This window comes from Spinacia oleracea, chromosome 4 (assembly GCF_020520425.1).
Source record: "Spinacia oleracea cultivar Varoflay chromosome 4, BTI_SOV_V1, whole genome shotgun sequence".
NCBI classification, from domain to species: domain Eukaryota; kingdom Viridiplantae; phylum Streptophyta; class Magnoliopsida; order Caryophyllales; family Amaranthaceae; genus Spinacia; species Spinacia oleracea.
Genome location: NC_079490.1, coordinates 86,326,907 through 86,471,085, shown reverse-complemented (window position 1 = coordinate 86,471,085; position 144,179 = coordinate 86,326,907). Strand labels below are relative to the sequence as shown.

The 144,179-nt window shown below is 40.0% G+C and overlaps 6 protein-coding genes across 9 annotated transcripts; 4 read left to right on the top strand and 2 right to left on the bottom strand.

Annotated features, from left to right (window-relative positions):
* The first annotated feature begins 60,773 nt into the window (after nucleotides 1–60,773).
* Nucleotides 60,774–62,423, top strand: LOC130471680 (protein FAR1-RELATED SEQUENCE 5-like). Its single transcript, XM_056841941.1, has 3 exons — nucleotides 60,774–61,005; nucleotides 61,156–61,691; nucleotides 62,034–62,423. The coding sequence occupies exons 1-3, from the start codon at nucleotides 60,774–60,776 to the stop codon at nucleotides 62,421–62,423; spliced, it is 1,158 nt and encodes a 385-aa protein (XP_056697919.1).
* A 23,191-nt stretch (nucleotides 62,424–85,614) lies between these two features.
* On the bottom strand, nucleotides 85,615–86,371 carry LOC130472498 (uncharacterized). The gene is made up of 2 exons (XM_056843687.1): nucleotides 85,798–86,371; nucleotides 85,615–85,704 (listed from the first exon to the last, which is right to left on the bottom strand). The coding sequence occupies exons 1-2, from the start codon at nucleotides 86,338–86,340 to the stop codon at nucleotides 85,633–85,635; spliced, it is 615 nt and encodes a 204-aa protein (XP_056699665.1). The 5' UTR covers nucleotides 86,341–86,371; the 3' UTR covers nucleotides 85,615–85,632.
* A 1,584-nt stretch (nucleotides 86,372–87,955) lies between these two features.
* On the top strand, nucleotides 87,956–94,842 carry LOC110784538 (calcium-dependent protein kinase 1). The gene is made up of 7 exons (XM_021988997.2): nucleotides 87,956–89,577; nucleotides 90,597–90,740; nucleotides 90,839–90,991; nucleotides 92,181–92,296; nucleotides 92,465–92,632; nucleotides 93,935–94,159; nucleotides 94,513–94,842. Exons 1-7 carry the CDS (start codon nucleotides 88,713–88,715, stop codon nucleotides 94,642–94,644), a joined length of 1,803 nt encoding a protein of 600 aa, XP_021844689.1. The 5' UTR covers nucleotides 87,956–88,712; the 3' UTR covers nucleotides 94,645–94,842.
* Nucleotides 94,843–94,988: 146 nt separating this feature from the next.
* On the bottom strand, nucleotides 94,989–115,137 carry LOC110784539 (uncharacterized). Of its 4 annotated transcripts, none has more exons than XM_056843686.1 (9): nucleotides 115,075–115,137; nucleotides 101,717–101,772; nucleotides 100,810–100,889; nucleotides 99,891–99,932; nucleotides 97,337–97,378; nucleotides 96,986–97,069; nucleotides 96,039–96,126; nucleotides 95,472–95,569; nucleotides 94,989–95,338 (listed from the first exon to the last, which is right to left on the bottom strand). In XM_056843686.1, exons 1-9 carry the CDS (start codon nucleotides 115,119–115,121, stop codon nucleotides 95,312–95,314), a joined length of 564 nt encoding a protein of 187 aa, XP_056699664.1. In that variant the 5' UTR covers nucleotides 115,122–115,137; the 3' UTR covers nucleotides 94,989–95,311. The 4 variants fall into 4 exon arrangements, with proteins under 4 accessions (XP_056699664.1, XP_021844692.1, XP_021844690.1 ...); XM_021989000.2 differs by lacking the exon at nucleotides 115,075–115,137 and adding an exon at nucleotides 101,882–101,971; XM_021988998.2 differs by lacking the exon at nucleotides 115,075–115,137 and having other exon boundaries at nucleotides 101,736–101,982.
* Nucleotides 115,138–122,786: 7,649 nt separating this feature from the next.
* On the top strand, nucleotides 122,787–124,038 carry LOC130472331 (protein MAIN-LIKE 1-like). The gene is made up of 2 exons (XM_056842982.1): nucleotides 122,787–123,489; nucleotides 123,574–124,038. The coding sequence occupies exons 1-2, from the start codon at nucleotides 122,980–122,982 to the stop codon at nucleotides 123,619–123,621; spliced, it is 558 nt and encodes a 185-aa protein (XP_056698960.1). The 5' UTR covers nucleotides 122,787–122,979; the 3' UTR covers nucleotides 123,622–124,038.
* Nucleotides 124,039–140,435: 16,397 nt separating this feature from the next.
* On the top strand, nucleotides 140,436–141,497 carry LOC110784550 (uncharacterized). Its single transcript, XM_021989015.1, has one exon. The coding sequence runs from the start codon at nucleotides 140,436–140,438 to the stop codon at nucleotides 141,495–141,497; it is 1,062 nt and encodes a 353-aa protein (XP_021844707.1).
* The last annotated feature ends 2,682 nt before the right edge of the window (nucleotides 141,498–144,179 follow it).

Genomic DNA, 144,179 nt, shown 5'->3' with positions numbered 1-144,179 from the left:
TTGACTTTGCCAGATGAGAGCGGTACCTATGATGTATATAGTGATGCCTCTAAGAATGGTTCAGGGTGTGTGTTGATGCAGAACGGGAAGGTGATTGCGTATGCATCGAGGCAGATGAAGCCATATGAATCCAATTACCCTACCCATGATTTAGAGTTAGCCGCCATAGTGTTTGCATTGAAGATATGGAGACATTATCTGTATGGTGTGAAATGTAGGATATTCACGGATCATAAGAGTTTGAAGTATATTTTCACACAGAAGGACTTAAATATGCGCCAACAAAGGTGGTTGGAATTAATCAAGGATTATGATCTAGACATTCAATACCATGAGGGAAAAGCCAATGTAGTCGCAGATGCCTTGAGTAGGAAATCAAGCCACAGTGTGAATGCGTTAGTAGTTGCTGACGAGCTGTGTAAGGACATGCAACGATTGAATTTAGAGATAGTGAGTGGAGAATGCCTTGAGGGTATGATGAGTGCATTAACCATCCAGTCGTCGGTATTTGATGAAATCAGGGAGAATCAGGCTGGTGATGTTAAGTTAGAGCGGATCAAGGAAAAGATTTCGCAAGGAAAGGAGGTTGATTTTAAGATCCACGAGGATGGAAGTTTGAGGTATAAAGGACGATGGTGTGTACCTTAAAAGTGTGGTGAAATAAAAGAAAAGTTAATGAGAGAAGGTCACAATACACCATATTTTGTTCACCCGGGAGGTGACAAGTTGTATAAGGATCTGAAGAAGGTCTATTGGTGGCCAAGGATGAAAAATGAAGTGGCTGAATTCATGGCAAGGTGTTTGACTTGTCAGAAAGTTAAGATTGAGCATAGGAGACCTTAAGGGAAGGTCCAACCTTTAGAGATTCCGAGTTGGAAGTGGGACTATATCTCAATGGACTTTGTCACTTGTTTACCCAAGTCGAAGAGTGGAAATGACACCATTTGGGTAGTGGTGGATAGGTTGACTAAGTCGGCAGTGTTTATACCAATGAAAGAAACCTGGAAAATGGAACAACTTGCCAAAGTTTACATCAAACATGTAGTGAGATTACATGGAGTTCCTAAGGATATCGTATCAGATAGAGATTTTAGGTTCCTTTCGAATTTCTGGAAAAGTGTGCAGAAGAACTTTGGTACCACATTGAAAATGAGTACAGCGTTCCACCCAGCCACAGATGGACAAACCGAAAGAACTATTCAAACCTTAGAGGATATGCTAAGAGCTTGTGTGATTGATTTTCAAGGTGGATGGGAAGATAACCTAGATCTAATTGAGTTTTCATACAACAATAGCTATCATGCCAGTATTGGAATGGCACCATTCGAAGCCATGTATGGACGAAAATGCAGAAGTCCACTATGTTGGAGTGACATTAGTGAAACCGTCGTATTAGGTCCCCCAATTGATAGAGGACACTATGAATCAAGTTAGGACTATTGAATCCAAAATCCAAGCTGCGCAAGATCGCCAAAAGAGCTACACAGATTTAAAGCGTAGGGATGAAGAGTTCCAAATAGGTGACAAAGTGTTGGTTAAGGTGAAGGAAATAATGCCCTTGGTCCAAGTATGCATTCAATGTTAAGTCTAATAAATGCGGTTTAGTATTAATTAACAAGTTAATAATTCAGTGAGATCAAGTGAGCTGAATGCCTGACTAGAGGCCGCTTCAGTTCAAGTGGAATTAATTATATTAATCCACAGCTTACTCTTGACTGAACCCGTAGGGTCACACAAATAGTACGTAAACGGATCAAGTATTTAATGGAATTAAATACTCCATCTATGGATATTCGGAATCGACGGATCTTGGTTTCAGTGGGAGCTGAGATCGTCACAGGCAAGAAATGAATACTCCGGAAACGATGATATTGCCGGAAACGGAAATATGGATCGTATCGGAAATATAAATATTATCCAAGTCGTAGATGTTGCCGGAAACGGAAACATGGTACGTATCGGAAAATATTATCGGAAATGGAAATATTGCCGGAATCGGAAATATTGTCGGAAACGGAAATATTGTCAGAATCGGAAATATTATCGGAATCGGAAAATAATTCCGGAAACGGAAATAATAAATAGTTGTTCGACACGGAAATTGATTCCGGAATCGGAAATATTAAATATTGTTCGTATCGGAAATGAATTCCGGAACCGGGAATTTAATCGGAAGCGTATCGTACGAATAAACATCGGACGAGCTTGCTAGACGCAAGTTCTAGCACGAAGCTAGGTCCAACGCCTAGCAAATCCCGCGCGCGACCCAAGCAAGCAAAGCCCAAACGCGAGAGCAAGGCCAGCAGGCGCGCGCCCCTCGTGGGCTGCGAGCACTTGCTGGGCCTGGGCTCAGCGCGCGCGCGCGCATGGCTTCCCTCGTGGGCTGCTGTGCCTGCGTGTGTGTTTTTGCTTGCGTACGAAACCTTGATCGGTTAGGATTCGTATAAGATTGATTTCCTAAGTCTACTAGATAAATTAAGTGATTGAATTTTAGATTAATTCAGATTCACTAAATCGTTTCCTAGTAGGATTCTAATATCCGATACCCATGCCCTATAAATAGGTGATCAATGCTCACAATTTATTTCGAGTATTCAAGTATTCAAAGTGATTTTTGAGAGCAAAAATTCAGTCATACAATTGCCTATATGTGCCGAAAATTCTAAGTACCTTAAGGGCGATCCTAGTTGGTCAAGCTTAAGGCGGATCCGGACGTGCTGTGGACTATCTACGGAGGGACGACACTTGGAGTCCTAAAGACTTGTTCTTGTTCGGTTCGGGCGCAGCTAGGGAGGGCACGCAACAAAGTGTATGCATCTAAACTATGCTAAATGATTATGTGTAAATAATATGCTTTCCTGGCTTTATGGTTTTTCCGCATGATTTATGTTTTGTCATATGAATCATAACCTAACAGTGGTATCACGAGCCTCTTATTATTTTCATAATCTAAATTGCATGAACATGGTTAAATATTACAAATTTGCAAGAATTAAAAGGGGTGATTAATTTTCGTAATTGTTAATTAATTGCAAATTGCGTTTATTTAATTATACGTACGCAGTTTTTCGGCAGTTTCTTCGTTACTCATCCAAATCGAGTGATTTTTGTGTCAATTCTGCATGAAAACGCATTCTAAAATTTTGACAAAAATGGTGTTTTTCGGCCGAACCCAGAATTCTCAAATTCGAAGCCTAACTATGACTTTTCGGAGGTTTTAGTTTTTTGAATGCAAAATTTCTTAAATTTAAGATGTTAAATTAAATATTTGCGATTCTTGTTGATAAATCTTGAATTTTTGATTGACCTACTGTATATGTTTAACAAGTTTGAATGCCTAGCCTTGTTAATTATGCAATCTAATTTGTAATTATGATTAATTTGTTGAAAATTGGAATAATTTAGAATTAATTTGATTTTCATAATTAGTTATAATTTAATTAGATACCTATGATTAAAAACCACCATAAAAATTGTAAATTTATGTTAAATTTTAAATTTTTATGACCTAGACTTGAATCCATGTTAATCGGAAATCAATTGAATAATAAATTTTCGATTTTTTCGCCCTAAAATTATGAAATTAATATTATTTATTAATTTGTCATTAATTTTGAATATAAATTTTAAATTTTTATGCGATTCGCTCATATAACTTGCACGCACAAAGCAATGGACGCTACGTGTTACCCTTAAGGGGTGTTGTATAGTGCGGGCATGCGACGACGAGCAAGGGAGCTCGTCGCCCATGCGGTACGAATGCAATGAGCAAGGCCATGGTGCACGAGCACAAGGCAGCAGCCCTGCCTTGTGTCGTGGGCTGTGTGCGATGGGCGAATGGGCGAGGGCGAGAGCAAGGCACGAGCAGTCGCGTGTGGGCCAAGCGAGCTGCGCCACAGCGTGCACTGCCTCGCGCAAGCGTGCGAAGCCTCGCGCGCAGCGAGCGCAAGCTCGCGTGCCACGAGTGCTACGCCCCAGCATCGATCGCTCGCGCGCAGCGAGCGCTATTGTGCGTGCGACAAGCGCTGCGTCCAGCGATGGCGTGCAGCGTGCTTGTTGCGACGTGCGACAAGCGCTGCGCCCAATGTTGGCGTGTAGCGTGCTTGTTGCGACGTGCGACGAGCGCTGCGCCCAGCGATGGGCTGCGGCAGCATGCTCGTGCGTCGAGCGCTGGCGCGCGCAGCGAGCACCAGCTCGCGTGATGCCTTGCGATGGTGAGCAGCAGCGATGCGATGCAGCGCATGGGCTACGCGCACATGGCCAGCGATGGCTGTGTGCGTGTGGCCCATGGGCGTGCGATGCGTGGGATTGTTGTGTTGCGATTAGATCGTTTTGAAATTTTAATTTGAAATTTTTAGTTTACGTAATTTTAATTAATTTTAAAATTGATAATTTAAATTATTTGCTTGGATTTTAATTTTGAATATTGTAATTATAATAAATTTTATTTATTCTAATTATTTTACTAAAATTAAAATCATGAATTAATTTAAATACGACTGAAATTAAATTAAACTTTTGGATTAAATTATAAATTTATATGAGCTTTAAATTTTAATTAAATTTGTATGTTTCCGGTTAGACTAGAAATACATTTTTATGTTTAAAATTAGTAAAGCATATGAATTTATTGGTTTAAGTGCGAGCCCCTTTTAGTCATAAACTCTTGATTAGGTCTACAAATCCTTAAGGTTAAAACAACTTGATTAGAATTAATAAGGACTGAATAATTTGTAGATTATTGGTGCCCTTGATTAATTGCTGCAAATGTTTATGTGATGCATAATGTGTTTTTACTAACCAGCTATGTGGGCCATTCATGATAATGAATGGGTGAATGGTATATATTGTATATGTACTGTTTTGCAGGTTATGAAGTGACTAGTATGGCCCAAATAGGATAGAAAATATGGTCTGCGTACCATTAATTTGAATGTAATTGGTCTAAAGTACCAAAGTTGTTTTTCAATTCAAATATGGTCTGCGTACCATCAAATAGTTGTAATTAGTTTTAATTATAACTTATCCTATTTGAAGAAAATGGTGCCTCCCACAGAGATTTTCAAGACGGACTTTGAAGTTAAAGCTTCAAGATGAAGTCGGGCCATACTAGATCACATTTATCTTATGCATGTTTTAAGTTATTTATTGCTTTTAAATATGTCTTAAAATGCATAAGATCAAAAGCTTGATTATGTTGCATGATTAAGGATTTTAGTTCACTTAAAATCTAACCAACATAGTAAGAGCCTTAAGTTCCAAACTTAAAAATTGAGTTAAAAGGTGCCATGCCAAAATATACACTTGCTTGGATATCCTTTACATCAATCTAGTAATTGTTTTCGCTCAGCGAGGTGTTACTTATTGGTCCTAAAGGGGCAAGGTACACAAATAATTGTGAGTACATGTTAGTTTTGGTGAAACTCAACGATATAAGTAAGGAGTCCTTTTATGTCGTGGCAAAATCGATAGGTTTACCTAATAAGTTCTTAGACCTACCTATCAACCAAGAATAGTTTCTAGACTATTAGCAAAAGGCTTTTGCTTACCTAAGATGTTTTAGGGATTAAGTCGACAAACTGTGCTTAGTTCTTCAATGATTTTAGGATCTTGGAATCATTTTATTCACACCTGCCGGAACACATAACTTGAATAAAATGCTTAATGAACATTGAATTATGCATGTATGCTAGAATTTAAGTTTATTAAGAGAAACTGTGAATGGTTATTTATTTGTTTATTATTTTCAATTGTAGTTTTAAATATGGCAAACAACAATCAAAACATCATCATGGGTTCTGAGCTTATGGTCAAGCTGAACCTGGCAAATTTTCTTGAATGGGAAGCTAAGCTAGTTGAAATAGTCAAACTCAATGGACTTGAGTATGTACTATCACATCCCATGCCAAGCTACTATGCCAGAGACATGACCCCTGAGAGATTTTACGCCTGGGATGCGGATCTCAAAAAGGTTATGAGTCTCATGCTGAACAATATCCTTGATGATTGGGCTAGAAGGTTTGTAGCCTATGAACCTTTTACGCTCATCAAGAATCTGAGGGATATCTGTCGTGGAAGCACAGAGGACAGGGACCTGAACGTCCATGAGTTGATTGAATCAATGTCTGGTCTAAAGGTTAGTTCTCCCAACAGGTGTTATAGGATGGAAGTCCAAGAAACACATGTTCAGCTCCTTCGCACAAACAGAGGGTAGGCGTCCCACTGAGGTTCCATGTGGATCTTATGCGTTCATACTTTGATCGCCTAAGTCTACTAGGAACACCAATAAGCGAAAGGATGGAAGTCTCTATCTTGCTCAATTCACTACACAGTGGGTTTGGTCGCTTCAAGCAACTATACCTAAGTGAACCAAGAGAAGAAACAGTTGCAGAATTTGTTCACCTTGTCCGAAAGGCTGAAATAATACTGGACTGTGAAGCCAAAGATTTACTCAAGGCTAGAAGGAGACCGTTCAAGAAAAGTGGAAAGTCCAAGGGCGATGCTAAATCAAAGCAGGACAAGTCCACATCAAGCTGTCTTTATTGTGATGGAATAGGCCATTACAAAAGAGAATGTCCAAAGCTAAAGGAAGATCAGAAGAACGGAACAGTCGTTCCATCTTCAGGTATTTTCGTTATAGACTGTATACTTGCTAATTCAACTTCTTGGGTATTAGATACAGGTTATGGCTCACACTTATGTTCCAATCCACAGGGACTAAGAAGAAGTAGAAAGTTAAGCAAGGGTGAAGTCGACCTACGAGTGGGAAATGGAGCACGGATTGCTGCATTAGCTGTAGGAACTTATTATTTGTCGTTGCCCTCCGGGCTAGTTTTGGAATTGGAAGAATGTTTCCATGTTCCAAGTCTTACTAAAAACATCATTTCAGTTTCTTGCTTAGATGCTAAGGGATTTTCCTTTTTAATAAAAGACAATAGTTGTTCGTTTTATTTTAAAGTGATGTTTTATGGATCTGCTAGATTAGTCAATAAACTTTATTTATTAGATCACGACAAACAAGTATATAACATAAATACCAAAAAGGCCAAAAAGGATGATTCAGATCTCACCTATCTGTGGCATTGTCGATTAGGCCATATAAACTTGAAACGCTTAGAAAGACTTCAAAAGGAAGGAATTCTAGAACCATTTGACTTAGAGGATTATGGTAAATGCGAATCATGTGTACTTGGCAAAATGACAAAGCAACCTTTCTCTAAAGTTGGAGAAAGAGCAAATGAACTATTGGGTTTAATCCATACAGATGTATGTGGACCAATGAATACAAATGCTAGAGGTGGTTTCAGCTACTTTATCACTTTCACTGATGACTTCAGTAGATATGGTTATGTCTACCTAATGAAGCATAAGTCTGAATCCTTTGACAAATTCAAGGAATTTCAGAGTGAAGTAGAGAATCAATTAGGCAAGATGATTAAGGCACTGCGGTCTGATAGAGGCGGTGAATATCTGAGCTATGAATTTGATGACCATCTGAAAGAATGTGGAATTCTATCAGAATTGACTCCTCCTAGAACACCACAATGGAACGGTGTGTCAGAACGGAGGAACAGAACCTTGCTAGACATGGTCAGGTCAATGATGGGTCAGGCCAAACTTCCATTAGAATTTTGGGGACATGCACTAAATACAGCTGCACTCACTATAAATAGAGCTCCGTCTAAAGCTGTCGAAAAGAATCCATATGAATTATGGTTTGGAAAGCCTCCAAAAGTGTCCTTTCTTAAGATTTGGGGATGTGAAGTATACGTCAAACGATTAATTTCAGACAAACTTCATCCAAAATCTGACAATTGTATCCTTGTGGGCTATCCAAAGGAAACAAATTGGTATTACTTCTACAATACATCTGAGAACAAGGTGTTTGTTGCTCGAGATGGTGTCTTTTTGGAGAAAGATCACATTTCCATAATGACAAGTGGGAGAAAAGTAGACCTCGAAGAAATTTGAGTCGAACAACAAACTCTAGAAAATGCTCAAGATGACATTCAGGATGAAACTCAGAGATCTTTAGAAGAATCTGGTGAGAATCATGGTCAATCTAGAAATGTTACTTCGCGTAGGTCGCAAAGATATAGATCTCAACCGGAAAGATACTTAGGTATTTTGACGAACGAGAGCTATGACGTTCTATTACTTGAAAGTGATGAACCTGCGACTTACAACCAAGCTATGACGAGCCCTAGCTCCAAGCAATGGCAAGAAGCCATGCAATCTGAATTAGACTCCATGTTTGAAAACCAAGTATGGGATTTGGTCGATTTGCCAGATGGCTACCAAGCCATTTGCCATTGGAAGCAAATGGGTTTTCAAACTGGAAAAGGACAAGGATTGGAAACTTGAAGTTTTCAAAGCTGGATTGGTTGAAAAAGGTTACAGGCAAGTCCACAGTGTGGATTACGATGAAACTTTTTCACCAGTTGCAATGCTAAAGTCTATTCGGATAATGTTAGCAATCGCTGCATATTATGATTACGAAATATGGCAGATGGATGTCAAAACTGCTTTCTTAAACGGCGTTTTAACAGAAACTGTGTTTATGACACAACCTGAAGGTTTTGAGATTCCAAAGAATGCTAAAAAGGTATGCAAGCTAAAGAAGTCAATCTACGGATTGAAGCAGGCATCCAGGAGCTGGAATATACGTTTTGATGAAGCAGTCAGTGACTTTGGTTTCATCAAGAACGCAGACGAATCTTGTGTATACAAGAAGGTCAGTGGGAGCAAAATTGATTTCCTAGTATTATATGTCGACGACATATTACTTATCGGAAATGACATTCCTATGTTGAACTCTATCAAGATTTGGCTTGGGAAATGTTTTTCGATGAAAGATCTAGGAGAAGCACAGTACATATTGGGCATCAAGATTTACAGAGATAGATCTAAAAGATGATTGGACTTAGTCAAAGCACTTATATCAATAAGGTGCTTGATAGGTTCAAGATGGCAGACTCCAAGCGAGGCTACCTACCCATGTCTCATGGAATAACTCTAAGCAAGACTCAGTGCCCAAAAACACTTGATGAGCGTAGACGAATGAATGGGATTCCATATGCATCATTGATTGGTTCAATAATGTATGCTATGATATGTACACGCCCGGATATTGCGTACGCACTCAGTGCTACGAGCAGATACCAGTCATACCCAGGAGAGGCGCATTGGACTGCTGCCAAGAATATTCTGAAGTACCTGAAAAGGCACAAAGATGACTTCCTGGTCTATGGTGGAGATGATGAATTAATTGTTAAAGGCTATACGGACGCAAGTTTCCAAACCGACAAAGATGATTTCAGATCACAGTCTGGGTTTGTCTTCTGCCTCAACGGGGGTGCAGTAAGCTGGAAAAGTGCTAAGCAAAGCACCATTGCGGATTCTACAACTGAAGCGGAGTACATTGCTGCACATGAAGCAGAAAAGGAAGCTATATGGCTAAGGAAGTTCATAAGTGAACTTGGTGTAGTCCCCTCCATTAAAGGACCAATAGCCCTGTATTGTGATAATAACGGAGCTATTGCACAGGCAAAGGAGCCTAGACACCACCAGAGAGTCAAGCATGTACTTCGTAGATTTCACCTTCTACGAGAGTTCGTTGAAAGAAAAGAAGTCGAGATAAACAAGATTGGAACTGATGACAACATATCAGATCCATTGACTAAACCTCTACCGCAGGCGAAGCACAACTCGCACACTGCAGCTATGGGAATCAAGCATATTGGAGAATGGCTTTGATATCCCTGTTTAATGTTTTAAAGTTTTAGAGTTTAAATCTTTGTAAAACATTATTGGTTAATCATTCACAATAAATGAAAAGAATTCATTTTTTCCATTTAATTTGTGGTTTATTAAATGATGAGTCCCTTCAATTTGACGATGTATTCAAGATAGACTGTCAGGACCAGTCCTGTGACTAAGAAATGTCTATCAAGTGAACTTGAATGTCAAAGGTTGAAAATGGTCCCTAGTTGGAGTTTTCTATAAAATTGGACGCATAGAAAACGTTAGACGACTAGAATGCAAGATGACTAGTAGTTATGTTTCTTGAACTATGTGGACATGGCAATGTCATAATCATTTGCATAGATACTTACTTTGGGAAGACTAGTATCGGACAAGACCTATGAAACTTTACTGTAAGAGATGAAAATCTGTCATAAGTAAATTTCATTAAAATTATTAGACACTAAATCCTCAATACCTGAGTAATTTGAGATTACTTGTTTGAGAACTGGTTGCTTTGACGTTGACCAACCGTCGCACCGTAAAAGGAGGCTATAAAGGCAACGCTCAGGTAATCACCTATCAAACGAAGTCTAATCTCAAGATCGCAAGATTGGGATTGTCCTCCCATAAATCGGGATGAGATGCTTAAAAGTTGTACAAGGCCACTCGGAGAGCTAGAAACTGTGAAATGCATGGCCGTGCTCGGATGAATCATAGGCTATGATTATCTGTTTATTTGATCAGTTGAACTCTGAAACCGAGGAACACCTAGATCTAATTGAGTTTTCATACAACAATAGCTATCATGCCAGTATTGGAATGCCACCATTCGAAGCCCTATATGGACGAAAATGCAGAATTCCACTATGTTGGAGTGACATTAGTGAAACCGTCGTATTAGGTCCCCCAATTGATAGAGGACACTATGAATCAAGTTAGGACTATTCAATCCAAAATCCAAGCTGCGCAAGATCGCCAAAAGAGCTACGCAGATTTAAAGCGTAGGGATGAAGAGTTCCAAATAGGTGACAAAGTGTTGGTTAAGGTGAAGGAAATAATGCCCTTGGTCCAAGTATGCATTCAATGTTAAGTCTAATAAATGCGGTTCAGTATTAATTAACAAGTTAATAATTCAGTGAGATCAAGTGAGCTGAATGCCTGACTAGAGGCCGCTTCAGTTCAAGTGGAATTAATTATATTAATCCACAGCTTACTCTTGACTGAACCCGTAGGGTCACACAAATAGTACGTAAACGGATCAAGTATTTAATGGCATTAAATACTCCATCTATGGATATTCGGAATCGACGGATCTTGGTTTCAGTGGGAGCTGAGATCGTCACAGGCAAGAAATGAATACTCCGGAAACGATGATATTGCCGGAAACGGAAATATGGATCGTATCGGAAATATAAATATTATCCAAGTCGTAGATGTTGCCGGAAACGGAAACATGGTACGTATCGGAAAATATTATCGGAAATGGAAATATTGCCGGAAACGGAAATATTGTCAGAATCGGAAATATTATCGGAATCGGAAAATAATTCCGGAAACGGAAATATTAAATATTTGTTCGAAACGGAAATTGATTCCGGAATCGGAAATATTAAATATTGTTCGTATCGGAAATGAATTCCGGAACCGGGAATTTAATCGGAAGCGTATCGTACGAATAAACATCGGACGAGCTTGCTAGACGCAAGGTCTAGCACGAAGCTAGGCCCAACGCCTAGCAAAGCCCGCGCGCGACCAAAGCAAGCAAAGCCCAAACGCGAGAGCAAGGCCAGCAGGCGCGCGCCCCTCGCGGGCTGCGAGCACTTGCTAGGCCTGGGCTCAGCGCGCGCGCGCATGGCGCCCCTCGTGGGCTGCTGTGCCTGCGTGTGTGTTTTTGCTTGCGTACGAAACCTTGATCGGTTAGGATTCTTATAAGATTGATTTCCTAAGTCTACTAGATAAATTAAGTGATTGAATTTTAGATTAATTCAGATTCACTAAATCGTTTCCTAGTAGGATTCTAATATCCGATACCCATGCCCTATAAATAGGTGATCAATGCTCACAATTTATATCGAGTATTCAAGTATTCAAAGTGATTTTTGAGAGCAAAAATTCAGTCATACAATTGCCTATATGTGCCGAAAATTCTAAGTACCTTAAGGGCGATCCTAGTTGGTCAAGCTTAAGGAGGACCCGGACGTGCTGTGGACTATCTACGGAGGGACGACACTTGGAGTCCTAAAGACTTGTTCTTGTTCGGTTCGGGCGCAGCTAGGGAGGGCACGCAACAAAGTGTATGCATCTAAACTATGCTAAATGATTATGTGTAAATAATATGCTTTCCTGGCTTTATGGTTTTTCCGCATGATTTATGTTTTGTCATATGAATCATAGCCTAACATAAGGTTTCACCAATGAAAGGTGTGATGAGATTTGGGAAGAAAGGAAAGCTTATCCCAAAGTATATAGGCCCATATGAGATCCTAGAACGGATAGGGAAGGTAGCATATAGATTCGCCTTGCCCATGGACTTGCATAGAGTGCATAACGTGTTTCATGTATCTCAATTGAGAAAGTATGTCCCGGATAAGTCTCATGTACTACAACCGGAGACCATAGAGTTAGACCAAAGTTTGACATTTGAGGAAAGACCTGTCAAAATCCTTGATAGCAAAGTGCACAGTACACGAACTAAGGATGTTAAGATTGTTAAAGTGTTGTGGTCTAACCAAGAGTCTGAGGAAGCTACCTGGGAAGCGGAGGAGAAAATGAGAAAGAAATATCCCGAGCTTTTTCCCGAGGTTAGTTGAGTTACGGGGCCGTAACTCGTTTTCTTTAAGGGGGGTAGAGTGCGGTAGAATTTCGCGCTTTTTACCATTATTTACCCAATTTATCCTTTAAGCTATGCTTGAATCGTTGTTTCCAGTGAAGTTTCACTGTTTATTGTCATGTTGAATTACTTAAAGAGTACAACAACTAAATCTTTTTACAAAGAAAACGCACTAAAGTCTCATAATAGTCTCAAGTCTAGTTTTAAAATTGTGATTTCGGTGCCCAAGTTTCGGGACGAAACTTATTTTAAGGAGGGTAGACTGTAATACCTCGTATTTTTCTATAGTTATAAATATATTTTATTGTATTTATAAAGTATTTTTATAAATTAATTTCATTTAATGAGAATTAAATGCCCTTTTACTTTTAATTAATTTAATTACTAATTAATTATGAAAATCGAATTTTATTAAATAAATTCAATGAATTTATTTAATCGGGATTTGTTGGGACGTATTTCGAAAACAAATTTAATTTAATTAAAGCCAGTTGTTTTGCCATGATCAAACCCAACAAAGCTTGCAAGGAGTAAACTTAAAGGAGCCCGGTAATAAACCCAACTCAAAATTACCCTAACCTAACCCACAAGGGAGAGAAAACCTATAAATAGACCTCATGTCAAACCCTCACAACCAAAAACTCATAAATCTCTCTCTCCTCTTTTTTTCCTCTCCTTGCGGCACACTCCACGCCCCACACTCCCTTTCTTCTTCGTGCGCCCTTGCTTTCCGCGCAAGACAGCCCGCCTCTCGCCCATCTCTCGCTCGTCTCTCGCCCGTCCCGCAGCTGCAGCGTAGCACTACGTGCTGTGTCTGTAAGGTGATGATACTGTAGACACCTACTTTTGTCCCCATTCCCGAAAGGGAAGGTTCGATGATGAGAACATAAATCTCCACTTGACAACGCATCTCCTATAAAATAACGAATCTCAATCACCCTTTTCATTTCACCCGAAACCTGCTATTTATAGAAACCTGCTAAAAATAGTAACTGCCATAATAGGTAGTTGTTAAAAGTCGCAAGTCATAAAAGATAGAAACCTGTCAGAATTAGGTGTTGCACTCCAACATAAATCCTAAAAGAGATTGAATTTGCAAGAGGAATCCTATTCCTATTATAATTCGAAAATAAGAGTTACGTATTGATTAAAATCCTAACGAACCTAGAGTTTGTAACGGGCCCAGACGCATTCCGTCATAAAGTTAATACGCACTAAAAGACTCGGATAAGTCTCAAACACTCCGGATTCTAAGAGTCCAAATATGACAAAGAACTCGGCCCAAACATCATTTTCAACGCCCAACCCTGGGCGCTGAAATTGCCTGGATCCTATTTTCAACGCCCAGAGCTGGGCGCCGAGATCTTTGACGCCCAGCCCTGGGCGCTAAAAATACCTGGGTACGTGTTTTCTCCTAATTCTTCTTGGATTAGAGCTCTACAATTCTATTTTTCCACGAACTCTTCCCTATAAATATAGCCCCAAATTCGACGTGAACAGAACACACAATTATTATTCTGAGTATTGACTCTAAACCCCTAAGCCTAAGCCTCACGCTGCGAAATTGATCACGCGTTCTGTCGCAATCGATCCAAAAATCGAACAGAACGTATCCTGTCCCGTAATTTGAGATTCGTTAAATAAAAGGAGAAATAGCAAAGTCAAAGTGGTTAGTTTTCTGAGAACCGTGACGCACCTCTCAAGGGTGCGTCGTAATGTGTCCCTTTTCCATGGTTTAATTGCTTTCCTCGCCCTTTTTATGAACTGTTAAACTAATTAAATCTGATTGTTCTATCACGCCTAATAAAGAAACATATGTTGGGAAATTGGATTATCATGCTAGGTCCCTTAATACAATCTAAATCAGATAATCGCGCTCGATCTAGTATTATATGTTGCATATTGTTAAAATCAACTCAGATTAGTTTAATAGTTAACGCATGTCCCTTCAATTATTTATGCTGAGCTAGTAAGGATATCCTGCCTCTGGAGTTATCGAAGAGAGAGTACTCCTTTCAGTAGTTACTATCCCCCGAACCCTCAATCTCTACCTTGCGGGTGTATGTTGAGAGATCCCCACACCAGGGATCACAAGGGAACCTACGGCCGTCGTGGTCAAACATAACTGCACTCCCTTTATGTCACGATAACCGGGTTTTGTCAGTTTTTCTCATTGTCGTTAAAAACTGAATGGCGACTCCGATATTACTAGTCAATTGGGTGTAAACTCACAGGAAACCCAATTACACTTGATTTGACAAAAAAGAAGCGTCACACCCACGAGGGACGAGGTCACGCATTAGCCTCGCGCTTTTTCGACCCCCTCACAGTGGCGACTCCACTGGGGATAGTGAAGGAAATACTCGTGCTTGTAGGTAATCAAAATAGCCGAAGGGTGAAACGATCCTACCCCGCGTTTATTACCCCATCAAGTTGGGACGACCCGAAAATCAGCATATTAATGTGAACGGGCAGAACCGCATAACGAATCTTAGCTCCCTTGGATGTTACATCTCGGGAGTTGGGACTAAGGATACCCATCGCCAACCGGGGGGTGTATACGCATCGAATGTTGTCCACTCGACACTTTCGCTAGTAGTACACCCGTCCCAAACCCAATCGCTCGCCCATTAGGTCCCTCTCATCGGTGCATGCCCCCTTGGCTTACATCCTGATTGGCCTCTTGGGCGAAATTCGTCTGTTGAAGGCACTACCTCCACCGGGGCATGTGTTGGATCTGCGATAGAAGCGGTACCAAGCCAGGCGCAAATACTACCCATAGAAGCCTATCATAAACTACATGACATGTTATTATTGCCTCATGATGTAATGTTAGTTATGTGTAGCGAAATATGTGATTGTGTGTGACAAACAACGTTAGAAAACCAACGACCTTAAAAATTGCCCAAACATTCATAAACCAATTGGCCAAAGAGTTACACCAAAATACGTGTTCCGCAAACCCGAACGATCGCCACAAAAATAAGCGACGCTCGGGATGGCCCGTAACGAATCTCACAAACGCCGCACAACGCGTAAAGGACGTTATTAGGCAAACACGCAAAATTAAAGTCGTATAAACAAAAAGTATACGCGAACAAAAGACGAGAACCAGCCAGGGACGCATTTTCAAAGCCCCTGGCTGGGCGCCAAAATTTCTCACGCCCTAAGCTGGGCGCCGAAGTTGCTGCCTGGCCTTTGGGTCAGGCGCAGCAGCCTCGGTGCCCGCGCAAAAAATACGTAGCAAAAAAAAACTATTCGTAAAAATTGCTGCAAGGGCGTGTGAAAAGCACTCGATTCTTAAAGCGACTAAAAAAAATGAATAAAAATAAATAACTCTCTGTGTCGTTGATTAGGCCTCCTACGACGACAATGCTCGGCACCAAAACCGAACATGCCAATAACTATGAATGTCACACGGGCAAGTGTTTCGAAAATCCAAAGAATGACCAAAAGAAATACCAAAAAGTCTACCAACAAAAGAAAGAGCGAAAAAACCAATAGAGAGAGTCAAGAGTCTAGACTAAGTAATGATTAAAACTTTGGGGCCTAAACTTTATCTTATCTTATGCATAGGGCTGGTCCTGCCACTTGGTGCCAATCTGAAAATCAAAGGTTAGTGCGTCTCGAAGATACATCACCAACACCAGGTTTAGTGAATCCAAGCTCCGTCCGTCATCCCTCATTTCAAGGACCTCCGCTTCCCCAACCTCGATTCGCACCCTCAAATATGTCTATAGAAGAGCTACAGAACCAAATGACCCAAATGACCCTACTCATGAACCAACTGAAAATGGAAAACGAATCCTTAGCGGCTGCGCAAGCCAAACATTTTGCATTACTGGTCATTTGGCCTCCCGAAACCGAATTAGTCCAAAAATTCATTGACACCCTGGACCCAACTTACAAACCACATCTTAGATACTTGAGCCGTGATACCTTCAAGAGGGTTTATGAAGTAGGAATGAAGATCGAGGATGACCTCACAAAAACAGTACAAAGCAAACCTGCATACAAGATTAGCATCTACCACAGGGGCCCCATGCCCCAAGCCCAAGAGGTCCATGTTGTGAAAGAAACTCCAACCCGAAGGAGCCCGGGAGGGTGGACCCGAAATCGAAAGTTTGCCCCACTCGGGTCGACCCTAGTACAAGCTTTCCAAAGACTAACCAATCAAGGAAAACTAAGGCCCATAGGCCCCACACCCGACCCTCCAGTCAAAAGTAAATACTGGGTCGAGGGCGCTCGCTGCGAGTTCCATCAAGGGAATGGACATGATACTGAAAACTACTGGAGACTAAAAAACACGATCCAGGATATGATAGAGGAAATAATACCTCTCCCCAACGTTGGCAAACCCAACAACAACAAGAGCCCACTCGGTTCTTGTCACATCTCTCTTGACCAACCAGAAAATATGAACTTTCACCCTACGGCGTATATTACGCCCCAAGGTGCACCACTCGCCATGGTCCCTATGGATCAAATCGAGAGAGAAGTGTGCGGTGTGTGGGATGATGATGCTGAAGATGTCTACCTGTCTCAAGTATCGGGCCAGGACCTCTTTACTGAAACTTGGCCCAGATTTGAAATTTCCCATGACCGTCATACCTTGGATGAGGCACCTCACCTCACCAAGACCAAAACAGCTGAAATATTGGACAACCAGGTTCTATGGACATTGTTTAACGAATCGAGGACTATGGAGAACGAGACTGTGATGACTACCCTAGCTTCACAAGATGAAGGTTTCAACCCGATTAATCTCTCCTGCATTAACACTAGAAGAGGCCGAGAACGGATGGGTGAAGACATGTCAGTGCGCCAACACAAAAGGGATAGAATTCAAGATGAGTACCGGCGGAGGATCAAAGTTTTACGAGACTAAACCCAAGGCTTGAGCCATATAGAGCACCTTAGTAAAAAGCGCCTAGTAGTTCTTTAGATTGATAAAAAAAAAAAAAGCTTTAGATGGTCCTAAGACCCCTTAGAATATAGCCTAATTTTGTTTCAGTGTGTTTTCCTTACTTTCCAAATTAATAAAGGCGTAAGATTTCTCCTAAAAACATTTATTCTAACACTAAATAAGCACCAAACGTACTTGCAAATACAAAAACAAAGAGGCGGCCCACTCTAGGCCCAATAAACAAGGCCCACTCGGTCTTGAATCGTGACATCAAAACTCATCAAAAAAATCCCCAAAATAAGCCACACTATCATATTGCCACAACATGAGGGTCTAACCCATGCAACCCAAAGAAATCAAAAGGAAATCAAATTCAAACAATACAAATGTTGCTCAAGAAAAAAACTCACAAAAAATAGACAACGCCCCCCGCATCGACACGCACCTCAGCCCACTCAAAAATCCTACATAAAGATCCTCATATCTTCCACACACTAACCCCATTCTCAAAACCGTTTCGAGTCACGAATAGAAAAAATTAATCCGGACAAAAATGCGTCTCGCGCTAACAGTCAAAAAAGCCTCCGAAATAGCCTCAAAATTGATTTTAATACGAGTAAAAAGCAAAGCACAAAACGAAGAAAAAAAAGAAATAAATGCAAGAACATGTGAAGCAAAGCGTCAAATACGACCGCCCAGAAATCATTTTCAGCGCCCAGGGTTGGGCGCCGAAATCTTTGATGCCCCAGCCTGGGCGTTGAAACTCTCTGCCTGCCTAACTTTTTTCGAGAAGTGCTCGTCATTTTATCCGCACATAATGGAAAAATAACGAACACTTGGGGGGTACAGCACCGTACAAAAAAAAACACATGAAATTTCATTTTTATGAACAGATACGCGGCTTACGGCAAAAAAAAAAAAAAAAAAAAAAAAAAAAAAAAAAAAAAAAAACAACAGACTAAAATAATGATAATACTTCACTCATTTTACCGATTAAATAATATGTTTCCACCTCAGGGCATATTTATTAAAATTCGGCATCCTAGAATTTATTCTAGCTAGAACTACGCGCGACCTGATTCTAACAAAGATACGTAGGCAATCCTATTCATGGATTCGGTCCAATCAAGTAAAAAACATATATACATTGTGCAAAAGTGTTAGACATATAAAAAAAAAAAAAAAGCAAAAATGAAAGTAAAAATAAAATACGCCTTTATTAAAAAATGATAAGAAGGAAAACAAAAGTGCTAAGAAGGAAAAAACAAACACAACCGAAATAAATAAAGGGCACCTACACCCTAGCAAGAACTACACTACTCTAGTTCTTCCGGATCATCAAATAAAGTCTTATAGAGGGCAATGTTCGTAGGATCCACCCCCACACTCTTCTGCGCTCCCGCTATATCAATCTCCATAAGAATCGGCTCCTGGACACTAACTTCCAAAGATGCCAAGGCTTCAGAAACATTCTCAGTTTGAACAGTTATAGCCCGCTCAGCCTCAAGGGCACAGACGATGGTGGGGGAAGGATTATCAACATCAACCGGATTAGTCACTGTTTCTACTGGCGGCTGAACTTTCCTAACCCATACATTGTTCCGGCAACGATCTCCGCCAGAGCTTGCATTTCTTTTAGAAACGGCAGGCCCCTTCATGTTAGGCATCTTCTTAGGCCTAGAACTGGAACGGGGAGGAACTTCCTTTCGCTTCCGATCAGGACGAGCTTTCACAGTCTTAATACCATGGGTGCGAGGATTGGCAAAATCACGGCCCTCATATCTAACCCGAATACGGGGTATCAAAAGCTCAGCCGGCTCCCCATTTCGAGCCTCGGTCCTCACATCTTTATCATCGGAACTCATCCACAACTTGTAGTTTTCAGAAAGACCCACAAAGCCATTTGTAGCCACGGCCCAACGCGGGAGACCATCATAATACTTAGCCCATGCTTGAACTCGTGCTTGTGAAAAGGCCGCTACTTTAGGTGGTACTGTATCAGAAAAGGGGATAGTCTGCCTTAAGCCGTATTGACGCATGACTCAGTAAGGAAAGATATAAATGGGCCGAGATAGCCCCAACAAAGAAACATAAACCGACACATCAGAACCCCCCGTCATGGTAGTCAAACCCCACCACGGTACCACCCACTTAATAGAACAGATACCATGAGTAAAAAAGGAAGCCCACTCGGCCTCGTCCTGGCCTCGGTGGAAACACTTCCGGTTACCCAAGGCTATAGGGAGATAGTGTTTAGGATCGGCAGGAATTTCTAAGAGCCTAAGTCGTTCCATGAGCCAAATCTGCAAAAAACGGGTACGATCAGATCAAAAAAAATAATAAATAAACAAACGAAGCCTGGGGCGTAGTTTCAACGCCCAGGACCAGGCGCCGAAAAGTTTAACGCCCAGCCTTGGGCGCTGAAACTCAGCTCCAGGCAAGACGAGTAAAAAAGAATGCAAAAAAAAACATGCGCAAGGAAAAGATCGATTACCTGCAGCAATAGGGGGCTCCCCTTTAAATATTCAGATTTGGCATCCTTATTCAGCTCATCCGCACTCAGCAAAGTCTCGGCAACAACCAACGGTATAATAGAATAGCAACTTTCCATCTGGATAATCAAGGGGATCAACCTTATGTCACCGAACTCACAATTATTATTCAACAGCAAATAATGATTCAACAAGCAAAATAAAAGGGCTCGAATGTTCAATTTTTGTTCGGTCATATTTTTACTAGGTCTAAAGTGATGTTTTACAAGCTTTGCCAAATTAACCTCATCACCTACAACAATCTCAGCAAGCATGTTAGCATCTAGTCCTAGGAAAGCCCCTATGGTTGTTTTACCCTCTTCAATGGTGCCAGGGGTGGCAGGAGTAGCATTAGTAGGATAACCAAGGATCGCGGCAAATTCATCTGGAAAGGACATATTTCGTTGCCCCGAAAGACAAAAACATGATGATCGGAATCCCAAAAGCTTAGGGCTGCATGCAGAAAGTTATAATCAATATTAATTTGTTGTAAGCCTAAAAGTGCCTCTAAGTGGTATTCTTTCAACAAAGCCTTTTCTGTAGGAGTAAGGGCTCATAGCCAACGCCTAATATCTCGTTGGAGTAAGAAGGGAGGAATCGACATGACAAGAGCAAGGAGAGATTAAGACTAAGCAACTACAAGAGAGAAGAAAATTGAGAGTGATAGAAAATAGGGGCGTATCTAGCCCCTATATATAGCTAAAGACATCATGTGACATCCTGATCCCATTCGAAAACGCGTAAAGAAATACGAAAACCGAAAATCGCCAGGAGAGGACTTTCAGCGCCCACGGCTGGGCGCCGAAATAATTAACGCCTAGCCTTGGGCGCTGAAAATGCAGCCCAAGGCCCGGATTTCACAAAACGCGGAACAGGAAAGGACTTAAAACCGTGTTAGTAGACACGAGGCCCTATTGCAATCAAGATCAAGTCCAAAAGCACCTTTAGCACCCAAATAGTGAAAATGAATGTTAAAACTTGGTCGAAACTTAGACTCTGGAGTTATCGACGAGTGAGTACTCCTCTCGGTAGTTACAGTCCCCCGAACCCTCAATCTCTACCTTGCGGGTGTATGTTGAGAGATCCCCACACCAGGGATAACAAGGGAACCTACGGCCGTCGTGGTCAAACATAATTGCACTCCCTTTATGTCACGATAACCGGGTTTTGTCAGTTTTTCTCATTGTCGTTAAAAACTGAATGGCGACTCCTATATTACTAGTCAATTGGGTGTAAACTCACAGGAAATCCAATTACACTTGATTTGACAAAAAATAAGCGTCACACCCACGAGGGACGAGGTCACGCATTAGCCTCGCGCTTTTTCGACCCCCTCACAGATACATATGACAAAACATAAATCATGCGGAAAACTTTAATGTCAGGAAACATATTATTTACACATAATCATTTAGCATAATTCAGATGCGTACACTTTGTAGCGTGCCCTCCCTAGCTGCTCGCGAACCGAACAAGAACAAGTCTTTAGGACTCCAAGTGTCGTCCCTCCGTAGATAGTCCACATCACGTCCGGATCCGCCTTAAGCTTGACCAACTAGAATCGCCCTTAAGGTACTAGGAAATTTCAGCTAATAGGCTACAAGTGTTTGGCTGATTTTGATCCAAAATCTTACCTTTGAATACTTCAATCCTCAATGTAAATATGTGACCCTAGGCACCTATTTATAGAGTTTATGGAAAGTAATTATAATCCTATTAGGATACTAATTAGTTTAATTAGAATTTCATTAAAACTCTTTTAAACTAATTCTATCTTTATTAGGATTAGATTTTAATCAATGAACGAATTCCATCACCTTTAGGATTCGTATCGAACACAAACGTTGCACGACCACGAGCGTACCGCACAGCCCACGCAGGCCTTGCGGCCCACACGAGCAGGCGCTGCTCGCAGCCCACGAGCGACAGCCCGCGCGCGCGCCTTGGCCTTTGCTGGGCCTGGCCTTGCGCTGGGCCTGGCGTGGTTGGCGTGTGTTTATTGCGCTTCGGCTTGCTGGGCGATGGCCCGGCTTCGTGATGGGCCTTCGTCTGGCAGGCCACGTCCGATGCTAATTCGTACGATACGCTTCCGATTAAATTCTCGATTCCGGAATTCATTTCCGATACGAACAATATTTAATATTTCCGATTCCAGAATTAATTTCCGTTTCGAACAAATATTTAATATTTCCGTTTCCAGAATTTATTTTCCGATTTCGATAATATTTCCAATTCTGACAATATTTCCGTTTCCGGCAATATTTCCAATTCCGGCAATATTTCCATTTCCAATAATATTTTCCGATACGTACCAGGTTTCCGTTTCCGGCAACATCTACGACTTGGATAATATTTATATTTCCGATACGATCCATATTTCCGTTTCCGGCAATATCATCATTTCCGGAGTATTCACTTGCTTGCCTTTGACGATCTTAGCTCCCACTGAAACCAAGATCCGTCGATTCCGAATATCCATTGATGGAGTATTTAATGCCTTTAAATACTTGATCCGTTTACGTACTATTTGTGTGACCGTACGGGTTTAGTCAAGAGTAAACTGTGGATTAATATCATTAATTCCACTTGAACTGAAGCGGCCTCTAGCTAGGCATTCAGCTCACTTGATCTCACTGAATTATTAACTTTTTAATTAATACTGAACCGCATTTATTAGACTTAACATTATATGCATACTTGGACCAAGGGCATTATTTCCTTCAGTCTCCCACTTGTTCTTAGGGACAAGTGTGCATTTCCTAATTCCTTTGTCGCTCGATGCTTGCTCTTGAACATAAGGTAAGAGTTGTCATTCTTATAATGTCCAGAGGTGTTTCTCGGTTTCAGAGTTCAACTGATCAAATAAACAGATAATCATAACCTATGATTCATCTGAGCACAGCCATGCATTTTACAGTTTCTAGCTCTCCGAGTGGCCTTGTACAATTTTCAGCATCTCATCCCGATTTATGGGAGGACAATTTCAATCTTGCGATCTTGAGATTAAACTTCGTTTGATAGGTGATTACCTGAGCGTTGCCTTTATAGCCTCATTTTACGGTGTGACGGTTGGTCAACGTCAAAGTAAGCAGTTCTCAAACAAGTAATCTCAAATCACTCACGTATTGAGGATTTAGTGTCTAATAACTTTAATGAAATTTACTTATGACAAATTTTCATCTCTTACAGTAAAGTTTCATAGGTCTGTCTGATACTAGTCTTCCCAAAGTAAGTATCTATGCAAATGATTACGATATTGCCATGTCCACATAGTTCAAGAAACAGAACTACTAATCATCTTGCATTCTAGTCGTCTAACGTTTTCTATGCGTCCATCTTTATAGAAAACTCCGACCAGGGACCATTTTCAACTTTTGACATTCAAGTTCACTTGATAGACATTTCTTAGTCACAGGATTGGTCCTGACAGTCTATCTTGAATATTTTGTCAAATTGAAGGGACTCATCATTTAATACTAAACCAAGATTAAATGGAATATGAAAATACATTTCATATATGATAAATGTTCAACCCCAATGTTTTACAACCATGGGCCTCAAACCCATCTTTAAAACAGTTCATGGAATTCAAAGCTATGCTTGTTTTCCAGTGCTACAATGTGAGTGTTGCTTCTCACTTGTTGCATAGGTTTTATGCTTTGCCAATCTTAATATCCTTTCATCGAATGTTCTTCGAGATTGGATGATAAGATCTTTTGAGTATGTTTATCTTGTGATCTAGTCTTTCTTGCTACAATGGTGGTTCTACACATTTCGCAATGAAGAACCATCAAGTCAGTAAACATGTGATCTACCCAAGTTCAGTGAAGAACTCTTTAACATAAACAACCCTGTTTTATTGCTTCTTAGGCAATAAGTACACTTTTACTTTAACTGTATAGGTTGCTAGTGATGCTTTGTTTGGATTTACTTATCCAAGCAGCTCACAGATTTGTGGAAGACTTTCCAGCTATATCTTATAACATAGAAATTAATATTTAATTTCCAACAACTCATGGTCTCCAATCCATGTTGCCATTTCAAAACACGATGCTCTATAACTCGTCCTTGCCAATGGTTAACTCCAAAGGGATCTTTCTTGATCATTTGCCAGTGTTTATGCATGTAGCATCAATATTTAGCATATCTTTATTTCCTTGAGTCAAGAACTGTTCCTATGTACCTTTACAAGTACCATAAGTTTTTCTTGATCTCAATCTAGTTGATCTTCAAAGATCAATAGAGATTGGTATATGTTCGTCATGCCTAAAGTCATACGATACGTTTTTGGCGATCCTCATATTATATCATACATGATAAATTCTTTTACAGAATAATTCCCAATTGAATTCTATTCATGTAACTTTAGCGCATCTAGTTTCAGTAGATACTAAATCCACCTAAATTCTTTGACATATAATATAGGTTAAGAATCTTACTTAGATCCTTTGATGTTTAACTTAGTAAACGCTTATACATAGTTCAAACATCTTTTACTTAGATTTATTCATATGGGTCGAATATCTCCAATGGAGTCTTTCGTGTTTGATTTAGTAAATGCCATTACTTAATCCAGAACAATATTATAAGATCTTTGTGAATGGATCTTAATACACGGTATGCACTAAGTTTCGCCTTGGTCCGTCATTGATGAATAATTTTCAAATCTAAGTCATTAGCATTCGAATGTTATTTCATAATAGAGAGATATGTGTATGACACACATAGGACCAATTAAGTTTTATGTACTCCCACTAAACTTCTTATATATCTATAAGAACCATGTACATTTTATGAAACTAAAATACTTATTAGCTTCACTAAAATACAATTCCAATTCCCAATTGCTTTCTTAGATCTGTACTTAGATTTCATAAGCTAGCATTCATTTTAAGCATTATTTGGATCCACAAATCCTATGACATGCCATGTACATAGTTTTCTTCCAACATTGAATTGAGGAATACGTTTTGTCATCCAATTTCTATATGTACCAATATGCAATCATTGCTTGAATTATATACTTGAGCATTACGATTATGCATGAGGTTTCAACACAATCCACACCGTGAATTTGCTTGTAACCTTTAGCAACTAATCTAGCTTTGTGTGTGAACACAATTCCATGTTTGATGGTTTTTATCCTTAAAACCAATTTGCAACCAATAGTTGTAAACCATTCTTGCAAATCAACAAAATTTCAATTTTGTCATCAAAACATTGATTCTGTTTTATGGACTTTAACCATCTAAAACATTTGAGTCTATATATGGCCTCTAACCATTTTAGGGAATCTATATTTTGTCATAGCTTTCTTATAAGTCACAAACTCATTAATCTACATGATAATAGTTTGACTGCAAGTTTTAGGTTTCTTCACTATCTAACAGAAGAATCTCATAGCTTCAGTGACCTGAACTCCATGCCTACTTGGGTATAGAACATCAATCAAACAATAGAATATTAACAGCCACTTGAAAGTCCTTTGAATATTCTGTTCTCCTTGAAGCACTTGTAAAGTCTTCTAAGAGATGTCTATTCTTTAAAAGCCACTTCTAAAGTCCTTAAAGAATACGTGTTCGGATTTTCTAAAGAACTTCGAAAAGCCTCCGGAATGTCCGTTTATGTTTGTTGTTCGCCTCGAAGACTTTCGAGGTCTATTTTCTCCCACTTGTCATTTTGGAAACGAATCTCCAAAAGGACATTATTTCGAGCAAACAAACATTATATTCTCAAAAATTCGTGGTAGAAACAATACCCTTGTGTCTCATCACAAGGAAACATATATCTATACTTGGGCCTTAGTTTGTTGAATAACAAACACTAAGCTCCCACTGAGTTTAGCAACTCTTTAGATATATAATTATGAAAAGATATTCTGAAATTACTTTTCAATAGCTTTGACGAATTTGGTTTAGTTTGGTGGTAGTTGAGCATTTTGTTTTAAAAATTATAGGAAAAGTCTTTATGATTCATCATTGATCGAATCAAGTACTAATGTACTTCGACCATTCCAACGTAGATATTTCATATCTTATGCAGCTCGATCGTGAAATTACAACGCACAATCATTCATGATCATATTTGGTCTTAAAGTAATCATCGTCATGATCTAACCTAGATCTTTATGATTTCTAGCCAAGTGGATTTTATACTTCTGAATCTTTGAACTAGCCAAACAGATTCAAACTTATATCACTTTGAGTAAATAAATCCATATTCACTCAAAACCATGTGAAATAATAAAGTCATAAAATCTTTCTTTAGCTTTGAACCCTATTGTCTTAGGTGTTCGAACAATAGTTCATATATTTTGTTACTTTCAACAAGTAAGACTTGCTTGTCTTAAATTGATCTAGAAATCAATCAACTTTCAAAAGTCCATCAGAATAGAGCTTTTGAATGTTAACTTGTTGACATGGTCTAAGTAACAATGCCAAAGATTAGTGGAACTCAAATCAAGAGATTGATTTGAACCTAGTAAAGTTCATATTGTTAAAGAGTCGTTTGTTTTAATCAAGCATATTGACTCAACCGTAAATGACCATTTCATTCAAATAAACAAACAAACAAGCACTGTTTTCGTTCTTTTGAATGTGAGTCTTTCTGTGTTTGAAGCAGAAATTTAGGTATGCTGATTATGGAACAAAATATCCATTAAGTTCCAGCCTTTGAAAGGACTTAAAACAAACTAGATGACCCTACAACTAATGTAGCATTGCCATGCTTCATTTCCCACTTGTAGGTCATTAGTGTATCCTAGCTTCCATTGTTTGAGTTATTACCGAAGTAAGAACCTCAAGCGGTATATGATACCAAGGAAGTTTGATTGCTAGGTCACTGCTCTTTAAACATAAACTTATAGGTAAATTCCTTTCATTTGTTCCTTTGTTTTCCTATTTCTTGTACCCTTTCTAATAGCCTTAAGAATTGAATTCTCTAGTGTTGACTTTATACTTTGTTTAGACATGTCCAATGTCACTCCAACAAAGTTCTTACCATTTATGTTGAATATTTTGTTTCAACTAGATGATCTTACCAGAAGCTTCTAAAGTTCTCTAAGCATCGATCTATTCGAATGTCTAGGGACTAGACTCATTCAAGAATTAAATGGACAAAGATATTAGGTTGTTAACCATTGGTAAAGCTGAGCATTTAAACTTAATGCTTTATGATCTCAAAACTACATTGTATTTTGAATTCACAAGCACCAATCAGTTTGCCATTCGACTTTGATACTCGAAAACAACCATAAAAGTCGCTAAAAGAAACGTACATTTAAATTGCTCATTTTCTCTTATTTCCGTGAATCGTTCTTGGATTCATTACCAATCGAGGAAATTTATTGTTACCTTTCTAAAAGGATTTACTGCAGTTCAAGATATTTAATTATAAACAATAATTAAAACATACCTTGAAGCATGCAAAGTCTAAACATTTATCATGAATAATAACTTGAAAATTAAAGCAATCATGCAATTCAAACAAGTTATTGGCATTTTATTCGAATTTATTGTTCCGGCAGGTGTGAATAAAATGATTCCAAGACCCTAAAACCATTGAAGAATTAAGCACAATATGTATTTAGACTCAATTCTAAAATATTTTAGGTAAGCAAAAGCCTTTTGCTAATAGTCTAGAAACTACTCTTGGTTGATAGGTACGTCTAAGAACTTATTAGGAAAACCTATCGATTTTTCCACGACATAAAAGGACTCCTTACTTATATCTTTGAGTTTCACCAAAACTAACATGTACTCACAATTATTTGTGTACCTTACCCCTTTAGGATCAATAAGTAACACCTCGCTGAGCGTAAAACTATTACTAGATTGATGTAAAGGTTATCCAAGTAAGTGTTATTTTGGCATGGCACCTTTTAACTCAATTTTTAAGTTTGGAACTTAAGGCTCTTACTATGTTGGTTAGATTTTAAGTGAACTAAAATCCTTAATCATGCAACATAATCAAGCTTCAATCTCATGCATATTTAAGACATATTTAAAAGCAATAAATAACTTAAAGCATGCATAAGATAAATGTGATCTAGTATGGCCCGACTTCATCTTGAAGCTTCAACTTCAAAGTCCGTCTTGAAAATGGATGGAAACTTCGTCTTGAATTTGACCGTGGGAGGCTCCATTTTCTTCAAACAGGATCAGCTATAATTAAACTAATTACAACTATTTGATGGTACGCAGACCATGTTTGAATTGAAAAACAAATTTGGTGCATTAGACCAATTACATTCAAATTAATGGTACGCAGACCATATTTTCTATCCTATTTGGGCCATAGTAGTCACTTCATAACCTGCAAAACAGTACATATACAATATATACAATTCACCCATTCATTATCATGAATGGCCCACATAGCTGGTTAGTTAAAAACACGTTGTATGCATCACATAAATATTTGCAGCAATTAATCAAGGGCACCAATAATCTACCAATTATTCAGTCCTTATTAATTCTAATCAAGTTGTTTAACCTTAAAGGATTTGTAGACCTAATCAAAAGTTTATGACTAAAATTGCTCCCACTTAAACCAATAACTTTATATGCTTTACTAATTTTAAACATAAAAATGTATTTCTAGTCTAACCGGAAACATACAAGTTTAATTAAAATTTAAAGCTCATATAAAATTATAATTGAATCCATTTATTTAATTTATTTTTCAGTTGAATTAAATGAATTTAAATTAATTCAAGGTTTAATTTTAGCAAAATAATTAGTATAAATAAAAATTTATAATAATTACAATATTCAAAATTAAAATCCAAGAAAACAATTTAAATTATTAATTTTAAAATTAATTAAAATTATTTCCGAACTGAAAATCTCAAAATTAAAATTCAAAACGACTCAATTGTAACACGACGAGCACTTGGGCTTGCGCCCAACTCCCATCGTGTGCACGACTAGTCGCTGCACAAGGCACACATAGCTCCACGCAATACGCAGCCACATGCCACATGCACATGCAGCCATCGCTGACCACGCTGCGCGCAGCCTCTGTGTTGTGTCGGGTCGCTGCTGCTTTCCCCCGCGAGGCATCGCTCGCTGCACGCGAGCCATCGCTCACTGCGCGAGCCTTCGCTCGCTGGCGCGAGGCAGTGCGTGCTGTGGCGCAGCTCGCTTGCTGCCCACACGCGACTGCTCGCTTTGCCCTTGCCCCTCGCCCACGCCAATCGCATAGCACACACGGCCAGCACCTCTGCTTCGCGCGCGCGCCATGCTATGTTGTTCGCTGCATTCGTACCGCACGGGCGACGAGCTCCCTTGCTCGTCGTCGCATGCCCGCACTATACAACACCCCTTAAGGGTAACACGTAACTTCCTTTGCTTTGTGCGTGCAACATTTATGAGCGTTTTCATAAAAATTAAAAAAAATTAATAATTAATTTCATAATTTTAGGGCGAAAAATCGAAAATTTATTAATCAATTAATTTCCGATTAACAGGGATTCAAATCTAGGTCATAAAAATTTAAAATTTAACATAAATTAACAATTTTTATGGTGGATTTTAATCATGGATACCTAATTAAATTATTAATTAATTATGAAAAACAAATCAATTCTAAATTATTCGAATTTCAACAAATTAATCATAATTACAAATTAGGTTGTATAATTAACAAGTCTAGGCATTCATAATTGTTAAACATATACTGTAGGTCAATCAAAAACTCAAGATTTATCAACAAGAATCGCAAATATTGAATTTAACATCTTAAATTTACAAACTTTTGGGTTCGAAAAACTTAAATGCTATTTAGGCTTCGAATTTGGGAATTCTGGGTTTGGCCGAAAAATGCTATTTTTGTCAAAATTTTAGAATTCCATTTACATGCGAAATTGACACAAAAATCACTCGATTTGGTTGAGTAACGAATATTCTGCCGAAAAACTGCGTACATATAATTAAATAAACGCAATTTGCAATTAATTACGAAAACTAATCACCCCTTTAATTCCTTAGAAATTTGTAAAATTTAACCATGTTCATGAAATTTAGATTATGAAAATAATAAGAGGCTCGTGATACCACTGTAAGGCTATGATATATATGACAAAACATAAATCATGCGGAAAACCTTAATGACAAGAAACATATTATTTACACATAATCATTTAGCATAATTCAGATGCATACACTTTGTAGCGTGCCCTCCCTAGCTGCGCCCGAACCGAACAAGAACAAGCCTCTAGAGTTATCGACGCGAGTACTCCTCTCGGTAGTTGCAGTCCCCCGAACCCTCAATCTCTACCTTGCGGGTGTATGTTGAGAGATCCCCACGCCAGGGATCACAAGGGAACCTACGGCCGTCGTGGTCAAACATAATTGCACTCCCTTTATGTCACGATAACCGGGTTTTGTCAGTTTTTCTCATTGTCGTTAAAAACTGAATGGCGACTCCTATATTACTAGTCAATTGGGTGTAACCTCACAGGAAATCCAATTACACTTGATTTGACAAAAAAGAAGCGTCACACCCACGAAGGACGAGGTCACGCATTAGCCTCGCGCTTTTTCGACCCCCTCACAGATACATATGACAAAACATAAATCATGCGGAAAACCTTAATGTCAGGAAACATATTATTTACACATAATCATTTAGCATAATTCAAATGCATACACTTTGTAGCGTGCCCTCCCTAGCTGCGCCCGAACCGAACAAGAACAAGTCTTTAGGACTCCAAGTGTCGTCCCTCCGTAGATAGTCCACAGCACGTCCGGATCCGCCTTAAGCTTGACCAACTAGAATCGCCCTTAAGGTACTACACTACTACAAAAGGCGTGTTTTCTAGACGCCTTGGACTCGACGCCTGCAATGCAGCGTTGGAGTAAAATTTTCATTTCCGTGTTTTCTCGACGCCCTTAGGTGTCGAATTAGTTGTATTCACCTTTCAGCGTCGAGGGATTTAGCAAAATGTCACGTGCAAAGCACATGATCTCAGTTAGCAGGCTCTGTGTTAACATTTTGGGGAAAAAAAACCATCCCACCCCCTTCTTTCTCTCTCTTAATCGTCTTCTTCTCTCAACCTCAACCTCAACCTCAACCCTTGCCTCTTCTACTCTCTCACTTCTCATCCTCGAAATTTCTAGATCTACTCCAGGCTTGAAGATTCTTCCCCAATTTCAAGAAATACGAGAAAATGTGAACGAAATTTAAAGACTTTGAGGTATTAATTGGTCTCTGATGTTCTGAATTTGTTGGATATTCAGGTTCTTGCCTCAAGTTGAATTTTTTGTTCGATTCTGTGAATTTAATTGTCCGTTTTCTGTCAATTCTTTCTCCTGACTTCATATTCGATTCGATTAATGTATGTTTCGATCTGGGTACATTTAGGTTTTCTACACTTACTATTTCTTTGGTTGTTATATTTTACTAATAAGAATTTCTCCCATTTGTGTTCATTCGAATGATATGTCCAATTAGGATTTTCAATTTTTTTTTTCCATTTCGATCAATTTAAGCATAGGAAATTTGGGAAAGAAAATGTTGTGTAGATTCGAACTTGAAACCCTCCACTTGCCGGTTAGTTTAGGGATGAAATCTTGCTTGAATTTGTATGTGATTTGACTCAGGGACCGTTTTTTTAGTTTCAAGGTTTAGCAGGATAACTAGAAGATAGCTTCTCCTTCACATTGTCTCCTTTATTGATTCAGGTCTTACCAATTTCACCATCTCTGTCTCATGAAGATAGGCTGGCAACATATTTTTTTTTGCTTAAATGCTTATGGTATCTCATACTCTAAGACCTTTCCTGACGTGGAGATACGTTTAGACCTTTCTCGGCTCTAATAAACAAACTTGTAATGCATGAAGGGGGGTCAAAGGCTCGAAGCACACACTATAAATTTTTCATATGCTGTTAAAATCATTTGGAAAGGCCTTAAAACAGTTTGTCGGTATGCGTTTGATTGGGCTGGATGATGTTGATGTGCAGATTTAGTTGTAGGCTTATTTTAATTTTAGTGCAATTATATGGAACCCCTAATCTTGAATTACATTGACTGCTTTATGAGGTTATCGTAAAAAACTCAGTTTGCAGCTGCAGATACTTACCGTGCCATGTTTTTCTTCACTCCATGTGAAGCTGTTTAGAACTTTATTCTGGGCTTTAGGTAATCACTTTTGGCTCTTAGATTAATGTCACTGATTAAGTTCCTATGATTATTGTTGTTCTTGGGGTATTTGATGATTAGTAGCTTTTGGGATTTTGGGTGTTTCAAAGACTTAGTTAATCACTCTTTAAGTTTTTTTTAGGTTGAAGTTTCTTTCAAATCTTATTGAATCCATGCTTATTTTTCATTAGTTAGCAGATCTGGTGAATTACATTTCACAAGATATGCTAATATGTTTACTGATCACATTGCTAAAAAATAGTCTGGTTGAATTTTCATTAGTTAAATTTGGTGACTCAGTGAGCAATGTGCAAGTTATGAATGTATATATTCTGGTGTCCTACAGTATATGTGAACTGTTGGCTACTATATTTTTACTGTATCCTAGGGTTAATCCTGAATCCTGACTAGGACAAGGCCCCTTGCTTATGTTTTCTGTCATTCGGTATGCCGACCTATAACCTTGAAAAAGGAAGAGTCAATTTGGAATTTCAACAGAAAGAGGAAGAGGTTTATCGAAAAGTTGATTTGCAGTTATATGATATCTTTCTTAGTTTCCTAATAGTTTTTTTTACATATTCATGGTCTTATGCTGATTAGGAAGGACCACGAACATTTGTTAGCGCTGGAAGTCTGCCATTACATCCGGGAGCAGCACCTCCTGCTGAAGTTCAGAAACCTACAATCAGGTCTGTATGATTTTTAAGTTTAACACTTAGTAAATACATTGTTTAAATGGTCTGTGTTGGTGCTTGTGTTCTTGGTAGGTGCTTGAGGGTGTGTGTGTGAGAGGTGTCAGGCTGTGTGGGCATGGGTTCAATGACTCGCATATCATTGCATGTGTACAATGGGCTTTCTTTAAGTGAATGCAGGACCAAGTTCTTACATATTCTACTTTAGTTTCAGAAATTTAGACTATAAATTTCTTGTCTATTTGGTGTTCTTATTTGGTCAGTTCTCTGCTGATTTAATTTATCTGTTAGTAACTTTGAGGATGACGATGAGGTTGTAGCATGCTAGCAGCTATGTCCAGATTGTGAGGTTATCCACTCTTCCCTTCTGTTAAATCTTTGAAAAAGGAGGGTAATTACTAATTCCTATTTATATTGCCAGTACTCAAAGTTTCAGTCAGTCAGCTACACTATGTTTAATTTGGACGATTTGGCCCTCGTTTTTGCTGTTTTGTATGATATAGGAATTACTATGAAAATATGTAAATAAGGTAGTCAAAAATATTTGTATATGTACGTTGGTATGATTGTACTCTTAGTTACATAAACAAACTGATATACTCATATACAAAATTCTTCTAAAATGTAAAACAAACTAAAAATAAACTCTCTCTAATATGCTTTATCTATAGTGCTTATCCTCTAACAAACTACATATCTTATTTTTTTCAAGTTACTAACAAATTAACTATAGTTCTACTACCTAAAATGCCCCTTCCCCTGGATATTGATGCTTAGCAGGTTTTTAGCAGTCTCCAATCACCATAAAAACCAGGCTTTCATATACTAATATATGTAGTTCTATATGAAGTGAATTCCTTACCTATATTTGTTAGAAAAATATCTTACAAAATTGTAATTGTCATTTCCTTCTTGATTCCTGTAAGCCCATCTATGTCAGCTCTGAAGCCACCAATCTTGTCAGTGCAGAATTACTTTGAAGGAGTGGCTCGAAGTTCCTCAAACATCAGTAGAGACCTAACTTGATGGTTTTTCATCACGTACCTTGCCAGCCTTGTTATCTGTAAGATGGTGTGCCGGTTTGGGTGTCCGCTCTTTCTTCCTAAAGCTGAATATTGTTGGTGCCACTGAAATTTATCCTACCAAGTACCAAAAGTAAGATTCAAGATACCTGTTAATATAATGTACACCATAACCACATCCTCTATCAACCGTAAAATACATGTTCCCATTTTACACATGGATTTTAGGATTAATGAATAAGTAAAGAATAACTAGTTACTGATGCAGAGGAATGGAGGATGCAACTATTGAGGATATTTTTATACAATAACAGTTAAAAAAATGCTTTAATACCTTGTGTCAAAAGAACATCAAAATTATCCATAGATATCCCCAACTTAGGACACTGAAATGGTGTGATGCGGAATCCAAGAATTCTGGTGGCTCGCAGCATATCATTTCTGGGCGGCAAGCATGTCAAGACTCACTATACCTCGTGAAAGGTATGTAGTTATTTTTTGTGTTCAATGTGCATCATTTTGCCACTTAACATTCTCCGCTAACTGCTACAAGTGCTCTTATCTTACTTCTTTTTTTTGCCATTATTGGTTTGATGCTTTGCATATAGCCTGGAGGTTGCAATTGCAAGGTTGATGGAGCAGGAATCAATAACAAAAAAGCCTTCACAAAATCTAAAGGTGTGCTCTTTGTTAACATGTGAATTAATGATACTCTCTTTTCTACGGGTTTTAGCTTCATATGTTTAAATTATGTCGGACAGAACCTTGCAAAAGACGAGTATGAGAGTAACTTTGTTTCGGCAGTAGTTGCTCCTGGAGAAATAGGTGTCCGATTTGATGATGTTGGTGCTCTTGAAGATGTGAAGAAGGCATTGAATTAATTGGTTATTCTTCCCATGAAAAGGCCAGAGCTTTTCTCTCGCGGAAATTTGCTGCGGGTACTACTTTGCATCAAATAGTAATTGAGTTTTGTTCTTATGGTAACAACTTTATTAATAGCCTGAAGCTCTTATTAGCCTTGCAAGGGAATTTTGCTGTTTGGACCTCGGTAAAACTCTTCTTGCCAAAGCACTTGCTACTGAGGCAAGGGAAAATTTCATTAGCGTGACTGGTTCAAATCTAACATCAAAGGTATGAACATTTATGCGGACTTGAATTTGTATTCTTAATTAATAAGTTTTCCTGATGCATTTTCTGTATGAATTTGGGTTAGTTCCTGAGTTTCCAATGAGTTAGGAGCCGGGCGCCCTGAAGCAGCACGAGCAGCAGTATCAGTTGTTATGTGCCTAGTGATTAGCGAGGGCATTTTATAGGAACGATACTAATATTGATCCGTAATATTTGTTTGCCTCATTTTCTTTTCTAGGTATGCTAATGATATGAAGAATTTATTTATGTAGTCTGGGAAACACGTGAACAACAATACTCAACAAAAACCCATTTAGCTTCCATTTGACTTTGTTTACCTCAAGCTTAAGAATTTGTATTAGTGTGTTTTGGATGTATAATGTATTTGTTGATGTAGAGAAGTCTATATTTGGAAAAATTGCATTAGTTTTACTCTTATGCATATTCTATTGTACAATTAAATATTGTCTTAAGTGATACAATAATCATTTTGTATTATTTCTTTTTGTCCAAGTTTATGTTCTATATTTTAGATAATTCAATAAACAAACAAATATGGGTTATTATAATGGTTATAACTAAACAAAAACCTAGATTGGGTATATATAGGTGGAAAACAAAGCTTATACAAATAAATATGGACGAATTTTGATATTGTGATATCGCTCCCAATTACATTAAATTTCAACCCACAAAAGTCTGGAAGCCTTTAGGCGTCGAGAAAATTAAATAGATAGGGGCTGGACGAGGCTGGAAAAAAGATATTCTTGGCGCCAGAAACAAATTTTTGGACGCCTAAAAGCGACGAGAATCTCGACGCTTATCAATAACTGTGGTCACCAAAAGGCGTCTATATTTTCGACGCCATAAAGCGTCGAGAATATTCTCGACTGCAAAATTCTCGACGCTTCTTGAAAGCGTCGAGGGGTAATTTTTCGACGCCTTAAGGCAAATGGCTTAAAAAGCGACGGCAAAAGACGGGATTTGTAGTAGTGCTAGGAAATTTCGGCTAATAGGCTACAAGTGTTTGGCTGATTTTGTTCCAAAATCTTACCTTTGAATACTTCAATCCTCAATGTAAATATGTGACCCTAGGAACCTATTTATAGAGTTTATGGAAAGGAATTGTAATCCTATTAGGATACTAATTAATTTAATTAGAATTTCATTAAAACTCTTTTAAACTAATTCCATCTTTATTAGGATTAGATTTTAATCAATGAACGAATTCCATCACCTTTAGGATTCGTATCGAACACAAACGTTGCACGACCACGAGCTTACCGCACAGCCCGCGCAGGCCTTGCGGCCCACACGAGCAGGCGCTGCTCGCAGCCCACGAGCGACAGCCCGCGCGCGCGCGCCTTGGCCTTTGCTGGGCCTGGCCTTGCGCTAATATTTCCGATTCCGGAATTAATTTCCGTTTCGAACAAATATTTAATATTTCCGTTTCCGGAATTTATTTACCGATTTCGATAATATTTCCGATTCTGACAATATTTCCGTTTCCGGCAATATTTCCGATTCCGGCAATATTTCCATTTCCGATAATATTTTCCGATACGTACCATGTTTCCGTTTCCGGCAACATCTACGACTTGGATAATATTTATATTTCCGATACGATCCATATTTCTGTTTCCGGCAATATCATCGTTTCCGGAGTATTCATTTGCTTGCCTTTGACGATCTTAGCTCCCACTGAAACCAAGATCCGTCGATTCCGAATATCCATAGGTGGAGTATTTAATGCCTTTAAATACTTGATCCGTTTACGTACTATTTGTGTGACTCTACGGGTTCAGTCAAGAGTAAGTTGTGGATTAATATCATTAATTCCACTTGAACTGAAACGGCCTCTAGCTAGGCATTCAGCTCACTTGATCTCACTGAATTATTAACTTGTAAATTAATACTGAACTGCATTTATTAGACTTAACATTATATGCATACTTGGACCAAGGGCATTATTTCCTTCAGTGTGGTCGTGCTCGTCCGTGCTGCCCACTCGTGCATCACCCCTCGTCGCATCGCAGCACAACAGCAGCGCTGTGTGCGCGTGTGTGCCTCGCCTGTGCTCAGCGCCCAGCTCATCGCCTGCCCCTTTGCACGCGCGCCCCTTGCTGCGGTGCGTTGCGTTGTTGCTGCTATTGTTGTTGCTTGTCGTGTGCGATGGTCGGCACAACGATCAATTATTCGCTGTGTGTGTGTGTTGATCAATTGTTTCAATCAAAATTTATTTTCAAAAATATTAATTTTCAGTTTTTAATTGATTTAATTATTGTGATTATTTTAAATATTTGGGTTGTTTAAATTGATTAGAACGGTTATGAACACCGTATTGGGTTAGTGTTGTGTTTTAATTAAAGAGATTGGTTTTGATGATTGAAATTATTATTTTCAGATTTAATAAGTTTATAAAGTGTTGATTTTTGAAGTCAAGACATGTTTTTGGGATAAACTATTGTTAGGGTTTTGATTTCAATTAGTTAAGCAATTGATTCACATAATTTAATGACAATTTAAATTATGGAAATCAACTTAAATTTTCAGATTGTTTATAAGCTTTAAAAAGTTGGTTTTAATGGGTTTAAAGCTAAAAAGTCAATGTTTTATGTTAGGACTTGAGTTGACTATTTGAGACTATTAAATTAATGATTAATGAATGATTTCTAATTAAACTATGAGTTTTAGAATCTAAAATAGTTGCTGGAAATTTATTAAACATGGATAATAATTTAGTTCTCTTTTTGGTGTTATAGGAGTTGATTTCTAGTGAGTCGTGATTTGCACAGTGGCCCCGTACTTAGGTATTCTAGGTACGTACAAGACTAGGGTGACCACCCATCCTTTGAGGACTTTGTGAAGTGTATTGAATGCGAATCATGTGAACTTATATGTTATTATGAATTCATGTTTGATGATTGGGAATGAATATGTTATTGTGAATTCATGTTTAATATTGAGAACGAGAATGTTGTTATTATTATTGAATCTATGTGAATGAGCATGTTCTTAATTGAATTATGCTTTATAGATTCTATTGAACTATCATGTTATGGACTTTTATAATCGTTGAATTATGTCAAGCATGTTGTTCAAGTTGGTTTGCATGTATGAGTATTGCGCATGCAAGTTGTTATTATTATTATGCTATAGTACATGATGTCTAGCATAATTATTGAGCCAGTCGAATATTTCTAGTGAGCAATATATATTCTACCAAGGGGTGGAATATGTTAGACAGTCTATATGAATTGAATTAAGGATAATTCGTGCTAAGGGCACACCCCGCCCGTTAATAGGCAATGTCGGGTTATCTCAAACAATGTTTTTGAGAAGGAACAATGGGAGTAATTTCACTAGAGTCATGTTTGATCACAAGTCCTAAAGAATTAAAATAATGAAGTGTCATTGTTGAATTGTTTAATTGTTTCATTGTTGTATGTTGTGTCTTGTGTAGAGTCTTGAGTCGCCTTGAACATAATATACTAATTAACGTAAAGTGTAACCCAAAGAGCTTCAAAACTCTTGGAACGTATATACCTTGAGTATGAACAATGGGGAGAGTCTTGCCGAAAAACTTGTACTCCTAGAATGATACAAGACGTTGTTTCATTCTCTTTTATGCCGTTGTGCATTGGAATTCTTGTCGGTATGGCCCGACTGTCGGTAGTAGCCCGACTTATTTTGGTGTATGGTTGGCTCCCATCACCCTTTTCTTTCCTTTTGAGGATATTTTCTTTTACCCGTTCGAAGCTACTTTTTATTAAACTGTGAGTCAAGAGTCGTGTCAAGTGTCGAGTCTTGTCTCCATGTTTATCTGTTTATTTTATGGCTTTTGCATGTGGATTATTTAATTCGTCGAGTGAAGCATGTTAGGATAGATTGTTATTCTAGCTTGTTCGTACTCAGCTTTTGCTGACTTCGTGCTTCATGTCTTCCGGTCATGGCCTTTGCCTTAGTGACCCTATGATGATCCATCAATTGCATTTGCGTTGTTGGGGAGTAGATTTATAAAAAGCAGGTTTGTAGAGATAACTTGCGGGAGAAGTTATCATTGGATTCGAGTTGAGAGTTTTGTAACTCTATTTTTATTTGTAGCCATGACTAATACTATTTACAGTTAATGGATTTTTAAATGGTTTAATGCTTTGGATTTGAGCCTCAACGGTTCGAACTTGTTTTAATAACCATTAACCATTTATTTAATATGTTTTGAAAGTTAGTTAATTCCGCTACGTAATTCTGGTAAATAGCCTTAGCCGTTATCACCGTGGCGGTAATATCTTGGTAATTCCTGTGTTTTAAGTCGGAAAATATTTTATAAAAAGCAAGGAATTATTAGGGTGTTACATACGGGGTCGATCTGCACTACGGTCTGGGGTATCACGTGGTGTCCCGGTTTTGGGCTGGTAGAGCTGGGTCGGACACTGCTTGTCGGCCTTATGGTGGGTTTGTGTTCGTGGAGCGCTTGGATAAGCTGGATGAGCAAACCAGTGGGGTTTGTGGAGGACTGCCCCTTGTACCGGATCGTGTGCGTTTTCAGGGAGGTGGTGCGCCCTAACACATCCAGGCGGTTCTTACGGTTGATTTTAGAGTGGTGGTGGGATACCACTAACACTTTCACTTTTCTTGGGGGGAAATGACTATTACTCCAGAGGACTATAATTCCCTTACGGGTTTGTCTTTTACGGGTACTTTCATTTTTACCCTTATGGACGGGGAGATGTCGTCAGAGAAGACGGTTAGAGAGTGCATTGGTGAGGAGTTGGATGTTGAGGTGGCCAAGTATGGAGGGAAGGGGATTCCTTACTCCTTGTTGGTGTCTGTTTTGGAGGAGGGTCTCCCTTCTGGTTCTTCTGCGAGGTTATATGCTCGCATTTTCTACTTGTTGTTCTAGAGTTCGACCATTTTGTCGAACCGTTTTGAGAGAGTTGATCCTTGGCTGATTCTGTTGGTGCGGGATCTATCTAAGCTGGGTTTGTTCTGCTGGGGAGAGCCAGCTTATGCGAACCTGATTAGCCACATGAGTGTGGCTGTGAGGGTCTTGGATGGCCCGGATAGGCCTATGAGACCTATTTCTCTCGGCGTCGTGCCGCCACTTTTGAGGTACGTGCTTTGTTTATTCTTTAGGAATGCTAAATAAATTGGGTATTTAGTTCAACCCGTTTTTTTTACTGTTGCTCTTTTTGCAGTTGTGGGCTTTTGAGCGCCTGACGTTCTTTGCCCCTCGGTCCGGTAGGGTGGACAGGGGTTACCCCGTAGCCAATTGTTGGGGTGGTGCCGGAAAAACAAAGACACGGCCCATTATGTCGAGATTCAGGGACATGATCATGACGACGCACCCTGATGTGGTAAGTATAACGAGTTTTCTCTTCGTACTGTCTCATTTTATGCGAGTTACTTGACCTATTGTTCTTTGTTTATTCTGTGAACAGGTGGGTTGGTTCTGTTGGGCCCGACTGGGCAAGACGGCAGAGTTGACGGAGGCTTGGCGCTAGTCTCGGGGCCAGATTCTGTATCAGGGTCCTAGGGGCCCGGCTTGGTTTTTAGGCGAGCGAGTCCTTCGGAGAACGACGGAGCTCACACAAGTGCCTCGGTCGCCGCCTACTAGCATGATGCGCCCTAACGGTATCCTTCCTAGTCGTCGGGCGGTGCTGCGACAGGGTATGCCTGCGGGACACCTGGTGGTGGCCAATGCCAGCTATTCTGATTTTGTGCACGACCGGATCTTGCTTCCCTCGGTCGTCGAGACACGTGTAATCTTGACCTTTGTTGATATCAAGGTGTTTGCTTTTTCTTGATGTGTTTTACTAATAGTTCATCTGTGTTGCAGCCTGAGCCTACTGATCATGACGGTTGGGTGTCGCCTGACTGTATTATCCATTATACCACGGCGAGTGGTTCTAGGATGACGGAGGAGGTGCATGTCATCCTTGACGAGGAGGGACTTCAACCATTAGTTCCTGCGGATGCTCGCACGGTATAATATCTTGTTTGTCTAGCAATTATATTTATTATATATTTCTTTTATGTATGATTGCTGAAGTTTTCGCTCCGGTCAGGTACCTGTTAGGATAGTCAACTAGGTAGTCATGGTGGTCAACTGGTTGAAGAATGTGTTGTCCTTCGCTCGGGTGGCTCTTTCCTACAGCAACCCGGGTTCGAACTCAAGTAATATGCATGGTCATTTTATTTCAGTTTGTCAGTTGATTGTATGTGTGCTGACTTGTCATCTGTGTTTTACAGACTGGGGCTCCGCAGGCTAATGCTCAGGAGACCGTGCGGACTGCTCAGCGGGTTCGACACTCTTTTGAGGGTGATTGTGGCGCTTCTGGTTCGCATGCGAGGCCCCGTTTTTTGGATGGCGGGTTAGGATAGAGGCCTATGCGGCCACACACTGAGCCCAGGAGGAGCTATACTAGTCTGTTTGGGGTGTCGACATCTCAGATGGGGTGGCAGGTTCCCCCATTTTAGCCATTCCAGGTCGGTTGGCAGCCTCAGCCATTTCAACAGCCTTTCAACACCGGGTGAGTGCCTGCGCCGCAGATGCAGAGTTGGGGATCTTCCCAGATTGGTGCCTTGTTTGATGGACTGCATGACTCACAAAGCGCGGGTACGAGCGGAGGTGCACGGGACGATGAGGATGATCCCTTCCCTCCGGGGTTCACAGGGCCCCCTTAGTAGGCCATATACATGTGTTTTCTTTAACATGTAGTACTTTTTGTACTTGACATTCGTGCTACGATTTTGTACATAATTTGACATTTTACGTACTTAGCTTTTGCTTTTGGTTCGTGCATTGAATTCATTTTGCGAAAAATAGGCCATTTTTCAGCTTCTTGCCTTAGTCGGGGTTATTGCCTTTCTTGGAGGTATACCGACTCACTTAAACAAAAAAACACATAAAAGAAAATGACATATTTCAAGTTTTAGGGTCAACAACGCTTTTTAGAATCTTAGTCGAAGAGAAACTTTATTTAGAAATCGGGTTCGAGTACAATTACAAATCCTTAGAAAAGTAGTTGAATCCTAACTGTCCCGGAATAGCTGAATTATAACACGATTTGTAATGAATTAAGAATTAAACTTAGGATCATGATCCGTGTGGCTGGGAGAGTTTGCTAGAAACTGACTCACAAGCGCCAGAAATTTCTAGCGCATGGCTTTTAAGTGCTGGAAATTTCTAGGGCTTATATCTGAGCGTTGGAAATTTTCCAGCGCTGGTTTCCCTATGTGCATAAATACAAATTGTACATCCGTTTCAAACTGATTCAAATTCTGCTTGGCGTAGCTATAAATACAGGGTCGGAGTTCCCCTTAATCTTGATCCTTGGATTATGTCCACTTTTGATGATGACGTATTTGATTTCAAGTCTGTACTCCGAGCTGACATGTTGGCCTTGGCACGACATAGGGTTTGGTTTATGTATCGGCCCGTGCAATGCAGTTGAGGGCTTCTAAAGGTGCGGACCGTGCTTTGAGGTTTTACGACCATGTGCCTCTTTTGTGGAAGAAAGGGAAACCTATGCTTTGGTACAAAGTTTATTTTCGAAAAAAATGGGGCTCTTCCACTCCGTTGGCGTCTGTGGCTGCATATTGTTTTGAAGAGTGTGAATTTCAGGAAACAGGAACTTCGTTTAGAGAAGGCATGGCGGCGTTTGGAGAGTTGCGCTACATACTTGAGGGTGATGGCAGCCCGTGCTGATCCGAGTACTTCAGAGATCGAGAGTATATTTCCCCTTTAGTGATGTAGATATTAGAAGTAGAAGTGTTCCTTAGTTTGTCATAGGAATACCTTTAAATTGTTGCATAGATAATAAAACATATGATTCCAGATTTTAAGTAAAATTTTTCTTTTTATATTTTTTGTTAAAGCTCGGGATGTGTGAGGGGGTCGAAAAAGCACGAGGCTAATGCGTGACCTCGTCCCTCGTGGGCGTGACGTCGTCAGATCAAGTGTAGTTAGATTTCCTGTGAGTTTACACCCAATCGGCTAGTAATATAGGAGTCGCCATTCAGTTTTTAACGACAATGAGAAAAACTGACAAAACCCGGTTATCGTGACATAAAGGGAGTGCAATTATGTTCGACCACGACGGCCATAGGTTCCCTTGTGATCCCTGGTGTAGGGATCGCTCAATGTACACCCGCAGGGCAGAGATTGAGAGTTCGGGGGACTGTAACTACCGAGAGGAGTGCTCATCGATAACTCCAGAGGCAGGTTATCCTTACTAGCTTAGCATAAATAATTGAAGGGACATGCGTTAAACTATTAAACTATTCTGAATTGATTTTAGCAATATGCAACACATAACACTAAATCGATCGTGATTATCTTATTTAGATTGATTTAAGGTACCTAGCATGATAATTCAATTGTCCAAGGTATTATCTTATTAGGCGTGATAGATCAATCAAGTTAATAGTTTGACAATTTTATAAAAGGGTGATGAAAGCGATTAAATCATATGAGGGACACATTACAACGCACCCTTGAGAGGTGCGTTACGGTTCTCAGAAAACTAACCACTTGGCTTTGCTATTTCTCCTTTTATTTAACGAATCTCGGGTTTCTAAGCAATGTTCCAGTATTTAGGCTTAATTCATCAGCTAAAAGGGGCAGGATGCGTTCTGTTCGACTTTTGGGTCGAGTGCAACAGAACGCCGGATCAATTTCGCAGCGTGAGGCTAGGCTTAAGGCTATAGTCAATACTCAGGTAATGGAATTGTGTGTCATGTTGTCACGTCGGTTTTGAGGCTGTATTTATAGGGAAAGAGTTTGTGGAAAGATAGATATTTAGAATACAAATCCAAAAAGAATCCGGAAATAAAACGGCCCCAGGCATTTTCAGCTCCCAGGGCTGGGCGCCAAAGATTTCGGCGCCCAGGGTTAGGCGTTGAAAATGTGATCTGGGCTGATTTCTTGTCAGATTCGGACTCTTAGAATACGGAGCTTTTGAGATTTATCCGAGTCTTTTAGTGTGTATTAACTTTATGACGGAATGCGTCTGGGCCCGTTACAAACTCTAGGTTCGTTAGGATTTTAATTAATACGTAACTCTTACTTCGAATTATACCAGGAATAGAATTCCTTTTGCAAATTATATCTCTTTTAGGATTTATGTTGGAGTGCAACACCTAATTCTGACAGGTTTCTATCTTTTATGACTTTGCCACTTTTAACAACTACTTCTTACGGCAGTTACTATTCTTAGCAGGTATCTATAAATAGCAGTTTTGGCTGAAATGAAAGGGTGATTGAGATTCGTTATTTTATAGGAGATGCGTTGCCAAGTGGAGATTTGTGTTCTCATCATCGAACCTTCCCTTTCGGGAATGGGAACAAAAGTAGGTGTCTACAGTTAGCCCCCACTTTGACTGAGTCTCGAGATGAGGCGATGGTCAAAGTAGTAGACGGAGTGCGTCATACAAGCCATGGTGTATGTGACTTGTTTTGCGAGGGTCTCACGAGCCCCCGAGTGATAACATTTGACTTAAGGGTCATCACTTGAAGTGTTAACACATTCCTCATGTGTCATTGGAATCTGTTAACCGATAGCATAGAAACCCTCTCACTTTGTCATTGGAAGTATCTAAAGATTTTTTCGAAATCAAAGCTATAAAGTGTAACTAGGCCTGGCCAAGCCCAATCACGAGGTAAAACGTTTTAAAAGATTCTCATTTTTAAGGTTAGCTAAACGAGAAAACCCCCTTGTTTTTATAGGACGTAAAACGAAGGAAAATCCAGCACATCGCTTTTGGGAAAACGGAAAACCAATCCTTTGATTTTTGGAAAAGGGAAACCAGAAAAAGTTATCGCTGCAGCGACTAAGGACCTGCGCGGTTGGTGGCGCAGACCCCGCCCGCTGAAGGTGAGCGAGCCTGTCCTGCTGAGGGTGGACGCCCCGTCCGATAGAAGTGGACGAATCTGTTTTGGTGTTTTGAAAATAAGGACCCACGCGGTTTGTGACGTAGACCCCGCCGGCTGAAGATGGCGAGCATGTCCGCTGAGGGTGGACGCCCCGTCCGATAGAAGTGGACGAATCTGTTTTTGATGTTTTTGAAAATAAGGACCTCCGCGGTTTGTGACGTAGACCCCGCCGGCTGAAGATGGCGAGCCTGTTTTTGTTTTTGAAGAATTTATAATCTTTTCATTTTCGAAAACTGAGGACCTGCGCGGTTAGTGACGCAGACCCCGCCGGCTGAAGATGGCGAGCCTGTTTTTGTTTTTTTGAAGAATTTATTTGCTTTCGAGGGATGCTCGGATTTAGTTGCAACCTGAATGTGGGTTGACAACGTGCTTAGACGGACCATTGTCTCGTGGTCATCATCTTTCATGGTTTTGAGCTAGTCTTTACGGCTCAATTTTGCCATTACTTGGGTCCTTGATTACGGGACTATGTATAAGTATCAACGGCGACCTTTGTCTTGAGGTCGTAATTCGATTTTATTTTTTTTGAGATTATCCAAACACGGGGCTTCGTACAGCGTAGTCTGGGAATATTGTTTTAACTTTGCATACTCTCTTTTGAAATATATATTTTCTTTCGAGCCCCCAAGCACTCGTGCTTGACGGTCATTTCTTGTCAAAGAGGTTCCTTGGGGATACGCATTTTGTAATGTCCTTGATCGTGTTTGGGATCGTGCTCGTAAGTGCGAGCGATCTTTGTAGTGGTGTGCTGCTCTTAACAAAGCCGTGAGGTGCGACTTTCAGTAAAGAAATCGGCAATTTTCGAGTCGAATGGATACGGCAGGGCCCTATTTGATTTTATTTTTTTGGGCCTGGGTTCATTTTCGGCGCCCAAGCCTGGGCGTTAGAAATAATTCACGCCCAGGCGGGGCGTTGAAAATGTTGTTTGGGCTGGTCTTTTGATGACACTGTTGGCCTCTTGTTCGTTCGTTTATTTCACTTGGAAATTCTACGTATTCTCTTCTCTTTTGTTTTTCTTTATTTTTGAAACGTAGAATTTAGAGATCACAATGAGTTGAGTGATCGTGATGATTTCTCGAGAAGCCATAGCCGATTGGTGGACTACGGTGTTTGTCGCTTTGGGGCGATTATTTAAAGGAACTGTCGTTCTTAAGGCGTACAGTTATTGCAATAGTTGGGCTAGTCTACATGGCCCGAGGAACATACCTTGAGGCGTAAGACTTTGATCGCTCTTGTTGCTATTTTGAACGTATATTTTTTTTCTCTTGAACGTATTCGTGAATGTTCGATACTTAAAATGTATGTGCGAACAAGCGTTCATAGAATAGCCGTTGCGTGCGGTCCAATAATTAGTTCGCTTGATTAATTTTTTGAGCAATGACTGATGTTGAATAGTTTGCTTAGAATCTTGATACGGTTAAGGCCCATTCATGAAGTGGGCTCAAGCATCGTGCCCTTTCGATCGTTCAAACATTTGCTTTGAGATTTTTTATTTTGCTATGGTCGTTTCGTAGCTTGGAGCCCCCAAGTATGCATGTTGGGATGCTTCCTTTTGGCATACGATTTTTGTAGGTTCTTTCGAGAAAGATGCCTTGGGGTTCCGCTCATGTAGGTGCGAGCTATCCCTTCCGTGGTAGGTAATGTTTTGCTACCTTTAATCCTTAATGTAGAAGTTGTATGGCTTGCATTTTGAATTTGGGCGATAAGTAGTCTTTGCCTCATACTCTTGGTCGTGCCCGCATTAGTGCAATATGCCTTACTCTTTTTTTTTAGACTTGTACCGTGGGATGGTTGAACTTATGGTGCGACGTAGGCTTGTGTGGCCTAACAGCGTGTCTTAGAACATTCCTCCAGGTGTTGGGATATATCATCATTATTTTTTTTGCATTGGAGTATTTCATCACGCCTCGTTCAGGTGTTCGAACAAGTGTAGCACCTTCTGCGTGGGTGTGCATGGCTTATTACTTCGTTCGATGCGAGGATTCATAGATGTTTCTTTCTTTTTTCTTCTTTTTATCCTTGATTTTTCTTTCGTTTTTGCTTTGGAACGACGTACACTGTGTAACGGGCGCTTGTAGGGCGAGTGTTATTTGCAGTAGTTTGATCGGAGTTTTGGTGACTCGCGATTTTCAGTTACCCTTGTTAGTGGGGTGACTTTATATATTCTAAGTAGCGCTTAGAATTTGGGAGGGGTTGTAGTCATTCTAAGGTTCGTTTTACACGATTAAACCTTAGGATTGTGCCCCTATGACGTGTGTATAGCATTAGCGTCGAGAATTTGCGATAAAATCGTCATTTCGAGCATTTTTAGAGTGTTTTTCTCAAGCCCCCAATTATAGCTACGGGATTGTCTTGGTGCTATAATGCTTGGCATACGTTTTTATGCATTCATGGTGACATGGATCATGAATAGTTTGAACCAGACTCGTTTAGTGCGAGGTACGTTCGAGTAGTGATTTGCTACTTCTCTTGTAAATGTCGTATTGTGCGACATTGCCATGGTCAAGGTAGTCACATGTTGAAGTGTGCCTTGACCAAAAGCTAGGTGCCCATAATCATATTTAGAAATCTTTTTGACTCACTTGCAACATCGAGATAAACGCATGCTTAGCTTGAACCAACGACACTTTATTATGTTCGAAGAAGTCTTTGAAAATTATTTGAAATTCGAGTCCTACTGTGTACCATCCGAGGTGTCCTAAGTAAGTCGACTTATAGAAGGGTTCGTACAGGATTACATGAGTGAATCAAAATACTGTTAAGATTTTCGGAATGATGTCTAAGGATTTGCTGGAAGCTAGGGTGTAGGCGTCAAGATATTACTTGTGCCCGTGTGGCACATTCTTTAGAATTTTAGGGCCATCTTTTCCAGAATTACGGGAATATAAACCGTTTTCAAATTGACTTAGATTTACTTGGTGTATGTCTGCACAAAAGGTCAAGGTATACTTAGTTCTTTCCCTAGTTCTTTCATTTCGATTTTTAGCCCCCAGTTGCTATTATGTCTTCTCATTAATGATGCTTTCAGATTTCGATTTTAGATGCCCGTGTCATATGTATGAGTAGGGTGAGCCTTGGTTAAGTGCCAAGTCCTATTGACAATGTCTGATTTTTTCAAAGGAGATTCGCAAGCATTTGAATTACCATGAACGGGTTCTCTGAGTTCGAAAGAACGATGGGGCGATGCCGTAGAACAATCCTCTTTATTGCAAGCTTACTGCCTTTACTACTTATTGGCGATTATGACTATGTCTAGTGGTGAAAGGAGGTCTTAAGTGAGTTAGTTCGCTTTAGGGAGGGTCAAGTCGAGTTTTTTAGAGGTCATGGACGCTCGCGCTAGCCCCCATTCAATTGAGGCAAAGCGATCTTTTGAGTATTGGCTAAGTGTCTAGGAGTGTGAGTGCTCTTTCTGGCAAGCGTACGTGCCCTTATTATTTTTTGATGTGTGCTCATTTTGGCATCTTGATGACTTGGATTCTTCCTTTGACTTAAGTTTTTCTTTCGATTTGGATTGCAAGTAATTAAATTTCAATACGGGACTCTATTTTTTTTATTCTTGCTATTCTATAGGCTTTAACATTTTTGCAAATTGGTTGGACCGAATCATGGATTGCCTACGTATCCGCCTTAAATAGATTTAATTTGGAATCAGGTCTTGCGTAGCTCTTAGCCAGAAAATGGTTTCTTAGAATGCAGATTTTAAACAAGTACGTTCGAGTGGAATCGTAATGTTTGAAATAGGATGAAATAAGTGAAGTTCATTATTATTTTAATCTGCTTCTTTGCCGTAAGCCAAAAATTTGTTTTATTTTTTAAGTACATGTATTAGCACAAATCTTTTCATGTATTTTTTTTGGTACGTATATCTGAGTACGTGCTGTACCCCCCCAAGTGTTTCGTTATTTTTCCGTGTATGTGCGGATAAAATGACGAGCACTTCTGAACAAAATTTGGCAAGCAGAGAGATTCAGCGCCCAGGCTGGGGCGTTAAAGATTCCGGCGCCCAGCTCTGGGCGTTGAAAGTGATTCCTGGGGAGGCTTCTAAATGCTCTTTTTCTTTTTAGACGAACTTTAAAGGCGCTTTGCAAAGTTTCTTTTCTATTATTATTTTTTACGTTAAGCGTAGAATGTACTTTTCATGTGTCTTTTTTTTTATTCGTAACTCAAGACGGCTTGAAAGATGGATTGAATGAGATAGAATAATTTGAATAGATATTAGTCAAGCATGAGGATTGGAAAGGGTAGAAGATCGTCGAACTTTATGTAATTTTTGTGGTATGATTTGGATTGGTTGACTCAATTCTTTTCCTTCGTTTACTTGGGTAAATTTCGCACTTTGGGAGGTACGGGCTAAGTATTTCTTGGCTCGCTCTTTTCGCTCTCCCTTTTCTCTTTCTCTTTTTTCCTTTTTTTTTTTTGCTTGGGACTTCCCCCCCTTTTTATTTGGGCTAAAAGGTAGATGGTTGTGGTCTTTGAGTCACGAGGCGAGACTGAGTGAGCCTCGTTTGGTAGGCCTATAGTGGACCTTTAATTTTAGTAGGCCTAGGGTGGACCTTTAAATTGTCTTACTTTGCAAGCGTATTTAGTCGTTTCTCAAAATGTGCAAATAGCGCAGATTCAAAATGTTGTTTTTTACTTTATTGAAATTTAACGAAAGAATTACATCGAAAATAATTTTTTGCTTCTTTTCAGATTCCAGTTTCCGGGATTTAATTAGCAGTTGTGACTTAGACTCGAACTTTCATTAATTTTTCTGATTACAACCCGTGTATGAATACAAGGAGGTGGCCTAGACTCAAAATAATGACGTGGCGTAAGCCTACAATACTTGACCAAGCGAATTTCAGACTTAGGCTAATTGGACCATAACTTTCTTTGGTTGACACTTTAGATTTTAACCCTTGGGTGTTCGTTTGTCATGCGCCATTTTGCTTAGTGTTGGCAAGGTAGTTAGTTGGGGAGATCGAATTTTCATTTTTGCAAGACTAGAATCATTAGTGCGGCTTCCCTCTTAGTGTGTATTGCTTTACCCCGATGGTAGCCTTATGGCATGCCGATTTGGGTATTTTCATGGTTCGTCATGTTGCATTCATGGAAAATATTTTAGTCCGTACTTAGGAGTATTTCAAGGAGCGAGTGGCTCGAGAGGACTATGATAGTAGTGACCCAATGTGATCATAAGCCTTGAGGCCATTAAATTTTTTTGCCTATGGTATTGACACCTTAGGTTCACTTTGGGGGTTGTGCGACTATGGAGGAATGATTTTCAGAATGTGACTGTTTCCATCTTGCAAATACTTGAATTACATAATATATTCTTTTTATTGGTGAGAGAGAGTATTGAGGCCGTAGATTCTTAGCAAGGGATGACAATTACATATGGGTGCTTATTGATTTAAATGTTAGGAAGGAAGACTCAATATGGTTTAACCTTTTAACTTGCAGAACGACACCAAGCATTAGGACTGATTCTATGTATAAGACAACTAAGACGTAGGATTTAGATTGTACTTTGGCATAGCCTAGTCTAGACTCGGATTTATTTGTTTTTTATTCGTACATTATTTTCCTTGAAAACTTTATTTGAACATCATTTTTTGAATACTTTGCCCATGTGACATTCAAGGTCATTTTAATTAGCATGCTTGGTTTTGGTGCCGAACATTGTCGTCATAGGAGGCCTAATGACGACGCAAGGAGTTATTTAATTTATAAGTCGTTCGTAGAATTGAGTGCCTTTTTCATACGTCCTCGTAGCAAATTTGTTATGAATTTTTTATTGCAACGTATATTTTGTGCGCGGGCACCGAGGCTGCGGTGCCTGGCCAAAAGGCCAAGCAGCAACTTCAGCGCCCAGCAGGGGCGTTGAAATAATTGGCGCCCAGCCAGGGGCGCTGAAAAAGCGTCCCTGACTGGTACTCGTATTCTGTCCGTCTATTTTTTTTGTACATACGACTTAATTTTGCGTGCTTGCCCAATAACGTTCTTTGCACGTTATGCAGCGTCGTGGGATCCGTTACAGGCCGTCCTGGGCGTCGCTTATTTTTGTGGCGATCGCCCGGGATTGCGGGATACGTATTTAGGTATAACTCTTTGGCCAATTGGTGTTTATGAATGTTTGGGCAATTTTTAGGGTCGTTGGTTTTCTAGTATTATTTTTCACACACAATCGCAACATAATCACATAATCCGCTCCACGCAACTAACATTACAACATGAAGCAAAAATAATATGTCACATAGTTTATGATAGGCTTCTATAGGTGATATTTGCGCCGGCTTGGTACCGCTTCTATCGTAGATCCAACACATGCCCCGGTCGAGGTAGTGCATTCAACAGACGAATTTCGTCCCAAGAGGCCAATCACGATGTAAGCCAAGGGGGCATGCACCAATGAGAGGGACCTAGTGGGCGAGCGATTGGGTTTGGGACGGGTGTACTACTAGCGAAAAGTGCCGAGTGGACAACATTCGAAGCGTATGCACCCCCCGGTTGGCGATGGGTAACCTTAGTCCCAACTCCCGAGATGAAACATGCCAAGGGAGCCAAGATTCGTTATGCGGTTCTGTCAGTTCACATTAATATGCAGATTTTCAGGTCGTCCCAACTTGATAAGGAAATAAACGCGGAGTAGGATCGTTTCACCCTTCGGCTATTTTGATTACCTACGAGCACGAGTATTCCATTAACGTTCCCCAGTGGAGTCGCCACTGTGAGGGGGTCGAAAAAGCACGAGGCTAATGCGTGACCTCGTCCCTCGTGGGCGTGACGTCGTCAGATCAAGTGTCGTTAGATTTCCTGTGAGTTTACACCAAATCGACTAGTAATATAGAAGTCGCCATTCAGTTTTTAACGACAATGAGAAAAACTGACAAAACCCGGTTATCGTGACATAAAGGGAGTGCAATTATGTTCGACCACGACGGCCATAGGTTCCCTTGTGATCCCTGGTGTGCGGATCGCTCAACGTACACCCGCAGGGCAGAGATTGAGAGTTCGGGGGACTGTAACTACCGAGGGGAGTGCTCATCGATAACTCCATAGGCAGGTTATCCTTACTAGCTTAGCATAAATAATTGAAGGGACATGCGTTAAACTATTAAACTATTCTGATTTGATTTTAGCAATATGCAACACATAACACTAAATCGATCGTGATTATCTTATTTAGATTGATTTAAGGTACCTAGCATGATAATTCAATTGTCCAAGGTATTATCTTATTAGGCGTGATAGATCAATCAATTTAATAGTTTGACAATTTTATAAAAGGGTGATGAAAGCGATTAAATCATATAAGGGACACATTACAACGCACCCTTGAGAGGTGCGTTACGGTTCTCAGAAAACTAACCACTTGGCTTTGCTATTTCTCCTTAATTTTATTTAACGAATCTCGGGTTTCTAAGCAATGTTCCAGTATTTAGGCTTAATTCATCAGCTGCAAGGGGCAGGATGCGTTCTGTTCGACTTTTGGGTCGATTGCGACAGAACGCCGGATCAATTTCGCAGCGTGAGGCTAGGCTTAAGTCTAGAGTCAATACTCATGTTATGGAATTGTGTGTCATGTTGTCACGTCGGTTTTGAGGCTGTATTTATAGGGAAAGAGTTTGTGGAAAGATAGATCTTTAGAACACGAATCCAAAAAGAATCCGGAAATAAAACGGCCCCAGGCGTTTTCAGCGCCCAGGGCTGGGCGCCAAAGATTTTGGCGCCCAGGGCTGGGCGTTGAAAATGTGATCTGGGCCGATTTCTTATCAGATTCAGACTCTTAGAATACGGAGCTTTTGAGATTTATCCGAGTCTTTTAGTGCGTATTAACTTTATGACGGAATGCGTCTGGGCCCGTTATGAACTCTAGGTTCGTTAGGATTTTAATTAATACGTAACTCTTACTTCGAATTATACCAGGAATAGAATTCCTTTTGCAAATTCTATCTCTTTTAGGATTTATGTTGGAGTGCAACATCTAATTCTGACAGGTTTCTATCTTTTATGACTTTGCCACTTTTAACAACTACTTCTTACGGCGGTTACTATTCTTAGCAGGTTTCTATAAATAGCAGTTTTGGCTGAAATGAAAGGGTGATTGAGATTCGTTATTTTATAGGAGATGCGTTGCCAAGTGGAGATTTGTGTTCTCATCATCGAACCTTCCCTTTCGGGAATGGGGAAAAAAGTAGGTGTCTACAGGATGCGAGCGTTTGCACCATAAATTTCAATAAAGAATGTTTGAATTGGTAAATCCATAGGCTTCATATATTGTTTCATATTATTTGGATCGAATCCAATTTTAGGATTGCCTACGTATCCGTCCTAAGTAAACTTAGTTTAGAATCAGGTCGCGCATAGTTCTTGTTAGGTAAAATTGGGCACAGAAATTACGCGGTATGTAACCCCGAGTGTTCAGGAATTTTTTGTGGATGTGCTGAAAAGTGCGAGACACTTGAGTTTGTGCGCTGAAAAAATTTGGCGCATGGGGGGGAGCGATGGATATTTTCTGGCGCTGCTACTAGTAGCGCTAGAAATTTCTAGCGCTTAGGGGTTACCTACGTCCATTTTCCTGGTGTTAAAAGTTTAATCTTCGAAAGATGCGAGTTAGGCCTGTGAGGTCTGAATAGTTTTATTGAATTCCTCGTTGCAATTTATTTTATTTGATGAATTAATGATAATTTAGCTACTTAATCTCCCTTAGAAAACGCGAGTTGCAATTGCTCGTTTATTGGATTGATCTCTTGCCCGTGTCTGATTTCAGATATAGTATTTCTTTAATTGATCGAGATTGGTGAGGTTCACGAACTATGCCCCATCAATGTAAGATAACTCTACCGCTCCTCCTGGTAGGATGGTTTCTACAAAGTGTGGTCCGGTCCAATTTGGTCGGAACTTGCCCCGCGGGTCCTTCGTTAGTGTACGGACCTCCTTAAGTACAAAGTCTCCTTCTTTAATGTTACGAGGTTTGACCTTTTTGTTAAATTGCCTCGCGATAGAGCGAAGTGTAGCTTGTAAGGCCATGGTGGAAGGCCCTTAGTCTTCGTTCGTCAAGTAGGACGAGTTCGCCATACCTCGCTAGTAGCTAGTCTGTTTCGGGCAGCTTACTTTCTAGGAATATGCAAAGGGAAGGGGTTTCGAGTTCAACGGATTGAACGGCTTCCATTTCGTATACTAGGGAGTATGGTGTTACCCCAATAGAAGTGCGGATGGAGGTTCGATATCCCCATAGAGCGAAGTGTAGCTTGTTAGGCCAATCTTTGTAATTTTCGGCCATTTTTTCGGTTATAAATTTGAGGTTTTTGTTGGCTGGTTCGACTGCTCCATTCATCTGGGGTCTGTATGGCGATGACTTATGCTGCTTAACTCGATATTTTTTGAGTAAGTCTTGGACTTCGGCCCTAAAGTGGGAGCCTTGGTCGCTTATGAGTTCGTGTGGAACTCCATATCTGCAGAAGATGTTCCTCTCCGAGAATTTGGCCATATGTTTGGATGTTATTTGGGCAAATGAGCATGCTTCCACCCATTTGGTGAAGTAGTCAATTGCGACTAGGACGTATTCATGTCCTCCGACACTTGTTGGTGTGACTTTGCCAATGATGTCAATGCCCCAGGTAGAGAATGGCCATGGGGAAGTGAAGGTGTATAATTCTAAGGGAGGCAAGTGATTGAGGTTGCCGAATATCTGGCATTATGGACATGTCTTGACGAAATGGTAACAATCTGTTTCCATAGTGGTCCAACAATAGCCTGAGCGCGATATTTTTCTGGCAAGCATTCTATCGTTCATATGTGGACCGCACACACCATTGTGGTACTCTTCCATTAGTCGCTTAGCTTGATCTTGATGGACACATAGCATCTTGACTTTATTAGGTGTGTACTTGTATAACTCTCCCAAGCATAAATCATATTGGGCCGCTAAGAGTCGTAGAGCGCGTTTGGCTCGTGGAGACGTGTTTGGTTGGAATTCTCCACTTTCTTTGTAGCGAAGTATGTCCGTGTACCAAGGTTCTTTTGCCGTTGGTTCAGGGTCATTGTTGATGGCGCAACAGTAGGGTTCTTCCCTCTGTTCGACTCGGAGGCTCATTCCATTTAATTCATTCGGGATGTTAAACATGGACGCTAGTTTAGCTAGTGCATCCGTGAATTGATTATAGGTCCCGTTTTTAATTTATGCAAGTTAAGTCTATGTCAAAAAAAAACCAAATGAGATATGTGGCTCCTAATATTTTTATGTGTGTGTTAATGATATATGTTGTTTATATATATTATATCACAACATTATATAATATTATCTTATTTTTAATGATTTTATAATAACCAAATTGTACTTAAAATACAAATACAATTCTTAAGTACTATTTTGAAGAAGGATGGAAAACGGGTGTTTGATTGTTGATTGTAACTAGTTATGATTATAATTCTGTAAAATCTTTTACAAGTTTATTACGTCTGAATTTCAATTGGGATTAAAGATTGTAAGTTTATTAAATTCGAATTTCAATTGGATTTCGCAATTTCAATTGGTAATCTTCAACCTTTGTTGTTTTCACCATCGAAAAATCCGCCAAAATTCCGACCTGAAATTTTTCTTTGAACTACGGCCCATATTACGACGAATAACCCAAATTAATTAAAAGAAAGAGAATATGAAGTGCACAAAATTATTTAATTCAATGAACAACAATCAAATTAATTAAAATAAACATAAATCAATGTAGAACAATTAAGTTAATTAAGAGGAACATGCATAAATTCAATGCAGAAAAAGGATGAAGGAAGGAAGAAACTAATAGAAATTTTAACAATGAAAATGACAAAATAAGGGAATGAAGGAAGAGCAAACTTTAAATTAATTATAAAGGTAGATCAAATAAAGAAAAGCCCCGGCTCAATGTTTTCAATGAATAACACTGTGTGGAATGAATGTAAAACCAGAAGGAAGAACAAGAGGGATAAATAACGAAATGTAGAAAACTAGAAATAAATGTTTTCTCTCTCCTAATTACTCCGTATTTTTTTTAATTGGTAGATAGTAATTACTATTTGTTGGGAAGCTAAACAAATTTGAAATTCAAAATTAAAATTTCAAAATAATTTCAAATTTCAGTTTAAAATTTTCATGGGAAGAAAATCTTTTAATAATAAGGTGGCATATTTTAATTGGTGGTGTGCAAGATGTTCTTGCACACCATGTGTAATCCTATAATCTCCCCCTTTAACTTGTAATTTTTGTGAATTCAATACAATGAATAAATTTCTGAATTAGCTTGGCGTGGTTATGTTGCAGTGAAGTAGAATGTTCATTTCTACAAAATGTTTGTATTGCCAAAGTTTTCATATATTTGACAAATATGGAAAATTGCCATCGTGCTAATTACTGAAATTGATAGAAATTCAAATACAACATAAAAATTGGCTTTTTATCCCAAAATAATTATGAATAAAAAAGAAATAAGAAAATAAATCGGTAGCATACAGTTATTTGCCTTGGCAATGGATTATTTTGCCTTGGCATAATCTCCACCTTATTTTTTATTGATAAATTGTTTCATTTTAATAAAAATTACTCTTTCAAAATAACTAATAATGTATAAAACTAATTGTGAAGCCCGGTCGTTGCCCGCGTTGTAAGATAATATTTTATGCATTGAAAACATGAGAAATATAACCAAACTCTTTGAATCTATGTTTTTTCTTCCTCGAAAGAAAAAATCATTACTAAACTAATTTATTTACATAAATTTTGTATATGTATAATATAAAATGTTCGGAGTAACATTTTTAGGTGAAAATCTCTTTACTCGGCAAATCCAATAGCAAACAATATTATTTTTGAATAATCTATACATATATTAAAACTCCAAGGCTATCCATGCCATCTCTCCATGTGTCACGATAACTTGACAAGTGACATGGCGTCGCGCCATGTCGATCATATACACACATTATTGGTTATTATGTCCTCACAAAACAAAAGTTGATATATATCCTTGAACCCATGACCTCTTGTATGTTAAAGAAATGTTTTAACCATCACTCCAACAACTTATGACTCTAAAACTATTAAAAAAGAGAAAAATCATTCTTATGAATGTATAAAACTTTAATGCCCAAATTTATGTACTTGAATAACAATTTATGATAAAAAAAATTCTTCCTTCGTTTTATTCATTTATTAATCAATTATACATAGTATATTTTTTTCTAAAAAAAATTTAGATCAAACATAACAATTAATAGAGAAAATAATAGGAAAAAAATGATTCGCTTTCCTTTAGCTAATCAAATGAGTAAAGTTTTACGCAAATAATGTAAATTACTCAAAAATTTAGTCTGTCGATTGTTGATTAACCAATTTTATTTTTCAACTGCATATATAATAAACTTCCTATTATTCTTTAAATGCATACATACAGAAATTTATAAGTGAACTTGAAATGAATACAAAAAACTTAAATTATATGCAACACTTCGGGGCATCGCCCGGGCCACTAACTAGTTCTTCTTTAAAACCTAATGAAACTCAAAAAGAAACAACTCAAAAGTCTCAAATTAACTCAAACCAAGATGTTTTGTGTCATGTTTATTGATGATTTTCAAATCAACCTATTTTGATAATTCTTCTATTATGATTATTAAAAAAAAATTCATACAAATCATACCTGAAAATGTCAATTAAAAAAATAAAGAGTATGACTACCTACAAAATAAAAACAAACTGCTTAGAAGTAATGTAATGATAAATAAAATTATAAAACTATAATAAGCTGAAAAGAATAATAACTTAATTAAAATTAAAAATGAAAATACATGAAGTGATGAAGTTTGCATAGTAGCAAGAGCCGTGGGGGGAGGGTATCAAGTTTGTATATTTTTAAGAAGAAAATTGATTTTATAATTTTGATAAATCGGTATTTTGTCTTTTTCAAAATTCTATCTATTTACTCTTTTATCTTTTTTTTTTGAAGTGAATTTTATCTTTTTACCATATTCATCTCTTTACTATTTTTTAAAAAATAATTCATACTCGATTTTATGACTGGACTTTATTGTACATCTTGTGCGTGGAAGACCTTTTGATAAAGCATACCATATGATATTGTGATACATTTAGATGGTATCTAGAATGGAAATAATGGTACAAAAAAACAATGGTATCGAACAATGATATCATTTTATCTTCAATGATAATTAATTTTTTTATCGACCTTTCTTCCAATCTGTCATCTGCATTATGAAATCCACCACATGTTATAGAAATTTCTTTCTATCACGATTAGCCGTTTCTCCAACCACGACCTCACATAATACCGTACGTTAGAAATTACGATTAATGTTAGAACGGCAAAAATTACCTCAATTTCAAGGTCTTCGCGGTCAAATTGCAATCAAAATATATGTTCTAATTTGATTAGATACACGTGACACTAATAAAAAAAATCAAATATGTTTGAACCAAAATAATATCAATAAAGGTTGAGAGAAAATATTAAAAGTGAGGGTTATAGTTTTTTTTAGAATGAAAAAAATGAAAGTAAAAAGGGCTGCGTCAAGTAGGGATGGGGATGGGCCGGATCTGGGCCGGGTCTGGTGAGACCCAAACCCAGACCCATATTTTTTAGGTGGATCCAGACCCCCCCAGATCCATTGGTCTAAAAAATTCAGACCCATACCCAGATCCAATGGGTCTAATGGGTCTCGGGTAAAAAATGGGTCTAGTGTTACTTTTTTGTTTTTAACATTTATGTATTAGAAAATTTTCCCGCGCCATTAATTTAACCGTCATTTACCATCACATATTCACATTTGATACATAAAATATCACAATTCACAAATTAGTGCCAAAATACTAATGCAGGCATGTATCTAAGTAGACTATTTCTAATTTCTAATAATTGACCGGGTCCATGAGCCGGATCAGGACCGGGTCTGGGTCTGAGAATATTGGACCCAGACCCATTTTTAAACACATGGATCCAGATCTTCCCCATATCCATTGGGTCTCAAATAATTAGACCCAGACCCTTATAAATGGGCTGGGTCCAACCGGGTCTGGACCGGGTCCTGGACCCATGCCCATCCCTGGCGTCAAGTAAATGCAGGCTGCGTTTAGCAACCGTGCTTTAGAGAAAGTCTTTATGTATACTAGGTATACCATTTAAATGGTATACTAGCAATAGAATAATAGTAATATGAGAAGTGGGGTCATTCTAGTTACAAAAGAAAACGGAAATAGGTGAAAAATGTTAGGCCAAGCTAAGGGGGTGAAATTGTAGAGAGAGAGTGGAATTTTTACCAATTGCGCCAATGTCATTGCTGAAAAATTAGGCGGCATAAATGGTGAATGAATTTTTATAGTCAATTGTTATATTAGATGTGTATGTTCTATGATAAATTTCTTCTCCCCTATTTCCACCCTAGTATTTTTCAGATCTGGTTCTGCTATTTCAATGTTTGAAATCCGTATTGATGAACAATTCATCCATGTGTACTTGTCGCCATCGAATGTGGAATCTGGAGGGCTCACCTTGTATATGGGTTTTATGATGAATTAATCGGCGATAAGTAGGCGATCGGGCAATAATTGGTAGGCGGCGGTAATGAGAACTTCTAAGGAGGGTGAAGTGGTGGTTGGAAGCAAAAGGAGGTTGCAATTAGACCAGGTATGTTTCCAAGTTTCCGTAATTATGAGTAATTATAACGAATGATTTCATTAACTAATTCAATTAAATCTTTCAATTAATACTTTCATTAAATTTGTTCAAATAGTTATTTCAATTAGTTCATTCAATTCAGATGAGTAATCTTGAAATTAGGGTTTAGATTTGACTAATATTAAATATGTAGAATTTTTTTATATGACATTTGAAATGATTGGGTGGATGAATTTACTTAATTTCAACGATGATTGGAATTATCGAAATACTAAATGTACTTATTGATATTTCGTGAAAAGAGGAAAAGGATTTTGATAAAAGAGGAAAAGGCAATGCGTATAGGAGTTGAATTATAAACAAATCTAAGGTTTGGTATCGGAACCCTGTACCATACTCCAAATATACTCCAAATTAAAGACAATAAAATTCATTCTGTAGGTTGTTGAAATGGATGGGGAGGAAGAGTTGTTGGATGAAGAAGGGGAATATTGTAGTGATGATGGGTTTGACGAAGATGATGGGATAGGTGATGCTATAGAGTCTGAAAATGGGGATGGTGGTGACGAAGAAGAAGGTGAAGGATGTGGGGAAGATGAGGAGTATGATGTGGTGGATGATTATGATGAAGCATTAGATGCCGGAGATGAAATAGATGACGAATTGTGTATTGAAAATGATGATGACCTGAATGAGGATAATTATGAACATGACATGAATGATGATAATTATGATGATGTTCTACCAGCCGGAGAAATCGGAGTAGTTCGAAACACTACTTGTATGGAGGGTGAAGACATTGGCCCTGGTGATGGAGATGGTGTTGGGGCAGGTGGTTCAACCAATAACTCAGACATGTATACGACTCCTACGAAGCGGACCAGTGGTCCCGTTGTAGCAACCCCTGCTGTTGGAATGACATTTGCCAATTGGGAAGCATTGAGTAACTATTATCGTTCCTATGGGGAGCAACAAGGTTTTGGTGTAGTGTGTATGGGTGGGAATAAGAGCGGGGGGGGGAAAGACAGTGAAACGGGTAAATCGAATTCCCTGAGGACCTATGTGTGGAGGCGTGAGTGTCATGGAAGGCCAAAATACCGGCGGATGGTTAATGGTAGGGTAGTTACCTGTGTAGAGGAACCAATTCTTAAGATCGAGGAAGACGAAGAAGTGTAGTTGCTCTGTTATGCTATATGGTGCTCGGACCAAAGAGAACTTATGGGTTGTGAAGAGTGTTGTTAATGAACATTTGAACCACATTCCCACTCCTAGCAAGCCTAACCACATATCCATGTTCCGGGTAAGGAAAATAACTCAGACAATCCTGAAACAGATGGAAAATGATCACGATTCAGGGGCACCCGTGGCACAGATTTTCAATAACTTAGTGGGCAGAAGGAATGGTGTAGAGAATATTGGTTTTACGAAGAAAGACATGTATAATATTTTGAATAAGAGGATGCAATAGAGGCTACGAGATGGGGATGCTATTGCAATGATTAATTATTTAGATAAAATGACAAAGGATAATTAAAAAAATTTCCATCTCCACCGGCTTGATAAAACAGGGAAGTTGCAGGATGTAATGTGGGTTGATGCTCGTAGCAGAGCTGCCTATCAGTATTTTGGGGATGTAGTTTGTTTTGACTCCATTTACTTGACAAATAAATATGAGTTGCCATTTTCGAACTTTGTCGGGGTGAATCACCATGGGAAAACTATTTTGCTTGGTTGTGCATTAGTGTCCCATCAAACTGCGGAAACGTTCGTTTGGCTCTTTAGGGCTTGGTTGTCTTGTATGGGGGGTAAAGATCCCGCTGCAATGATGACCGACCAGGATGCTTTTATGAGGAAGGCAATTAGAATAGCAATGCCAATGCCTAAAACCAGACATCGTTGGTGTATGTGGCATATTATGCAGAAGTTCAGCCGAAAATTGGGTTCGTTGACTTATTTTCCCCAAATAAAAGTAGCCCTACAGAATGTCATATACAACAGTTTGACCCCTGTAGGATTCGAAGAAGGTTGGGCTGAAGTGGTGGAAACTTTCAAGCTGAAGGAGGCAAAGCAATGCTACAAGTGGCTAGAAGGTATTGATCAGCCGGTTTGGTACTAATATTTATTATAAATGTGATATGGAACAGTATAGATTGTACCAAACTGCGTATAGATTTTATTTTGGTACATGTTTTAAATATAAACAGCAATTAATATTTGATTTACATATACTATGCGGTAGTTATTTCATATATGGCAGTGTCTTAGGTGAAAATTTGTTCAATGTTCAATTCCTCTGGTGTTAATTTTAACCTAATGGTTCATGGTCATGTTATATTTGTATTACCCATTTACCTAATGACCTTGTTTTTATGTATAAGGGTTGTATAACCAGTGAGAAATGTGGATTCCTGTGTATGTGAAGCATATTTTTTGGGCGGGGATGCAGACGACTCAGAGGGTTGAGACTATAAATACTTTTTTCGACGGCTACTTGAAGAAGAATACGATATTATATCAGTTTGCTCCTACGTACTGCAAGGCCATGGAAAGTAGGGCGAATGATGAAAAAGCTGCTGATGTGAACTGTTGTCGTTTTACTCGGTCTTTGGTCGGTGAGTTTGTTGTGGAGAGGAAGTTCCAGAAACTATATACGGATGCGAAGTTCGTTGAAGTCCAGATCCAATGTATGCGGGTATGTTTCGTAACACATATTACTTCGAAAGTAGTTTCTCATATGGAGGTTGAGCATATGGTGTCCGACAAAGTATGGGTATGGTCAAAGTTCTTGAAAAAGGAAATATCGTTGAGCAATATGATTACGCTGAACAAAGGATAATTGATCGGAATATAGGAATTGAGCGTATCAAGTCCCCTATACTTGCTCCGTGAGACTGCATCTTCAGTTTGGGAGTGCAATTTCATATTTGTGCTAAAATAATGTGTGACGCAGGGTAAGTTGTACATATTAATGTTATGGCTCTTTGTTTATGAAATTAGGGTTTAGGATGTTTGTTAGTGTGTCTTATGTTCAGTGATTGTAACTATTTACTGAACCACAGTTTGTAATTATCGTGTGTGGCTACTTTTATCGTTAATGAATGTGGGTAAGGTTACTAGTACTTAAATTTGAGTCTCCGTCACTCTTACGGTTATAGTAGTTAATTGTACGTCAATTACTTAATAATCGTTACAACATTTTATGTTCGATAACATAAAATGAACTTTATAGTAAACGTTTTGTAGTACATTGTCTTTGCAATGTTAGATGAGTCATGCATACATGCAATTACATTTAATGTGACTGCGTAGATTTTAGAATGCATGTAAACTAAGATGAATAGATCATTAATTAAGCATAGATTACTTTCTTCTTTTAATTATAAGTTTATTGAGTGTTTCAAACAAAACAAATGGAGGACTATTGCTCTTTATGGAAAATTATTGATGGATTTTGAAAAACTAATTCCATGATGATATTGTTTATTTACAATGGTTTCATTGTTCGTTATGTGGGATCGTTTCTGAAGGAAATATGTCCTTCACCAAGATGCATTAAGTCTAATACCAAGGTTCAGATTAATTGCGAACAATTAATTCAGTGAGATCAAGTGATCGGAACAGCTAGCTGGAGCAATGCTTCCGATCAGTGAGTTCTAATGGATATTGAACTCACAACTTACTCTTGATTGAACCTACAAGGTCACACCAATGACACGTAACAGATCACCGGATTAAATGAATTGGAAATTCATTTAATAGCTTTTCGGGAATTAGTTGGAAACGTATTATACGATACGACCTTTGTCGGAATCGTATATCGTATCGCGAATATTCGTAAGCTGGGCGACACGAATAAATCGTATCGTACGACGGTGATTCTTCGTGTACGAAACGATAAATAATATATCAGAAATATATTAAATCGCGAATACGAAGGGCATCGGAGTTGTCGGCCCGTCAAGCCAAGCACGTAAGCGTGCAAGGCCCAACGAGCCAGCAAGCTCGCGAGCCAAGGCAAGCGAGGCAAGCCCATTGGGCGCGAGCACGCAGCAGCAAGAAATAGCGCAACAGCAGCGACGAGCGAGCAAGGCCCACGGCCCAGCTGCTCGGCGAGCGCGCTGTGGGCTTCGGCCTGCAGTGTGTCGATGTGTGTCCGTTGCTTGGCTCGCACGGCTTGCTAGCCGGCCTTGCTTCTTGCTTGGTCGGTTAGTAAGGTTAATGATATAACCTTACAACCTTGTTTCCAACACACACACAATTCATACACTCAAACCCTAGAGACACAGAGAACCCTAATTCTCTCTGTGCCTCCAAAGTGAGTTCTTTCCAAAAGCAAAGTATCTTGATCAATTGTCTAAGCTACGATTATCAAGACGGATCTGATCGTGTCGGTGAACCAAGTAGAGGAACGACAAGTGGAGTTCTTTGTTCGTGTTCGTTGACAGATTATTGTGGAAAACACGCTTCGAATGTAAGTTTGCTTAATCTGTGCTTTATACATGTTTCCTGGCTTTAGGGATTGTTCCGCACATGTTATTATGTTTAACTGTATTCCCCTACAGTGGTATCATGAGCCTTATGTATTCAAAGCATGAATTAGCATGATTATTATTGTTTTTGCATTGTCGAAATTTTTGGAATTTTTGTTGATTTTTCGGAATTTTTTCGAATTATGGGATTAATTGCGAAATTGGCAGTTCCGAAATAAAAAATATTCGCTTTTTCGATTTTTAAAACCCTAATCTGATGGAAAACGATTTTCTAAGATCAACTCATGAGAATAGAATTGCGAAAACAGGCCTCAAAGTATCGTTTTTTGGGCGTTTTTGTTAATTTTTCATTAAAAATTAAAAGTGTCGGACAGTAATTCAATTAAAAGGTCGACCTAAACTACTCGGAATTGCTTGAACATTTGACACAATGTTGCTGGTTACATGATTGATCTATGGTAAAAATTTCAGATTTTTCCGATAAGTATAAACCCTAATTTTGCCTTTCCCCAATTCGTAACCCTAATTGAATTTTAATTAATTTTGGTTTAATAATTCGGTTAATTGGGAAAGGGGGTGTAATTTCATGGGTCAGTGGCTAATTTTAAAAATTATTGGATTAAAATTTTTAATGGTTTCGTTAATTTTAATCGCACTTAAACCAAATTATTAATAATCTGAAATTTAATTGTTTATGAACGATATAAAGTTTCGGATTTTATTAATTAAAAGTTCAAACTTTAAAGTTGATTCGATCGTTCTTGAAAGTTTGAATATTTTTAGCCCTTGATTTATTAAGTTTACGAAATTGGATTGTCGTTAAAGTTTATTAAATCGTTAAAATCGTTGTTTTTCGAAAATAAAAATCGTAACTTTTTTTTTGAAAAATAAAATTAATGCAAGTTCGTGAATTAAATTTAATTTTAATTAAGTTGGTCCGTTTTACGAACCAAAAACACGAACATGAGCATGGTGGAAGTATGGCTCGTCGAGCCATACGAGGCCATTGTGCGCGACCGAGCCATGCGACACAGGCAGCAGCAGCGATGCTGCATGCCTCGTGCGCGCTGGGCGAGGGAAGGGCAGGCGAGGTAGCTTGCGGGGCTGCGACGAAGCGAGGCACAAGCCTTGCGACGTCGAGCGCTCACGATGCACAACACGCAACGCAGGGCAGCATCGCTGCGGGGACGCGCGCGCGCGAGCGATGGGGCAGGGTGCGCGAGCTCTGCTCGTGTGCTCTTGGGCCTCACGCGAGGCGGGGCTGGGCGCAAGCCTAGCCCAATCAAGCAATTGGACTTTTTTTTTAAATCGTTTAATTCGTTGGGCTTCGTATATTTGCATTAATTTGGGCTAACGGGATATTTAATTTAATATTTTATTTGCTTGGGCCGGGCCGCGAGTTTTAATTTAATATTTCATAATTAATTATCCGGAATAATTATTGGTTTGAGTGGGAGCCACTAAATGAAATTAAAATGAAATAATTATTTTTAATTATTTTCGTAGGTCGCATTATTTTAATTAAATTCAATTTTAATTAGAATAAAGTCTAAGGATTAATAATTTGGAAATTGATTAATCTTTTAGGACGCGTTTATGTGAACGTGAATTTTAATTAATTCACGTAAATAATTGCATATTTATATGGGCCATTCGTTTTAGCACACGAATGGGTGAATGCATAGAATATCTATTTTATGTAATGCAGGTACTCCAAGTGACTAGTATGGCCAATTTAGGATAGTTAAATACGGTCTGCGTACCGTTCTATCTTTGAATGTAAAGTTTTAAATATGGTCTGGGTACCATGGAAAGATGTAATTTATTAATTTCAAGTATTTCTAAGATTAGAACTTTAAGTTAGCATTTGAACGAAGATTCAAGACGATGCCAAGCTAACAAGGAGGTGATGAAGATTGGATGCTTCAAGACAAAAGTTTTGGGCCATACTAGATCACCATTTATTTATGCACTTCTATATATATATTATGCGTGAATGTATGAATGTATGTATGCTTTGCATGAACAGGCTGTTTCCTATGAACCGATTAGTTTTAAGTTCACTTAATAGTCGAACCAACATAGAAACAACTAGGTCCAAGTAATATTGAGTTTAAAAATTGCCTTCCAAATCAAGCACTTACAAAAATCTAGGGATCTAAGATAGTAGGTTTACGCTAAAGCGAGGTGCTATTTTAGTTGACTTAGGTGGTAAGGCGTCCTAAAGGAGCACGTTGATTGTGGTTTCAACTCAAACAACAATGGCACTATGTTGTGGCAATGGGATAAATTATGGCATTAATTTATTAACCAAGAGTAATTTGGAGATTACTAGCAATAGGTTTTGCTTACCTAAAATCTTAAACTACTTAAGACATGCTAAAGCTGCTTAAGGATTTAGGACTTTTGGGGTCTTGGAATCGTTTCATTCATTTTGGACCATGTTTTTGCTTTTTGCATGAATGAAATGTTTAATAGCTTTGATGATTGCGTGAATTCTTTTATTTCAAGTTATTAAAGTATGATAAATGTTTTTCTTTGCTAGTTAATTTTGTAGAATAGTAAATCTTCAACCTTATTGCGTTCGGACAATAGAACTGCGATATTTCCTCGATCGATTGATAACTAATTTTGAGAGCGGTTCTCAAAGAAAAGGAGAGTGAGAGCGTATCTTGAATGCTATTTTCTTATATTGATCTTCATGGTTGTTTTCAAACTAGAATTTGAATGGTAGACCAATTGGACCTCATATATTCAGAATGCTGGGTAGTTTCGAAATAATGAAGTATTTATTTAAAGACTCATGTATAACCAATGGTTAACAACCAATCTTCTTTTGATTCGATAATGAACTAGACTCATTGGATGTGGTCATTCAAAGTGAATAAAAGAAAGGGACTTTGTACGCATAACAAAGTAAGAAGATCAAGCAAAGACTAAAATCTTTAGGACTATAAGAAAACGTGCTGGAAAGGATAGGAAAGGGGAACAAAAGAAATGAATTCAATATTTAATTTCTACCTAAAAGTTTGTGTTAAAGATAAACGACTTAGCAAATAAACTCCTATGGTATTAGATTACCGCTTGAGGTTCTAAACTCTTGTTAAGAACTCAAATTCCGGGAGCTAATTATGGTTATTGACCTACAAGTGGGAAATGAAGCAAAGTTGTGCTACATTGATTGTAGGGTCATCATGTTTGTTTTAAAGTCCTTCTAAAGGCTGGAACTTAATGGTATTATGCTCCATTAATCATCATAATCAATTTCTGTTTAGACAACGGAAAGACTCACATTCAAAGTAAACAAAAACATTCGTTGAGTGTTTATTTGAATGAAATGGTCACTTAAGGGTTGAGTCATATGATTGATTAATAAACAAACGAATCTCTTCACACTCAAACTTCAGAAGGTTCAAATCAAACATTTTGATTTGTGTTCCACATATCTTTGGAAATGTCATACGACCATATCAACAAGTCAACATTCTAAGATTCCATGGCATGGATTTCTGAAAGTTGGTTAATTTAAGACACGTGGGTCTTGCTTGTTGAACATGACATAGAAATGGACTATTGTTAGAAGTTTCTAGACAATGAAGTTCATGGGCCAAAGATGGATTTTATGACTTACCTATTTCACAAGAATTTGAGAAAATATGGCTATATTTACTCAAAGTGAAATGTGTGAAATGCTTCAATGTAATTCAAAAAAGGGTATAAAATCAACTTGGCAAGAATCTTGGAACATCTAGGCTGGGTCAAGGTGATGTTTGCATGAGCCAAGAAAGATTATCTAGATTGTTTCTATGGCATTATAACAATCGAAGCTTCATAAGAATATGGTATGTCCAAATGGAGAAATCGGAATCCATTCGATTAACGATAATCACGACTATTTTCCTATATAGTTTCTAAATGATACTCTCAAGTGACTTTCACACTAAACAAAGTTGTCAAAGCTAAAGATAAGATGTCATAAGGATTGAACTTCGGTTCAGTACATCTTTTCAGTACATATATATCTAGGGTTGTCGAACCCAGTGGGAGTTAGTGTTTACATCAAACAAACTCAAGGATAGATATATGTTTCTTTATGAGCGACTCATAGAAACAAAAGGTATTGATTCTACCACAAATCTGAGAACATATGGTTGTTGCTTAAGATAATGTCTTTTAGGAAACCATCATATTTCCAAAAAGGCAAGTGGGAGAAAAATGACCTTGAATGGACTTCGAGTCAAGCAACAAACAAATGTAGGATACTTAGGAGTCTTTGGAAAAGCTCCGCATTTAGAAGCCTTTGGAAGAGATTCATGAAGACTTTAGAAGTGCTTCAAGAGAATCCTAATACTCAAAGGACTTGAGTAATGTCTTTATAGACACTAACGTTTGATGTTCAATACCTAGGTAAATCATATAAGCAATAGAATTCAACCAAGATAGATACATAGATATCTTGAGGAATGAAAACTATGAAGACTTTGGAAAGTGCTTCAAGAACATACGACTTACAGGTTAGCTACGACGAATTAAAAATTCCCAAGTATGGTTTGAGGCCATCAGAAACATAAGTATGGTTCGAGGCCATACAAAATGGTTTGAGGCCATTTCATCCAAAGTACCTTCATCTTGAAGAATCAAATCTATGATTTGGTTTATTTGCATAAAGGGTTCACTCCCATTGGTTGCAAACATGTTTTCTAAACATACAACGTTGATTTGCATAAAGGGTTTACTCCCATTGGTTGCAAACATGTTTTCAAAACATACAAAGATGATATTGTATACACATACAAACGAGAAGCTAGATTGGTGGTTAAAGATTGTAAACAACTTCACGGCATTGATAATGTTGAAATCTTTTGCACCAAGTCGGAATGCTTAAACTATTTTGGATAAATCTAGCAATCATTGCATATGGCAATATGGCAATTGGAAAATGAAACACCTTACTCAATTGGACTTGTAGAAAGGAATTGTGTACATCACACAATGTAAAAGTTTTGGATGCTAGATAAAAGAACAAGCTTAAGAAATCTATTCATAGATTAAAGCATGCAAGTGGGAATTGGACCATATTTGTCTAAAAGGCTATTGAGCAATCATGGCTTTATGAAAATATGGATCATCTTATAGATGAGGAGTTTAGTGGGAGCTAGGTCAAGTTTATTGGTTCTATATATGAGATACATATCTCTGTATTGAAAATGACATTCAAATTCTAAATGGTTAGATTTGAAATTATTTGTCAATATTAGAACCATGGCGAAACTTAGAACATAATGGGTTAAAGATCTATTGGATAGGATCTAAAGCGTTGTTTGGATTCTGTAAAAGTAATTACTAAATCAAACACAATGGAGAGACTCAAAAGAGACTCTCGACCCATATGAGTAAGTCTAAGTTATGAATGCTTTAACTAAGTATAAAGCTAGGCTGTTATCACTAGAGTTAAGCATGAAGGACCTTGAAGAGGTGCCTTCACCTTATATCACAAGGCAATGCCAAGATTTTAGCAAGATTCAGTGTCTCTTGAAACAGAATGAAGCTAAAAGTTACATGGATGGATTTTAAAATGCGAATGGTTTTTGCATTACAATCAATCATCACTACACCAAAATTACTAAATAACAGCACCTAATTAATAGCGTTTATTCAAAAACGCTATTGTTATTATCAAATAACGGCACTTTATTTTTAATTGCTGTTAAAAGAATTGTTATTAGTAATTTAACTATCCATTCACGAAAAAAAAGGAAAAAAGAGCACAATGGCTCCCCCAACCTCCTCCCAACTCCCACGACCTACATACTCTTTCCCTCCCACTACCTTTACTTCCAGTTACTCACCAGAGTCTTTTGAGGTTCACTCAAAGATTTCCAAATTAAACCAAACCCAAATTTCCCAGATCCAAGATTTACTACAGTCCGTCGAACATTTGACTTCAATCAGGGAGTCTATTGAGAGTTCCTTAAATCCAAATTTATAGGGTTTTCGTACTTTGGCTTCTTCTCCAGCGAATGTTTTATGGCAGCGACTTTTAATTCTTCTCAACCGAACATTTTTCTGGGAAGCTATTTGGAAGATATACTCAAGTTATTGCTGAATTATCAATTGTGAGTCTGTATTTTAGATTAGCAATTTAAATTTTCGTTTTTGTGTGAATTTGCGATTCTCAAATTGTGGCCATCGGTCGTTTTATATTGATCAACTTCTGCAAGTTGATACGAATTCTAACTATATGTGTGCTTAATTAAATGATTTTTAGTTTGGTGAATATATCTGCGTCATTTGAGGAATAATTAGATGATAACCTCACTCTCAACCTTTTGCCCTATTCGGATGATCAATGTCTAGGAATGTAAACCCTAGAAACTGAAATGAGATGAATGTTAAAGGATTTTATGTGGAGAAGTTAGTTTCTTGAGTATCACATGATTACACATGATCAACACACTCCAATTCCTCCAGTCATGTATTCATGTAAGAGCATTGGTTTGAAAGATCTCTTCTAAAATCAAAATGGGCAATCAAGTCTGCACCAACAGTGGCAAAAAATTTTAAACCATCAATATACTCAGATACAGAGGTGAAACATGGTTACATTTGGCTAGTTTGATCGATTTTTGTTATTGTTGTAGCATTGTTGTTGTTGTTGCAATTGTTTGTGTTCATTGTTCTTAGCTGTTGTGGAATGGTGTCGTTGTTGATGTTAACGTGCATTTGTGTAGTCACAACTCACACCTTCCTCTTGTTTCTATGCTACCCAATTCCCACTTTGGTATACAAATAAGTTGTGGTATCTCTGCCCAAAATCCTTTCTCTTTGATTTGAGTGACTGGAGGCTTAATCCTTTGCCTCATTTCTTGGGAAAAAAACTCAATTTATGATGATAACTCTCTATATAACTAAAATAGAAGCTCAGACTTTCCTAAATCATTAAATAATACTCACCTAATAGGAGTAACAATTAGGAGCTAGTTGATTGCTTCTGTTGTTGCTGCTATAACTTCAATCTAATTTAGAAAAAATCCTTTATCACTAATAGAGATTTTCACCTTAATTATGATACACTGATGTCCTACAACTCTACAAGGTCAAATTAAGTTAGAAAGTTGAACAGTATTTCATAATTTCACTTTTTGTTTGCTTTTATCTTAAAGCTAAGGTAATATATAATTATTTCCAATGCATACATTGCATATTAAGAAATATTTGTTACGCAGTCTAAAAATTTGGATAATATATAGTTCCCTACGCTTTTCAGATTCATTCTTGATGAGAGGTATGCACCTCATATTCAGATTGCTTCCTTAGCCCTGTACTACAATCTTTGGAACTTAGACCCGCGTTTACCTCGAAAGAACAAAATTACTACTAGGAGGGGAAAGACATGAATCTAATTAACACTGAAGTGGTTTACTGAATTATCCGACAGAACCGAGTATTTTGTACAGACCATCTAAGCAGCGGCCATCATGTGTAGACTCGTAGCTGCTCTTTTAATTCCCCACCAGATTAGTCTTCCCTAGTGATAAAAGGTATGTCTTGCAATTGATTTTAATTGTCATTACTTTTGGCAAAGTAACATCTATCATATTTGATAATAAGTCCAATTTGCCAAAAAGTCTGGTACAACAAATTACATAAAGAAGCAGGACTGATATTCATTAATTCAACTCTACAAAGGTGGGACACAATCAAGAAATTGATTTTTACGTGGCAGCAACGTAGCATTAAGCTTGGGTATGCGAGAGATAATCGTGGTAATTGGTCGTCATATATCGTGTATTATTATCAAGCGATCGTGATTTATCATGTCTGAACAAAAAATTACTGACTGATAAAATGTCAAAAACAAAAATATAATCACATGGATAAAGAGAGAAAAATAAAGCAATAAGATGATAGTGTTATGAGGTGACTTCCTGAAGTAGCTATCTATTTTATCTTTCATATCTATCCTGATGTTAATTACCTGTTGTGATTCTTTTCCAGATTCTAACCCTATGTAAAAACCTGCATGTCTTGAGGAAGCAAAACTAAGCATCTTTTGAAGTAAGTGGACTTTATTTATTCTTGATCCTTTTTTTTCTTCTTGATTTGTTTTGCTTTTAAATATAGTGATTATTTTTCAAGTCCAATAAACTTTTAAGAGTTGACGTAAGTTTGGAGAGAAAATGAGTGATATGAGTCTTTTATATACTTCGTATATTTTATAGGTTTATAGAGTTATTTTACTACTTTGAAGTGGAAAAAAAAGCAGAAGAAGATTAAAATTTGCGACCAAGTGTTTGCAGAAAGAGAGGTAAAAGCTTTATGTATTACTTGTAATTTTCTTTAATGAACGTTAATTAATTGACCTTGATTTTGTAGTGCTCCCAGCAGATATTATGACTTTGGATTCATAAAAGGACATCATCGGCCACAAATCCACAAGCATACAATCAAATATGGTCTAATAAATCATGAAAGGAGAACATCGACCACAAGTTCAAGAAGATGTATATTTCAAATAATGGTCTAAAATCAAGACTATAATCAATGAAGTTAGAAGTCAGTAGGAGTGTCAATGTTTTTCTTTTGTGTTTTATATGTAGTTTTTGTTCCAATCTACTAGAATGGATATTGTACATGGTTTAAAGATATGAGATGTTTATTTGATATTATTCAGAAATAAAATGACTTTGTTGTTTATATTAAACTATTGTTAATGGGTTTAAACTCTTGTATTAGAATAAGTATTTGAGCATATAAAAAGCTTACACATGCATGGATGAAAAAAAATCAGCAATTTAGAATTCCACTGCCCCTTCCCCTACATTGAGAATCTATAGCGCTTATATGTTGAATGCTGCTAAATGAGATAATATTAACAGTGCTTATTATAAGCGCTGTAATTTTTTTAACAGCGCCCATAATTAACAGCACTTTATAAGCGCTGTTGTTCATAAAAAAAAGCGCTATTAAAAGCTTGTTTTGGTGTAGTGCATGTATAATGTGATATATAATCGCCAAGATAACTCGTGAACATTGGATCGTGACGAGTTTATACCAATCTCTATTGATCTGGGTCAAAGATCATTGGAACAGTATCAAGAACATCCAATACATTTGGACATGTAGGATGAGCACTTGATAAGAGGAAGTGAAGATAACTAAAGTTTTGATGCTACATGCATTTGCCTAAGCAAAAGTTGAATCTTGTTGTTAGGCAAACCACAAACATACACGGGCAATTAGGCGTCGTGATTAAAAGGTGGTAACATAGGTTCTAAACCATATGTGATGCATGGGAAACTGAATCAATGATTAGTTTCCAAGTTCTCAGTTGAAAGATGTATCTCCCACATCTATGTGAACTGGTTGGAGTATTCCAAAAGGAAGCATCATTTGAAATTCTACATAATTGAAATGAATTCATTTATTGCCTAAGAAGCAATAAAAGGGAATTGTTTTTAGTGGGAGTTCTTCAATGAACTCAGGTTGATCACAAGTCTGCTACCTGGATGATTTTCTATTTTAGATATGATTATCATTCTAAACAGCAACGAAAGACTAGATCATTCTAGAAACATATTCAAAGATCTTTTCATCTTACATCGAAAGGCTTTCGATAGAAAAGATGCTAAGGATAGCAAAGTATGATAAACTAAACCTCTGCATTGAATGATACACAATATTTATATGCAGATATGGAATCAAGTTTGAGTTCCATGAATGTTTTAAGTATTGGGTGAAAGGCCTATATCTGTAAAACATTAAATGCTTGATTTTGGGTTAGAGGCCCACAAATTGGTAAGCATTTGGTTTAAACATTTATCATTTATGAAATTATATTTCATAGTTCATTTAATCTTGGTTTAGTATTAAATGATAAGTCCATGTGATTCAAATCATTCAAATGGGATGTCAAGATGGATTCTTCGACAAAGAAACACCCATAAGTGAACTTGAATATTGAAGTCACAAAGGATCCCTAATCCAGGTCATTGAAAGGTGGACGACCAATGACTAATAAAGATTAGATTGCAAGTAGATTACTTAGTTCTGTTTCTTGAACTAGAGTGACTGGATGTCAAAATCTTTTGCATAGATACTTATTGGATCTTGTATCTGATTGACCATGAGAACACTTTAAGAGATTAAAGTCATGTCATAGGTAATTCTCATTAATGGTGATTAGAAACCGTTCCTCAGAACATGAGCGATTATGTCTGCTCGTTTGAGAATTAGTTCGCTTTGATACTAGCTAAATGTTGCACCGTAAAAGGAGGCTATAAAAGCAGTTATTGGGCGTACTATGAATCAAAGTGAGTGTTCATAGATTGCAAGAATGGATTGTCCTTCTATCTTTGATAGGATATGGTGTTGTTGTGTAAAAAGGCCTCTCGGAGAGTTAGATACTGTAAAATGCATGGCCGTGCTCAGAATGGTTAGGCTTAACCTTCTGCAAAAGTTTGACAGTTGAACTCTGTAATCCGAGAAACACTTCTGGACCTAATAAGGATGGCTTAGATCTTACCTTATGTTCAATAAGTAACACTAAGTGACAAAGGAATGTGAATGCACATTTGTCTGAATGACAAGTGGGAGATTGAAGGAAATATGTCCTTCACCCAAGGTGCATTAAGTCTAATACCAAGGTTCAGATTAATTGCGAACAATTAATTCAGTGAGATCAAGTGATCGGAACAGCTAGCTGGAGCAATGCTTCCGATCAGTGAGTTCTAATGGATATTGAACTCACAACTTACTCTTGACGTACTGAACCTACAAGGTCACACCAATGACACGTAACAGATCACCGGATTAAATGAATCGGAAATTCATTTAATAGCTTTTTGGGAATTAGTTGGAAACGTATTATACGATACGACCTTTGTCGGAATCGTATATCGTATCGCGAATATTCGTAAGCTGGGCGACACGAATAAATCGTATCGTACGACGGTGATTCGTCGTATACGAAACGATAAATAATATATCGGAAATATATTAAATCGCGAATACGAAGGGCATCGGAGTTGCCGGCCCGTCGAGCCAAGCACGTAAGCGTGCAAGGCCCAACGAGCCAGCAAGCTCGCGAGCCAAGGCAAGCGAGGCAAGCCCATTGGGCGCGAGCACGCAACAGCAACGACGAGCGAGCAAGGCCCACGGCCTAGCTGCTCGGCGCGCGCGCTGTGGGCTTCGGCCTGCAGTGTGTCGCTGGGTACGCGGGCGTGTGTCCGTTTCTTGGCTCGCACGGCTTGCTAGCCGGCCTTGCTTCTTGCTTGGTCGGTTAGTAAGGTTAATGATATAACCTTACAACCTTGTTTCCAACACACACACAATTCATACACTCAAACCCTAGAGACACAGAGAACCCTAATTCTCTCTGTGCCTCCAAAGTGAGTTCTTCCCAAAAGAAAAGTATCTTGATCAATTGTCTAAGATACGATTATCAAGACGGATCTGATCGTGTCGGTGAACCAAGTAGAGGAACGACAAGTGGAGTTCTTTGTTCGTGTTCGTTGACAGATTATTGTGGAAAACACGCTTCGAATGTAAGTTTGCTTAATCTGTGCTTTATACATGTTTCCTGGCTTTGGGGATTGTTCCGCACATGTTATTATGTTTAACTGTATTCCCCTACAGTTTCTGATCGGAGTAATTGGATTCGGAATGTCACGGATCGTTCTGTAAACGGATTCGGATCTTAATCGGATCAATACTAACGGGTTGGGTCGGATTTGGAAATCAACTCGCAAGTTCTAAACATATCGGATTCTAAATGGTCGGACAAAACCATACGGTTCACTGAGTAGTAGGGTTGAAAATTGAAACCCCCACAAAGTAACCGATCCAATTTAATGTTGAATGAAATCTTGATTGGTTAGAGTTTCCATCGCGGACCAAGGTGACACTGGGACCAATTCCTGGTAGGTGTAAAAATACACTAATTGATATTCATATTAATTGTTTATGATTTACCCCTACTAAATAGGATTAATAAAATAAACTAACATTATTAAATAATTACTATGAAACTTAGGTATTAAATAATGACTATTATACTATGATCTACCAAAGTACCAAACCTACAAAATGGCCTATGCCAAACGATAATTAACTACGAAAAGTTTATAAACAAAATGTTTAGGATTTAGGGTTTCTATATTTGTTTGTTGTTTTTAGTATGGTCGTTGCACTATATATATATACTTTTCCGTTGGTATTTGGTACCTCATATGCACTAACATGAGTACCAAATGAGGCTGTTTGGAATTTACAAAGATAAGGTAGTGGGTGCGTTAACACTAAGTATATTTTTATTTTTACACTGAATTAGTTATTTTTGTTGTCGTCTTTTGTTGCAAAATTCGCCGTCGCGGCTTGTATTTCGTTGTTATTTTCAGTATGGTCGTTTACCCTCATTTATCTACTTTTCCGTTGTTAGTTACATGTGTGCGTTTGCTATTCTTATTATGGGTTGTTAAGTTAAGATCATTTTGTAATTCAGGCACACTTATTGTAACATAAAACACGCGAACAAAGTACATAACACAAACAAAAATGAAAAACAAAATCAAGTGTAAATAAATATGACTGTATTTTGACGGTTATATTATTTTATCAAATGGATAAGGTGGCAGTTATGTGACGGTTATCTCGAGCTCTCTATAAATAATAAGTATCGTTAGCTATTTTTCAAATTCCTTATTCTCTTCACAAAGCATATAATCACAAAATGGAAATTCCACCAAATGTATACCCCAAAGTATGTCCTAACCACCATTACCGATATGATTATACTGAACAACACAAAACTGCACGCAAAGCCGATCTCATACAACAGTTCGAGATCAACCTCTCAGAAAAGTATGGCGGTGCGGTGGTTGAACCAGACCAACAAGGACATGCACACTCCAGCAGCGTCGATATTGTTGCCGGAGACCCTAATATAATGGGTATAATATGGTCTAAGATGGACAAGACAACTAGGGAAAATTCAGTGTTCGCATGCAAGAAATGGGCCATGGAACTAATCATTGAATACTACCGCCCAGACTTTGATTGGAAATTCTCCGAAAGAGTTCGCGTTGTTAATTTTCGATACTATGAGATCCTTGAGTACAAAGAAACAAATGGCAATTACACACGCATTAAGTATAAGTGTGTTTGTGATCTGTGGACCGAAGCATCAACTGCGTTTAACCCTAGGGAAACGCGTACTGCGCTGCTTAATGTACCGAGTGACATTGATTTCAATAATTTCAATGCTCATGTGGACAATTCAAACTACAGTTGGAGAATTCAGTGTAGTGGCATGTAATGTCAATGCACTAGTGTTAACTGTGTGATTTTTTTCTTCCTCCGTATTTCCTTGTTTAATTTAAATACCGTAGTGTTAAGTGTGTGATTGTTTTCCTCCTACGTATTGCTTTGTTTAATTTAAATTCCCTAGTGTGAAGTGTGGTGTCATATAGTGGCATATGGTGTGCTTGTAATCCTCCTTACACATATGTTTGTGTAATGTAAATGCCTTTGTTATTCTCTTATTGATGTAATTTTCAAAGTGCGCAAAATTTGTGTCCTTAAACGTTGCGTCCATGACATTGTGATCGATCGTTGGGGCTGAAAAGTGTTCCAAAGTGCTCTAAAATCACGACAACATGCAAATAAAAAAACATGCAAATAAAAATCAACACGCTAGACGAAACGGTTTGGTATCACAGCACAACAAATACTGAACTTCCGTTAGCATAAATACGTCGTATACATCGTTGTATTTGATACCAAACGATACTATATTTCTCCTCACTGAAATCTGAAACACACACCACGGGTATACCAAACTCCCAACAGGATAATACCATTTAAACCCAATCGAATAATATAATTTGCTTATTGGGTTATTATTAACCTAATCATAAGTATAATGGGATTAATTTATTCAAAACAACCGTTCATGGTTCATATTGCTCACGCAATGGAAACCACCAACCAGGAAGGATATTGCAATGAATCCACCATTCATGGATTCATCTCACTCACTAGTAAACTCATCTATGAAACTACTTTACATATACACAAGTAAATAGTATTCGATTAGTGTTGTTATATCCTACTGGGTACAATTCTGATGTTGTTGAATCATAAATGAGTTTAGGGCAACTATATAACTTTTATGTAATGAATAAATGCATGTGTTTGTTTAAATATATATGTTGCTTTAAGTATTTTTTTTGCTTTTTATGGACCTTTTGATTATTTGGTATAGGCTACATAAGAAATTGGTACTCTCGTTGTGGTCTACGCCCCTTAAATCAAACATGATCAAATGTAGTTATTGTACGTTGACGGTTATTATGGTTCGGATAAGGACGATTTTAAGGTAACTGCACGATGTCGGTTATCCAAGGATCTGTCTATAAATAACCCCACTTACCACCATCAATACCCTAATGACCAACATCAAACTTTAATCAAAATTATCTTATTTCAAAAAACATAACGTTACCAGAATAACTACATCATCATGGAGTGGGCATATTGGGGAGATGAAGATCATACGTACCCAAAGGTGTGCCCCAATCACCATTTGCGCTATGATATTGTTGAACAACATAAGGTTGCGCGTAAACCTAGTCTGATTAAAATGTTTGATATCAAGGTTACTCGGAAGTTTGGCAATCCGGTCGTTGAACAGGAACAACCGGGACCAAACCGCGCAAGTGCAAGTAGCGTTGCGGGGGACGTTGACTTGATGGGTATAATATGGTCTAAGATGGATAAGACAACTAGGGCAAATTCTGTTTTCGCATGCAAGAAGTGGGGCATGGAACTTATCAAGGAATACTACCACCCCAACTATGACTGGGAATTTTCCCGTAGAGTTCGCGTTGCCAGCTTCCGTTATTACGAAATCTTGGAATACAAGGAGGCTGATGGTACGTTCACACCCATTAAGTACAAGTGTGTTTGTGATCTGTATGAGAAGGCATTCGGGTGGTACGGTAGGAGAGAGCGTGAAGATTTGCTTAATGTTCCAGCGGACATTGACTTCACCAATTTCGCCATGATGGACTCCGATGACTCAAACCTGAATTGGAGGATGACGTGTGCACAGATGTAATGCAATGAAATACGGTATTGGGATTGGGCTTGGTAGTTAATTAGTCGTTTGTTTGTTTCAGTTTGCGTGAAAATAATTGGTTGTTTTAAGATCTCCGGGGCTTACCCAAAAAGAGATTTTATTATTGTTTTACGTTTTCCCTTTAATCGCATCACAGTCTGGTTTTATCATATGTACATACAATGTTATTACTTGAATGTGTGGTTTAAGCAACTGTTTTATCTATTTGTGTTTGCGTAATATTCTAGTCTTAGTGCAACGTAATTGCATCAAACTGTCTTAGTACCAAACACTAGTGTTTGGTACATGTCTAATATAGTTTGGTACCCATTAAATGTTTGGTACTACTTGTTAAAGTAACAAGGTCAAACAAACCGCACAACTTTTCAAGTTGCAATATTAAAAACCATAATTGTACCAAACTTCATGTTTTGTACCACAACTTGTACCAAACACATATTATCGATTCTAATATGAACGTACCAAAGCATACCAAAATACTTACCAACTACAAATACTGCTAATACAATTCATTTACATGCCTGCAAGCATGGTATCCCATCTCCTAGGAATGTGAGTATCAAATTGGGACCAAAAACACTAAAATGTCTAATGAGAGACATTACCACCCTACTGTGAGGGGGTCGAAAAAGCGCGAGGCTAATGCGAGACCTTGTCCCTCGTGGGTGTGACGATTCTTTTTATTCAATCAAGTGTAATTGGATTTCCTGTGAGTATACACCCAATTGACTAGTAATATAGGAGTCGCCATTCAGTTTTTAATGACAATGAGAAAAACTGACAAAACCCGGTTATCGTGACATAAAGGGAGTGCAATTATGTTTGACCACGACGGCCGTAGGTTCCCTTGTGATCCCTGGTGTGGGGATCTCTCAATATACACCCGCAAGGTAGAGATTGAGGGTTCGGGGGACTGTAACTACCGAGAGGAGTACTTCGCTCGTCGATAACTCCAGAGGCAGGATATCCTTACTAGCTCAGCATAAATAATTGAAGGGACATGCGTTAACTATTAAACTAATCTGAATTCATTTTAGCAATATGCAACATATAACACTAATTCGATCATGATTATCTGATTTAAATAGCATTAAGGGACCTAGCATGATAATCCGATTTCCCAAAAATATTATATTTTTTAGGCGTGATAGAACAATCAGATTAGGTTAGTTTAACAGTTCACAAAAAGGGCGAGGAAAGCAGTTAAATCATCGAAAAGGGACACGTTACGACGCACCCTTGAGAGGTGCGTCATGGTTCTCAGAAAACTAACCACTTTGACTTTGCTATTTCTCCTTTTTATTTAACGAATCTCAATTATGGGACAGGATACGTTCTGTTCGATTTATGGATCGATTGCGACAGAAGGCGTGAACAGTTTCGCAGCGAGAGGCTTAGGCTAAGGGTTGGAGTCAATACTCAGAATATAATTGTGTGTTGTTGTGTGTCTTTCACGTCGAAACTAGGGGCCTATTTATAGGGAAGAGTTCGTGGAAAGATAGAATTGCAGAGTTCTAATCCATAAAGAATTAGGAAAAAACACGTCCCAGGTAATTTCGGCGCCCAGCTCTGGGCGTCAAAGATTTCGGCGCCCAGGGTTGGGCGTTGAAAATAGAGATCCATGTAATTTCAGCGCCCAGGCCTGGGCGCCGAAGATTTCAGCGCCCAGGCCTGGGCGCCGAAGATTTCGGCGCCCAGAGCCAGGCGTTGAAAATAGGGTCTGGGCAGTTTTGTTTTGTCAGATTCGGATTCCTAAAATCCGTAGAGTTTGAGATTAATTCGAGTCTTTTAGTGCGTATCAATTTTGTGACGGAATGCGTCTGGGCCCGTTACGAACTCTAGGCTCGTTAGGATTTTAATTAATACGTAACTCTTATTTCCGAATCCTATTAGGAATAGGATTCTCGCAGTTTTCTATCTCATTTAGGATTTATGTTGGAATGCAACACCTAATTCTGACAGGTTTCTATCTTTTATGATTTGCCACTTTTAGAAGCTACCTTTTACGGCAGTTACTATTTTTAGCTGGTTTCCATAAATAGCAGGTTTCGGGTGAAATGAATTGGGAAATCGAGATTCGTTTATTTTATAGGAGATGCGTTGTCAAGTGGAGTTTTTATGCTTTCATCATCGAACCTTTCCCTTGCGGGAACGGGGACAAAAGTAGGTGTCTACACCTACTACATATATATAGTTAGCGTGCGCATAACACGCGTTTCAAAAAATGGCCAGCTATGTATTCAAAGGTATTTCATAAAACGTGACAATGTTAACGGATAAAGCACGACCAACATCAACGAACTGGGAAATGGGTTGCAACAATCTGAGGAAACAGCGGGCGGCATGAGTTGAAATCTGAATTCAAGTGAGATAAAAAGAGTGCCTTCCGAGCTACATTGATGTCCCCCTGTACCCAAACACATTTGAGAAGACAACTTTAAATTTATAATCTAGGGTATACCACTTAATTTTACAATGAAAGTAGTGGACTTACCACTTGCATCGTCGTTGTAAATGCTCTTGCACTTTCCCGGATAGCCATAAGCATTACTATTCCACAAGCATGACTACAAAGCCACACAGGACATATTAGTAACACATAAGGTGGTTAGGAGGAATCAATTGGTTAATCGAAGAATAAAAGGGAACAAAAACAATACTTGTCGTTGTAATCATGGAAGCTAATGGAATCCAAGGGCCAAGTATGCATTTGCTTCTGCTTCCAAACAACAGATGCATTGTACAGTGTGTCCCTCCCATGTAGAACGTACTCCACTGCTAGTATCTGGAATGAGTAGACCATATTATGTTAGTACAATAAAATGATTTAAAACAAAATTCTTAAACGCCCACCAAATCAGGTTAAGTAAAAACTACATATCACATGATCAGATACCAATTTTTTTACATCCCCAGAATGCTCGGAAGCAGGATTAGTAAACATGTTGTCAATGAACCATATCTTCGGGTCTTTTAGTGCAAAAGCAACACACCACCAATGTCCGTTGTCCACAACTGCAACATAGACCTGGACATGTGAATTACAAATTCTTACAAATCTCATACCTGTGTGTCGCGGACAATTAATACACCAAAAGTTGTAAAAACCAAATGTACAAGGACGTCGCACATAAAAGACACATCCCGAACTGACCAAAAAGGGCGCAGTTATTCAACATATATGGCATGTAGGAAGTAATTTCCAAATCGTTGAAGTACAGCCTCATCACTGAGTCATGATGAGTCCACGAATAGTCACACACATGTTGTTGGAATATATTATCATTACTATTATGTGCGGAATGATTAAAATGGGGTAATCGGAATTCTTAAAATGGAGTAAACGGACTACTTAAACTTACCACAGAAATATCAGCTGACACAATCTTTTGGAGAGGAGTGGACCACTTCTTCAGCAGACCAGCATATGTTTCCCTCGTCTTTAATTTTTGATACTGTAAAGCACAACAACCAATTAATAAACATACTAGTAAACTCATTTTATTGATTTCATTGATGCTGCATATGACAAAAACATACTGCAAATGAGGAGTCCAGCATGATTCTGCGAGAATTCTTTGGGTATTCCCGAGCCCATTCCCTGTTGTATATGTTTGCAACGGCACGGACGTACTGGGAATGCACATACTCCCTAGGACGCACAACTGAGTAGCACATCTTCCGATTTGCATCATTACCGTCGCACTCGATCAGCATGGCCCCCCTGCAAATCAAATATACAGATACAAATGATTATCATATCAAAACACAAACAAGGAATGTTAGTATTACAAATTTAACAGTTGTAGAACGTACTCCTCTGTCCCTTTAGGATTGTATGACTCCACATAAGTTACTACGGCACTATCAAGTGTTGTCATTCTCACTCGCTTCTGCCCACTGTGTGCTTTTGGATTTGTTCTCGGTATCCTGAGGATCAATTTCTTCCGTGGTCGTTCTTGATCATCAGGTTGGAGATTCTCTTGAGAATTTTCTGCTGTGGAGTTCTCATCAGTGGTCTTCCCTTCAGTGGGGTTCCCTTGAGTGGTGTTCTCTTGAGTGTTCTTATCTTCAGAGGAGGAGTTCTCTTGAGCGGTGTTCTCCGTGGCCGGTGCTGCAACCGTTCCTTGCACAGGACCAGTAGCCGGTCCATCATCATCATCATCCCTCTTATTCGCCCCTCCATCCTTCTTAGTCACGCCACCATCATCCTCTACCGGATCTTTCACTGATGTCTTCATCATCCTCGTCGTCTTTGGTGTGACCTCTACCCATTTGTCCCACCTTCTCCGATGACATTCCATCTGTAGGTGGCCCATCACCATCTTGAACCTGTCCCTGCTGCTGTGTCTGGTCGACCGGCTGCTCCAAAGGCTGTTCAGCATGTGGTTGTGGCTAGCCTGTGCTTGTTTCTGGCTCAAGTGCTACACCACCAACATCATCAGTGTGGACCAAAGGAATATCACCATGGCTGACCTTGTCTAGGGGATTCATAACTGGCACACTTCCATGAGGGGCCAGAGTAGAAGTGGGATCGATATTATTATGTACAAATACTCGTCCCCATGAGACGGCTCCAACTCCACATCGGAATCTACATCGACACGCAACTCTGTAAGCACCTTATTGACAGACTTGTCCACCGGCGTAGCCACACCATCAACATCTATCGTCAAATGATTGCTAGCATGGTACGACCTCATTCCTCTTTCAATCACCCCTCCCCCACGGGAAACGCCCGGGAGATCTTGTAATAATGGTGCAAGCTGCCCCATAACTTAAATACAAACACAAACCCAATTCATAAACAAACACAACTCACTTCCAACATTTATTTTTCAAATTTGATTATTACTACTAATGACCTTGGTGAGTACTATTTTTTACTATTTAAACATATATGCCTATTTATCACTAACATCAACATAAACTAGTGGAAAAGGTACCAAACTACCAAAATTTGATAATTATTCCACTACTGAGAGTACCAATCAACATCAATCCCATTCATATGGTACTACTAATGACCTTGGTTAGTACTATTTTTAACACATTTATGGCTATTTATCACTAACATCAACATAAACTAGTGGAAAAGGTTTAACTTCCCATACCATCTCTGTGACCTCCTCAACTAGGGTGCGTCTCCAATCTGAAGAACTCATTTGTGTTACCATCGCAGCAACCTTTACTGCGAGAGACCGTCTCCCCTCCCTACCGTAAAGGGGATGAGGATCCCCATACACAACATCAACAGTCTGGAAATATCAGAAAGATATACATTTCAGTCAGATTAGATAATACACACAATTGAATATGTCAAATACGACCCACTAACATACAATTACCCACCGTAAGCCTTCCATAATCTTCACTCACTTTCCTATCATGATTTTTGGCCTCATCCACTTCCTCCTGGGTCCAGACTTTGATCCTGGGGAACTCATCCCATCTCATAGGAAGCCTACATAAATGGTCTAGGTAGAAAATCTGTACAACAAACCCACATTCACGTAAGGCTTCACTCTAATATACGACACGATACTTAAACCACAACAATAACACTATTAACCTTTTATATAATTTAAGATAAAAAATATTTCGGTAAGATAGACGCACCAGCAAAAACAACACACAACCACCAGTCCCAGCCGCATACCCCTGATGGTCTATCTTCCGCTGACAGGCGTTTGCGTAGTCTAACAGCCATGTGTGACAAAACTCACACCAATTGTACAGTGATGCATTCTTCGCCACGCAAACTGCACCTAGCAAATTTGTCGACATATTGCCCCCATCGGTAGAAGGACATAAAATCTGCCCCAGCAACACAATCATGAAGTTCTCCATGAACGCGACCCTGTCATGCTGATTAGCCAGGGGCTTTATCTTTCCTTCACTGTCAACCGGCCCTTGCAAACCCTTTATAGATTTTGCTATGATTATTGTGCTCTTTGCGGTTGATGTATTTTTTTCACCATACTTGAGGGTCATCGCTGTAACGGTGCCTGCAGGAAGATCAGACTCCTTCCCTGGCACCGGAAGGCCGCTGTTCTGGAATCCAAATATATATTCCCAATGGGAAGCAGTTATCGGCAACATATGACCGTCCCCTCCAACAAGGTAACTGTTACCCTCATCCAACCGGGACATCAACCAGTAGCACAACTGCCTAGGTAGCTTGGATATTTTCAAATCCAACATCCCCCCGAACCCCATTTTCCATAAGCAACTTCTCCTTGACTCATCAAAACCAACTATTATCTTTGAAAATGCACCCGTACGACAGATAACGCTTGGTTGCTACACATAATCAGTTAACTAAAAAATTTAGAATGACAACTTACAAAACATTATCAAAATAAACAATTAATCTTTAATAGGATCAATACTACCTTCCGGCCACAATTAGCCCGCTAAGTAGCCACTACCACGCCGTGCAACTTCGCATACTCACCCCTAGACATAGGATGTTGGGGAATTGGTACCTAAATATGATAAAAACATTAGCAACAACTACATACAAAAAACATTATTATACCATAATAAGCATGAATACATTTCAACAGAATATATCCTACCTGCACAAACATCCTCCTGTTATTTCCTCTGATTGCCTTCTGTTTAGCAGGGGACTTTCCTTTTGCTACCCCTTTTTCATCAAACTTCCTACCCTTCTGCTTCATCGCAGGAAGTACCGTCTTCTTCACAGGTCTCCTTCCCTCTTCCACATCATCATACTCCTCTCTACACCTCTTCCGCATCATCTGCAAATGTGCCTTCTTCTTCAAAGCTTTGAGCCCCACCTCCTTCAAATTCTTCACTCTTTTCTGAACGCGAACAACAACATCCTCTTCTTCATCTTCATCCCCATCCATATATTCCCCGTCTTCTTCTTCCTCCTCTACTTCATCATATGAACTAAGCCTGCTGCTTTTAGCAGAATTCTTTTTCTTTGGCGCACGTTTCACCTTTCTCTGGCCGAATTCATCCTCGAATTCACCGTCCTCATCTAACTCATCGTCAAATTCTTCCTCTTCTACATCTTCATATTCATCCCCTTCAAATACAGATTCGTCACTGTCATCCCTAGACACCGATCGCTCTTCATCATCTTTTTCCATTTCTTCGTCGACTACAGGTTCTTTGCCCTTCTGCGGCTTACTATTCCGAGCTATTTCGACACGTTTTTCCTTAACAACATTATTGAAAGAGATATCTTGTTAATAAACATAGAATCCATATTGAGCAGACACTTATAACGATAAACATAAAATGAATTTTCAGCACACCATAAATACGATAAACTCATAGATTGAGCAGACACTCACCCTAGGTTTGCTGCTTCCAGTTTGTCCCTTTTTGATAACCATCCTACAAATACAATTGTTCCAATCAATATACCATACCTTTGAGATAACAGTACCTAAATTTTTTTTTTCCCGTTTGGTACCAAATTAAATACCAAATCAAATATCTTTGAGATATAGGTACCAAATAGATTATATTTTCGATTTGGTACCAGATCAAGTACCAAATGACACTCAAACCTACACTAACTTTTAAAACCATGTACCATCAGACAAATTAAATTTTACCCAGGCACCTTCATATCAGTTTGAAGTTCATAGTAACCATTTTAAACAACAAGTGATTCTGAATTACCTATCCAATACAAGAAATAATTTGACTTAACCTATCGAAAACGAAAGATTATCAAAATACTTAAATCAATTAACATCAACTTGGAATAATATTCAACAACGAAAATCAAGTGCATGATACATAAACATCACAGTATTCAATTCGTAAAACACCCACAAATAAACCCCAAAATTTACTGCTTAAATTACCATAACAAGAGCAACTTCGATTAATTACAACATATATGAAATATTTTTACTATCAAATCGTCATCACCATAATTGTGTACCATAAAAAATTTAACCTAATTGTGAAACTTAATTCCGAAACCCTAAAATTCAAAACAGCCCTACATTATTGTGAAAAACATAAAATTTTACCAAAACAACAACTACCTTCAATTAATTACAAAATAAATGAACTTTACCTGGAAATTGATTAATCAGTTCCTTAGTTAACAAGAACCACCAATTATAATTGCCCTGCCAAACACCCTTAATGACCCGTAAGAATTGGAAAACGGTAACGAACTGGCTAAGCGTCGAAGGCGAGACTGGGAATTTGGGCGGTTCTTGCCGGAGTTTTTGGAGGGAGAACTATTGAGCGGGAGAGCACGAAGTGAAGAAGACGAAAGATCTGTATTTCGGAGAGAGACTGTAAAAATGAATACCACCTAATTTTTTACAATACATTAAATTAATAATCAGTAAATTCAAAACAAAAAAAAAAATTTAAAATTAAAATTAAAATTTGAATTTCAAAATTTGGACCAGATTTTTAGAGAGAAAAGTTGGAAATATGATTGTAAATGATGGTGGGCCACCCACATTTACTCCACTTAAATGTACCTCCAAGTCCCTGGTATGATATATCAAATAGTGTTTTAGAAGCTCTCCCGTGCTTTATTATGATATTTTAATTTCTGCCCTCTTTTACCAAGAAAATAAAAAATAAAAATGAAACAATTTCTTTAGCGATCCATTTTTAAGCAAAAAATAGATAAAGTTGAATAGAAAAGGAGGCCAACTTTTCTTTCATAGTGTACATAAATTGCCTATCCAAATCTAATAAACCGGTGTCTACGCGTTTAAGTACTGCCAGAACAAAGATTAAACAAAAAGCCTAAAACCCGACCCCACAACAGACAAATCCTCCCCAAAATCTCGCCATATAAATCAGAAAACCTTTCTTGACCTGGTAAAACCTCGTCCCACCACAACTCAACCTCAATTTCTCTTCACATTTTGCAAATTTCAATGCATTTCTTGCATTTTTTCATACCCATTTACCCATTTTTTGATACTCAATTACCCGTTTAGAGAACCATTATTATCGCATTTATGAGTTAGGTCTTTTCTACCAGTTTGACTGCATTTGGTTGATTTTCAAGAGTGTTGTTTTGGTAAAGCTACTTGCTCATCTTTACTTGATCTCGTCTTTTATATTTGACAAATTCCAAATTTCTGGTATTATTATTAATTAGAAGAGGAGTTTCTATTTATAAGGTAAAATTCAAGTTGTGGGTATTAATTGGCTTAAAGGTTTGATCTTTTTTGATTTTGTACTAATTTTGCATATGGGGATTTGAGCCATTGTTTTGTTTAAGCAAATTGAAGCTTCTGTAATTCACATTTAGTTGAAATTGGGGTGTAATTTTGCTTTCAATTTAGATCAATTAAGTTTAGTTGATTTGAGTTGGATTTGAAGGGTTTGACTTTGTGGGTTGATTGGATTTGTGATCTGATCTTAGATTGTAATTTATTTGATTAGGAGTTTGATAGCATTGGATCTTGATGTTAAGGATAGAGGGTGTAATAAAAATAAGTTGATTTTGGGGGGGGGGGGGGAATAGATGGGAAATACTTGTGTTGGACCTTCAATATCTAGGGATGGGTTTTTGCAAACAGTTTCAGCTGTAGTATGGCGAAGCAGGTCGCCGGATGATGCAGCTTCTATTTCAAATGGAGGAAGCCAGCATGAACCACCTTCACCATCTCCTGCACCTAATGAAAGTGAAGCGCCTTTGTCAACCCAAAGTGAACCCCCTAAGCAGATCACAATGCCAAAGCCAGAAACTGAGCAAACCCCAGTGTCGAAACCGGAAGTTGAACCAATGGTAATACCGAAAGCAGAAGCTGAACCAGTAGAGCAAGCTAAACCTAAGAAACCCATTCAGTTTAAAAGAGCACCAAGTGCAGGGCTACGAGTGGAATCTGTCTTGCTAAAGAAGACAGGGAATATTAAGGAGTTTTACAGTTTGGGCAGGAAATTAGGACAAGGACAATTTGGGACTACATTCATGTGTATAGAGAAGGCTAGTGCGAAGGAGTTCGCCTGTAAATCAATAGCGAAAAGGAAGCTTCTGACTGATGAGGATGTGGAGGATGTGAGGAGGGAGATTCAGATAATGCACCATCTTGCAGGACATCCTAATGTAATTGCAATCAAAGGGGCTTATGAGGATGCTGTTGCAGTTCATCTTGTGATGGAAATCTGCAAAGGTGGTGAACTTTTTGATAGGATCATTCAGCGCGGGCACTATACAGAAAGACAAGCAGCTGAGCTTACGCGTACTATAGTTGGTGTTGTGGAAACTTGCCACTCTTTGGGGGTCATGCATCGTGATCTGAAACCAGAGAACTTCCTCTTTGTGAGTCAGGATGAGGATTCACCCCTTAAAACAATTGATTTTGGACTATCAATATTTTTCAAGCCAGGTATATAAGTATATTCCCTTCTCTCTATTTCACATCTTAAACTACACTGTTGCAGTGAAAATATTTCAGTTGTTATCTCTGTATTCCATGTTTGCTGTTGTGCTGCATAACTTTTTGTTTATTATCCCCTGTGTTATTAATGACTTGTCTTCCTTTTCATACCGTTTATGTATTCTTGCAGTGTGTAATATGTTTTAAAATAATGAGCTACTTGATGCGCTCATGCAATCACGTGTCTGCTAAAACCGTGTTGAGGTTCATGCAAACTTTTGTAAAACTGATCCTTCTCTTCATGATTGCGTCCGAGTAGGCTGCTTCAGTGACTGAGACACTGGACGATTGCAGCTGGTCCTTTTATCAGGTGGTCCATCTCAATGGTTTTTATCTAGGGCCTCATATTCTTGCTAAACCATTAATTGTGGGACATGTTAGCACATTGTGTCTTAGTTTTCAAACGGTGATATACCACGAGTTATGTGTTTTATTCTTGCTTTAGCATTTATCTGATTCTGTTCCAATGGTGAGTAGGCAACGTCTGTGCCATGATAACCATTTTGCAACTTAGCAGGTTAAAGGCAATCGATTTTGAAGCTAGCTGTTTCTAATAGGCGCATATTGTTGAAGAATGGATCTCTCTCACCATTTCATAATACCAAAACACTTCTTCCTACACATGCTTGTCTTTTTGCAAATACCAGTCACCATTTCTCCATTGTGTCAGTCAATTTACCTTCTTTAGCCCTTAATATTTGCAAATACCAGCTATCTTCAAATAATTGACAATTAATTTTCTATTGGAATTACATGCCATTGATATTTAACCATCCTTTTTTTTTGTTATTCATGATCGGGACCAAAATCAGATTTTATTCTTGTGGGGATAAGCTTGCATCTATTTCGCCCAACATAGTTGACTGCATGCCTCACATTTTCCTTTATAGATTATTCTTGATACGCCTCTTGCTTGTTGTTTCCTATTTCTTTGAATCTGTCAAGTTTTCATGATTTATTTTATCCAGGTGAGAAGTTTACTGATGTGGTTGGGAGCCCTTACTATGTTGCCCCAGAAGTACTACGGAAACGTTATGGTCAAGAAGCAGATGTTTGGAGTGCAGGAGTCATAATCTACATCCTACTAAGTGGTGTACCTCCTTTCTGGGGAGGTACGAATTTTAATCTTATCCTGATCTGAAGTTATTTTTGAGTATAGTAGTTATCCTGATCCAAATTAATCATTACCATTTTTGAACTAAATGTGCAGAAACCGAACAAGGGATATTTGAACAAGTCCTGCATGGAGATCTTGACTTCACTTCAGATCCTTGGCCCAGTATCTCAGAAGAGGCAAAAGATCTTGTGAGAGGCATGCTTGTTCGTGATCCTAAAAAGCGACTGACTGCGCATGAGGTTCTATGTGAGTTGTTCCAAATGTTGCATATTTCAATGTTTAAACTAGTTTGTATTCAGGTCTCAAACTGATTTTGTATCTTCGATGTGGAGTAGACACGATAGGTTTCATGCTAGAGCAACTGGTTTTATATTCTAACAGTCTAACATAGGATCATTGAGCTATATATTGGTCCCGTTTTTCCTGCATTAATGGGGTTGAAAACCCACACCGTGCATACTTTAGTTCTAATATGGAATATATGCTACAAAATATACCCGAAGGCTGCATGCCCTGATGCATAGCATGGAACAAAAGAGATGGATATTCCTTTTTATTCATTACCTAGGCAGCTAATCTTTGGTTGTCTGACTCCTAGCCTATGTTTAATTGCAATTAGCATACATGTGGCAACATGACATGGCAAAATTTAGATTGGGGTGCCAATTTTTGCAAGAGATTAATCTTGGACATGGCTACACAATCAAGAGGGAAATCGGGGAAGATGAAAAGAAAGACATGACAGAAAATGCATGTTTATGTCTGAAAGGCTCAAACATTCTTTATGAACCTGCATTTTATAAACATAATATCCTTGTTGTAGGCATGTCCACATTGAAAGATGCTAATGTGTAACTCTCTCTCTCTCCCTATCACATTTGAGGTGGTTTATAAAATGAAAAGGCTAGGAAGGATAGATCCATCAACTTTGTGTTTCAGACTTTCGGATTTGTTATTTGTATGTTTTAATATCATTAGTTTTGAACTACAAGTTCATGTCTATTTAAGAACTTTAGCTACATTATTTCTAGACTTTAGGTTAATTTTAATCAGGTGAATTTGTGGTTGTAATTTGAGATTGTCATGTAATTAAGAAATAGTGAAGCTAAATAATACTAAGAATAAATGTCCAATTCACAAAGGATGCAATTAGCCTTTTTCAAGTCGCATTCTTAGTTAAAAATGCAGACACAAACCTATATTTTACATCCTTACCCTAGTCCACGTAAGTAGTAACGTATCTTATAAGTTCTCCGTTTTTCCACAACACCTCCATGTTTCGATCTTTATCTGCAGGCTGTAGCTCATTCCAAAAGTGGATCTGTGGATAGAACTGTCCCTGACGTCCCTCATTTCGTCAAGTGTCCATACGGTCTTGAGACGTCAAATAATTTTTATCTTTTTCTTGCTAATATGTGACACAAATTCCTTGCAGGCCATCCTTGGGTGCAGGTTGATGGTGTTGCACCTGACAAACCTCTTGATTCTGCTGTTTTGAGTCGTCTGAAGCAGTTCAGGGCCATGAATAAACTCAAGAAAATGGCTCTAAGAGTAAGTTCACTGATATTAGAAAACAATTTATATCAAGATGAGAAATATGCAGTTTAGATGTTGTTCATTTCAAAAGTAAAGGGTTTTTTTAAGCTAAACAAAATGCACAACTAATTTTTCATTTAATGCTAAAACATGAGTTCATACTATTTATGTTGTATATTGCAGGTGATTGCAGATTGCCTATCTGAAGAAGAAATTGCCGGCCTCAAAGAGATGTTCAAAATGATAGACACAGACAATAGTGGCCAAATTACTTACGAAGAACTCAAGGTCGGTCTTGAGAAGGCTGGTGCAAATCTCAAGGAGTCTGAAATTTATGATCTTATGCAAGCGGTAAGTATCAATTCGATAAATATGAACATCTTTGAGCTTGATGAAGGATGTATCCTTTTAGTAGTAACCTATGGGGAAACAGATATACCTGGCTGTCTCATGTATCCTTTATTTTTTTGCTATCATATGGCTGCATCTAGTTGCGATTTGAGTGAGTCTTTGCCAGCATATTAGGACTGTTGCTTCTGCTTCATTCCCACAACTATTCACAAACAGCAATTGTGTTGAATAGCCTTATTAACGAACTCAAAGTAGGATTGTCCTTTATCTACCTGCTTGAAAACTACCGCAAAGAGCTTTCTTGTATAATGATATATGTTATTTTTTCATATTATTTCTGTCTATGATTAAAAAGTTAACTAGATTTTTGCTAAAGGGACTCAGAAGAGTGAAACTCACAGAGACCTCGTGCTGTGTGTACTTTTCTCCTGTTAGAACTTATAAGATACAAGTATATGTTTAAGGACAGCGTGGCATTGACATAGTTATAATTTGTTTGGATAACAATTTTGGAGGGAAGGGGAGAGAAAGGGTAGGGAAGATTTTCCTTCCACACATGTTAAACTTAGAAAGAATTTCGTTCAATCCCTCGATTCCCTCCTGTCTTCTCTCCCCTTCTCCTTTCCGAATCCCCTATACAAACAAACTGCTATTGTGTATCTACCCTGAGTGATGTGAGATGTGGTGACTGGTGATTTATTCGATTTGCTTCTTGGAAGAGCGTAATTATCAAATAAGGAGTATGCTTTGTGTGTACTTATCACATAAGGAGTATGTGGGTGATGCAACATCATAAAATGAGGATAGCCTGCTCTTGTAGGGTGTTCTCAGCGGCAAGTCAGAAACCTAAGGTGCACTTTGTTGGGAACATACTGCTTTTGGGATAGTTTGCAAACTCTATTTAAAGTATGACAAGTATCCCAACTTGAATCCTGGCAATCCACCACTCACCATATATTATTATTAAATTTTATTGAAAGATGCATTTTCTTTTTTAGTTCTACATGGACCAAAAGTAAAAGTAAAACCACAGGATCAGCTTGTTTGTGTTCATTGCTCTTTGCATCTAGGCTTCATGTGCCTGACATCTAAGTTTGATAATACAGCTTATTATCTGCCTCCGAGAACGGAATTGTGTTGCTTATGATTTTTGATACAGTGCTGGTATAGGCAAAGTGAAAGACCTTTATGATTATTAAAATTTTATTTTGTCTGAATTTGTGCCTTTGTGGGTCACTGTTATGACTTTTGATGTTATTTCTAATGTGGTTTATTTGGTTTCCTTTTAATCTTATATTGCAGGCTGATGTTGATAACAGTGGAACAATTGATTATGGAGAGTTCATAGCCGCAACATTACATCTGAACAAAATAGAAAAACATGATAATTTATTTGCGGCATTTAATTACTTTGACAAGGATGGAAGTGGTTACATTACTGCAGACGAGCTTCAGCAAGCCTGCGAGGAGTTTGGAATGCAAGATGCACGGTTGGAAGAAATGATAAGAGAAGCTGATCAAGACAATGTAAGTAATTTGATATTCACAATTACAACGGCTATACAGAAACCTGAAAAAGCAAACGTCTTAGGATATATAAAGATTTGATAATTGGAGCATACACTTAGGTGTGGGCCTTAAAATGAAAACATAAAGAGTTAGAAGAAAATTGTAGGTTCAGAGACCTGTTGTAGGTGTACCATAACGTGACCCTGACGTCTGAAAGTGCAGAGCTTAGTTTATGAGCTTTGATATGATATGTGACCCTGTGAGTGGGTTGCTCATTCATTGAGATGTCCATGTATTAGGTCAAAGACTGCATTATTATATGACAGGAAAGTGGTCGGTCAGAGTGACTGTACTGATGATTAAACTTGCAGGATGGACGTATCGACTACAATGAGTTTGTTGCGATGATGCAAAGCGGGAATCCAAGAGCTGGTCCAGGTAAGAAAGGGCAAGGCCAAGACAACAATTTCAACTTTGGATTGAGAGAAGCACTAAAGATTTAGGCTGCATTTTTGTTGTTATAATTTACAGTAAATGGTAAAACTTGTTTATCCATGGTTTAAGTAATGTTAAAAAAATGAGGTTGTATAGCGGAGCATGTTCTGAAATCATGGCTCTTAGTGTAAGCAGCAGCATATGTAATTCCAAAATTTTGATGGAACAAAGGGGAAAAGTCAAAAATATCTAGTGTTTCTTTATCATGTCTATTATTCTCTATTCTCTACTCTCTACTCTCTACTCTCTAGATTGGATTAAATGTAATCATAAATATAAGTGTCATCAACTGAGTTCCTCTCAAGAGGCAAACTACCCAACTCAGCTACTTGTACCAAACAAGTCAACAATCTTGCAGTAAATTCCCTTAAAATAATTCCCATTTTATTTTTCTCTTTATGAACAAGGTTCCTCCAACAACTGCATCATCTTAGAAGCATCTTAGAAACAACGACCATGATCAATCAAGATGATGGTGAATGAGCAGGAGAAAATAATGACTGCGTACATCAATTACATTCTAACAGTTGTGCTGCTAATATGTTTTTCTAACATCTCTTCATATATTAGCCAAAAAAACTTGAGCCAAGGGGGAGAGTTGAATGTTGATAAAACTGTCACATGATAAGGATTCAAAAGTTCCGGTTCTTTGGAGCAGATCAGTGAACCATTTGCCTACTCAGAATTTGGTTGTCTTGCAGACTGCATAGGCAAAACACACACCCACGCGGGCATCCAAAGAGCCACAATGAGAAAACAGTTAAAGAAAACAAAATGGAAAAAGGAAAAAGGAAAAAGGAAAAGAAAATGATGTTTCCAAAGACAAAAGGCTTACCACCATCTCATGATCACCCATAATCTCTTCTATCAGCTCCCGCAATGGTTTATTCGAGCTGTTTTCAACATGGGCAGCAAATACAGCATCCTCTAGATCTGCAACCAAACAAAGCTTCTTATGCTCTGCTCTCATTCATATAAATACAGGATCAAATATTCACAATCAATAGGGCAATTGGCAGAGGGAAAACATCAATCACTTGGATTACAATGCAGACTACTGTTGTAACATATATACACATGATGTTCGATTAGCAGGTCAATTTGTTATCAACATTTTTCAGGTCAAATTCACACATAAACACAAGTACAAAGGGTCTTTATACGCACAAAGTAAAGCATATGATTGTCTTTAGCCTCTTCGTGTGAAATCAGTTGGGCTCATGAATGGAGATACTTTTCATACACGACCCATCTATTTCCGTATTGTTGTGAACAATGGTCCAATCTATAATCACAGTTAAGACTTAAGATCACAAAACAATTTACATCTTCAAAATGGAAAAGGCTGACAACATCTGACAAGATACACTATTATAGTAATATTTTTGAGTCACCATAATACCAGTTTCTTCGAAGGCATCTATGAACATCATCATCTCCTCCCCACTAAGTCCAGAAAGAAAGCATATCCGTGGTACTGAATTTGCAATCTGTAGAGAATTAAGCCTCATGAGGTACTGAGTTACAACAACAAATGACAACTACCAAACTTTCATATGCTGCACTCTCCAGTCTCTCCCTGTCTACCACAAATCTTTATGATGAGAGTTTATCATTATGTATTTAGAATTAGGTTTCCTTTCAGTCTTATTTAGCTCCCTTGTAAACGAGAAATATTTCAGAATTCAATCCTAATATTCCCAGGGATTACAACCGATGCCACCTTATTGCAACACAAGTACTTTGTAATTTCTGTAAGGAATTTTCTCCTGCTATTACTTTGTAAAAAAAAAATGTCACCCATTTCCACTCCTACCTGTCATTCTTCAATTCTTTCATCAATTGGCTGGGAGGAAATCTTTCAAAAAAATTGGTTTCCCCATTTTCCTCCATTTGGTTTGTAAAGGGTGGAAAACGTTTTCTAAAAGGTAGAAAACCTTTTCTCTCTTTTTCTCTTCCCATCCATTCCCTCTCCTAAAATTCCATTTTCCTTCTCTCTCTAACATTTCTATCTAGGAATCAAATAGAGGACAATGAAGATTGAAACCCGAATTCCATTTAAAGTAGATGAAGTTCAAAATGTTTTCCTTTGAATGAAGTACCATACACAGCTTTAGTGGAGTTTTTGAAATCCCTGAAACGATTGGTTCTAAATACACGAAAAGGTCATCTGAATAGAAATCAAATCATGTTTTGAAGCAGTTTCAATAATATTTACAAAACTCAATCCTCCGCCGGGAAGTTATATTGTTATTTATAGTATTATACAAGGAGTATGTTTGTAGAAGTAAAGTGAAAGAAAGAAAACAAAAAGAAATAAGAAGTAGAGTAAAAGGAGTATTGTCTAACCTTCAACTTTCCCAAGTCCTGCTGTGTACTATTCACTGCATCCCAAAGTGAGCGATCAATCATGTCTTCAGTGCAGTAGTAAACCTGCAACAGAAGTAACTTGTGACTGATTCTATAATATTACAATCAACAGCCAGAACTAATAAAAAAAATTCACAGGAGATTAAGCCCTGTAACTTGTGAACGATTCTACAAAAAATGAAGGTAGCTAGCAGAAAAAGTGGCACCCATCAACTAGACAGATATTGTAAAATGTAAACAATCTTGCTAAAATGAACAATTTTTTCCCCAAGAATGTGTGTCATTTCTTGTCAAGGAGATTTTTTTCCCTAAAACAAAAGTTTAACTTACCTGTAAAAACTCCCCTTCCAAGTCCTTCAGAAGCTGCTGTATCTGCAGTAAACTGAACCTGTTCAGAATTACGACTCCTATATCTTCAATCAGTAGCATCAAAATATGAAATTTCCTTTCAAAAAGTATGACAGGCTCGTATTTGAGTGCATTTATGAGAATATAAATTTTCTTGCAGTACTAGGTACGAGCGAATGATAATTCTATACATAATGCATGGATCTAGAGATATGATTGAATTTGAAACTCTGCAGATAGTGCGTTAAAGGATGTAACATGCCTTTGAAACTTCCTCGGTGATAAGGTACTTTTTTTTCTTTTTGAAAGCAACCTGATTTATGATTATATTGACACTGAATACTGAATACGTAACTAGCATAGCTTAAAGACCCTATCACCTGATGCTACAGGGTTTGAGTTTTTTTTGGGGAGACCCAATCTTCTGAAACAAATGCAGAAAATACCTTCTGTGGTTGGCAGTAAGACATCTTTGACTGCAGTTTGCAGAAGGGATCATAGCTGGGTCGATATCTCTACACCTGATCTACATTAGGTGATTGGGGTTGTCAGGGTTATGCATCACACTGAGTAAAAACCCCAGAGTTAAATTCCAGCTAAATCTACATTAGCAGCTATTCCCTTTGTCAACTAACAGCATGTAAATTCGTTCATGGCTCTCCAAAGTGTTCTCATCTCTCTCAATCTCTCTCTCTCTTACAAGATACCCCCAAGATATCTTCCAAAAATTGTTGCTGATTTTATTTCATCAATCAAACACTAATTGATCGCCAATTAATTTCCTTTTTGGTCAGCCTTCCTGTTTATATTGTGAGCATTTCTTCCTAACAAGACACACACAAAATTCAATCTCCATTTTCTCTCTAAACACAAATTCTCCAGTTCGTTTGGGCAATGATCAATTTTGTTTTCAATATATCTTTTTGTACTACACCAACGAGATAGATGTCGTGTAACCTTGGAGGTTGATTGTCAAGAGGTTGTGTGTGTACGAACGGGGAAAATTCAACTTTGGGGCAGTGTTTGCCACGAGTTGGTTGAGATAAGTTTATTCGTTCTTTACTAGTCATTGTTCCTAAAAGCTTCTCCAAAATCCCCAATGAACATACTCTAAGGCTTCACACCTTTCACTATATTCACTTATCAGAACTATTGGAACTTGTCTAAAATGAACAGAATTTATTTTAGTGGTGGAACTTGGGTAGCCATTATCTGATGAAGTTGTTTCCTAAGATGAAAAGAACAAATCCTTATAGTGATCAAGTTTCCTTAGATAAATTTCCTACAGTACTAGTATACTTTTCAAGTTTATGGCAATTGTAAACTAGTGCATTGAACAAGTCATAATTCTATGTGGTTGTTGGTAAAAGAAGTGTGAGACATCATAATAAACTATGTCCCTGATTCTTTTTTTTTTTTTTTTTGTTTCTTTTTCATAATAAGTTATGTTTCCGAAAACAAAAAAAATAATGCTTCCTTTGTTCTCTTTTAATGGCAACGTGTTAATTTTTAGAAGTTTCAAAACAATTGCAACACCACTTTGCTTGTCTAATGGTTCTCTCTATCTCTCTCCTCATCACTTTGGTTACTCTATGTCTATAACTCTATATATCTATCGTATGCATGCCTCACGTTGCAATTAAAAGAGAAGAGAGGAAGAATATTATATTTCAATACCTAAAAGTTTTTTTAGGGGACAAAGGCAGTGCTTTCAAGCTGGGGAGCAACTACAGTAATTAGGGCATAATTCAAAGGCGTTATTTCACCTTGAGAAGTTTCGGGGAAACAAGTTCATGTTAGGGCCAATACTTTCTAATAGGGAAAAATAAATTCATATAAGGAGAATTGAGGCCAAAGTATTCAAGTAGAGCTAAAATTTAGAAGGACTATAGACTTAAATAAAGGCCACGGTTAGTTTCTACTAGACCTGGTTATTGGGCGGGTCGGGTCAGAGTGGGTTAAAAGCGGGTCGGTTAATGAAATGGTCAATTTTAGCGGGTTAATAATGGGCGAGACAATGCGGGTCGCGGGTCAATAAACGAACAAGGAATTTTTTTTTTTAAAAAAGGGTCGTATGCGAATACAAATGAATACATAGCTCGGTAGCTATTCATATAATTTTTTATATCATAACTATTTTAGTTTTCAAAATTAGTGTGTTATAAATTCGGCCCTATATTGGCCCTGTTCATAAGAGCCCTACCCAATAAGAACCCTATTAACATGACCCAAATCCTATACCCATTGGGCTACCGTGTCCAATAACTAGGTCTAGTTTCTACCTTCTATTGCTAGTAGCCTATTAGTCGGGTGGTCTGTGTTGCATTTGTATATTATGAATAGCAAAAATGTTGGGACTTTCAGCAACGATATTGTGAACTTCCCAAAGCAACTGCCAGCCTAAATTTTGGAATACCAAATTCAGATGGAATTATGTAACTCATGAATTTATTTCTTCAGTTTCTAATAAAAAAGAAGGGGGAAAAGCAGCTGTAAATCTCACACCATGAACAGTGGAATTAGCCAAGAGAATTACCTTTTCTGCCTCTTCCATTTTGAATCCCACAAGTAGTAAGGCCTGAATAAAGAAAAGATGTATTAAATATGTTACTAAAAATTAGACAAACACTGAATGTATTGTTTCGTTCGATAACCTTTTTACTTAAATTGACAGTACCAAACCAACTCAATAACAAAAGAGAAATCAGAACGAAGGGACTTTCTTTTAAGTAGACTGGCATTAGATTTTAAGATCATCAAGCATTGACATCAACTACACATACAATCATTCGTTATCATCATCATCATTACCCCGTTGCCTCAAAGAGGTTCCCGCAAGAAGCGGAGTAAGGAGGGGTCGGGTGTACGCAACCTTACCCCTGCAATTGCAGAGAGGTTGTTTTCAATTGACCCAAAAGAAATAACGGGACGACCATCTTCTACTTCATGGAAAGGAAGCGAAGAGGTTTTAAGAGCCATTTTAATTTAGTCCATTACATCCCATAGCCAAAAGAACAAATGAATCTTCGGCTCCATTAGAAATGGACAAATCAACTACACATACAATAGTATAAAAAATGGTTTATAATAGTCTCCTTAAGTTTTCTTCTTTCTTGAGCTGCCTTTTCCTCTAGTTTTCTCCCCCTCTTCTTATTACACGTTCAATCCCTGTGTCTTTCTCAATTACACCATATCTCCCCATTTCTAACAGTATAAAGTTGTAGAAGTTTTACTGTTTTAGCATAAACAATGGAGTTTGACTAAAAAAAAGAATTAGGGATAGAATAAAATAGAGAAGTTGAATTTTGTTATATTTAAATGCATTTTGGCTATTTAGGTTCAATTTAAAGTTCTAACTTGTAGTTTTGAGACACAAATACACAAGCATTTATCAGCAGAAAGTGGGTGCAATTCACATGACTAGTCCCCATAGAAGTTAACTGATCATGACTTACTGGGGGGCCATAACTTGAATCTTCAGCATCCAGAGGAACAAACTTTAAATCTTCTTCTAGCTCACTTGGAACTTGAACTCCTGTATAATTGGATTGAAATTTTCATCTATATAGTATACCCCGTTTTTCTTTCTCAACAAGACATAATTAGCAAAAGTGGATCATAACAAGCATCTGTACATGACAGGATATTTGCATTTCAAGCTTTTAATCTTTTGATACATCAACCTTTAGTCTGCTCATTGAAGAGAAACTGATATACTAGTCTTATACCAATTACTCATTAGAGAAGGAAGGTATAGGTTGCGGATAATCACTTTCCCCTTAAATACCGAGTGGACGTTTTGCTTGAAATAATTCCAGTATGATGTACACTAGAGGCAAACCAATAATCTATATGGCCACTAATGATTCCATAAAATCCACTTTCGCATAATGAAGATATGTCCACTTAAAGGCTAACAAACCTCAACACTCAGCACTCAGCACTCAGCACTCAGCACTCAGCAGTAACTTAATCAGAAGAAAATAAAGCACTTGGAAGAGGGGAGGAATTCCATAACACTAGTTTAAAATTGGACTAGTTTATGGGTTTTTAGGAATTCCATAATTCCACTTGTATGGTTTCTATTTTCGTAAGATAAAACTTTTTTCAGAATTCAACATGAAAACATCTACAGCTGAGCACAGGTTCTACATAGTCCTGACACCATAAGCAGATAAGCTAGCTCACATCCACCCAAATCCCCATCCTCAGTATACATTAATACTTCCTGTTAGGTGCTCAAGGAAGCATAACCCAATTAATGGGGGTAATAATTGAATGATTCCAGATTAAATAAAAAAGACTAATTGACAAAACCCAAAAATGTAATTGAAAATATTGGTTATAAAAAAAAGGCCAAACCTTTACAAAATGGGTGTACCTTCTTCAGAAGAAGCTCGCAAAAGATAGTTAACTTTCTTCAACCCAGAACAAAACAAAGAAGCAGAAGGTACAATTTGATGAAATGGATAAGAATTAGGAAGGGCGTAAAATGATGAATTGGGGAGAATAAGATTTGAGGCTAACCCATTTCTGGATAATCCATTTACAGCAGAAGCAGAAGCAGAAGCAGAAGCCATGCTACTCCGTATATGTTCCAACGTTCGTCTCTTATGAGTTATGAGTCTTATCTACATATTACTGATGCGGGGTACAATGGAGCCTAGTGTAAGCATCAGAGCATGGGTCAGGTATCCAAACCGATAATTGCATTGGTTAACCAATAATCAATAATGCTAAAATTGATATCCACTAACCGAACCGATAAATTCGGGTACCAAAACTTTGAATCGGGTATAGGGTACCCGATATAATATCCAATTGAAAAAAATAGACTTTATAACTAAATTATGTTAATATCATTCAACACTAAATACCAACATTAGCACATGATTTTGACTATGCTATGAATACAATTACAATTTACTCAAATTATAAATTGATTATTAACATGCAGGATTTTAAGCTCTTGAATTATTTAAATTGGGGAAAACTTTTAAAGAAAAGACTTATTGGATTGTTATCGGGTATCCTTTAGTTGTAAAACGATATTTTTAACCACACTCGATACCCCAATTTCAGATCGGGTACCCAAACAAATAACCATATTGGGTTGGATATCCACTTTTTGGGATTAGATACCTGATTGGGTTTCGAGTTTTGGTTTTTCTGATAGTTTTTCTCAGCCCTAATGGAGCCTTGGTAGCAGCTTAGAATTATCTGTTTCTCACCCAAACCATGAAACTGGTCTTTACCAACTCGACTCAGCGGGATCTACCCGTTTAGAACCCGATTGGTGGGAACCGATAACGATTCGTCTAATAATATTGAACTTGAAACTGATTGACTTTATTGTATTCACCCATGCTAACCTACCAGATCCAAAGACGACCAAGCTTGGACATAACCGACACGAAAACGACCCAACATGTAATTGAACCGTTTCATTTTAATTCGAGACGATTTTACCCGACAAAAACTCATGTTAACCGATCGTGACAAACCATGACCAGTTTATAACGACTCATTTTTAACCCTTGACATGCTTATCTACCCGTTTGCAACTTGTGACATGCATGTTTAACTTGACCATCTTTCAACCCGGTCGTCACCTATTTTACCTAACTTGGTCATCTGCAAATCATTTTTAACTGACTTTTTTAAGACCCGTGAAATATTTCTAACCTACTACATTGCCCCAACATGTATTAAACCACAAAATAGGTTTATTTTATTCAAAAGCTCTGATCAAGGTCACTATGAAAGAGGACATAAAATGGACTGAGTAGCAGGTAGCATTTTTACTAAGACAAAACATTAGATAGAAAATTTTATAATGTCTGGTAAGGTGGCGGCGTAGGTAGTGGTAGCAGGGATTAAGGTAGTTTTTGGGTTGATTGCGTCAAACGTTACAATAAGTAGTGTTCCAAACATTAGAAGTAGCAGTGGAATCAAAACACCGATTGTTGATTTTCTAAGCGTAATCAATTAAACGATTGGTAGAATATCACAATTTGGATGGTGGACCAATATGCACAATGAACATGGTGCACAAAAAAACACAATTACATAACTAAAAGAATATGAATATATTTACTCCGTATTATTTAAACTTTTAATAAAAAGTGAAAGAATATATCGCATATACTTTTTATGTCGCAACATCATGTTCTTTGCATGCATGCATATTGTAGACACCTACTTTTGTCCCCATTCCCGAAAGGGAAGGTTCGATGATGAAAACGTAAATCTCCACTTGACAACGCATCTCCTATAAAATAACGAATCTCAATTCCCCTTTTCATTTCACCCGAAACCTGCTATTTAAGGAAACCTGCTAAAAATAGTAACTACCGTAAAGGGTAGCTTCTAAAAGTAGTAAGAATAAAAAGATAGAAACATGTCAGAATTAGGTGTTGCACTCCAACATAAATCCTAAAAGAGATAGAAATTGTGAAAGGAATTCTATTCCTATCGCAGTTCGATAAAAGAGTTAACGTATTAATTAAACTCATAACGAACCTAGAGTTCGTAAAGGGCTCAGACGCATTCCGTCGTAAATTGATACGCACCAAATAACTCGGATTAAGTCTCTTAATGAACTCCGTACTCTAGAGTCCAATCTGACAAAGAATTCTGCCATACCCTATTTTCAACGCCCAACCCTGGGCGCCGAAAATTCCAGCGCCCAGAGCTGGGCGCCGAAAATACCTGGGACGGATTCTTTTCCTAATCCGTTTCGTATTCAAATTCCTGAAAAACTATCTTTCTACGCCACTTTTTCCTATAAATAGACCCCTAAGTTCGACGTGAAAAACACACACAACACACAATTATATTCTGAGTATTGACTCCAACCCTTAGCCTAAGCCTCACGCTGCGAAACTGTTCACGCGTTCTGTCGCAATCGATCCATAAATCGAACAGATCCTGTCCCATAATTGAGATTCGTTAAATAAAAAGGAGAAATAGCAAAGTCAAAGTGGTTAGTTTTCTGAGAACCGTGACGCACCTCTCAAGGGTGCGTCGTAATGTGCCCCTTCTCGATGATTTAATTGCTTTCCTCGCCCTTTTTATGAACTGTTAAACTAACTAAATCTGATTGTTCTATCACGCCTAACAAATATAATATTTTTGGGAAATCGGATTATCATGCTAGGTCCCTTAATACTATTTAAATCAGATAATCACGATCGATCTAGTATTATATGTTGCATATTGCTAAAATCAACTAAGATTAGTTTAATAGTTAACGCATGTCCCTTCAATTATTTATGCTGAGCTAGTAAGGATATCCTGCCTCTGGAGTTATCGACGAGCGAAGTACTCCTCTCGGTAGTTACAGTCCCCCGAACCCTCAATCTCTACCTTGCGGGTGTATGTTGAGAGATCCCCACACCAGGGATCACAAGGGAACCTACGGCCGTCGTGGTCAAACATAATTGCACTCCCTTTATGTCACGATAACCGGGTTTTGTCAGTTTTTCTCATTGTCGTTAAAAACTGAATGGCGACTCCTATATTACTAGTCAATTGGGTGTAAACTCACAGGAAATCCAATTACACTTGATTGAATAAAAAGAATCGTCACACCCACGAGGGACGAGGTCACGCATTAGCCTCGTGCTTTTTCGACCCCCTCACAGTGGCGACTCCACTGGGGATAGTGAAGGAAATACTCGTGCTTGTAGGTAATCAAAATAGCCGAAGGGTGAAACGATCCTACCCCGCGTTTATTTCCCCATCAAGTTGGGACGACCTGAAAATCAGCATATTAATGTGAACGGGCAGAACCGCATAACGAATCTCGGCTCCCTCGGGAGTTGGGACTAAGGATACCTTTTCCCGCCAATAGGGGGGTGCATACGCCGCGCATGTTTCCCACTCGGTACTTGTGCAGGTAGTACACCTATCTCGAACCCAATCGCTCGCTCATTAGGTCCCTCTCGCCTGCATGCCCCCTTGGCTTGCACTTGCGGGTTGGCCTCTTGAGCGAAATTCGTCTGTTGAAGACACTACCTCGACCGGGGCATGTGTTGGATCTACGATAGAAGCGGTACCAAGCCAGGCGCAAATACTACCCATAGAAGCCTATCATAAACTACGTGACATATTTAATTTTCAAATCCATGTTTGTAATGTAGTTATGTGTAGCGAACTATGTGACTATGTTATGATTGTGCGTACGAATAATGCTAGACAAGTAATGCTAGAAAACCAACGACCTTAAAAATTGCCCAAACATTCATGAACCAATTGGCCAAAGAGTTATACCAACATACGTGTTCCGCAAGCCCGAACGATCGCCACAAAAATAAGCGACGCTCGGGATGGCCCGTAACGAATCCCACAAACGCTGCACAACGCATAAAGGACGTTATTAGGCAAGCACGCAAAATCGAAGTCGCATAAACAAAAGTAGACGCAAAAAGAAAACGAGAACCAGCCAGGGACGCATTTTCAACGCCCATGGCTGGGCGCCAAAATTTCTCACGCCCACTGCTGGGCGCTGAAGTTGCTGCCTGGCCTTTTGGTCAGGCACAGCAGCCTCGGTGCCCGCGCATGAAAAAATATACGTAGCAAAAAAAACTTTTCGTAAAAATTGCTGCAGGAGCGTATGAAAAGGCACTCGACTCTAAAAGCGACTAAAAAATAAAAAAATAAATAACTCTTTGTGTCGTTGTTAGGCCTCCTACGACGACAATGCTCGGCACCAAAACCAAGCATGCTAATTAAACGACCTTGAATGTCACATGGGCAAAATATTCAAAAAATAATGTTCGAATAAAGTCTTCAAGAAAAAAATAAATGTTCAAATAAATCTGAGTCTAGACTAGGCTATGCCAAAATACAATCCAAATCCTAAGTCTTAGTTGTCTTATCCATATAATCGGTCCTAATGCTTGGTGTCGTTCTGCAAGTTAAAAGGTTAAACCATATTGAGTCTCCCTTCCTAACATTTAAATCAATGAGCACCCATATGTAATTGTCATCCCTTGCTAAGAATCCACGGCCTCAATACTCTCTCTCACCAATAAAAAGAATATATTATAGTACTTGCAAAATGGAAACAGTCACATTCTGGAAATCATCCCCCCATGGTCGCACAACCCCCAAAGTGAACCTAAGGTGTCAATACCATTAGCAAAAAATTAATGGCCTCAAGGCTTATAATCACATTGGGTCACGGCTATCATAGTCCTCTCGAGCCACTCGCTCCTTTAAAATACTCCTAAGTACGGACTAAAAGATTTTCCATGAATGCCACATGACGAACCATGAAATTACCCAAATCGGCATGCCACAAGGCTACCATTGGGGTAAAGCAATACACACTAAGAGAGAAGCCGCACTAATGATTCTAGTCTTGCAAAAATAAAAATTCGATCTCTCCAATTAACTACCTTGCCAACATTAAGCAAAATGGCGCATGACAAATGAACACCCAAGGGTTAAAATCTAAAGTGTCAACCAACGAAAGTTATGGTCCAATTAGCCTAAGTCTGAGAGTCGCTTGGTCAAGTATTATAGGCTTATGCCATGTCATTATTTTGAGTCTAGGCCACCTCCTTGTATTCATACACGGGTTATAATCAAAAAGATTAATGAAAGTTTGAGTCTAAATCACAACTTCCAATTAAATCCCAGAAACTAGAATCTGAAAAGAAAAAAAATTATTTTCGATGCAATTCTTTCGTTAAATTTCAATAAGGTAAAAATAACATTTTGAATCTACGCTATTTGCACATTTTAAGAAACGACTAAATACGCTTGCAAAGTAAGACAATTTAAAGGTCCACCCTAGGCCTACTAAAGCTAAAGGTCCACCCTAGGCCTACTAAAGTTAAAGGTCCACTATAGGCCTACCAAACGAGGCTCACTCAGTCTCGCCCCGTGACTCAAAAACCACAACCATCTACCTTTTAGCCCAAATAAAAACTTTGAAGGATTTATGTTGGGGAGAAATCCCATGCAAAAAGAAAAAATAGAAAGAGAAAAGGGAGAGCGAAAAGAACAAGCCATGAAATGCTTAAAAAGAGAGAGAAAGGGAGAGCGAAAAGAGCGAGCCATGAAATATTTAGCCCGTACCTCCCAAAGTGAGGAATTTACCCAAGCAAATGAAGGAAAAGAATTGAGTCAACCAATCCAAAGCATAAAATTCTACGATGTCTACCCTTTCCAATACTTATGTTCTTGGACGCTTTCGCTCTGGGACCCCTGTTCAGCTCATTTAACCCATCCATGTTCTCATTTCCATAACCCAAGAAACCATTACCTCGACTCTTGTTCTTGAACTTGTTGTCAACCGCAAACCACGCACTGCCATTGACACGTGCGTCATGCCCATCATTTCCAAAGCCCAAACCTGCTCTTACACCACCATTAGCATAATGACCATATAACTTGTTTGGATACATCCTATTGATATACCCTTGAGCCGTCCCCATACTACTCATTGGCCTTGATTGATGTAAACTCGTGACACTAGCTTAAGGCTGCAAATTGTGAGTCCTAGCAGATATAATCCTCATGCTTGACCAATGCCTATACAAATTATCCTATCTCATTCAACCCATCTTTCAAACCGTCTTGAGTCACGAGTAAAAAAGGAAGACAAATGAAAAGTACAAAAAAAATAATAAATAATAAAAAAAGCAAACTTTGCAAAGCGCCTTTAAAAGTTCGTCTAAAAAGAAAAAGAAGCATTTAGCGCACCAAAAAAGATCCTCCCAGAAGTCATTTTCAGCGCCCATAGCTGGGCGCCGAAATCTTTAGCGCCCCAGCCTGGGCGCTAAATCTCTCTGCTCGCCAAATTTTGTCCAGAAGTGCTCGTCATTTTATCCGCACATGCACGGAAAAATAACGAACACTTGGAGGGGTACAGCACGTATTCAGATATACGTACCACCAAAAAAATACATGTACTTAAAAAATATATAAAACAAATTTTTTGGCTTACGGCAAAGCAGTAGATTAAAATAATAATAAACTTCACTTATTCTACCGTTTCAAATAATATGTTTCCACCTCAGAACATACCTATCGAATTCGGCATTCTAAGAAACCATTTTCTAGGATAAGAACTACGCAAGACCTGATTCCAAATTAAATTTATTTAAGGCGGATACGTAGGCAATCCATGATTCAGTCCAACCAATTTGCAACCAATATTAAAGCCTATAGAAATAACAAGAATAAGAAATAGAGTCCCTTATTGAAATTTAATTACTTGCAACCCAAGTCGAAAGAAAGATTTAAGTCAAAAGAAGAATCCAAGTCATCAAGATGCCAAAATTAATGAGCACACATCGAAAAATAATAAGGGCACGTACCCTTGCCAGAAGGAGCACTCACACTCCTAGGCACTTAGCCAAGACTCAAAAGACCACTTTGCCTCAATTGAATGGGGGCTAGCGCAAGCGTCCATGACCTCTAAAGTACTCGACTTGACCCTCCCTAAGCGAACTAACTCACTTAAAGACTTTCTTTCACCCCTAGACATAGTCGTTCGCTTAAAGACCTTCTTTCACCACTAAGACACAGTCATAATCGCCAACAAGTAATAAGGGCAGTAAGCTTGCAATAAAGAGGATTGTTCTACGGCGTCGCCCCATCGTTCCTTCGAGCTCAGGGAACCCGTTAATGGTTACTCAAATGCTCGCGAATCCCCTTTGAAAAAAAAATCAGACATTGTCAATAGGATTTGGCACTTAACCAAGGCTCACCCTACTCAGACATATGACACGGGCATCTAAAATCGAAATCTGAATAACCGGGGGCTAAAAATTGAAATGAAAGAGATAGGGAAGGAACTAAGTATACCTCGACCTTTTATACAGACATACACCAAGTAAATCTAAGTCAATTTGAAAACGGTTTATATTCCCGCAATTTTGGAAAAGATGGCCCTAAAAGCCTAAAGCATATGCCAAACGGGCACAAGTATGTCTTGACGCCTGCACCCTGGCTTCCAGCAAATCCTTAGACAGCATTCCAAAAATCGTAACAGTATTTTGATTCACTCATGTAATCTTGTACGAACCCTTCTATAAGTCAAACTTACTTAGGACACCTCGGATTGTACATAGTAGGACTCGGATTTCAAATAATTTTCAAAGACTTCTTCGAACATAATAAAGTGTCATTGGTTTAATCTAAGTATGCATTTATCTCGATGTTGCAAGTGAGTCAAAAGATCTATAAATATGATTATGGGTAAAGAAAGGCACCTAGCTTTTGGTCAAGGCACACTTCAATGTATGATTACCTTGACCATGGCAATGCCGCACAATACGACATTTACAAGAAAAGTAGCAAATTACTACCCGAACGTACCTCGCACTAAACGAGTCTGGTTCAAACTATTCATGATCCATGTCACCATGAATGCATAAAGACGTATGCAAAGCATTATAGCACCAAGCCAATCCCGTAGCTACAATTGGGGGCTTGAGAAAAACACTCTAAAAATGCTCGAAATAACGATTTTATCGCAAATTCTCGACGCTAATGCTATACATACATCATAGGGTCACAATCCTAAGCTTTAATCATGTAAAACGAACCTTAGAATGGCTGCAACCCCTCCCAAATTCTAAGCATTACTTAGAGTATATAAAGTCGCCCCACTAACAAGGGTAACTGAAAATCGCGAGTCACCAAAACTCCGATCAAACCACTGCACATAACGCTCGCCCTATAAAGCGCCCGTTACACAGTCTACATCGTTCCAAAGCAAAAGCGAAAGAAAAAAAAAGAATAAAAAAAAAACTGTCAAAATTCTGCCCAGGAATCATTTTCAACGCCCAGAGCTGGGCGCCGATATCTTTAACGCCCCAGCTTGGGCGCTGAATCTTTCTGCTAGCCAAGTTTTGCCCAGATACAAAAATAAGAAAGAAACACCTATGAATCATCGCATCGAACGAAGTAATAAGCCGTGCAAACCCACGCAGAAGGTGCTACACTTGTTCGAGCACCTGAACGATTCAACACGATGAAGTACTCCAAATAATGATATCCCAACACTTGGAGGAATGTTCTAAGACACGCCGTTAGGCCACACAAGCTTGCGTTGCACCATAATCCCACAGTACAAGTCTAAAAAAAGGTAAGGCACATTGCACTAATGCAAGCACGACCAAGAGTAAGAGGCAAAGACTACTTATCGCCCAAATGCAAGCCACACGACTTCTACATTAAGGATTAAAGGTAGCAAAACATTACCTACCACGGAAGGGATAGCTCGCACCTACACGAGCGAAACCCCAAGGCATCTTTCTCGAAAGAACCTACAAAATCGTACCCCAAAAGGAAGCATCCCAACATGCATACTTGGGGGCTCCAAGCTACGAAACAACCATAACAAAATAAAAAATCTCGAAGAAAATGTTTGAACAATCGAAAGGGCACGATGTTTGAGCCCACTTCATGAATGGACCTGACCCCTATCAAGCTTCTAAGCAAACTATTCAAAATCAGTCATTGCTCAAAAAAAAAATGATTCAAGCAAACTGATTAATGGACCGCACACAACGGCCATTCTATGAACGCTCGTTCGCACATACATATCATCATTCACGAACACGTTCAAAAAATATAAGAGCGATCAAAGTCTTACACCTCAAGGTATGTTCCTCGGGCCATATAGACTCGCCCGACTATTGCAATAACTGTACACCTTAAGAGCAACAGTTCCTTAAAATAATCGCCCCAAAGCGACAAGCACCGTAGTCCACCAATCGGCTACGGCTTCTCAAGAAAATCATCACGTTCTAAAAACAAAGAAAAAACAAAAGAAAAGAGAATACATAGAACTTCTAAGTGAAATAAACGAATGAACAAGAGGCCAACTGAGTCATCAAAAGACCAGCCCAAACAACACTTTCAACGCCCCACCTGGGCGTGAATTATTTCAACGCCCAGGCCTGGGCGCCGAAAATGAACCCAGGCTCAAAAAGGCCCTAACTTCTATTGGGCCCTGCCATATTCATTCGGCTTGAAAATTGCCGATTTCTTCACTGAAAGTCGCACCTCACGGCTTTGTTAAGAGTAGCACACCACTATAAAGATCACCCGCACTTACGAGCACGATCCCAAACACGATCAAGGACATTACAAATGCTTATCCCCAAGGAACCTTTTTGACAAGAAATGACCATCAAGCACGAATGCTTGGGGGCTCGAAAGAAAATATATTATGCAAAGTTAAAAACAATATTCCCAGACTACGCTGTACGAAGTCCAGTGTTTGGATGTCTCAAAAAATAAAACCGGTTTACGACCTCAAGACAAAGGTCGCCGTTGATACTTATACATAGTCCCCTAATCAAGGACCCAGGTAGTGGCAAAACTGAGCCGTAAAGACTAGCTCAAAACCATGAAAGATGATGACCACGAGACAATGGTCCGTCTAAGCACGTTGTCAACCCACATTCAGGTTGCAACTAAATCCGAGCATCCCTCGGAAGAATTCGCTCCTACAAGAATGAATAAAAAGAAATTCTAAAAAAAAATCACAAGAAAAAAATGAAATAGGGACTTGCCCACCTCAATCAGGCAAGATCGAACCACGCGAGTTCCAAATTAAAAAACGAATTCAGGGACGTCCACCCTCAGCGGACAGGGCTCGCCCACCTTCAGCGGGCGGGGTCTGCGTCACTAGCCGCGCAGGTCCTCAGTTTTCGAAAATGAAAAGAAAATAAAATCTTCAAAATAAAACAGGCTCGCCATCTTCAGCCGGCGGGGTCTGCGTCACTAACCGCGCAGGTCCTCAGTTTTCAAAAAAATGAGATCTTCAAAACACAAACAGGCTCGCCATCTTCAGCCGGCGGGGTCTGCGTCACAAACCGCGTAGGTCCTTATTTTCAAAAAAGCACAAACAATTTTCAAAATAGATTCGTCCACTTCTTTCGGACGGGGTGTCCACCCTTAGCGGACAGGTTCGCCATCTTCATCCGGCGGGGTCTACGTCACAAACCGCGTAGGTCCTTATTTTCAAATTTCAAAAACAGATTCGTCCACTTCTATCGGACGGGGTGTCCACCCTTAGCGGACAAGCTCGCCATCTTTAGCCGGCGGGGTCTGTGCCACTAACCGCGCAGGTCCTTAGTCGCTGCAGCGATAACGTTTTCAGGTTTTCCCTTTTTCCAAAAATTAAAGGACTGGTTTTCCCTTTTTCCAAAAATTAAAGGATTGGTTTTCCGTTTTTCCAAAAATGAGCGATGTGCTGGATTTTCCTTCGTTTTACGTCCCATAAAAACAAGGGGCTTTTCTCGTTTAGCTAACCCTGAAAATGAGAATCTTTAAAAACATTTTTACCTCGTGATTAGGCTTGGCCAGGCCCAATTACACTTTATAGCTTTGATTTCGAAAAACTCTGTAGCTACTCCCAATGACAAAGTGAGGGAGTTTCTGCGCACCTTTAGATCCTTCCAATGACAAAGTGAGGAAGTTTCTATACTATTCGTTGACAAATCCCAATGACACGTGAGGGATATGTCGACACTTCAAGTGATGACCCTTAAGTCAAATGTTATCACTCAAAGGCTCGTGAGACCCTCGCCAAAACAGGTCACCATGGCTTGTGCGACACACTCCGTCTAATACTTTGACCATCGTCTTATTCCAAGACTCAGTCAAAGTGGGGGCTAACTGTAGACACCTACTTTTGTCCCCATTCCCGAAAGGGAAGGTTCGATGATGAAAACGTAAATCTCCACTTGACAATGCATCTCCTATAAAATAACGAATCTCAATTCCCCTTTTCATTTCACCCGAAACCTGCTATTTATGGAAACATGCTAAAAATAGTAACTGCCGTAAAGGGTAGCTTCTAAAAGTAGTAAGAATAAAAAGATAGAAACCTGTCAGAATTAGGTGTTGCACTCCAACATAAATCCTAAAAGAGATAGAAATTGTGAAAGGAATTCTATTCCTATCGCAGTTCGATAAAAGAGTTAACGTATTAATTAAACTCATAATGAACCTAGAGTTCGTAAAGGGCCCAGACGCATTCCGTCGTAAATTGATACGCACCAAATAACTCGGATTAAGTCTCTTAATGAACTCCGTACTCTAGAGTCCAATCTGACAAAGAATTCTGCCAGACCCTATTTTCAACGCCCAGCCCTGGGCGCCGAAAATTCCAGCGCCCAGAGCTGGGCGCCGAAAATACCTGGGACGGATTCTTTTCCTAATCCGTTTCGTATTCAAATTCCTGAAAAACTATCTTTCTACGCCACTTTTTCCTATAAATAGACCCCTAAGTTCGACGTGAAAAACACACACAACACACAATTATATTCCGAGTATTGACTCCAACCCTTAGCCTAAGCCTCACGCTGCGAAACTGTTCACGCGTTCTGTCGCAATCGATCCATAAATCGAACAGAACGTATCCTGTCCCATAATTGAGATTCGTTAAATAAAAAGGAGAAATAGTAAAGTCAAAGTGGTTAGTTTTCTGAGAACCGTGACGCACCTCTCAAGGGTGCGTCGTAATGTGCCCCTTCTCGATGATTTAATTGCTTTCCTCGCCCTTTTTATGAACTGTTAAACTAACTAAATCTGATTGTTCTATCACGCCTAACAAATATAATATTTTTGGGAAATCGGATTATCATGCTAGGTCCCTTAATACTATTTAAATCAGATAATCACGATCGATCTAGTATTATATGTTGCATATTGCTAAAATCAACTAAGATTAGTTTAATAGGTAACGCATGTCCCTTCAATTATTTATGCTGAGCTAGTAAGGATATCCTGCCTCTGGAGTTATTGACGAGCGAAGTACTCCTCTCGGTAGTTACAGTCCCCCGAACCCTCAATCTCTACCTTGCGGGTGTATGTTGAGAGATCCCCACACCAGGGATCACAAGGGAACCTACGGCCGTCGTGGTCAAACATAATTGCACTCCCTTTATGTCACGATAACCGGGTTTTGTCAGTTTTTCTCATTGTCGTTAAAAACTGAATGGCGACTCCTATATTACTAGTCAATTGGGTGTAAACTCACAGGAAATCCAATTACACTTGATTGAATAAAAAGAATCGTCACACCCACGAGGGACGAGGTCACGCATTAGCCTCGTGCTTTTTCGACCCCCTCACGCATATGTTCTTTTGCATGTAGTATATGTTCTTTAGGTGGATCCTGCTCATCATGCACACTTGTCTATAGTCCATAAATTAATTTCTCTTGGGTTGGTTTTTTTTATTTCCATTAGTTAGATATTATGTTTTTCCTAAACAATTTTTTTTTGAGGGAAAACGGACGGTACCGCTAGTTATCTTTATTAATTAAGCAAAAATCGGAAGCAATTACATCATCTAATATACTTGGACAACCCCAAGCAATTACATCATCTAATAGACAAGTGGGGTAAGGTGAGCCATAGTATGGGCCGCTAGATTAGCCACCCTATAGACATGACTAAACTTAATACTATCAAATCTACTAGCCAATACTCTTATTTCTCGCACAATAACGCCCAATTGCGAACCATCTTTTCGGGTGCCATTGATCAAACTCACAACCTTCATGTTATCGCACTCCACTTCCACGTTCACAGCATAGCTTTGAGCTGCCAACTGCAAGCCAAGAACCACTGCCTTTGCTTCGATGACCTCCACCCCCCATTCATGCTTCTCTTGACGGCAGGCTGACAGAACCACTTCTCCCCTATGGTGAATTGGGGAGAATAAGATTTGAGGCTAACCCATTTCTGGATAATCCATTTACAGCAGAAGCAGAAGCAGAAGCCATGGTACTCCGTATATGTTCCAACGTTCCTCTCTTATGAGTTATGAGTCTTATCTACAGATTACTGATGCGGGGTACAATGGAGCCTAGTGTGAGCATCGGAGCATGGGTTAGGTATCCAAACCGATAATTGTAGGATTAGATGCTAATAGCGGAATTGCAGAAAAAACTTTTCTCACATCTAACAGGATCACAAACATACATTAATATGAATCATAATATAGGAGTTAAATATACCTTTTATGCGTGATTCCCGAGTATACGAACAAGAATCAAATCAGAGACATAATCTCAAGCGTGATTCCTCTACTTAGTCCACACGAGCGCGGATCAAGATCTCCTTGCGTCGTTTGCTAGAAGGATGGAGAAAAAGGAAATCTCTCTCACACTTTCACAAGGAAGGGACGGATTTGGAGTACTGAATAAGGTTAGTGATTTATTCAACTTCTGTTTAATCATATGGTCATCACGTCTATTTATAACGTTTATAATAGCTTGATAACCAATCCTAGTAGAACTAGAAAACCTAGTAATCCTAGTAAACCTTAACTAATCCAAAATCCTATCCATCACCAAAGACCATTACGGGCCTTGGGTCATATTGATCATATCCAATACTCTATTGTGTGTGACCTTATAGGACCCAGTTATATTAGTAGTAGCCCAATAATAATTAGCCCACAAATCATAATTGGTTACTAGGAAAACATTATGACCACCTAAATGACCGGATTATTAATTTCCATTTTTAATCCTAATCTATATTTAGTGATTGCCATCTTGATTAAAGGACATATTCCTTCAATCTCCCACTTGTCCTTAAACAAGTGTGCAATATTAAATTCCTTCGTCACTTAATGTCCAATTTGATAATATGATGACATCTTATGTAATCCATGTTAATATTCAAATTATTTCTTGAACTTCGAGCTCAAACTGTCAAAATAAATTATTAACTTTAATCCATTTGAGCACGGCCATGCATTTTCAGTTTTTACTCTTCAAGAGGCCTAAGACACTATTCCTATTAACATAGGAGGACTTCTTCATTCTTTTATAGCTATAACTCTCACTCAATTTTTAGCAATCCCGAGCACTGCCTTTATAACCTCCTTTTTACGGCAAGGCGTTTGACAATGTCAAAGACATACTAATCACTGAGTGTGAAAATACCATACTCATGTATGAGGAACACACTAAAATAGTTTAACCACAAAATTCTATAACATGTTTAAAGAATTTTTAGGTAGGTCAGTCCAACATATATTCATAATATATATATATATATATATATATATATATATATATATATATATATATATATATATATATATATATATATATATATATATATATATATATATATATCCATGTAAATGATTAGACATCCTTATGTCCCTATAACCCATGAAACCAGACGTTATCAATCAACTTACAAACCAGTCTTTTAGTTTGTCGTTAATGTCCAATTTGACGACTTAGACTAGGGACAATTCATAATTTATTATCTCAATCCACTTAATAGGGTTTCATTCACCAAAACTTTTATGATGATCCTATTTGATAATTATAAATTATTTGGACATTTTATTTAATTCTAAACCATAATTAAATAATAATGAAACTTCATTTCAAATCAACAAAATATGACAAAGAGTTTTACACTTATGAAAACAATATTCATTATCTAAAACAAAACAATCTCAAAGCCATTCTCCAATGTGTTTGATTCCCTTGGCCCTAGTGTGAATATCATGCTTGGGCCTAGGTAAGGGTTTAGCCAACGGATCTGCTATGTTGTCATTCGTATGAACTTTGCAAAGCTTCACATCTCCTCTTTCGACATAATCTCGAGTGACATGGATTTTGCCAAGTACATGTTTGGATCTAGGTTTTTAACTTGGTTCCTTTGATTGAGCTATTGCACCATTGTTGTCACAATAGATGCCAATTGCTTTAGCACTGTTTGGGCCCATACGCATGGTCAGCCCAACTCGGTATAAAAATACGAAAATGCCCTTGGGTCTTGGGAACTAAGGAGGACAACTCTTTAGTTAGAAGTAGACATAATTACGTAATTACCCTCGTGTAATCATATAAATACTCTACTGTAATCATTAAAAAAGGCTATCTAATCATTACCTAAAAAAGCAAATCAGTCACTCTCTCTCTAGTTCTTCTCACTTAACAACAACTTATCTAATTTTAATACGAAGGTTCCTCGGACATATTCAGGGACTGTCTAAAAACGGTAACACGGGTGGTTGGATATAAGGAAATCACGGTCAAACACGTCATCGGTCAAGCTAATTCCCAAGTTATTATATTTACAGTTTCTCAGGCAGAAACAGTTTGGCGCCGTCTGTGGGGATCGCTTAACAAAAAGCCATGGTGAATACCAGACGTGCTCGACGACCGTCACTTATTCGACATCCCTCATCTACCCAGTCACCCTCTCAAGGAAGGTCCTCGGCCTCCAGACATGTCGACGATCAGCTGTGTTGTGGTCCAGTGATGTCCTCTCGACACGATCATGTGCTCGAGTCGATCCATGCCAGTGACCCGCAACCTCACGGAGAAGTCGAGGGATCTTTGCCCGTCACACAGGAAGACTTAAGGAGACTGGCTGAACAGTTCAACGGCACTTTAGAGCGCAGCCTCAGGGCCGCCGTGTTGAACCTCCGGGATGGTAATGAAGGCCCATCTCGACCCAGAGGGCAACCAAGGTCATCGGAGGAGGTCCTAGCCCAGCGGGAGACAAGATCACGCCTCCAGCCCCCCAGAAGCACGCTCTCTACGAGAGTCCTCCTCGGTCCGAAAGAGACCATGAACTACCACTGAATCCTCCTCGACACACAGGGGGACACCAGACATCGAGAAACCTCCCCCCGCCACACCAGAGGCATGGTCGAAGCGATGCTCGAAATGTGATTGTCCAACGAAGACTCAGGAGAGGTGAGCTCGACGCCCGCGAAATCATCAACTCTCGAAGAATCGAGGGGAGACAGGGAGATGCCGGGGGGATCTCTGCTCGCTCTCAACATGAGAGTTCGAGAAGATCCCTTGATCATCCTCGACATTCCCTCACCCCAGTGGAAACTCCAAGATCTCGACACGGATCCTCCCGAGAACGAGATCAAGAAGAAAACTAAATCACATCTGGAAGAGGGGCTGATAGACACACCCAAACAGAGAGAGAACCTCCTCGGACTGGGAGAGGGGAACCAACCCCCCCTCGAGATGAGGTGCAGCTCGGCAACCTCAGGTTCCTAAGTCCTTTTAGCAGACAGATCATTGAAGCACCAACCCCGAACAAAGTCAAGGTGCCCTCCATTGACCCATATGACGGTACCTCTGACCCGAATGACCACATGGATGCCTACAAGGCACGAATGACTGTCCAAACAGGAGATGAAGCGGTATGGTGCAGGTTCTTCCCTGCCACTCCCAAAGGGATGGCTATCTCATGGTTCTCTGGGCTATCGGCCAGTGTCATCACAAGATTCTCAGTGCTCGAAGCTCTATTTAAATCACAATTCATTGCCGGACAAGTATACAAGAAGACCAGTATGCATCTCATGTCCGTTCGATAACAACCCAACGAAAGCCTCAAGGAATACATCAAGAGATTCAATGAAGAGTCCTTGAACATACCGAACTTGCAAGATCCCGTTGCCTTCACTGCGCTCATGACCGGGCTAAAGGCAGGAAGCCGATTTCGTTAGGTCTCGGCCAAGCAATGGTCCGGGCACAAAAATACATTCAATCCGCGAAAATCTGCAATCCGTCGGCCGAAACTGACCTTAAGAGGAAAAAAGAGGTCGTTGGACGAGAAAAAGAGAAGAAGCCCAAAGAGACTGATAACGGAAACGACCCTCGGTAGTCGGTACAACAGTAACAGGAGGGAGATATACCTTGACATCAAGGAAAAGTCATTGCTGCCAAGTCCAACCCCAATCAGGACCCCCGCGTCCAAAAGAGACAAGAGCCTCTGGTTCCACAAAGAGTGCGGACACACCACCAAGGACTGTTGAGAATTGAAAAGGGCCTTGGACAGACTCGTCGATGAAGGAAAGTTGAACAACTATTTGAAGGCTTCCTCCTCTAACAAGAACGAAGATAACAAGGGATCAGATGTCCATAGTGATCATACCGAGGGATATGTTGGGGTGATAGATGGGGGTCTCGCATCTGGTGGCCTAACCGGCAACGCCAGAAAAAGACACTTGCATGCACTGACCCACCAGATCCTCGATGTCGAAGCGCCTTCATCAGACCTCAAGTGTCCAACAATAACGTTTGTGAGGGGGTCGAAAAAGCACGAGGCTAATGCGTGACCTTGTCCCTCGTGGGTGTGACGATTCTTTTTATTCAATCAAGTGTAATTGGATTTCCTGTGAGTATACACCCAATTGACTAGTAATATAGGAGTCGCCATTCAGTTTTTAACAACAATGAGAAAAACTGACAAAACCCGGTTATCGTGACATAAAGGGAGTGCAATTATGTTTGACCACGACGGCCGTAGGTTCCCTTGTGATTCCTGGTGTGGGGATCTCTCAATATACACCCGCAAGGTAGAGATTGAGGGTTCGGGGGACTGTAACTACCGAGAGGAGTAATTCGCTCGTCGATAACTCCAGAGGCAGGATATCCTTACTAGCTTAGCATAAATAATTGAAGGGACATGCGGTAACTATTAAACTAATCTGAGTTGATTTTAGCAATATGCAACATATAACACTAATTCGATCGTGATTATCTGATTTAAATAGCATTAAGGAACCTAGCATGATAATCCGATTTCCCAAAAATATTATATTTGTTAGGCGTGATAGAACAATCATATTAGGTTAGTTTCACAGTTCATAAAAAGGGCGAGGAAAGCAGTTAAATCATCGAAAAGGGACACATTACGACGCACCCTTGAGAGGTGCGTCACGGTTCTCAGAAAACTAACCACTTTGACTTTGCTATTTCTCCTTTTTATTTAACGAATCTCAATTATGGGACAGGATACGTTCTATTCGATTTATGGATCGATTGCGACAGAACGCGTGAACAGTTCGGAGCGAGAGGCTTAGGCTAGGGGTTTAGAGTCAATACTCAGAATATATTATGTGTTGTTGTGTGTTGTTTCACGTCGAAACTAGGGGCCTATTTATAGGGAAGAGTTCGTGGAAAGATAGAATTGCAGAGTTCTAATCCACAAAGAATTAGGAAAAGAGACGTACCCAGGTACTTTCAGCGCCCAGGCCTGGGCGCCGAAGATTTCGGCGCCCAGAGCCAGGCGTTGAAAATAGGATCTGGGCAGTTTTGTTTAGTCAGATTCGGATTCCTAAAATCCGTAGAGTTTGAGATTAATTCGAGTCTTTTGGCGCGTATCAATTTTGTGACGGAATGCGTCTGGGCCCGTTACGAACTCTAGGCTCGTTAGGATTTTAATTGATACGTAACTCTTATTTCCGAATCCTATTAGGAATAGGATTCTCGCAGTTTTCTATCTCATTTAGGATTTATGTTGGAATGCAACACCTAATTCTGACAGGTTTCTATCTTTTATGATTTGCCACTTTTAGAAGCTACCTTTTACGGCAGTTACTATTTTTAGCAGGTTTCCATAAATAGCAGGTTTCGGGTGAAATGAAATGGGGAATCGAGATTCGTTTATTTTATAGGAGATGCGTTGTCAAGTGGAGTTTTTATGCTTTCATCATCGAACCTTTCCCTTGCGGGAACGGGGACAAAAGTAGGTTTCTACAGTTAGCCCCCACTTTGACTGAGTCTTGGAGTAAGACGATGGTCAAAGTATTAGACGGAGTGCGTCACACAAGCCATGGTGTATGTGACCTGTTTTGCGAGGGTCTCACGAGCCCCCGAGTGATAACATTTGACTTAAGGGTCATCACTTGAAGTGTCGACATATCCCTCACGTGTCATTGGGATTTGTCAACTGATAGTATAGAAACTTCCTCACTTTGTCATTGGAAGGATCTAAAGATGCGTAGAAACTCCCTCACTTTGCCATTGGGAGTAACTACAGATGTTTTCGAAATTAAAGCTGTAAAGTGTAATTGGGCCTGGCCAAGCCCAATCACGAGGTAAAACGTTTTTAAAGATTCTCATTTTCAGGGCTAGCTAAACGAGAAAGCCCCCTTGTTTTTATAGGACGTAAAACGAAGGAAAATCCAGCACATCGTTCTTTTTTGGAAAAACGGAAAACCAATCCTTTAATTTTTGGAAAAAGGGAAAACCAATCCTTTAATTTTTGGAAAAAAGGGAAAACCAATCCTTTAATTTTTGGAAAAAGGGAAAACCAATCCTTTAATTTTCGGAAAAAGGGAAAACCGATCCTTTAATTTTCGGAAAAAGGGAAAACCGATCCTTTAATTTTCGAAAAAAGGGAAAACCGATCCTTTAATTTTTGGAAAAAGGGAAAACCGATAAAAGTTATCGCTGCAGCGACTAAGGACCTGCGCTGTTAGTGACGCAGACCCCGCCCGCTAAAGGTGGGCGAGCCTGTCCGCTGAGGGTGGACCCCCCGTCCGATAGAAGTGGACGAATCTGTTTTGATGTTTTTGAAAAGAAGGACCTACGCGGTTTGTGACGTAGACCCCGCCGGCTGAAGATGGCGAACCTGTTCGCTGAGGGTGGACGCCCCGTCCGATAGAAGTGGACGAATCTGTTTTGAAATTTTTTTTTCTTTTTTTTTCTTTTTTTTTTGGGATAGAAATATCAAGATAACGGATATCTTACACAAAATAGGGGAGTACGCGTGCCCGACAGCGAATATTCGATGTCTAGGAAGCTTTTTCAGCGCCCAGCAGTGGGCGCGAGAATTTCTAACGCCCAGAGCTGGGCGTTGAAAATGCGAAGGGGGGGCTGGTCTTTAAATTCGCGGACCGTCTCCTTCCTTTCCCATTTCCACCATTTTCGCTCAAACTTTTTTACTTCTCTCTACTGATTTTTGCTCGTTTTCTTCACTTTCCTTCTTGAATTCTACTCCAAATTACTTCCCAATCTTCCCAATGTAAGTAATTTTCAATAACTTTGAGCTTTTTTTGTCAATTTCAGTATTTTTGTCAAGTATTTTCGTGCATGAAATTGATTTGGGGGTTTTTGATTTTGTGCCCCTTTTTCTTCAATTAGATAGTTGGAAATGTTCCACATAACATGTTAATTAGTTTGTGCATGTTAATTTTTGCAAGTATGTTGATTTTTGTTGAATTTGGGCATTTTCATGCTAGCCCCCAAGTATACCTACGAATCTAGTATTTTCTTATAATGTAGGTGTTCTTGGTATATTGCTTGCGTTCCTCATAATTCATGAATGACAAATTATGGGAGAATTTTGATTTTGCTGGAGTTAATTTTTACTTAGGGAATTTTGCTAAGTATGAACTTAGTATCATGTTTTTAGGGAACAAAAATTGTATGACTCTATTTCATGCGTGAAATGCACTCTTTTTAGGGATCGGTATGAGTGCCGATTTTGTCAAAGGTATAATGCCTTGTTGTATTGTTGATCAGCATGTCTGACGAGTCGTTACCCCCTCCTGGTGGCCACGAGGTGCGTGGCATGACGCGTCAGTCGAATGGCCCAGGTCCCCTATGGGTTGGCCCTGAGCTTTACGATGGTCGTGATCTGCACTACGACCTAGAGCACCATGTGACTTCTCACCTTCACGCGAGGAGAGAGACTACGGTTCGCGGCTATGGCGCCGCGACGAGTGAAACCGTTTTTAGCTATCTGAGCTCGGACGCCCAGGCCTTGGTGAGGGCGAGCTCACTGTTTCCGGTGGTTGAGACCTTCTGGGAGATATTGCGGCTTAACATCTCCCTGTCCTTTCTGCGGTCGTTCATGAGGTGGTGGTGGGATACCACCAACACCTTCCATTTTCCTTGGGGCGAGATGACGATCACTCCTGAGGACTACACAGCTTTGACGGGTTTGACCTTTACAGGGAACCCCGTTCGTCTGAGGTCGGACGGCCCATCGCCGACTGTTGCTGAGGGTACCAGGCTCTTGGGCTCGTGGATGGGTAGTAGGTTACCTTCGTACCAGCCCCGTGGGATACCTTTCGCTGACCTGATGTGGGCTTTGGAGCACGGGGTAGAGGAGTCGCCTTTGAGACAGGCTCGGCTGTTCTACCTCCATTTTATTACTTCCACTTTTCTATCGGGTCCGATTGACACCTTTGACCTGAGGTGGATAGGCATGGTGGAGGACGTGTCTACACTGGGTGACTATCGCTGGGGCGATTTGGGCTATGCGACGCTTGTCGGCCAGATGAGTTTGTCGGTGCGCGACTCGGACCCGAGTAGACGTCACTTTGTGATTACATTAGCGGGAGTGCCGCGTTTGATCGAGGTATGTGCCTAGACTTTCTTTTGTTTTTCTCGCTTTTACCCGGCCTCTTTTTTTTTACGTTTTATTATCCTTTTCTTTTTGCAGCTGTGGGCCTTTGAGCACTTACCTTGGCTGGCCCCCCGAAAGGGGTAGAGGCCTTTGGAGTTCCCTGCCGGTCGCCGTTGGGGTTGGAAGAAGAAGCTGACAGTGCGTCCACCGCCCGATACTGTGTGGGATCTTATCCGGGATGGGAACCCTGAGCATGTACAGAATCTTATCCTCTATCTCGTATTTTGTCATTCTTTTAGGGGTTTGTACGAAAACAGGTGGTTTGGACCCCATGGCTCTCTTTTAGGGGTACCCATGCTTCGGTCAGGGAGAGTTATGCCTTGAGCCAGATGCGGGTCTTGTTCGTTGGCCACCGGGACCCTGTCTGGTACCTGGGAGAGCGGGTACGTATGCAGACGAACGGGGTTTTTTCGGTGCCCAGGCCTCCGCCTGCGACCATGCTGTCTACTCGCTCGATAGGCGAGTCGTGGAGGGTCCACTCGAGGACTGGTGTGCCGGCGACAGAGTTGGTGATAGAGGGAGCTAGCTATTACCAGTTTATCAAGAATTCTCTTCGTCTCCCGGAGCCTGACGCTGTAAGTTGCCTCCTCTCTTTGTATTGATTTTAGTGTTTTCATGTTCGTGCCCATGTGTTTATGCCTACTGTGTTTTGTGCAGGAGGGTCCTGACCCTTTGTTGGGGGGATGGGTGCTTCCCGATGCTCGGATCTCGTATACCGGAGAGAGTGGATCCGAGATTGTGGAGACTTTCCCGGAAGACCGGGTTTTCCATGCTCCGCTCTCTGAGGGAGTAGAGGCGGTATGCACCTTTTATTTGTGTACTTTTCTTTATATTTTTTCTTTCTTTTTTACTGACATTCTTGTTTTAGGTTCCGGCCCGTACGGCCAATGCGATGGTGGGGGTGATCAACCGGTTGAAGTCCGCGTTGGTTCGAGCTCGGTCTGCACTTTCTTGCAGGAGCCCCCACTCTACTCGGGTAATGTGCCCTCTCTTTTTTTCTTTTGATCTGTACCTTTGGTTTGGCTTTCGGTTATTCACTCTCTTTTTTGTCCCTTTTTTACAGACGGCTACTGGCGTGCTGGGGCCGACAACGCGGGTCCCTCGGGCGGGGGACACGGTCGTCGCGAGAGAGAGAGAGCACGGCACTCGCCCCTACGGCATCGCCGTTCTGACGCGGGGGTGAGTTCTTCCGGGGAGAGGTCCGAGCCGGAGCGTAGGCGGCGTTCCGTGTCGGTGGCCCGAGAGCCTAGCCCCGAGTTGCAGTCGCAACCTCATTTTTGGGGTGACTCTGGCTGGGGTCCCTCATACCACGGGGAGTGGAGTGGATGGACTGGCGAGGCTTGGAGACATGGAGCCGATGACGAGTCTTAGGCTTACCTCCTGTTTTATACATATTCATTCTTGTGTTCCGCATGTATATATATATTTTTTGCGATTTTTGGTGCAAGAATGTTTTGAGCCTTCCGTGGGCTTTGTTTTAACATATTATAGCAATATTAGCTTCCTAAACCAACGACGAATTTCGAAAAGGAAGAGACTTTCGTAAAAATAATGAGTTCATATAAGAGTGCACATATATTTTTAGACTAACCGACTACTTGGGGTATTACATATGCATGTTCACTATTTTTGTTTTTTTGCCGACTCGTGTCATACTCCTTTATTGGGCTTGTTCCTGGAAACTCTTATGGCCTTTTCATTTTATTTGGTCTTGCCCGTGCATGGGTTAGGGTAGAGTGCCCTTTGCAATATCTTTTCTTCTTGATGCGCTGCATGACTTTATTATTTTTTAATTTTTTATTGGACCGAATCCTTGAGAAGGATTACCTACGTATCTTGTCAGAATCAGGTTAAGCGTAGTTCTAGCTTTTTTGAAAAAAACTTTTTTGAAAGGGTGTTCATTACTCGTCTGCTTCCCCCCCAAGTGTTCGTGGTTCTTTTGAGGGTTAGAAAAAGGAGTACGAACACTTTGTAGAAGCGGGAGGGTAGGTGGCAAGAGAGAACGACGCCCGATTTATGGCGAAGGAAATATCGGCGCCCAGGCCTGGGCGTGAGAAATAACAGCGCCCAGTCCTGGGCGTTGAAGTTTTGTCCTTCGCTTTTTCTACTTTATCGAGTTTTATGCCGTTTGTTTAGAGTAATGCGCAGAATGTTTGCTTATGAGTCTTAATATGTTTTATTAGATGCCTTAACTCCGGACAGAATTTTATTAAATATAGTACTTTTTCAATAGGTCTAAGTTCGTGAGGTTAGCGAATTCCGCTCCATCTATGTTGGCTAGTTGGACTGCTCCGCCAGGTAGGATGGTCTTTACAAAATATGGTCCTGTCCAGTTAGGCCGGAATTTTCCTCGAGGGTCCGTAGTAGGTGCGCAGACTTCTTTTAAAACAAAATCGCCTTCTTTGATGTTTCGAGGTTTGACTCTTTTGTTGAATTGCCTTGCGATGCGCTTTTGATACAATTGTACGTGATGTGGAGCTCTCAACCTCCGTTCGTCTAAAAGGACGAGTTCGTGGTACTTAACTTGAACCCAATCAGCTTCGGGTAGCTTGCTTTCTAGGACGATCCGGAGGGAGGGAATCTCCAACTCGACCGGTTGGACTGCTTCCATTCCGTATACCAAGGAGTAGGGTGTTACTCCAATGGAGGTGCGGATTGAGGTTCGATAGCCCCATAATGCGAAGTGTAATTTATTGGGCCAATCCTTATAATTTTCGGCCATTTTTTCGATTATGACTTTAATATTTTTGTTGGCCGCCTCTACCGCGCCGTTCATTTGCGGCCTGTAGGGAGAGGATTTATGGTGTTTGACATGATATTTTTTGAGCAGGTCTTGGACTTCGGCCCTGAAGTGGGAACCTTGGTCACTTATGATTTCATGTGGAACCCCGTATCGACAGAATATGTTCTTTTCTAGGAATCGAGCGACATGTTTGGCTGTTAACTTTGCATAGGAGACTGCCTCTACCCATTTAGTGAAGTAATCAATTGCAACTAAAACGTACTCGTGTCCCCCTACGCCTGTTGGTGTTACCTTGCCGATTATATCTATACCCCAGGTGGAAAAGGGCCATGGAGAAGTGAAGGTGTATAGTTCTGAGGGAGGCAAATGGTTAAGGTTACTGAAGATTTGGCATTTTGGGCAAGTTTTTACAAAGTGATGGCAATCGGTTTCCATAGTGGTCCAATAGTACCCTGAGCGGGATATTTTTCGGGATAGCATTTTTCCGTTCATATGGGGTCCGCACACGCCGTTATGGTATTCTTCCATTAGTCTCTGGGCTTGGTTTTGATGGACACAAAGTAATTTGATTTTATTCGGCGTGTATTTGTACAGTTCTCCCAGAATTATGCTATATTGTGAAGCGAGGAGGCGTAGGACCTTTTGTGCTCGCGGGGAAGTGTTTGGGGGGATTTCCCCATTTGTTTTGTAACGAAGGATGTCCGTGTACCATGGTTCTTCTTCGGTGTTTTCAGGTTCGGAGTCTATGGCACAACAATAAGCCGGCTCTTTCCTTCGCTCGACCCGAAGGGTCATTCCGTCCCATTCATTCGGGATGTTGAGCATTGAAGCTAGCTTCGCTAGTGCATCCGCGAATTGGTTGTCGTCTCTTGGCAAGTACGTATACTCGATTTTTTCAAATTGCTTGACTATTTGGTCCAAGTGAGCTTGATATTTTGAGAGACTAGTGCTTCGGACCTTCCATATTTTGGATATATGGTTGATTATTAGGGAAGAATCTCCGAAGACTTGTAGGTATTTGACTCTGAGGCTAACTGCGGCCTCTAGCCCGACTATGCAGGCCTCGTATTCGGCGGCATTGTTTGTGGCCTCGAAGTCAAGTTTGACGGAAATTGGTATATGGGCTCCTTCGGGACTGACTAGGAGAACTCCGACGCCGCATCCTTTTTGGTTGGACACGCCATCGAAGTATAGTGTCCAATAGTCGTCTTGTATCATCAGAAGTTCCTCGTCGGGGAGGAGGTAAGCTTCCGGGGTTTCCTCATTCGTGGCATGTTCGGCCAGGAATTCGGCTACCACTCTTCCTTTGATTGTTTTTTCCGGCATGAATTTTAGGTCGAATTCTGAGAGCATGACTAGCCACCTGGGAAGGCGACCACTCAGGGCGAGCTTTTCGAACACGTATTTTAAGGGATCTAGTTGTGACACTATATGAACAGTGTGGGCCAATAGGTAATGTCTGAGTTTTTTGGATGCCCAGACGAGGGCGAGACAAGTTTTCTCAAGTTCTGTGTATCTCGTCTCGTACTGTATGAACTTCTTGCTCAAGTAGTAAATGGCTCGCTCGGATCCATGTACACACTGTGAGAGCATAGCTCCTGCTGCAGTATCCGTGACGGTTAGGTATAGGCGTAAAGGGATTCCAGGCAAAGGTGGGGAGAGGACGAGTGGCTTGCTTAGGTATTCTTTGATTTTATCGAAGGCAGTTTGGCATTGTTCATCCCATTCGGCCTTTTCTTCTTTTCATAATTTTTTGAATATTGGCTCACAAGTCATAGTAAGCTTGGAAATGAACCTACTAATGTATTGCAGCTTTCCTAGGAAGCCCCTTATCTGTTTTTCAGTTTTTGGTGGGGGCATTTCGGTAATGGCTTTGATCTTAGATGGGTCAATCTCGATTCCTCGCGTACTAACAACATATCCTAGCAATTTTCCCGAGGTTACCCCGAACACACATTTTTGTGGATTTAGTCTCATGTTATATTTCAAGATTCGGGTGAAGAACTTTTTAAGTGCCGGGAGGTGACCGCGCCGGTCTTTAGATTTGACGATCATGTCGTCCACATAGACCTCGATTTCTTTATGTATCATGTCATGGAGTAACGTGGTGGATGTTCTTTGATAGGTGGCCCCCGCGTTTTTCAAACCAAAAGGCATTACAGTGTAACAATATGTTCCCCAAGGGGTAATGAAAGTTGTTTTTTCCATGTCTTCTTCTGCCATGAGTATTTGGTTATATCCGGCGTACCCGTCCATAAAGGAGAGGAGCGCGTGTTCTGCGGTGTTGTCTACTAGTATGTCAATGTGAGGTAGAGGGAAGTCATCTTTAGGACTGGCTTTGTTGAGGTCTCGAAAGTCTACGCACATTCGCACTCGTCCATCTTTTTTAGCTACGGGGACAATATTGGCCACCCATTCTGGGTAATTGGAGACTTTTATAAAGCCGGCGTCTAATTGTTTAGTGACTTCTTCTTTTATTTTCAAGGCTATCTCTGGTTTGAGCCGCCGTAGCTTTTGTTTTACTGGCGTCATTTTGGGATCTAGCGGAATTTTATGCTCAGTGATTTCTCGATCTATTCCTGGCATGTCTTTGTAGGACCAAGCAAAGACACCCTCGAATTCCCGCAAAGTGGAGATTAGATCGGCCTTCTCAGTGGGAGTTAAGGTGAGGCCAATTTTAATAATTTTAGGATTTTCTTCTGTTCCAATATTTACCAATTCTGTGTCCTCAATTATAGGAGTTTTGAGTTCTTGTTCACTTACAGCTTTTATTAGTTCGGTATATTCCTCTTCTGGCTCTTTTTCGTGCTCATTAGTGGCGAGACATTCTGCATTATTACTCTGATTTTTAAGCGGCACATACTCAAAAGTTTTGTTTATCTTATTAAAGTCATGAAGAATTACATCAAAAAGATCTCCCGGGGTAGATATTTCCGGGTCTAAACTATTTTTGGGAGGGGTTACAATTTTGCTAGGTTCGGACTCGGAGTCAGACTCGGATTCAGACTCTAATTCTTCGTACATCGGACCCTCTCCCGCAGATATCTTGAACTTTATCCCACGAGCATTAGTCCATTTGAAAGTCTTGCGCCACCCTCGTTGGATTTGGTCGTCTTTTGAGGGTGATGGAGCGATCAATTTAGTAGGATCGAACACTTCATCTTGGAGAGCTAGTGCCATAATTTCTGTTTCTTTCTTCGCTCTTTTCTTTTCTAACCCAATCAATAGCCCGAAAGCATGTGAGTTGGGGAGCGTTTTTGGCATAGCATGGTTCTTTGGGGCGAGTGGCCTTTGAAAACGTAAAGGGTGAGGGCGAGCTCACTGTTTCCAGTGGTCGAGACCTTTTGGGAGATACTGCGGCTTAACATCTCCCTGTCCTTTCTGCGGTCGTTCACGAGGTGGTGGTGGGATACCACCAACACTTTCCATTTTCCTTGGGGTGAGATGACGATCACTCTTGAGGACTACACGGCTTTGACAGGCTTGACCTTTACAGGGAACCCCGTTCGCCTGGGGTCGGATGGCCCACCGCCGACGGTTGTTGAGGGTACCAGGCTCCTGGGCTCGTGGATGGGCATGAGATTGCCGTCGTACCAGCCCCGTGGGATACCTTTTACTGACCTGATGTGGGCCCTAGAGCATGGAGTGGAGGAGTCGTCTTCGAGACAGGCCTGGCTGTTCTACCTCCATTTCATTACTTCCACTTTTCTATCGGGCCCGACTGACACCTTTGACCCGAGGTGGATAGGCATGGTGGAGGACGTGTCTACACTGGGTGACTATTGCTGGGGCGATTTGGGCTACGCGACGCTCGTCGGCCAGATGAGTTTGGCGGTGCGTGACTCGGACCCGTGTAGACGTCACTTTGTCATTACATTGGCGGGAGTGCCGCGTTTGATCGAGGTATGTGCCTAGCCTTTCTTTTGTTTTCTTGCTTTTACCGGGCCCCTTTTTTTTTGACGTATTATTGTCTTTTCCTTTTATAGTTGTGGGCCTTTGAGCACCTGCCTTGGCTAGCTCCCCGAAAGGGGCAGAGGCCTTTGGAGTACCCTGCCGGTCGTCGTTGGGGTTGGAAGAAGAAGCTGACTGCGCGTCCACCGCCCGATACTGTGTGGGATCTCATTCGGGACGGGAACCCTGAGCATGTACAGAATCTTATCCTCTATCTCGTATTTCGTCATTTTTCATTTATTTTCTATGTGCGAGATCTGACCGTGTTTGTACGAAACAGGTGGTTTGGACCCCATGGCTCTCTTTTAGGGGTACTTATGCTTCTGTCAGGGATAGTTATGCCCTGAGCCAGATGCGGGTCTAGTTCGTTGGCTGCCGCGACCCTGTTTGGTACCTGGGAGAGCGGGTACGTATGCAGACGGTCGGGGTTTTTTCGGTGCCTAAGCCTCCGCCTGCGACCATGCTGTCTACTCGTTCGATAGGCGAGTCGTGGAGGGTCCATTCGAGGACTGGCGTGCCGAAGACGGAGTTGGTGATAGCGGGAGCTAGCTATTATCAGTTTATCCAGGATTCTCTTCGTCTCCCGGATCCTGGCCTTGTGAGTTGCTCTCTCTTTTTGTACTTGATTTTTTTTGTTAGGGTTTTCATGCTCGTGCCTATGTGTTTATGCTTACTGTGTTTTGTGCAGGAGTATTCTGACCCTTCGTTAGGGGGATGGGTGCTTCTCGATGCTCGGATCTCGTATACCGAAGAGGGTGGATCCGAGATTGTGGAGACTGTCCCGGAAGACCGGGTTTTCCATGCTCCGCTCCCTGAGGGAGTACAGGCGGTATGCACCTTTTATTTGTGCACTCTTCTTATATCTTTTGTTTTTTTTCTTTTGTTACTAACATTCCTGTTTCAGGTTCCGGCCCCTACGGCCAACGCGATGGTGGGGGTGATCAACCGGTTGAAGTCCGCGTTGGTTCGGGCCCGATCTGCACTTTCTTGCAGGAGCCCCCACTCCGTTCGTGTAATGTGCCCTCTTTTATTTTTCTTTTGATCTGTACCTTTTGTTTGGCTTTCAGTTACTCACCCTCCTTTTGTTTTTGCAGACGGGGGATGGACGAGCCGGGGCCGACGACGCAGGTCCCTCGGGTGGGGGACGCGGTCGTGAGGAGAGAGAGAGGGCACGACGCTCGCCCCTACGGCATCGCCGTTCCGATGTGGGGGTGAGTTCTTCCGGGGAGAGGTCCGAGCCGGAGCGCAGGCGACGTTCCGTGTCGGTGGCTCGAGAGCCTAGCCCCGAGTTGCAGCCACATCCTCATTTTTGGGGTGATTCTGGCTGGGGGTCCTCATACCACGGGGAGTGGAGTGGATGGACCGGCGAGGCTTGGAGGCATGAAGCCGATGACGAGTCTTAGGCTTGCCTCCTGTTTTGTATATATTCATTTTTGTATTCTGCATGTATATATATATATTTTTTTTTTTGCAAATTTTGGGTGTAAGAATGTTTTGAGCCTTCCATGGGCTTTTCCTCAACGTATTATAACAATACTAGTTTTCTAAACCAACGACGAATTTCGAAAAGAGAAAGAATTCCATATATAAAAATAATGAGTTCATACAAGAGTGCACAAATATTTTTAGACTAGCCGGCTACTTGGGGTATTATATATGCATGTTCACTATTTTTTTTTCGTCTTTTGCCGACTCGTGCCATACTCCTTTGTTGGGCTCGTTCCTGAAAATTCTGGGTGCTTTGTTTTCATTCCATTTGGCCTTGCCCGTGCATGGGTTAGGGTATAGTGCCCTTTGTAGTATCCTTTGTCTTGATGTGCTCCATGACTTTAGGATTTTTTTTAATTTTATTGGACCGAATCCTTGATAAGGATTGCCTACGTATCTTGTCAGAATCAGGTCGCGCGTAGTTCTAGCTATGATTTTTTGAAATTTTTGAAAGGGGCGTTCATTACACATCTGCTACCCCCCAAGTGTTCGTGGTTCTTTTGATGATCCGAAAAAGGAGTACGAACACTTGCAGAAGCGGGAGGATAGGTGGCGAGAGAGAATGACGCCCAAATACGGGCGTAGGAAATATCGGCGCCCAGGCCTGGGCGTTAAAAATAAAGGCGCCCAGTCCTGGGCGCTGAAACTTTGTCCTTCGTCCTTTCTACTTTAGTGAGTTTTATGCCGTTTGCTTAGAGTAATGCGCAGAATGCTTGCTTATGAGTCTTAATGTGTTTTATTAGATGCCTTAACTCCGGACTGAATTTTATTAAATATAGTACTTTTTTAATTGTCTAAATTCGTGAGGTTAGCGAATTCCGCTCCATCTATGTCGGCTAGTTGGACTGCTCCGCCGGGTAGGATGGTCTTTACAAAATATGGTCCGGTCCAATTAGGCTGGAATTTTCCTCGAGGGTCCGTAGTAGGTGCGCGGACTTCTTTTAGCACAAAATCGCCTTCTTTGATATTTCGAGGTTTGACTCTTTTGTTGAATTGCCTTGCGATGCGCTTTTGATACACTTGCACGTGATGTAAAGCTCTCAACCTCCGTTCGTCTAAAAGGACGAGCTCGTCGTACCTAGCTTGAACCCAATCGGCCTCGGGCAGCTTGCTTTCTAGGACGATCCGGAGGGAGGGAATTTCCAACTCGATCGGTTGAACTGCTTCCATTCCGTATACCAAGGAGTAGGGTGTTACTCCAATGGAGGTGCGGATTGAGGTTCGATAGCCCCATAATGCGAAGTGTAATTTGTTGGGCCAATCCTTATAATTTTCGGCCATTTTTTCGATTATGACTTTAATATTTTTGTTGGCCGCCTCTACCGCGCCGTTCATGATGTTTGACATGATATTTTTCGAGCAGGTCTTGGACTTCGGCCCTAAAGTAGGAACCTTGGTCACTTATGATTTCATGTGGAACCCTGTATCGACATAATATGTTCTTTTTTAGGAATCGAGCGACATGTTTGGCCGTTAATTTTGCATAGGAGACTGCCTCTACCCATTAGTGAAGTAATCAATTGCGACTAAAACGTACTCGTGCCCCCCTACGCCTGTTGGTGTTACCTTGCCGATTATATCTATACCCCAGGTGGAAAAGGGCCATGGAGAAGTGAAGGTGTATAGTTCTGAGGGTGGTAAGTGGTTAAGGTTACTGAAGATCTGGCATTTTGGGCAAGTTTTTACAAAGTGATGGCAATCGGTTTCCATAGTGGTCCAATAGTACCCTGAGCGGGATATTTTTCGGGATAGCATTTTTCCGTTCATATGAGGTCCGCAAACGCCGTTATGGTATTCTTCCATTAGTCTTTGGGCTTGGTTTTGGTGGACACAAAGTAACTTTATCTTATTCGGCGTGTATTTGTACAGTTCCCCAGAATTATGCTATATTGTGAAGCGAGGAGGCGTAGGGCCTTTTGTGCTCGCGGGGAGGTGTTTGGGGGGAATTCCCCACTTGGTTTGTAACGAAGGATGTCCGTATACCATGGTTCTTCTTCGGTGTTTTCAGGTTCGGAGTCTATGGCACAGCAATAAGCCGGCTCTTTCCTTCGCTCGACCCGAAGGGTCAATCCGTCCCATTCATTCGGGATGTTGAGCATTGAAGCTAGCTTCGCTAGTGCATCCGCGGATTGGTTGTCGTCTCTTGGTAAGTACGTATACTCGATTTTTTCAAATTGCTCGACTATTTGGTCTAAGTGAGCTTGATATTTTGAGAGACTAGTGCTTCGGACCTTCCATCTTTTGGATATATGGTTGATTATTAGGGAAGAATCCCCGAAGACTTGTAGATGTTTGACTCCGAGGCTATCTGCGGCCTCTAGCCCAACTATGCAGGCTTCATATTCGGCGGCGTTGTTTGTGGCCTCGAAGTCAAGTTTGACGGAAATTGGTATATGGGCCCCTTCGGGACTGACCAGGAGAACTCCGACGCCGCATCCCTTCTGATTGGACGCGCCATCGAAGTATAGTGTCCAATAGCCGTCTCGTATCATCAGAAGTTCCTCGTCAGGGAGGAGGTAAGCTTCCGTGGTTTCCTCATTCGTGGCATGCTCGGCCAGGAACTCGGCTACCGCTCTTCCTTTGATTGTTTTTTCTGGCATGAATTTTAGGTCGAATTCTGAGAGCATGACTAGCCACCTGGACAGGCGACCATTTAAGGCGGGCTTTTCGAACATATATTTTAAGGGGTCTAGTTGTGACACTATATGAACAGTGTGGGCCAATAGGTAATGTTTGAGTTTTTTGGATGCCCAGACGAGGGCGAGGCAGGTTTTCTCAAGTTCTGTGTATCTCGTCTCGTACTGTATGAACTTCTTACTCAAGTAGTAAATGGCTCGCTCGGATCCATGTACACACTGTGAGAGCATAGCTCCTGCTGCAGTATCCGTGACGGTTAGGTATAGGCGTAAAGGGATCCCGGGCAAAGGCGGGGAAAGGACGGGTGGTTTGCTTAGATATTCTTTGATTTTATCGAAGGCAATTTGGCATTGTTCATCCCATTTGGCTTTTTCTTCTTTTCTTAATTTTTTGAATATTGGCTCGCAAGTCATAGTAAGCTTTGAAATGAACCTACTAATGTATTGCAGCTTTCCTAGGAAGCCCCTTATCTGTTTTTCAGTTTTCGGTGGGGGCATTTCAGTAATGGCTTTGATCTTGGATGGGTCAATCTCGATTCCTCGCGTACTAACAACATATCCTAGCAATTTTCCAGAGGTTACCCCGAACACACATTTTTGTGGATTTAGTCTCATGTTATATTTCAAGATTCGGGTGAAGAACTTTCTAAGTGCCGGGAGGTGACCGTGCCGGTCTTTAGATTTGACGATCATGTCGTCTACATAAACCTCGATTTCTTTGTGTATCATGTCATGGAGTAACGTGGTGGCTGTTCTTTGATAGGTGGCCCCCGCGTTTTTCAAACCAAAAGGCATTACAGTGTAACAATATGTACCCCAAGGGGTAATGAAGGTTGTTTTTTCCATGTCTTCTTTTGCCATAAGTATTTGGTTATATCCAGCGTACCCGTCCATAAAGGAGAGAAGCGCGTGTTCTGCGGTGTTGTCTACCAGTATGTCAATGTGAGGTAGAGGGAAGTCATCTTTGGGACTGGCTTTGTTGAGGTCTCGAAAGTCTACGCACATTCGCACTCGTCCATCTTTTTTAGCTACGAGGACAATATTGGCCACCCATTCTGGGTAGTTGGAGACTTTTATGAAGCCGGCGTCTAATTGTTTAGTGACTTCTTCTTTTATTTTCAAGGCTATCTCTGGTTTGAGCCGCCATAGCTTTTGTTTTACTGGCGTCATTTTGGGATCTAGCGGAATTTTATGCTCAGCGATTTCTCGATCTATTCCTGGCATGTCTTTGTAGGACCAAGCAAAGACACCCTCGAATTCCCGCAAAGTGGAGATTTAATCGGCCTTTTCAGTGGGAGTTAAGGTGAGGCCAATTTTAATGATTTTAGGATTTTCTTCTGCTCCAATATTTACCGATTCTGTGTCCTCAATTATAGGAGTTTTGAGTTCTTGTTCACTTACAGCTTTTATTAGTTCGGTATATTCCTCTTCTGGCTCTTTTTCGTGCTCATTAGTGGTGAGACATTCTGCATTATTACTCGAATTTTTAAGCGGCATATACTCAAAAGTTTTGTTTATCTTATTAAAGTCATGAAGCATTACATCAAAAATATCTCCCGGAGTAGATATTTCCGGGTCTAAACTATTTCCGGGTCTAAACTCGGAGTCAGACCCTCTCCCGCAGATATCTTGAACTTCATCCCACGAGCATTAGTCCATTTGAAAGTCTTGCGCCACCCTCGTTGGATTTGGTCATCTTTTGAGGGTGATGGAGCGATCAACTTAGTAGGATCGAACAATTCATCTTGAAGGGCTAATGCCATAATTTCTGTTTCATTCCTCGCTCTTTTCTTTTCTAACCCAAACAATAGCCCGAAAGCATGTGAGTTGGGGAGCGTTTTTGGCATAGCATGGTTCTTTGAGGCGAGTGGCCTTTGAGAACGTAGAGGGTCGTGTCCCAGAGCATGCATCTCTTGGGTTTGTGCGACCTCTAGGTATAGATGTTCGGGATGTGCTTCTTCCATCGCGCTCCTTGATGGCTATCACGGGTAGGTATTCAGGGGCCCTGCATTATTGTTGTGGAGTATGAGACACTTTAGTTTGTTTCGTGAGTCGGTTTTTAGACATTTTATGACTAGCCTTAAGTCGGACTAGTATATTTGGACCACTATGTGTGCAATTTGAACTCTTTATATTTTCGAAAATCTTCGCCCGTGTGACATTCATAGTTATTAGCATGTTCGGTTTTGGTGCCGAGCATTGTCGTCGTAGGAGGCCTGACAACGACGCAAAGAGTTATTCTTTTTTATGAGTCGCTTTTAGAATCGAGTGCTTTTCTTACGCCCTCGTAGCAATTCTTTTTACGAACGGTTTTTTTGTGCTACGTATTTTCCTTTTGCGCGGGCACCGAGGCTGCTGCGCCTGACCAGAAGGCCAAGCAGCAATTTCAGCGCCCAACGTAGGGCGTGAGAAATTCTGGCGCCCAGCCAGGGGCGTTGAAAATGCGTCCCTGGCTGGTTCTCGTTTTCTATTTGCGTCTACTTTTTTTTTATGCGACTTCGATTTTGCGTGCTTGCCTAATAATGTCCTTTACGCGTGGTGCAGCATTTGTGGGATTCGTTACAGGCCATCCCGATCGTCGCTTATTTTTGTGGCGATCGTTCGGGTTTGCGGAACACGTATTTCGGTATAACTCTTTGGCAAATTGGTTTACGAATGTTTGGGCAATTTTTAAGGTCGTTGGTTTTTCTAGGATAGTTTGTCACACGAAATCATATATTTCTCTACACATAACTAACATTCCATCATGAGACAATAATAATATGTCATGTAGTTTATGATAGGCTTCTATGGGTAGTTATTTGCGCCTGGCTTGGTACCGCTTCTATCGCAGATCCACCACATGCCCCGGTCGGGGTAGTGCTTTCAACAGACGAATTTCGTCCTAGAAGGCCAACCCGCAAGTGCAAGCCAAGGGGGCATGCAGGCGAGAGGGACCTAGTGGGCGAGCGATTGGGTTTGGGACGGGTGTACTACTAGCGAAAGTGACGAGTGGACAACATTCGAAGCGTATGCACCCCCCGGTTGGCGATGGGTATCCTTAGTCCCAACTTCCGAGGTGAAACACCAAGGGAGCCAAGATTCGTTATGCGGTTCTGCCCGTTCACATTAATATGCTGATTTTCAGGTCGTCCCAACTTGTTGGGGAAATAAACGCGGGGTAGGATCGTTTCACCCTTCGGCTATTTTGATTACCTACAAGCACGAGTATTTCCTTCACTATCCCCAGTGGAGTCGCCACTGTGAGGGGGTCGAAAAAGCACGAGGCTAATGCGTGACCTCGTCCCTCGTGGGTGTGACGCTTCTTTTTGTCAAATCAAGTGTAATTGGATTTCCTGTGAGTTTACACCCAATTGACTAGTAATATAGGAGTCGCCATTCAGTTTTTAACGACAATGAGAAAAACTGACAAAACCCGGTTATCGTGACATAAAGGGAGTGCAATTATGTTTGACCACGACGGCCGTAGGTTCCCTTGTGATCCCAGGTGGTGGGGATCGCTCAACGTACACCCGCAGGGTAGAGATTGAGGGTTCGGGGGACTGTAACTACCGAGAGGAGTACTCGCTCTTCGATAACTCCAGAGGCAGGATATCCTTACTAGCTCAGCATAAATAATTTAAGGGACATGCGTTAACTATTAAACTAATCTGAGTTGATTTTAACAATATGCAACATATAGTACTAGATCGAGCGCGATTATCTGATTTAGATTGTTTTAAGGGACCTAGCATGATAATCCAATTTCCCAAAATTACCGTATTTATTAAGCGTGATCGAACAATCAGATTTAGTTAGTTTAACAGTTCATAAAAGGGCGAGGAAAGCAATTAAACCATGGAAAAGGGACACATTACGACGCACCCTTGAGCGTCACGGTTCTCAGAAAACTAACCACTTTGACTTTGCTATTTCTCCTTTTATTTAACGAATCTCAAATTATGGGACAGGATACGTTCTGTTCGATTTATGGATCGATTACGACAGAACGCGTGATCAGTTTTGCAGCGTGAGGCTTACGCTTAGGGGTTTAGAGTCAATACTCAGAATAATAATTGTGTGTTGTTGTGTTGTTCTTTTTCACGTCGAACTTAAGGCCCTATTTATAGAAAAGAGTTCGTGGAAAGATAGAATTGTGGAACTCTAATCCACGAGGAATTAGGAAAAAACACGTACCAGGTACTTTCAGCGCCCAGGCCTGGGCGGCGAAGATTTCGGCGCCCAGAGCCAGGCGTTGAAAATAGGATCTGTGCTGTTTTTCTTAGTCAGATTCGGATTCCTAGAATCCGGAGTATTTGAGATTTAATTGAGTCTTTTAGTGCGTATTAACCTTGTGACGGGATGCATCTGGGCCCGTTACGAACTCTAGGCTCGTTAGGATTTTAATTAATACGTAACTCTTACTTTCGAATCATATTAGGAATAGGATTCTCTCGCAATTTCTATCTCATTTAGGATTTCTGTTGGAGTGCAACACCTAATTCTGACAGGTTTCTATCTTTTATGACTTGCCACTTTTAACAACTACCCATTACGGCAGTTATTATTTTTAGCAGGTTTCCATAAATAGCAGGTTTCTATAAATACCAGGTTTTGGGTGAAATGAAAAGCGGAATTGAGATTCGTTATTTTATAGGAGATGCGTTGTCAAGTGGAGATTTAGGTTTTCATCATCGAACCTTCCCTTTCGGGAAAGGGGACAAAAGTAGGTGTCTACAACAGAACCCTCTCTAAAGAAGAGACGTTCGGAGGAAAAAGAGTCAGCGGCTGACGATCTAGGTGTATTCCTTGGCGAAGATCCAAAAAATTATGCCCGCCCTAGACCAGCCGAGGAAGATGAGGAGATCTTACTCGACAAAGATCCGCTACATACTGTTCGGGTTGGAAAGAACCTAGACGAAGAATTACGAGGCAAAATCATTGCTATTCTGCGAGAATACAGGGATGTGTTTGCTTTCTCGGTCAAGGAAATGTCGGGCATCGACCGACAGACTATGGTGCACGAGCTGAACATCAAAGAGGGTCATTGACCAATCAAACAGAAGTTGCGACATCAAGGCCTAGAGCGCAACCAAGCTGCTGCCGGGGAGATCCACAAATTGTTGGAGGCAGGGTTCATCCGGGAGTGTCAATACTCAGAGTGGCTCTCTAATGTGGTCTTAGTAAAAAAGCCAAACGGAACCTGGCGAATGTGCGTCGACTTCACGGATCTAAATAAAGCTTGCCCCAAAGATGACTATCCTCTGCCAAAAATTGACAGGCTCGTCGACTCGACGGCTGGACACGGCCTGTTCATCTTTATGGATGCCAATGCAGGCTATCATCAGATTCCCATGTCTGAAAAAGACGAAGCCCACATTGCCTTCATCACCAGCCAAGGAGTATATTGCTACAAAGTGATGCCATGATCGTCAAGAGAAAACTCCCTGAAGAACACTCTTCCGACCTCGAAGAAACACTCAAGACCCTACGCCTACACAACATGAAGCTCAATCCAAAGAAATGCGTGTTTGGTCGAAGGTGGGAAGTGCCTAGGATTCCTTGTGGACGAAAGGGGAATCGAAGCAAATCCTGACAAAATACAAGCGCTCCTCGACATGAAATCCCCCCGGTCAGTCAAGGAAGTCCAAAGACTCACTGGATGCATAGCAGCCCTCGGCAGGTTCTTGTCCCAATCAGCTGATAAAAGTCTTGCTTTTTTCAAAGTACTGAAAGGAACAGGGTTCAATTGGAATGCCGAAGCCGAGGCCGCTTTCCAACAATTGAAGGCGCATCTCTCGACCATTCCCAAGTTGGTCTCTCCATTGGCAGGAGAAACTTTATAACTTTACTTGGGCATCACTGAGTATGCACTCAACGCGGTCCTTGTCGCCGAAAGAGAGAAACAACAACACCCAATATACTTCATCAGCCACGCATTCCGAGGAGCAGAGGCCAAGTATCCACTCATTGAGAAAATGGTATATACTGTAGTGATGGCCAGTTGAAAACTTAAACCATACTTCCAGGCACATCCAATCAAGGTCCTGACAAGCCAACCTCTGAGAAAGGTGATTGAGAGTCGAAACCACTCGAACCGCATGACTGAATGGGCAAACCAGCTCTCGGATTTCGGCCTAGAATACGAGCCGAGGAGGGCTATCAAGGCACAAGCCCTCGCCGACTTCATCATCGAATGCACTAATCGGCCACCCGAAAGAGATAAGGCGAGCAAAATGTCGTGGGAACTCTATGTTGATGGGTCGGCCACGAGGACAGGATGTGGACCAAGCATACTGATCAAAACGCCCAACGTGGATCGGCTCGAATATGTGGTTAAGTTCTCATTCCTAGCCTTTAATAATGAATCAGAAAATGAAGCACTTATCCTCGGAATTCAAATGTGTCAAGCCGCGGGAGCCATCTCTGTGCATGCCAAGTCTGACTCACAACTCATTGTCGGACAAATTCAAGGAGATTTCGAGGCTAAAGAAGACATCATGAAAATGTACCTGACAAAGGCAAGGAAAGTCATTGACCAACTGCAGGATTTCACCATCCAACATATTCCCCGGTCAGAAAACCAACAAGCCGATGCCCTTTCAAGGCTAGTAAGTTCCATAAAGGGGATGGAGCCTAGGAAAATCATTTGGGAGGTGCTCCAAGAGCAAAACATAAATGTCGAGGCATTCATGAGCCTAGACAGAGGTCCAGATTGGATGGAGAAAATCATAAAGTTCAAAAGAGACAACGTGCTCCCCGACAGTGAAAAAGAGGCGACATTGATTAAGAAGCAAGCAGATTGGTTCCTCTGGCACAATGAGACTCTCTACAAGATTTCATACACCCACCCCTTGCTCAAATGTGTCACCCCAGAGGAAGGAAATTACATACTCCGCGAAATACACCAAGGGGCGTGCGGGAGCCACCAAGGTGCAAGAACCATTGCAGGAAAAGCGCTCCGATCGGGTTTCTATTGGCCAACTTTAAGAAAGGATGCGACAGACTTGGTTAAAAAATGTGGTCGATGTCAGGAGTTCACTAATCTCACTCGGATGCCAGCCAATAACCTAACAATTGTTCAAGCTGTTTTACCCTTCAACAGGTGGGGGATGGACATCCTCGGCCCATTCCCAGTGGCCTCCGGTCAGAGAAAATTCTGAATTGTGGCTGTCGACTACTTCACTAAATGGATCGAGGAAGAACCTCTGGCAAAGATAAGTGATAAGCAAGTGCAACAATTCATCTGGAGGAATATCATCACGAGATTTGGAGTCCCTCGGACACTTATATCAGACAATGGTCGACAGTTTGACAGCAAAGCCACCAAGGGATACTGTGATCGCTTCGGCATACAGACTCGGTTCACGTCGGTTTCAAGGCCCTAAAGCAATGGCCAGGCAGCATCTGCTAACAAGATTATCTTGAATGGACTCAAGACAATGATCGAGGGGTCTAGTGGCTCTTGGGTCGATGACCTACCTGGTGTCTTATGGTCGGCTCGAACCACTGTCAAAGAATCTACTGGGCAAACTCCTTTTTCACTTGTCTATGGAAGCGACGCCGTCCTTCCCGTCGAAGTTGACATTCCCTCAACCCGAGTCACTTATTATGATTACGAGAAAAATGAAGCCGAAACAAGGGTTAATCTCGACTTGCTCCCCGAAACAAGAGGAAACACTATGCTCAAGTTCATTGCCTATAAGCAGAAGGTTGCTCGGTTCTTCAACAAAAGAGTTCGTCCTTGGCCATTGCACGAAGGAGATTGGGTGCTAAGGAAAATCGAGGCAACTGGCCGAAGAAGCACCCTCGGAAAAATGGGACCTAACTGGGAGGGCCCTTACAAGATTGCAAAAATTATTCGACCTGGCGCCTACAACCTCGTCGACACAAGAGGCAAGCAACTACCTCGACCATGGAATTCCGACAACCTCAAGAAATTCTACATCTAAAAGTGTCTAGTATGTATTTAAGTATCAATGATGTAATAGGGGCATAATAGGGGCATTGTCGCCAAATGATAAGTAATATCATCATCGTAATAAATAAAGTGTAAGGCTATGTTGAATGAAACGAAAGAAAGTTTTGAGCCAAAATCTCAAAAAGTACTTAGATTTAGTTTCTTAACAAAGTTCCTCTACGAAGGATCAAATTTAGTTCAATATCAACGTTCCTCTACGAAGGACCAAATCTTCAAAGATTACATCATACTAGGTACGAAAAGAAAGCTACAAAAGTAACATAAGAAAATAACAACCATCTGCTCGAATCAGAACCCGAAGTACTAGCAGAATCAAAGTCAGACGAATCGGCCTCGCCTCCATCAACCTTGTCCTGAGCAACCAGCTGAGCCCTGAGATCCTCTCGCTCCTTGGCCAAAATAGAATCATACTTCCCTTGTATGTTATCCCAACCAATACTGGGCGCAAACTCAGCCAAAGCAAGCCGAACTCAACGCAATGTATCTGAAGTAACAACAGTAGTCGCCTCAAGGCCTATCTCGACATTATGAGCCTCACCCTCCTCGGAATTCTTCCACTCTTCGATGATCTTCTCCTTCAGACGGTTTTGCGAACTCAAAATCTCACCAACCCTAGCCTCAGAGGCTTTAAGCCGACCCTTGACGACCTCTAACACAACTTTCACATCCTTCAACGCCCGGTTAACGGAATCACGTTGGCTCATGAGAATCGTTGAATCTTCCTTAGCTTTGGCAAGATCATCCTTGGCCTGTTGAAGCTCCCCCTCGTCATTCTTAATGCTTCTCTTAGCACGATCCAACTCAGACTCAGTCCAATGAAGCTTCTTCTTCAGTTCACTCACCTCCAAAAAATGCATCTTCTCTTTCTTCTGAAGTTTCCCGATCTCGTCCCTCAGCTTCTCTACCTCATCCGCAGTCCCATTGTAGCATCGACGTGTGTAAGCCGTCATCCTGATGGAAAATTGAAAAACGAAGCCTAGTTAGAAGAAGAGAAGAAAATCATAAAATGCAAAACAAAGAAGAGGGAACTATATCGAGAAACTCACCTCAGCCAACTCTCATGAAGGGCATCGATCTCAAACTTCCCAAGGGAGGATAAATGAGCATCATCGGCAGGAGTAAACAACTCACTCATCGCCTTGCTCATACGCCGATTCTTCAGATGAGCGGGAAGCTCTACAAAAGGCTTCGAACCTCCATCATTTGTCGAAAGACACATCAAAGACCCCCGAGCCAAAGAAGCCTCCTCGGCGAGATACTCAGAAGACAGTTCACGACTATCCTCGGACACTGGGGCTTGGTGCCCCTCCCCCTCGTCGGGACAAACACTAAGAGGGGTAGGAACCACTCTCTTGGAGGCTTTCGTTCCCTTGGAACCCGAAGCAGCGGTCGTCGACACGACACGAGACACCTTCCTCGACGCAGGTTCAGTCAGAGCAACCGTCGGAACCGAATCAGCAGGCGCTCTCTTCCTCTTGAGTTTTTTGGGATCCTGTCCAAGGAAGAATTAGATAAAAGCAACACGGAAAGATCATTTAACGGAAAATGACACCTAACATACCTTAGGAGGCCCAGGGTTCTTCATCGAACCGGCAGCCAAATCCTTCCTTATTTGTGCAGCAAGAAGAGCGCTGGCACTAATTCTCCCCGCCATCTCCTCGTCCAACTTCAACCGGGCGATATCCGCAAACCAACAAGCAATCAACAAAATCCACAAGAACTAAAAAGTTAGGTAAGCAAAAGAAAGATCCCTCGGCGCCTACCCTTGGGATAAGCCGGACTTAAACCAAACGACAACAAGAAATGCTCGTCACTCAACTCCCGTGAGATCGGCAACCAAAACGGGGCAACCATGAATTGCTGA

Excerpts from the sequence above, each read along its gene's own strand:
- LOC130471680 (XM_056841941.1), top strand. The coding sequence starts at position 60,774 with ATGCTATATGGTGCTCGGACCAAAGAGAACTTATGGGTTGTGAAGAGT. Across the intron at positions 61,006-61,155 it reads GAATGGTGTAGAGAATATTG|GGAAGTTGCAGGATGTAATG; the intron begins GTTTTACGAAGA and ends TTGATAAAACAG. Across the intron at positions 61,692-62,033 it reads TAGAAGGTATTGATCAGCCG|ACGACTCAGAGGGTTGAGAC; the intron begins GTTTGGTACTAA and ends GCGGGGATGCAG.
- LOC110784538 (XM_021988997.2), top strand. The coding sequence starts at position 88,713 with ATGGGAAATACTTGTGTTGGACCTTCAATATCTAGGGATGGGTTTTTG. Across the intron at positions 89,578-90,596 it reads ATCAATATTTTTCAAGCCAG|GTGAGAAGTTTACTGATGTG; the intron begins GTATATAAGTAT and ends TATTTTATCCAG. Across the intron at positions 92,297-92,464 it reads TCAAGAAAATGGCTCTAAGA|GTGATTGCAGATTGCCTATC; the intron begins GTAAGTTCACTG and ends TGTATATTGCAG.
- LOC110784539 (XM_021988998.2), bottom strand. The coding sequence starts at position 101,934 with ATGGCTTCTGCTTCTGCTTCTGCTTCTGCTGTAAATGGATTATCCAGA. Across the intron at positions 97,379-99,890 it reads AAATGGAAGAGGCAGAAAAG|ATACAGCAGCTTCTGAAGGA; the intron begins GTAATTCTCTTG and ends AGTTTACTGCAG. Across the intron at positions 96,127-96,985 it reads AGGACTTGGGAAAGTTGAAG|ATTGCAAATTCAGTACCACG; the intron begins GTTAGACAATAC and ends AATTCTCTACAG.
- LOC130472498 (XM_056843687.1), bottom strand. The coding sequence starts at position 86,340 with ATGGAAAAAGATGATGAAGAGCGATCGGTGTCTAGGGATGACAGTGAC. Across the intron at positions 85,705-85,797 it reads ACAGGAGGATGTTTGTGCAG|GTACCAATTCCCCAACATCC; the intron begins GTAGGATATATT and ends TATCATATTTAG.
- LOC130472331 (XM_056842982.1), top strand. The coding sequence starts at position 122,980 with ATGAGGTGGTGGTGGGATACCACCAACACCTTCCATTTTCCTTGGGGC. Across the intron at positions 123,490-123,573 it reads GAGTGCCGCGTTTGATCGAG|CTGTGGGCCTTTGAGCACTT; the intron begins GTATGTGCCTAG and ends TTCTTTTTGCAG.
- LOC110784550 (XM_021989015.1), top strand. The coding sequence starts at position 140,436 with ATGACTGAATGGGCAAACCAGCTCTCGGATTTCGGCCTAGAATACGAG.